The sequence below is a fragment of the Cervus elaphus genome, chromosome 8 (assembly GCF_910594005.1).
Source record: "Cervus elaphus chromosome 8, mCerEla1.1, whole genome shotgun sequence".
Taxonomy (NCBI): domain Eukaryota; kingdom Metazoa; phylum Chordata; class Mammalia; order Artiodactyla; family Cervidae; genus Cervus; species Cervus elaphus.
The window spans coordinates 12,716,582-12,860,760 of NC_057822.1; positions in this window are offsets into that span (position 1 = coordinate 12,716,582).

Here is a 144,179-nt window from a genome sequence, read left to right on the forward strand (position 1 = left end):
CTGTCTGAGGGACTCTTAAGAGTCTTCTCCAGCCAACTTACCTGTTGGGAGGCCCTCTAACAGCCGTAGGGGATGGATGAGAGGGACATGACTAATAGCAGAGGAATGGGAGAGGCTAGGGTGGTCCTCAGAGGAGAGATGATGGCTGTGGCAGGAGCTCTGGATATCCTGCCCCATGTCCCCTGGACCAGCTCTGGGCTCACGTGCACTTGTGCTGGGTGGTACCCAGTGCAATGACCACTCCCACCTCAGCCCTGCTTCCCTCTGCCTCTCCATCTAGGGGTTCTCCAGTGTCCTGGGGGCTTGACCAACCATGGACAGGGCAGCCCGGAAATGGGCAGCCAGAGTATGAACAACCCAGGGGCAGCTCTCAACCAGAGAATGATGGGAGTGAGTAGATAAATACCCAGATTCCCGCTGAGGGACAGACTGAGGCACATCCTAATGCCTCCTCAGAGGGTCCCCAGCAGGGCTGAGCCCACAGTGTGACCTGCTCTCTGATTCACCCTTCAGGGCTTTCCTCCCTCCCACCCCATCCCCTCCTCACTGTGCTTCCTGGAATCACCTCCACTTGCTCTTTTGGAGGAACCCAACTCAGCCCTGATCACTCTGGAGCAGCAGGAGGGACGGAGAGAATAGAGGATCTGAGAGGTACTCAGGGAAGGTGGGGCTGTGATGGGCAGAAGGAGGGGTGAGAAGGAGGGAGAGGTGGGCATGAAGTAGATGGGTCAGCAAGTAAATGGTGCCCCTTTCCCTAATTCTCATGTATGTGTACAAGAACTTTGCATGCTTCCAGCTGACACCCCATGAAGACACCCTATTTCCACAAACCCAATAATGTCACTTGTGCTCAATTATAAGTCAATCCCCACCCCACCCTAGCCCCTTTCTGCTGTGAAGGTTATTCTGCATGCCCTAGAATCTCATATGAATACAGTCCAGCAGAAGGCCTCTAGGGTCTTTTGCTCAACATAATGTTTTTGAGATTTACCTATGTTTGCGTTGATCAGCAAGTTATTCTTGTTTATTGCTCAGTGTTAAGTCCATTATGTGGATACACCACAATTTGTTTATCCATTAAACCTGTTGATGAACTACTGAGTTCATTCCAGTTTAGACCTATTATGAATAAAGTTGTTATTAAGATACTTATATAGTCTATTTGCAGACCAAAGTTTTCATTACTTGAAAAGGTCTTTAAAAGTGGAATTTCTAGGACATAGAGCAGGCATTTATTTTACATTATAATAAACTGACAAGCTGTTTTCATTCTAGTGACAGGATTATTTTGCATTCCCACCAGAAATGTGTACCAATTCCATTTGCTCCATATTCTTCACCAATACTTGATGTTGTCAGTCTTTTTCATTTTATCTGTTTTACAGATCCAAGATAACTAACAATGTTGAGCATTTTCTATGTGTGTTTTGGCCCTTGGTGTGTCTTCTAATGTGAAGTGTGTGTTTAAGTTTTTTGAGCATTTTTGTGGAGTTTTTCTTTTCCTGATTGGTTTGTGAAACTTCTTTACATATTCCAAATATAAGTCTCTTGTCAGACATAGGTATTGGGATTATTTTTCTTAGTCTGTGGCTTGCTTTTTTTTATTCTTAATGATATGTTTTGAAGGCCAAAGGTTCTTATGCTGATGAACTTCAATTTATCATTCTTACAGCTATTATAGATAGTGCCTTTTTGTGTCTTAAGAAATCTTGGTCTACACCCAAGATCACAAAGATATGTTCCTAAGATTTCCTCTTATCTTGTTCTTTCTTACTTTAGGTTTACTTATTTTTTTTATCTCAAATTCATTTCTATATAAGGTGTAAGTTAAGGCTCTAGGTTAATTGTTTTTCTATCTAGACACAGTTTTGCTACAGCACCATTTGTTGAAAAATTGGCTCTTTCTCCCATTGAAATATCTCTCAGGCCTAGATAATAAATATGTATGGTATGTTTATTTTGTTTCTCTATGCACTTCATTGATCCATTTCTATCCTCGCTTTTTCTTGATTATTATCTTCATGGTTTTGAAATCAGATGTTATATGTCCTTCAAATTATTTTTAAAGATCATTTTGGCTAAGCTAGTTTTATTGCATTTGTGCACAATTTTAGAAATATTTCGTTGATTTCTATCAAAAAAACCCCACAAGAAACCTTCATGGGTGTGTTTGTGTGTTAAATCTAAGGTTCAGTTTGAGACTAATTGATATCTTAACAGTATTATTTTCTAATTCATGAGCATGATATGTCTTTCTGTTTGTCTTTCTTAGTTTCCTGTGAAATAATTTATAGCTATCAGTGTAGAGGTCTTGTCCATTAAGAAAATCCTTAAATGGTATGTGTTTCATGCTGTTAAATCGAACAGTACTATATTTTAACTTTTTAGTATGGAGCCGGATTCAGCAAACTCTTTCTGAAAAGGGCTAGAGCATAAGTATTTTAGACGTTGCAGATCACGCACTTTCTGCACAACTACTTAACTCTGGCGTGGTAGCATATTGGTCGCCATAAACAATATGTAAGCAAATGAGCTTTGGCTGCATTCCAAACAAATTTTTGTTTAAAGACACTGAAATTTGACTTGTATAATTTTATGTGTCACAAAATATTTTTATTTTTTGAATGGTTTTCACCATTTAAGGAAAAAAAAAACTTTTGAAGCCTTCTTAACTCACAGGCTCAAAAATTAAAAACTAGACAGGTGGCAGGACAGATTTGGCTCACAGGTCATAGTTTGCCAACCTCTGACATGGAGAAAACAATTGATTTTGGTACCTTTGCACCTACAACTTGTTAAATTCACTTACAGTTTTATGATTTTCCTTACAGTTGCATCCTGCTCTTTGTCTAATTTACTAGCGGTTTTTGTAGATTCCTTAGGATTTTCTATAAAACCTGTGTGTCACCTGTAAGTAATGAGAGTTTCAATTTGTCCTTTCCAAACTTCAAACCTTTTATTTATTTTTTTGATTTATTGAACTGATTAGAACCTCCAATACAGTGTTGCACTGAAGTGATGATAATATACATCATGACTTGTTCCTGACGGGGGAATATCCTCAGCCTGTCACCTCACTATATGATGTCAGCTGTAGATCTTGCATGGAGGCCCTTTATAAAACTACAGGAGGTCTTTCCTGGTGACTCAGTGGTAAAGAATCTGCCTGCCAATGCAGGAGACAAGGATTCAATCCCTGATCTGGGAAGATTCTGCATGCCCCAGAGCAACTAAGTCCATGTACCACAACTACTAAGCCTGTGCTCTAGAGTCCACACACAGCTGCTGAAGCCCACACACCCTAGAGCCTGTGCTTCACAAGAGAAGCCCCCACAGTGAGAAGCCTGCGCACCGCGATTGGAGCGTAGCCCCCTCTCACTGCAACTAGAGAAAGCCTGCATTCAGCAAAGAAGACCCAGTGCAAGCAAAAACAAATAAATAAAATAAAAACCACAGGAATTTCCTGCTATCTCTAGTTTGCTGAGAGCTTATGTTATGAATGAGTGTTGATTTTTTTTCAGATAGTTTCTTGGCATTTACTGAGATGATCATATGGCCTTTCTCCTTTGTTATACTAATGTGGTGAATTACTTCAATTAAAATTCTGATGTTGAACCAATCTTTCATTCTTGTAATAATTTCTACTTGGTCATAGTATAATATCCTTTTTATGTATTTCTAGATTTTATGTGTTAATATTTTTAGTGATTTTGCACTCATGTACTTGAGTTGATTTTCTTTCTTTTCATGATAGTGAGGTTACACTGGTCTCAAACTGAATTGTGAAATGTCCCCTCCTCTTTTATTACATGAGAGAGTTTGTGACAAATTAATATTATTTGTGTCTTAAAATTTGGATAGAATTGAACATTGGGTCAGACGTTTTCTTTGTGAAAAAGATTTTTAATTATGAATTAAATTTAAATATTAGATGTAGGGCTATTCAGAGTATCTATTTCTTCTTCTGTTAGTTTTCTGCAAGTTATATATCTCAAGTGGAGAAGGCAATGGCAACCCACTCCAGTACTCTTGCCTGGAAAATCCCATGGACAGAGGAGCCTGCTAGGCTGCAGTCCATGGGGTCGCTAAGAGTGGGACACGACTGAGTGACTTCACTTTCACTTTTCACTTTCATGCATTGGAGAAGGAACTGGGAACCCACTCCAGTGTTCTTGCCTGGAGAATCCCAGGGACAGGGGAGCCTAGTGGGCCGCCGTCTATGGGGTCGCACAGAGTCGGACACGACTGAAGCGACTTAGCAGCAGCAGCATATATCTCAAGACATTTTTTGAGTTTGTCTAAGTTCTTGAATTTTTTAGGCATAAAGTTGTTCATACTATTCCCTTATTATCATTTTAATGTCTGTATAATCTGTAGTGATAGTTCCTCTAACATTCTGAGTTGGTAATTTGTATTTCCTTTCATTTTCTCATATTCTTAGTCAATGCAAGTTGCTATAGCAAAATATAGAGTGGGTGACTTAGACAACAGGAGGCTGGGGAGTCCTAGATCAAGGTGCCAGGAAACTCACTTCCTGGTGAGGGTTCTCTTCCTTGCTTACAGAAAACTGCCTTTTTAACTGTGTCAATGCTTGGTGGAGAGAGAGAATGAGCTCTTTGGTGTCTTTTCTCATCCTAATCCTATTATGTCAAGGCCCCACCCTTCTGACCTCAGGAATGCAAGTTCAGTTGTATCTGACTCTTTGCGGCCCCACGGACTGCAGCCCTCCAATTCCTCTGTCTATGGGATTCTCCAGGCCAGAATACTAGAGTGGGTAGCTTTTCCCTTCTCCAGGGGATCTTCCCGAGCCAGGGATTGAACCTGCATCTCCTGCATCGGCAGGTAGATTCTTTGCCTGTGAGCCACCTGGGAAGCCCTTCATTTAATCCTAATTACCTCCCTATAGAGACCTTCCCTGATAGCTCAGTTGGTAAAGAAACCACCTCAAAGCAGGAGACCCTAGTTCAATTCCTGGGTTGGGAAGATCCGCTGGAGAAGGGATAGGCTACCCCCTGCAGTATTCCTGGGCTTCCCTGGTGGCTTAGCTGGTAAAGAATCCGCCTGCCATGCGGGAGATCTGGGTTCAATCCCTCTGAGTTGGGAAGATCCCCTGGAGAAGGGAAAGGCTACCCACTCCAGTATTCTGGCCTGGAGAATTCCATGGACTGAAAATAGTCCATGGGGTTGCAAAGAGTCAGACAGGACTGAGTGACTTTCACTTTCACTTTCCCTCTCTATGGGCCCTATCTCTAATGCAGTCAGAGTGGGTGGAGGGGGGGTAGTTAGGGCTTCAACAGATATATTTGGGGGAGAACACAGTTCAGTCCATACCACGTTTCTTTTTGATAAATTGAAATCTTTGGATATGATCCTCTTTGTCTCTTATATGCTCTTTGTCTTGAAGTCTACTTTCTTCTGAATTACTATTTATTCACATACACTTTCTTATGCTTAACATATCTTTTTCCATCTTTTTTCTTTTTTGCTATAAGCTTGTCTGTGCCTTTATATTTCAGTTCAGTTCAGTTCAGTCTCTCAGTCATGTATTTAATGCGTATATTTTGTACTCATCATATAGCTGAGTCTTGCTCTTTCAAGTAGTCTGAGAGTCTCAGACTTTTATCTCAAGTATTATGTCTGGGTTGACAGTATCACCTGTTTTTGTTTGTTTGTTTTCTGTTGGACCTATTTGTTCTTGGATTTTCTGTTTCTTCTTTCCTATCTCCTTTTGGTTAATTGAGTATTTGTAGTCTTCTAATCTATTTCCTTTATTGGTTTTTTAATTACACTTCTACATGTTATTCTTAGTATTTGCTGTAATGATTACCAATATATTGTTTTCCCCTCGGGCTCACTTGCACATGCCAGTTTAGTGGTCAGTATGCATTCTTAATTTCTTTCAGTCTAACTTAACACTATACCACTTTGTTTATATAAGAACTTTATAACAGTGAAGTTCCATTTATACTCACTCTCATTCATTGACTATTATTGTAATATATTTTATTTCTCCCTGTTTTATTTTATTTCTCCCAGAATACATTGTTATTATTGATTCTTTAAACCATTTAGTAACTTACAGAATTGAAGACAAAGCATATTTATATTTACCATTTCCAGTGCTTTTCCCTATTTGGAAATATCACCTGAAATTATTTCCCTTTAGACTGAAGAACTTCATTTGGGATATTTTGTAGTGTGGGTCAGCTAACAACAAATATTATCATCTTTCACTTATCTGAAGATGTTTTTAATTCACCATATGTTTTTTGAGTTTTTCTGGATTAAAAAATCCTAGGTTAAGCTTTTTTTTTTCTTCCAGAACTTTAAAGATGTTAAATTGTCTTGAGGCCTCCATTTATCTGAAATAAAATCAGCTTTTGTTATTATTCTTGTTACTCAGTATTAGTATATTCCTCCCTCCTGACTATCTTTGTGATCTTTTCTTAATCTTGGGACTGCAGCAGTTTAGCTGTGACGGGTCTAGTTATGACTTTCTTTGTAATTATCCAGTTGGGATTCCCTGAGATCCCTAATCTCAGTGGTTACTTTTATCAACTTTTGAAATTATTTCTCTAGAATTTTCTCAAGTGTTTGCTTTTCTCTTCCATTCTTTCATTCATCTCACAGTTTGCTGAGGGCCTGTTTTCAATATTTTTTTACATACCGCTTTCCCCTATTAACATCCCACATTTGTCTTATAAACATGTTATGATCAATTAACTAATATTGATGTATAATTAGTAACTGAAGTCCTTAGTAACTGAAGTCCATAGTTTATTCAGATTTCCTTAGTTTTTGCTTAATTGTCTTTTCCATTTCAAGGTCCCATCCAGGGTGCCACATAACATCTAACCTCTCTCCTTAGGCTCCTCTTGGCCCTGACAGCTTCTCATATTTTCCTTACTTATGATGACCTTGACAATTTTGAGGCGTACTGACCAAGGATATTGTTGGACAACCTTCCATCAGAATTTAACTGATGCTTTTCTAACAATTAGACTTGGGGTTTGGATTTTGTAGGAGAAAGCACAGAAGGGGCTGCTCATATAATATCAAGGGTACAATTATCAGTGTGACTTATGACTGTTGACATTGGCTTTCATCACCTGGTTGAGGGTCATATGTTAGTTCCATTATTAAATTTTTTGAGGAATCTCCGTGCTGATTTCCATAGTGGCTACACCAGTTTACAGTGCCACCAATAGTGAGTGAGGGTTCCATTTTCTCCACATTGTTCCTAGCTCTTGTTATTTCTTATCTTTTTGATAATGGCCATTCCAGTAGGTGTGAAGTGATAGCTCATTGTAGTTTTGACTTGCATTTGCCTTATAATTAGTGATGTTGAACAGTTTTTCATGTACCTGTTGGTCATCTATATTTCTTCTTTGGAAAAGTACCTATTCGGATCCTCTTCCCACTTTTTCATCAAGCTGTTTGTCTGATTTTGAACTGTATGGATTCCTTATATATTTTAGATAATAACCCCTTGTCAGACACATCATTTCCAAATATCTTTTCACACTCAACTTTCTTTCATGGACAGTGGAGTACCCTCAAGTGGGAAAGAATCTGACCATGGGTCTTACCCAGCATGCTTCACTGCTAGTAAAGGTCATAACCCTCCAGTTTCTGGTTCCTCTTCATTTCTGTCAAGGAGTAGCCCTTGCATTTAAAAAAAAATTTTGTCTATAGTTTATCATAGGTCCAATACAAGCTAGCCTTCCAGGGTCAATATTCATAAGCTTAATAAATAACTTTGATAGTCACCTTAAACCTATCTGAATCAAGACAAGGTAAAAGTAAGTCAACATGATTGTATAACCAAGAGGTTGACTGCTGTGTTGCTCTCTCTCTGAGTTTTTATTTATTTATCAGCTGTAAAAGGGCTAATAATTCCCACCTTATAGGGTGGTGGTAAAGGCTAAGGAATGTGGCACATAGTAGGTGCTCACCAAATGCACCTAATAGCTCAGCTAGTAAAGAATCCGCCTGCAATACAGGAGACCCCAATTCGATTCCTGGGTTGGGAAGATCCCCTGGAGAAGGGAACAGCTACCCACTCCAGTATTCTGGCCTGGAGAATTCCATGGACTGAATAGTCCATGAGGTTGCAAAGAGTCGGACAGGACTAAGCAACTTTCACTTCACTCACTAAATGCAAGTGCTTTCCCTTCTCCTTCAGTAAAGTTACCTATGTGCTGTTGCCAACAGACCAAGGCTTGTACCAGGAACACAATGCCATTCCCGCCTCTTTCCTGCCAGCCTCTTCCAGCCATGTCTGGCTCTTACTGGCTTCTGGTCTTTATGCCTGGCCTATCCCATCCCCAGGCCACCTCTTTTGGAATAAAGCCTGCTGGTAGGCGTGCATCCTCCTTAGCTACATATATCTATATGAAGATAAGGAAGGTAGCTATTTGGGATGTTCATACACTCATCCAACCAATACCAATACCAATATTGCATACCTACTATGTTTTGAGCTCTGTCCTAAGTGCTGCAAGTCAGCAGTGAACAAAAAAGAGAATCTCTCCCATTATATTCAGTGGAGGGGGCGGGCACTAGACCAGCAGGTCAGATACACAGTATGTAAAGCTTGTGATAAGAGTAACTAAGGATAAAAAGCATGAATAAGTAGATGGCGTACAGGAGTGAGGAGACTGCAGAGCTATCTTAAGTATGTTTCTTTTCATCTTTATTTTCTTTCTACAGATATTTTTAAAACTATTAAATATAGTATAAAAAGAGTATAGAAATGGACTTCCTGACAAAACGTTGAATAAAATATGCTGCAATAGGATAGGGTTGGCGTGAGAGAAACGTTTGCCAGTCATCATGTTGCTGACTACAGCAATTCTTGCTGTCGGCTGGAAAGCTCAAAAAGAACTCAGGAAATTTTTAAAAAATATTTTGTGTAGGGAAGAGGCTGGAGTTTTTAAATAGTAAGGTCAGGGAAGGTGACATCATGAACAAATTCTGAAAAGAGTAAACCACACAGACATGCAAGGAAGAGCAAGCAGCAAAGGCAAACGCTTGAGGTGGGAGCGTTTCTGGCTGTTGGAGGAACAGTGAGAACGCAGTGGGCCCAGAGCAGAGGCCTCATGAGGAGAGCAGGAGAGGGTTATGAGCGTTCGGACTGCTTAGAGCTTTGACGATCATTTAAAACCCCACCCTCACCCCCTCTCCCAACACTTGGAGACAGGGAGAAGAGGAGGAATCTGAAAGATACACAGAAGTCGAGGTCAGCAAGGTGGGTGTGCTGTCCTGGTCAGAAATGAGGCAGGAGTGACTATGTTACTGAGTCCACATTCGCACTGCTCACCACACTGCTGCTGCTGCTGCTGCTGCTAAGTCGCTTCAGTCGTGTCCGACTCTGTGTGACCCCATAGACGGCAGCCCACCAGGCTCCTCTGTCCCTGGGATTCTCCAGGCAAGGGTACTGGAGTGGGTTGCCATTTCCTTCTCCAGTATATACATGCATGCTAAGTCACTTCAGTTGTGTCCAACTCTGTGCAACCCCATGGACGGCAGCCCACTAGGCTCCTCTGTCCACAGAATTCTCCAGGCAAGAGTACTGGAGTTGGTTGCCATTTCCTTCTCCAGCTGGCCACACTACAGCCCAATAAATTGAGATATGAGTTGTTGGGGCAATAAATAGTGACTTTATTTAGAAAGCCAGCAGACCAAGAAGATGATGGACTGGTGTCCCAAAGAACCATCTTATCTAAATTAGAATTCGGGTTCTTTTTATTCTAAAAGGGGAAGGAGTATTAATCGTTGCTGCAAATTTCTTGGCACTAAAGTCCTTTGTTCTTGCATCTGTCCACATAAGTCCCATCACAATGTTCTCATAAACCTCCAACAATTGGAATATTATTCTCTGTTCTGAAACTTTTTTTTTACCATTTTAAATTGAAGTATATAGTTGATTTACAATGTTGTGTTAGTGTGTCTGTTAGTTGCTCAGTTGTATCCGACTCTCTGTGACCCCATGGACTGTAGCCCACCAGTCTCCTCTGTCCACAGGATTCTCCAGGCAAGAATACTGGAGTGGGTTGCCATTTCTTTCACCAAGGGATCTTCCCAACCCAGGCATCAAACCCAGGTTTCCTGCATTGTAAGCAGATTCTTTATTGTCTGAGCTACCAGGGAAGCCCTTGGGTTAGTATCAGGTATACTACAAAGTGATTCAGTTATGCATATATATTCTGCAACTTTTTATCTCTATATGAACAGAAAAGGTCAGAGCCTTGAGAATGGGCTATCCTGAATATTTCAGGCTATAGGCAACGTTCTTAACTTGTAGCAAAAACAATAAATAAAATAAATAAATAAATAAAATAAAAGTTAAAGAAATAGATCCAATATGAAGTCAGATTTGTTCTTACTATTACAGTCAAGTGAACAAGATGAGAACTGAGACTTGTTCACTGGATCCAGCAAGGAGGTCACTGGGAACCATGACAAGAGTTGCTTCCAGGAATGGCTGTGGACATAACTCAGTCAAGTTCAAGAGAGAAGGAGAGCAAAAGGAACGAGTGGGAAAGCATGAGGGTTCAGGAGAAGTTTATTTATCTTATAAGTGGGAGAAGTGTTTGTACTCTATACATTAATGGGAATGACTGGATGAAGAAAGGAACATTTGATGATGAGGAATAAAGAAAGGAAATGGTGTAACTGTGGTCCCAAGTCTTCCGCCCTTTCCTCTTCTGTCATCAGTTCAGTCGCTCAGTTGTGTCTGACTCTTTGCGACCCCATGGACTGCAACACGCCAGACTTTCCTCTCCATCACCAACTCCCGGAGTTTACTCAAACTCATGTCCATTGAGTCGGTGACGCCATCCAACCATCTCATCCTCTGTTGTCCCTGTTATGCCCGATGTCCTAATTCCCGAGCGGGAATAGAGAAGGCCTCCAAGACAATGCAACTTGCAGAAAGGGAAGTTTATTACTAACTCGAGCCAGGACTCTCTGTCGCAACCAACGCAGTGGTGCGGGTCAGAAAGCTCCGAGCTCAAGCTGTTACACAAATTTATAGGGTGAGAAGCGGACACGTTTGCAAAGCAATTTCATTGGTCAAAACTTTCGCGCGTGCGGGACTTTCCTGGGGGTTTCCGCCCCGTTCCTAATTTCCTAATTGGCAAACAGCGGTCAATGTTAAGCGAAAGCTAATTGGTTGTATCCAGGTGGCCTGATAATCTTGCCAAGTAGGAAGGCCTACTCCTAATCTAAGCTGCATTACTTCTGCTCGCCTCACAGTCCCCTTCTCCTCCCACCTTCAATCTTTCTCAGCATCAGGGTCTTTTCAAATGAGTCAGTTCTTCACCTCAGGTGGCCAAAGTATTGGAGTTTCAGCTTCAGTATCAGTCCTTCCAATGAATATTCAGGACTGATTTCCATTAAGATGGACAGGTTGGATCTCCTTGAAGTTCGAGGGACTCTCAAGGGTCTTCTCCAACACCACAGTTCAAAAGCATCAAATCTTCAGTGCTCAGCTTTCTTTATAGTCCAACTCTCACATCCATACATGACTACTTCTGTCAGAGGCACCAATTTTCTTCTGGGAGTCACCCTCCGCAACCATCAGTACAAATGGCCTTAACAAGGCTGCTTCATTGCCTAACTACCAAGGTGGGTAATTTGACCAAGCCTGGCCAATAGCAAGGCTGCAGTCTCAGGCCTGCAATTCATTTTGGAGGGACTATGTGACCCATGATGGACCAATCAGAGCAAATGAGCATCAGCTCTGGGACTTTTGCCAGAACACCAGGGAAGGGCAGGCTTTCTGTCCCTGGGGTACCTACACAGATAGGGAGAGGGACCAGCTGTGTCTGCACCCAGAACCTGTGCCTGTGCAACCTCACCCAGCTGCCTGACTGACAGGGGCCCTGACACAGACTAGGCTAACAATGCCTGTGCAATAGACTGCCTTTCTGGAACCTGACTGCCCCAACGCACACTGGTCCTTCTCTGATGTGTTACTCTGCTTTAGCTCCTTTATACTTATCATCCCTATCTGAAACACATAATTTCATCTGTTACTTATTTTTTTTGTCTTCCCCACAAGGTCTGTCTTTCCCACTGCTTTGTCTCCAGGATCTAGAATTGTTCCTGGCGCAGAACAGGGTTCCAAATAAATATTAACTGACTGAATAAGAAAATACAGAAAAATGTACTACAGCTGCATATTCATACTTGGGCACACCTCGCTTATCCAGGAATCAAGCGTGGACAATTTCAGTTATCTGAAATGCAAGAAAATTCAAAAAGCCCTAGAATTACCAAAATGCATGGTGCATGAGCTGTGTCTGAAAGCATGCTTTGTGTTGTTTTTATTTTTAAACAGAGGTGCCCCCTTCACATCCCCATTCAGAGATCAGGGACTATTGTAGACATGGTTCTAACACACCTGGTGATCTGGTTTCCCCCCCACCCCCACACACACACACAGCAGGTTAGAGACAGGACTTTGGGGGCATTAGGGGCATAGAAACACTGACACCAGCAAGAAGAAACACGTGGCACCCAGGAGTCAATGAGAGAATTTCAAGTGAGAGCAACTTGGCCTTGGATGCAGGATGGGGAATCTCGGGGGACACCTAGAGTTAGAACATGTAGGGGTGGTAGTGATGACTCAAGGTACAGAGCAAAGCTTAAATTATCCTCTGCCATCCCCATTCTGGAACTAGAGGGATGTGCGGGACATTTTATTCATCTATTTTAAAAATAGATTGATTCCATGCAGAAAAGTAAGGGGCGGAAATAGAAATCACCCTCACCTTCCTCGGAGAGATGCTTCCTTGGGCCTCACGAGGCTGGTACAGAGGCTGGGCCTGCCGTCACTCCCAGGTTATGCGCTGTGCTTCACAATCGAGACTTTTGTTGACACCATAATTTGTCATTGCATGGACACACACTGTTTCACATAATTGTTCCTCTGCTGGACAATCTGCTTCCAAACTTTGGCAGCTGTCAATACCTCTGTAGTGAATGTCCTTGTCTGTGAGGCAAAGCTTGGGTGCTCAGCCCTGATTATGTTTCCTAATAGTAGAATTGCTGCCTCAAAGATATGGGCACTTTAGATTTTTTTTATACACATGGCAGAATTTGTACATTTGCAAGTTGGGTATACGATCTTTCAGATGCTAAAGAAATAAAGTCGTTATAGAAAGGCTTCTGTAATTTTTCATCCCTGGATTGCAAATGATGGATGTCCTCTGGTAGACAACCATGTGTGTGTGTGTGTGTGTGTGTGTGTGTGTGTGTGCACACGTATGCACACGCGCATATGTGTCTAGTACCTCCCTTGTGTACATGGCACATTCTTATTTTCCACCTCACTGGTACTCCCCAACTACCCTCTGAGCTATACACAGTGTGTATTGCACTCCCAATTTACAGATAAACTGAGGCCCAGAGAACATGTGTATTACAGTGAAAGGAAGGTGGCAAACACACGTGGATTTGAATTCCAGCTCTGCTGCTGCTGGGTGAACTTGACCTGTCTCTTGAGCCCCAGTCCTCTTGTATATAAAGTGAGGATAGGGACACCTGCCTTATAGGAAAAGATGAAATCAAAAGGCAGATGGGGTGTCTGCTACAAGTTCGGCACACAGTAAACGCTCAAGCAATATTTGTGTTTAGTGTTAGAAAAATCACGTGTCAAGGTCATAGAGGCAGAATGGAACCCACATCTTCTAACCACAAGTCAAGTGCCCATTCTGGACACCTTCTGCCTTTGAACCACATGTCCAACCTGAGGACAGAAGACTTTGGATTTGTATCCGTGTCAGGTTGGGGCTTCCCTGGTGGGTCAGTGGAAGAATCCACCTGCCAATGCAGGAGATGTGGGTTCAATCCCTGGGTCAGGAAGATTCACCCCCTGGAGAAGGAAATGGCAACCCACTCCAGGATTCTTGCCTGGGGAATCCCATGGAACAGAGGATCCCACTGGGTTATAGTCCATGGGGTTGCAAAGAGTCAGACATGACTGGGTGACTGAGGACGCACGTCATGTGGGGTTAGCATTGCTGAGTCTCTGCAAGACTTCCCTGCTATGAATCCAAAGGAGACACTGGTCCTAACTGAGCCAACTTTAAGAGTAATACAGCCTGTAGAGCTGAATGGCTGTCAGCTTGTGGTCTATTGGGACTGGGAGAGCTTTGTCTTGTTGACTAAATCCGTCTGTGCCAATATCCTCCCAGCTCGGTATTTGGGCATCTAGCCTCCCCACCCCAACCCACCCACCCACCCCACCAGAGTCCTGGGCAGGTTTGCTGACAGCAGGACTGAAAGAATCCCTCTCTCACCCAGGCACGTCTCTGGGAAAGTTATTCCAGCTGCCAGCCCGGGCCATGCAGGGTAATGGATGGCCTCCCTTTAATGTTATCTGGGAGACGGGCCACTCCTTAATCTGCTGCAGTGTCATTAAGAGATAAAATGTTTGCTCTGTGGAGGTCCTGGTGGCCTTTAGAAGCTGCAACTTAAACACCAACCAGGAAGTGCTGCTTAAGGCTTAACCCTCCCCTTCCCAGCACAGACGGTAAAGCGTCTGCCTGCAATGCGGGAGACCCGGGTTCGATCCCTGGGTTGGGAAAGATCTCCTGGAGAAGGAAATGGCAACCCACTCCAGTATTCTTGCCTGGAAAATCCCATGGACAGAGGAGCCTGGTAGGCTCCAGTCCATGGGGTCGCAAAGAGTCAGACACGACCGAGCGACTTCACTTTCTCAGCACAGACCCAGGCCTTGGCCAGACGTATCTATGGATCACTGGCTTCCACTCCCAAGGAGCCCTGGGGTCCTGCTCTCAGCTCTTCTCGGCCCAGGGAGCAAGTGGGTGTGAGAAAGAGGGAGGACGAAGGGAAGAAAGGAGCCCATGACACCTGAGTCACTCAGTTCAGGCGTCTGTAGACAGAGGACCCTCCCCGAGATTGGGTGGAGAGCAGAGCACCAAGGGGCGCTCACTGGGGGCAGAGTGACTCCGAGACATTCCCTCAGCCTCTCGGTGCTAGGCTCCTACAGGGCAGAGGGGCTGGCGGGGCCTCCAGCTCCAAGGTTCTAAAGTCCGTTTCACGGCAAGTAGAGCCTGGTTCCCTGAGAGGAGCGACTTGTCCATGCCCCGACCCAGGTCCCTACTCCCTGCTGGGACCACATGTCACACATGTGACCAGGTTGGAGCGGGGGCAACCCTGGGAATGGCAGGGAGGGGACTTGGACTTGGATGAGAGGGGAGAAAACTCTGTTAGCAAGCATCCCTTAGGAGCCCAGCACGGTGCCAGAGCCATCCTTCCTGACACACACACACATAATACGCAGAGCCAGCCTCAAAACACTCCTCTGAAGACAGGGTGTCGTTACCCCCACTTCACAGCTAACAACACTGAGGCCCCGAGTGCTGAAGAGACGTGTCCAAGATCATATCCAAAGCAAGTATTGTACCCAGGTCTGTCTGATTCCAAAACCCAAACTCTTACCTATCATACCACTGGAAGGAGTGCCCAGGAGAGAAGTCTCACCTTGACCCCTCTCTTTCCTACCTCCCACCTTCTGCATGTGCAGTCCCTGCTCCTAGCACAACTTTCCTCCTCTATCCAAGTCCTACCCAGTCCATGGACAGCTTCTTCCAGGTAGTCCTCCCTGACGTCTGACAACCAAACCCCTGATGCCTCCACCCACCTCGCTCTCTAGTTGTTCAATTTGCCATCCTCATTTTAGATGATGGTGCCATGAGGCCCAGACACAGACATTAGCTCATTTCATCATCTCACCAGATTAATCGATGTTTACTGGGTGCTGACTTAGAGCCAGGCACTGTGGGGACCTCAGAAGGGACGGGAACAGACATGCACCGAGCTCCTGCAGACCCCCCTATCCTGGAGACCCAAGAGGGGTCCCTGCAGGCCCCTCACCCTGTTGGAATATGAAAGACGTGAGGCCCAGATGTGGGGGTTGGCGCTCCTGTCCTGCAGTGAGACAGTGGCTGGAACTCGAAACCAGGCCAGCCCTCACTCGTTTACCTGCCCCTGGAACTCCTTAAACCCCTCAGCTGGGACAGGATTGGTCCTATAGCTTCAGGGCTCAGGCAGCCACAGCTGTGCAGAGAGGGGTTGGGGCGGGGGCAGCGAGGGAGGACCCTACGTCACCCTCGGGGACACCCAGGGCCCTGTCACCCTCAGGGACAAGCTCCCCTCCTCTGTTGACACCAGGCTGTGCCTCCCCCTGGGGACTCTGCCCTCCCCTTCCCCCAGCTGTCCCCAGGGCCCAGCTCCAGCTGAGAAGCCTCAGGACATAAATTAATTCATCTCTAGGCTTTGGGCTCCAGATGCTCTTTCCTCTGGCACCCCCAGGCTGGTCCCTCTCCAGCTCTATTCTTGAAGAAATATTCCAGGAGGAGATGATGCTGCGGGTCCTGGGCTCTGGGAGGGTGAGGCCCGGCCTAGGACTGGCGCTGGGTGGGAATCCCACACTGGAGCTGGTAACGACGTGTCCCAGAGTGAGAGGGGGTGACCTCTGTGCATCACAGACGTGTCTGCACAGGGGGCATGGTGAAACCCTCACGCCCTCCAGGCCCTGGACTTGGCTCTGGGCCACGAGGGGCGACTGGAATGCGTCCCTGCTTTGCTGGTGGAGGACTCGCCTGGTGAGGAGTGTCAATTTGCAAATCCCCCTGGGGGCCCCCCTCCCCAGACTTTACATTCTTAGTCCCCAAAGAAGGAGGGAGAGGCTGAGAGAGAGAGAGAATGTCAAATCCCGAATTGTCACAACTGCCAAGAAACTTAGGAAATGAAATCTACAGTGTTAGTCGCTCAGTCGTGTCCAAACTCTTTGCAACCCCACGAACTGTAGCCCACCAGGCTCCTCTGTCCATGGAGGTCTCCAGGCAAGAATGAAATCTAAGTCATGTGTTAAACATGAGAAACCGAACCCAGTGTTCACACAGCCAGTTAGCAGCAGAGCTGGAACTAACCAAGTGTCTCCTGACCATCGTGTACCCGTGTGAGACGGTGTGTGTGTGTGTGTGAGCACATCTGCCTGGGTGTATGGGATGGTCTTAAGTGTGTGTTGAACAGTCTCAGGGCACACATGTGGATGTCACATTTGTCCCAGGGTGTAGGAATGTCTGAGTGTGACCTGGTGTGTGACAGGGGCCTGAGGGGGACAGTGGCTGTCCCCTGGGGTGAGGGCAGGTCCTGTGGGTGCCTGTCTCAGCTATTGCCCTGAGTCCCCGGCCCATCCTGGCTGATGGAGGACCCTGTCTCTACGCCGATGCTCCAACCCCTGACAATTTCCAGTTCTTGGCCAGAAGCAGCGAGGAACTCAGTTGTTTCTGTTTGGTCTTTAGATTATGAAACAGAAATTAGATCTAAACTCTTTGAGGGGAGGTAATTTTTCCTAATCACTCACCCTGTTGCACAGATCTCCACAACTTGATTACATCTAATTAGATTAATTGGACAGAAAGTGATTTCTTCTCTCTGAGATTATGAACTACGGAGAACAGGGAGAGGTATTGGAGGCATGGGGACTCCCTGCCCCCCAACCAGTCCAACCTGGTGGGGAAGGGCTGTGCATGGGGCCAGGTCCGAGGCCTTGCTCCGGCGTCCCCTCTCTCTGCTGCTCTCTCCCCCCTTGTCACTGGCTCTGTCACTGTGTCCCTCCGTATCTCTGCCTGCCTCTGTCCCCAACTCTGTTCTGATTTGGGCTTCAGAGGCCTTGGGTCTGTCCTGACCCGGCTGGGGTTCCCCCTCCTGCCAGGAGAGGACCCGGGGCTCCCCCTGCGTTACCGAGAGGTGTGACAAGGACAGAGGCCCAGCAGGACTGGCCCAAGGTCACCTTCCGCAGCAGCTGAGCCCAGAGGGTGGCCTGCAGGGCCAGGGTGGGCCATGCCTGCTGAGGGGCTCAGGGAGGTTCCGGCTGGGAGAATGGGCTCCAGGAGGTTCTGAGGGTGGCGGGGCCAGCCGTGAGAGGGTGGCTGAAGGGTCTGGTCACCCCATCCTCCTGCGGCTCAGGCTGGGCACTGCCACCTGCAGGGGCTTGTGGCAGAGAGCCCCTGGCCCCAGACACTGCTCCTTCCCTGCATCCTGGCCCCAGCTCAGCACCAGCCTCCCCATCCTCTGATGCAGCCAGAAAGCTGGGCTGTCCTCAGCTGCTGCCTCCCTGCGATCCCATCCAGGCAGTCTCCCTGCCCCGCCCCCTCGCTATCTCTCCCCACCTCTGTCCACTGTCCACAGTCCTGACCTAGTCCAGGGCATCATCTTCTTCTCCCAGGTGCTGCACAGGCACCCTGCAGTCCTGGACCCAGCCTCCCCCTCCTATTCCAGGGCATAATCTACAGCAGAAATGAACATGCATGCTCACTCTCAAAGACCACCCACGGCCCCTGCTGCTCTGAGGACTAAAATCCCAACAACGAATGCAGATTGCAGAGCTCTCGTAAACTGGCCACACAGACCACCGCCCTGGTGCAGCCCCATCTCTTACCATCCCCGGCTCCCACTCTGACCCCACAGACCCAGCTGTGTGCAGGCCTTTGCAATGCTGAGTGTCTTCCCGGAACACCCTTTCCCAGGCCTTGCCTGACACCATCTTTCTTCACGGCTTTGCTCAGTGGGGAGCACTAACAGCTGCATGTACTAAACTGGGCTGTGGGTGTTGCATGATTATCTCAATACTCACAGCAACTATCCTGTGAGTATTAGCCCCATTTTACAGAAGAGAAAACTGAGGTTCAGAGACAAAAAGCACCTGGCCAAGGTCACTAGGTTGGGAAGTGGTGGGAGTTGAACTCAGTTCATTTGCATGGTATCAACTCTCCCCATCCCACCTTTCCCCTCCCAGATTAGGCTCACCTCCTCTGTACTTGGGTTCTCTGTATGCAAGCATCTGCCTGATTGTTCCAAATTGTCAGTTTCTCCATCTTCTCATGGGCTGTGAACTCCTCATGGCCACTAATGCCCAGAACCAAGGGTGGGACCGGGTGAACACTTGGCCAGAGTCTGCTGCTCAAAGAGTGGGTGGTGACTGCCCCTCCTGGGCGCCTCCCCTCATGCCCTCCCCTCCTACCACTTGATACCTCAGTAAGCAAAGCCTTTAAACCAAAAACAATTTTACAGTTCATTTGAGTTAATCATAGCTGCTTTTTCTGGAAACTATTTTCCCCAAATTGTCTGCAGAGAGGCAGGCAACCTGCCTGGCAGCTCCCCACCCTCCATCACAGAGGCCTGGAATCACAGGAGCAGGTGGGAGGGGTTGGGACCCCAGAAATTCAAGTCTGCTATCATGGCATGCGCTGTGGTGGATACTGGGGTACAGCAATGAACAAGATGGGTTCACTCCCCACCCCACCCACACGGGGTTCCCCATCTAATAAAGAGACCAACTTTGAAGAAATAATCACACAAGGGATTGTATAGTTAGTGTTGAGTTGTAATGAGTTAATCATGCAGAAGTCTAATAATACTAACTATACAACCCTGCCTGGCAACTTGTTACACCTCTTGGAGCCTGTTTTCTCACCTGTCATGGGAGACACTAATGGTACCTTTCTCATGGAGTTTTGCGAAAATCCAGTGAAATGTGTAAAGCTCTCAGCCTAGCACCCGTTACTCTGTCATTTGTAACATATATTACAAGCCTTATTCCTTAGTTAGGTCTGCCAGAGCAAAAATATCAGACTGGGTGCCTTAGACAACAAAAATGTATCTTTTCGTGGTTCTGGAGGCTAGAAGTCTGAGATTAAGATTCCACAGAGTTGATTTCTTCTGAGGCCTCCATCCTGGGCTTGTAGGTGACCATCCCCTCCTGATGTTTTCACATGGTCTTCCTTCTATGTAAGTCTGTTTTACTCTTCTCTCCTTATAAAGACCCAAGTTGCATTGGACTAGGGCCCACCTATATGACTTCATTTTAACTTAATCATCTCTTCAAATATCCTATCTCCAAATACAATCACATTCTGAGGTTCTGTGGGTTAGGGGTTCAAGAGAATTTAATGCATATACCCACAAATCACTTACATGTGAGTATTTATAAAAGCTTTACTTATAATAGTAAAAAAAATTAAATGTCCAACTATGAGGGAATGATAAATTATGATAGATTAATAAAAATGGAAGTACACAGCATTTTTTAAAAAATGAACAAACTACTAATATATACAAAACAGGTATGAATATCACAGACATGATCAAAAAAAAAATCAGACCAAAAACATGATTTATGATTCTATTAATATGAACTAACCCACAGTATAGAAACTGGAATAAGAGTTATTTTCAGGGCTGGGAAATTAACCCCCCAGAAAATGGAACAAAAAGACTTTCTAGGGTCCTAAAAATGTGCAGTGGAGATCGTGAAGGAAAGAGGAGCCTGGCATGCAGCAGTCCATGGGGTTGCAAAGTCAGACATAACTTAGCAATTGAACAACAATGAAGAATGTACAACAATTTGACCTGAGTGGTAGTTACATAGCTGTACACATTTGTAAAAATTCATAGAAATGTTGCTGTCAGCTTTTGGTATGCATCAAACTACAGATTTAGTGGTCAATAGCAGTCATTTACTTAGCTCCCAATTCTACCGGTAGTGCATTTAATCAGGTCGAGGCTAGCTCAGCATCTCTCTGATGCTAAATCTCATGGGTCTGTGGTTGGCTCGTACTGCAGACTGCAGCTGGATGATAGGATGGCTTCACTCACACATCTGGTAGGTGGTAGCTATTAGCTGAAGCATCTTCATTCTCCTCCATCTGGACTCTCACCCTCCAGCACACTAGCTCAGTTTCATTCTCATATCTCCAAATACAGCAAGAGAAGGAAAGCCCCCATCACCAAGCACCCTGAAGCATCTATGTGCTTACTGCTGTGGCCAAAGCAAGTTCACTGGACAATGAAGATTGAACAGATGAAGAAACAGACTTTCATTACTGATGGGAGAATCCAAAATGCCACATCAAAAGAGCATGGATATAGAAAGGGAAAGAGTTTGTGGTTATTTTTGTTATTTTTACAATATACCAAATGTACAGTTAAGATCTGTGCATCTTACCATACAAGTTATATCAATATAATCAATATATCAATATAATAAACATCAGTGATACAAGGATTCAGTTCAGTCCAGTCACTCAGTCATGTCCGACTCTTTGTGACCCCGTGGACTGCGGCACACCAGGCTTCCCTGTCCATCACCAACTCCTGGAGTTACTCAAACTCATGTTCATCGAGTCGGTGATGCCATCCAACAGTTTCATGTTCTGTCACTCCCTTCTCCTCCTGCCTTCAATCTTTCCCAGCATCAGGGTCTTTTCCAGTGAGTCGGCTCTTCACATGAGGTGGCCAAAGTATTGGAGCTTCAGCTTCAGCATCAGTCCTTCCAATGAATATTCAGGACTGATTTCCCTTAGGATCAACTGGTTTGATGTCCTTGAAGTCCATGCCATGACCTTCATATTTTGAATGTTGAGTTTTAAGTCAGCTTTTTCACTCTCCTCTTTCACTTTCATCAAGAGGCTCTTTGTTCCTCTTTGCTTTCTGCCGTAAGGGTGGTATCATCTGCATATCTGAGGTTATTGATATTTCTCCTGGCCATCTTGATTCCAGCTTGCACTTCATCCAGCCTGACATTTCATATGATACATTCTGCATATGAATTACATAAGCAGAGTGATAATACACAGCCTTGACATACTCCTTTCCCAATTTGGAACCAGTCTGTTGTTCCATGTCCGGTTCTAACTTTGCCTCTTAACCTGCATACAGATTTCTCAGGAGGCAGGTCAGGTGGTCTGGTATTCCCATCTCGTGAAGAATTTTCCAATTTGTTGTGATCCACACAGTCAAAGACTTTGGCGTAGTCAATAAAGCAAAAGTAGATGTTTTTTTCTGGAATTCTCTTGCTTTTTCTGTGATCCAACAGATGTTGGCAATTTGATCTCTGGTTCCTCTGCCTTTCCTAAATCCAGCTTGAACATCTGAAAGTTCTCAGTTCACATACTGTTGAAACCTCACTTGGAGAATTTTGAGCATTACTTTCCTAGAGAGTGAGATGAGTACAATTGTGTGGTAGTTTGAACATTCTTTGGGATTTCCTTTCTTTGGGATTGGAATGAAAACTGACCTTTTCCAGTCCTGTGGCCACTGCTGAGTTTTCCAAATTTGCTGGCATATAGGATTTGAAATAGCTCAGCTGGAATTCCATCACCTCCACTAGCTTTGTTGGTAGTGATGCTTCCTAAGGCCCACCTGACTTAGGACTCTAGGATGTCTGGCTTTAGGTGAGTGATCACACCATTGTGGTTATCTGGGTAATTACAATCTTTTTTATATAGTTCTTCTGTGTATTCTTGCCACCTCTTCTTAATATCTTCTGCTTCTCTTAGGTCCATACCATTTCTGTCCTTTATTGTGCCCATTTTTTCATGAAATGTTCCCTTGGTATCTCTAATTTTCTTGAAGAGATCTCTAGTCTTTCACATTCTATTGTTTTCTTCTATATCTTAACACTGATCACTGAGGAAGGCTTCCTTATCTCTCCTTGCTATACTTTGAAACTCTGCATTCAAATGGGTATATCGTTCCTTTCCTCTGCCTTTCTCCTCTCTTCTTTCCTCAGCTATTTGTAAGGCCTCCTCAGACAACCATTTTGCCTTTTTGCATTTCTTTTTCTTGGGGATGGTCTTGATCACTGCCTCCTATACAATGTCACAAACCTCTGTCCATAGTTCTTCAGGCACTCTATCAAATCCCTTGAATCTACTTGTCACTTCCACTGTATAATCATAAGGGATTTGATTTAGGTCATACCTGAATGGTCTAGTGGTTTTCCCTACTTTCTTCAATTTAAGTCTGAATTTGGCAATAAAGAGTTCATGATCTGAGCCATAGTCAGCTCCCAGTCTTGTATTTGCTGACTGTATAGAGTTTCTCCATCTTCAGCTGCAAAGAATATAATCAATCTGATTTTGGTATTGACCATCTGGTGATGTCCATGTGTAGAGTCGTCTCTTGTGTTGTTGGAAGAGGATGTTTGCTATGACTAGTGTGTTCTCTTGGCAAAATTCTGTTAGCCTTTGCCATGCTTCATTTTGTACTCCAAGGCCAAACTTACCTGTTACTCCAGGTATTCCTGACTTCCTACCTTTGCATTTCAGGCTCCTATGATGAAAAGAACATCTTTTGGGGTGTTAGCTCTAGAAGGTCTTGTAGGTCATCATAGAATAGTTCAACTTCAGTTTCTTCACCTTAGTGATTGGGGCATAGACTTGGATTATTGTGATATAAGGATTGGGTCTGCTAATTACGAAAGATATTTTTGGCCTAAGTAAAGCTTTCTTGTTTTCATTTCTAACTAACTCCTTCCTAAACAGAACCAAGACAGAGGTTGTCACAAGATGCGTGTGTGTGTGTGTGTGTGTGTGTGTGTGTGTGTGTGTGTGTGTGTGCGCACGCACATGCATGCACATGTGCACGGATGGGGAGTTGTAGTAGTTTCATAACTTGCAGCCTCAGTCAGGTTTTGCTCAGATGGGATGGAGATGAGATTTTCAATGGACTAAGTTGTGAGGAGCTGGGCTGGAGAACTCAGGCTAAGAAATGGACTAGGAAGGGAAACATTCTGGGTCAGCCAGTGTGGCAAATGATAGGTTTTCAGCACCACGGAGAGTTCTGATGCAGCTAGAGGGCCTTCTTCTGAGTCCTGGAACCTTCAGTCCTCTGTCATCTTGGTAGAATACTCTGGTTATTAAAGGAAATTTACTCTTGCAAACTGTATGTTATTACCAGAGATGAGGGCATGGTCTCTCACTGAGTTTCAGTCTTGGCTGCACCACACAGCTGTGTGACTCTGGAAAAGTCACCAACTTACTTAACCTCTGTGCCATGGCTGCCTTGTCTATCATTGTTGTTCAGCCACTCAGTCGTGTCTGACTGTTTGTGACCCCATGGACTGCAGCACACCAGACCTCTCTGTCCATTACCAGCTCCTGGAGCGTGCTCAAACTCATGTCCATTGAGTCAGTGATGCCATCCAACCATCTTATCCTCTATCTCCCCTTTATCCTCCTGCCCTCGATCTTTCCCAGCATCAGGGTCTTTTCCAATGAATCAGTTCTTTGCATCAGGTGGCCAAAGTATTGGAGTTTCAGCATCAGTCCTTCCAATGAATATTCAGAGTTGATTTCCTTTAGGATTGACAGGTTTAATCTCCTTGCAGTCCAATCCATGAGACTCTCAGGAAATTAATGGTAGCTACCTCACAGTGTTTCAGTAAAGATCAAATCAAAACAAGGAAAGTAAGGAGTATAACATAGTGGCTGGCACACAGTAAGTGCTAAAAATTTATCTTTTTCTTACATAAGATGGAAGGGATTCAGAAGGTTTCCATGACCCCAGATGTTTGACAAACTTGTTATATGACTTTAGGTGACTTAAATAATATACCTGGCTCCATTTCCATTCTGTAAAATGAAGCTATTTGCTATTTCCACATTACTAGAGTGTATGGTTTTACCAAAAGAATGCAGTCATATATCACTTGGTAAAATACATACAGTGATAAAATAAAATTTAAAAGCTATTTGACTAGTTGGCATTTATGGTTCCTATAAACCCTATCTGTGCTGGGTCTTGGGTTCAGGACTTGGGATGGTGCAAAGTCATGCATGAGGGTTGAGTAAACGAGGAAGACATTGAGGGTGGGCTAGGAAAGGATGCCAACTCTAAAGCATGTCAAGCCTTTTAGCTCTTACACAGTGCACCCACACTTTCCCAATATGTTGAGACCTTTCATCACCCTGAGCCCTGAGACATGGGAGCTCACCACCCTTTCCCATGGGTTCAATCATGCTGGCATGGTTGTGGCTTCCTAACTCAATCACAGTCTCCTCAGAGCCTGCACACATTCTGAGTCCCTCTCCAGGAATGCACAACATCATTCTGTCTTACAAATGAAGTGACAAAGAAATGAACCAATTTAAAGCAAAGAAAGAAAAAGAGGATTAGTTGGGTTCATGCACCTGAAAATTCGAGGAGTCAAAGAGCTTCAGGTACAGCTGGAGCCAGGAATTCAAATGCTATCATTCTGGAACAGAGACTTCTCAACTTCTCTGTATTGGCATCGTTCACAGTCACTGTCCCCCCTCTAAGTGGAGGAAGGGATGCTGGTATGTCAGGCTTCTGTCACACCAGCAACACACCCCTCTTTCCCGATAATTTTAACAGTCTCTGCTATGATTCCCATTGACCTGCGTTAAGGCATCTGCCTGGAACAATCACTGTAACCGGCAGGGGGCGGGGGGGGGTGTGTGCACTGAGTGGCCAGGTCTGGATGACAGGGGCCAGGAAGGGTCAGCCCACCTGGATGGGCTGAGAATGGCCAGGGAGTTGCTTTCAAAGAGAGATTGGGGTGGTCTTACCAGAACGAGAGCAATGCATGAAGACTAGAGAGGGGCTAGAAGCCTGCTACACATTCCTCTTGACTCATTCTTGGTCTCAGCCCAAGTGGCCCTTCTTCAGAGAAGACTTCCCTGGCCCCTGGTATATCAGGGCCCAACAATCCTTTTCCTTTGCTTTTTGACCTTTGTGAGTCTCACAGCTAAAATGCAAAGCTAAATGTGTAGTGGTCCAAATATATACTAAGTGCTTTAGATATATTAATAAATGTAATCCTTCTAATATCCCTAGAAGGTGGATATTGTTTAAGTTAAATTTTATAGATGAGGAAACTAAAGTTCAGAGAGGTTAAGTAACTTGCCCAGGGCACACAGCCAGCATGTAATTGAGCTGGTTTTCCAGTTCAGTAGTCACATTTCAGCCCACACTTTTCTCTAAAGCACTATACTAGTCTTATCCTAGACATACTCACATAGGTAATCATGACTTTATACACACATACATGTGCACACATATAAACAAATACACACACAAACACATGCATTCACACACTCACATACACACTCATACATGTCTTCACATGCACACTCACACCGTTGCACAGTGCTGCAGGTACACAAGCACTCACACACAAACTCAGATACACATTTGTATGCACTCACAGAAACACACACAATCATACAAATATTTACTCATCTGTACACACAGGTGCTCAAATAAAAATTCTCATACACTCATTCACACTCAACCATGCATTCACACACATGCACTTGCACATGTATGCACTCCCATAAGTACTCTTATGCAAGGATACACAAAGTCACACATATGAACACACAGAAACACTCACATGCACACAGTTGGGTGGAATCGTTGCTCAAGGCCTGCCTCCTGCACTCCCACCGTGAACCCCAGAGGCAGGATGCCATCTCTCTGGTCCATCGTGGTGTCCCCAGCACCCAGCACAATGCCCAGAGCAGGACTGGGTGTCCTCACTTCTCCAGTGGGAAGAACAAGGCTGCCCAACCCTTCCCTCCCTTCAAGGGGGTTTGGGAAAGTTAGATACATTAAAAAAATGGCACCTCTTCCCTCCTATTTACTTCCTCCTTGCACTCTCCCTCTGTCCTTCCCTCACCCTCTCCCCTCCTCCCCTCCCTCCTACATCCTCTGCTCACCCCTATTTTCCTCATCCTCTCTTCTTTCTCTGCCTCTGCCCCATGTCACCTGCTCTTCCCAGCCCTCTGCACCTTCCAAAGCTAATTAAATGATACTGTGAAATGTATTTCATTTGCATTCAGTTTGAAAGTGCCACAGAGCACCCGCGCGTGCTCATTAAATGGCTCCTTGTAGAGGGATGTAATGAACCAGTTTTATTACAACAGTCATCTCGACCCATCCTGGGAGGCGATTCTGTATTCATTGGGAAGAAGGAGAACCACGACTCTGAGTGCCTGGGGTTGGAGGTGAGGGAAGGGAGGAGGACCCCATTTGGGGGAGGTCCCAGGTTGCCCTGGCTCCAGCTCTGGTTCTGGCCAGGGCAGGAGGGCAGAGGTAAGGCTGGGCTGTTACTGTGCTTCCACCATAACTGTGAAAGGCAGGAATTGCCGTTGGCTTTGACTAGAGCTATGGCCAAGTTTCCCACCCTGGGCCTCCAGAATTCCCAGGAATGCTTATCACAAAGGGCCTCTTAATTTACTCGTGTACCAAGCACCGTCTATAGAAGGAATTGTCAGCCTGGCACACACACACACACACACACTCACACAAATCCAGCTCCATGGTATTATGCATGTGCCACTGTGATTACAGTGACAGTGAAAGCTGCTGAGAAGCACTTCTGCATTCCTGGTCGCCTCAGTCCGTTGTGCACGTCCTCCGTCTTTGGGATCTAATAGCAGCATCTGAGGCAGTGACGTAATAACAGCAGCCACCATCTCTTGGGCACCTACTGTGTGCCAGGCACTGAGCTTAGTGCTTTACCTAGCTTATCTCATTTAACCTTAGTTAACGTGAAGTGAAAGTCGCTCACTCATGTCCGACTCTTTGTGACACCATGGACTAGTCCCTGGAATTCTCTAGGCCAGAATACTGGAGTGGGTAGCCTTTCCCTTCTCCGGGTTATCTTCCCAACCCAGGGATGGAACCCAGGTCTCCTACATTGCAGGCAGATTCTTTACCAGCTGAGTCACAAGGGAAACCCGAATGGGAAATACTATCATTACCCCCATTTCACAGATGAAAAAAGCTGAGGCCCAGGAGGATTAGATCACTTCCCCAATCCTGGCACAGGTCAGGAAGGTATTGAATTCAGCAGTCAGGCTCCCCAGTCCACACCTGACCCAACCGCGCCCCCTCCTGGAGCTTCTCTGTAGGGAAATAGCAATCAGCCAATCTAGGGAAAGAGCAGTTAGCCCAGATGGTGGTGGTCAGGCTCTCTCACCCCACTCCCTCTCGCTCATTCCCCACGTCCTCTCTCTCACCCACGTTCTATAAACAATGACTTCTCATGGTTATGTAACAGCTGAGATCATTTACAGCAATGCATACGCGCGTCAGGTACTCACTTGGCCACATGTCACCTTTGTTCTGTGTACCTATATAAGCTCCACCTGAAAAGCCCTTGTGACTGCATGATGGCCGTGTCAGCTGGGTCAACCACGAGAGAATACAGCAGGTCTGCTGCGTGGCTGCTCTGCCAAGGAGAGAACAGACATGTCTGCAGCTCCTACGACTCCCTGAGTTTTCTTCCAGCTCCCCCACCCGCACCTTGCCTAGCCTGGGTTCAGTGAACAGCGCGCACAGTGTGAACAGCGAGACACTCTCCCACCTCACAGGTGAGAAGACTGAGGCTCAGCAGACAGAGGGGCTGCCGGGACCTCTAAAGCACCAGCCACAGGACTTGGTGGTCCTCTGGGGTCCGACAAGTGTTACTCCAGAGCCCCCTCCTCCCTGCATTATACTTTGAGAAAGGAGTATGTTTGGTTGGTTGATTGCTTGTTTTTTGTTTCTGACCAGATTTGAGGATTCTGAATATGACTTCAGAAGAGACTAGTGCTGCCTGGAATCCCTGGTCCCAAACATAATACCTTCCACTCACTCCCCCTGGTGGTCAGACCCCAGCGCAGTCAGACCCGGCCAATACTAACTGGGCTAATACTCTTGACAGTTCCTTTTTGCTGTATTAGAATCCAGGCGAATTAAAGGGTTCTGCTCACCCCTTGGATCACAGTGCAACTTTGGCCCCAGAGGTCCCTTCCTCTGCCAGGGGCCCTTTGTAGACAAGATGCGTTAACTCACCAGCAGGGAAGCTAACCATCCCTGGGCATGGGAACCGTCTGTGCCCAGCGTCCTGGCATGCAACTGGGCCCATCCTGCCCACAGGACTTCACCCTTCTCCTTCCTGAACCACAGGGACCTGGAACCTGGAGACTAACAGGGTCTGCTCTCCATGAGGACAGAAGAGCGCAGGAGGGCGCTTAGAGGAAAGCAAGGACGGAGAACTGGAGGAGGTGATCTGGTAGGGAAAGGGAGACCTCAGATGGGCTAGACGGCAGAATTCAACTTTCCTGAGCACCTACTATGTGCCTGGCATTTATATACACCCTTCATCTAAGCTTCATCATCTTGGTGGGCAGATGTCATCAAGACCATTGTGTGATTATACCCATTTTGCAGATGAGGAAATCAAGGCCTGCTGAAGGTAACACAGTTTGGCCATGGTGGGGCAAGAATTCAAACCCAGGCCCCTGGTGACCTCTACGTCCATCTATTTTCCAACCACACTGTCTAGGTTTACTCTTCTTTGTATGAGGGACCCCATCGGTCCTCCACCTCCATTGGCCACCGCCTCCCCCCAAAGCCACTAGGCAGGTCTCTGAGAAAGGGAAGCTTCAGTAAATCTCAGCCTTCGACCAGGAGGGGTCGAGACCATCCCTCAGGAGGAGCCAGCATTTCCCAGCAGAATAAATCACTGGCCTCTTAGTCACCACATTTGTAGACACTGCCTTCCTTCCCCAGAAAGTTTGTAAATCAAACCTTGGACCTGGATTTGCAGAGTCTGCTGGGAGGTGTGAGTGAGGCAGGAAGCAGGGGGAAGGATACTGCGAGAAGAGCAGCACCCCAAGCCAGGCCCTGGGGGCTTCATGGGGGGAGGGGCACAGCATGGGGCTGAGGGATCACGGCTCCCTCCTGGGCCCCCAGGGGTGGTCCTGATGTTCCTGGGGCCCTGCCAGCCTGACCTTCTGTGGGTCCCTGACCTGGTGTCTAGGAGTCTGGGGGCAGCTGGAGCAAAGGGTCTGGGGCTCAGGGATGGAGGCTGGAGAGGGGGCTTGGGAGGGGCAGCAGCTCTGAGCTGAGCTCTGGGTGGGGGTGTTTGACGGGGAGAGGGGCTCATGGTCACAGAGGACAGGCCAGGGGAGGGGGTAGCCAGCAGGACCCCGGGCCTGGGCAGCTGGGAGAAAGTCAGAGGGCAGGACTCAGCACCCTGGGCTGGGAGTCAGGGCCTGGCTCAGTTCTGGTGCTGCTGACTGGCTGCGTGACCTTGGGCAAGTCACTTGGCCTCTCTGGGCCTCAGCTGCCTCATCTGCAAAGTGAAGGTGACTATTCCTGCCCTGGATGTGGGGAGGAGAACTCAAGGAGGTCAAGGATCAAAAAGCCAGTGGGGAGGGACCATCCTGACCATACCAGGCACAGTGCCCGGCTCTGCTCCACCTGCCTCTGCTCCAACCTCCCGGTGATTGGCCAGGCTCTGGTGTCCCCGCCCCTGAGAGCCCAGCTGATTGGAGGAGGTTGGGCCTTTTTGTAAATAAGTCTGCTCCCCCCTCCCTTTCTCCTCCCCTCAGCAAGGCCACTGCCTCTGAGCTTCACACACCTGACCCCAGGAATGACTACAGCCTGGTAAAAGGTGATCCACTGTTTAAAAGCAGGCTAGCTCTGGCCCTCTCTCCCCAAGATCCATGCTGCTCCCCCAGTCCTGTACTGACCCTCGCCTTCCTAATGCCTGACCCCGACCCCCCCACCAGCTGTGTGACTTTGGGCAAACACTTCACCTCTCTGAGCCTCAGACTCCTCCCCTGTTAAATGGGGGATGAGAATGCCTACCTCTTGACATTCTCATCCCCACATTATTATTTACACATCCTCGTGGTCCTTAAGCAAACATCTCTTTGGAGCCTCCTGTGTGCCAGGCCCTGGTCTGGGCATTGAGAATACAGAGAGGGACACTGGTGAAGCCTCCACTCTCTTGAGCTTCCGTCATGGTGGGGTTGTTGGGTGGCTGCAGCGAGGAGCTGGTGGGGAAGGTGTTTGCAGGTGGCCAGGAGCCAAGGCAACACAGGCTAAGTCAGTGACACCCAGCAGGTCATCCTCAGAGTAGGAGTCAGCGCTTGTGCCAAGGAGACACTGCTGTGCTGGGCTTAGTCGCTCAGTCATGTCCGACTCTTTGCAGCCCCTTGGACTGCAGCCCGCCAGGCTCCTCTGTCCATGGGGATTCTCCAGGCAAGAATACTGGAGTGGGTTGCCATGCCCTTCTCCAGGGGATCTTTCTGACCCAGGAACCGATCCAGGGCCTCCTGCATTGCAGGCGGATTCTTTACCAGCTGAACTACCAGGGAAGCCCAAGGACACACTATTCTGTACTGTTCGGACTTCCAGGTCCCGGGACAAGCCTCAGCTCGTAGTGAAGGTTGAGCCCTCCCGGGCCCCCTTGTCTCTTCAGGCCCACCCAAGGGCTCACAGGCTCTACGGGCGAGAGTCACCTGGGTGTGTGCACCCCCTTGGATGAGTAGCTGGTGGTTTCCTCTTTCTGAGTTCACTGTCCTCCCCTTCCAGGTTCAGAATCTTCGTCCAGCAGAATCACCTTGGGACAGAGTTGGAGCAGGGAGGTGGGGAGTTGGGTGTTGTTATCGGTCCACTCTGCCTGCTTGTGGCCCCGAAGCTGACTGAGCGGGCAGAAACTTTCCCCACCAGAGCTGATAACAGAAATTTTAATTATTATCATTATCACCTGAAAAACTGGGACCTGCCGCAGATAATTAAAATGAGATTTGGCTCCTCCTTGCCCATCTTTTCAGAGAAGGCAATGGCACACCACTCCAGTACTCCTGCCTGGAAAGTCCCATGGACGGAGGAGACTGGTAGGCTGCAGGCCATGGGGTCGCTAAGAGTCGGACACTACTGAGCGATTTCACTTTCACTTTTCACTTTTGTGCATTGAAGAAGAAAATGGCAACCCACTCCAGTGTTCTTGCCTGGAGAATCCCAGGGACGGCGGGGCCTGGTGGGCTGCCGTCTATGGGGCCGCACAGAGGCAGACATGACTAAAGCAACTTACCAGCAGCCCATCTCTTCTCTCAGGTTTAAAACTGATGGCGAATTTCACCATCACACCTGGAAATAAGAGATGCAAACAGGGATGTTGTTGAAGAAAGAAGGCTGTGGAGCAAATGTGGATGCGGACACACACCTCGGGGGCTGGGGGAACATGTGCATGCGTGTGTGCACATGAGGCTGCATGAGCTTGTGTGTACCCAATGGCGTGTGTGCACAATGGTGCGTGTGCCTGTGCAGTGGCTGGGGAGAGGGGGATGGGAGGTGGGCAGGACCCTGTCAGGGGTAGGCCACAGGAGGTGGGGATGGGTGACAGATGATGCAGTGAGGGTACTAGGAAGTGGGTCCCAGGTACAGATCTGCCCCTGGGGATGATGGCCGGGACCCTGGGGGCCCAGCAGGGCCCCTGCTTCCTCGTTAATTTCCCTTCCTGAAGTCTATTTTATCACTGGCAAGTTACGCACAGACTCGGCCCACCCTGGGTCCCAACCAACTTGGTGAGAGGGCTAGAGGGTGCTGCAGGGAGTCCCCAGCATCGTGGCAGCATCAGAACTTGTTCTAAGGAGACGCTAGCTCGCTGGAGAACAGAGCCCCATGTTTAGAAACTTGCTGTCAGCTGGGGGAGCCTAGTCCTCCTCAGTCAGGAGCCTCTGGGAGAGCCCGGGAACTCCCAAGGAGATGAGGTCCCTGCAAACTCACAGAAACGTGAGCTCAAGGTGTCCCAACAGAGACCCTTGGTGAGGTGGCCCCTCTCACAGGTGGGCTCCCCTCCCTGAGGCAGAGAGGCAGCTGGAGGCAATGGGGGCTACCCTCCCAGATGAGTGGACCCTGAATCAGTGCTGCCAAGACCACCCCCTCCTGGGAAACCAGACCCCTCCTGATCCTTCCCTGACCCGGCGGTGGAAGAGGGAGCCTCACTGAGCCTCCCCACCTCCCTCCGCCCCAGCCCGGCGTCCTGTGTCATCACAGACGGGCCCTGCCCTTCTCTGGGCTGGACCCAGTGACACTAATCCTGCCTCCACCTCCAGGCTGGACTCCTCTCCTCTCTCGCCTCCCCGCCCCCTTGCCTCCCTCTCCCTTCTTCTTTTGATCCTGCTGTTGCAGAAACATAAACTTGGCTAATTTCTTGGTCCCGTAAATCGCCCAATGGGGAGGCCAGGTAGGCGGCCCCTGCTCCACTCCATCACCCACCCTAATGCATCGTCTGACACTTTCAATTTATTTTTCAATTCCTTTACCATCAGAAATGACGATTAAATTTCCAGCGTAAATACCGCTTTACCAAACTGAATTAATCACGGGAGAGGAGGAGCGGACAGGCCAGCAGCACCTTCAGAGCACCTCAGGCCTTAACCCTTCCTCCCAACTGAGGCCACAGCGGGAGGGCGGGGTCTCGGGCCTCCCTGGGGTCACCTGACCCAGACCCCTTTGCCCTCTTGCCGCCGTTCTCCCCTGGGGGTCTAGGAGAAGAGTCTTGCCCAAGGTCACCCTCCCCATCAGGACAGGAAGAGTCAGGACACCAGTCCCTCATCCCTGCACTTGACTCCTTCCTGACCTACCTCCAGTCCATCGGGATACCTGCCTGGTAGGGGAGGAGGGTGGTGCTCCATGGCCAAGAGAGGGACAGACTTATGCTGGGTTTTGGCATTTTTCAAGCCTGGGTTCCTTGACAGCTTGCCATCCCCTTGCCCACTACCATTGCCGTCGCCTGTCCCAGCCATGGCCACTCATCAACCCAACCATGCATTTGACGGGTCTCCCCTCTTCTTTGTCTCCCGCCCCCAACCTCACTCAGCCCAGTCCTCCCTTCCTGTGACCTTCACGGCCTCCTCACTGGTCTCCCCACTTCCACACTTGCCCCCACCCACTCCCCATCCATCTGCAGAGCCATCAGTTCAAAATACTGTCCCGTCGTTTCCTGACTGGAAACACTGACCTGCTCTCAGGTCTGTTCCCCTCCCTTCCTGGCCACTAGGACTAGGGTGACCTGGCTTCTAAAAGCCCTCTGACCCCCTTTCTGGATTGGCAACTCCTCAGGCTTCAGGGTTTTTTGTTTTTTTTTTATTTTTTGGTTTTTTTTTTATCTAAACTTCCCCCCTCAGAGAACCTTCTCTGATCACCGTCCCCCATTCTAAATTAGTTTCTTCCTCCTAAGATTCTCTCTCAAATCTATTTCCTCTCCTTCAGAGCTTAACACAAGTTATAATTACACACTAATTTGTGGGTTTGTTTAATAGAATTCTCAGGGGAGGAACTTGGTCTGACTGCTTGATGCTGCTATAGCCTTTAGAACATGCCCCGGAAGTAGTGGGAGCTCAGTGCAGACTTTGTAATGAATGAATGAATGAGTGAATGGATAAGTGAATAAGTGAGTGAAGAAATAACAAACCCCTCATGTGCTCACTGTGCCAGACTGAGGCTGGGCCCTGCAGCTGCAGTAATGAAATGGACATGCTAGCTGGGCTCTGAGGGTTGAGTAAGAGTTTACTGGGGCTCTAAGATGCCCATCGGTTTCTGGATGGACCCTTCCCATCACCCTGAGAGGAAGCCCTTTCCCCTTTGAAACTGATTAGTTTAGTGGTTCAGTTCAGTGAGTATATCAAAGCCCAGATCTCAGGGTCAGATCAACCTGGGTTGAATCCTGATTCTGCTCTCGGCACTGTGTGACCTTGGGCAGGTCCCTCAGACTCTCTGAACCTCTACCTCCCACTCTGTGAACAGACGACCCTTTCATTGATGTTCAAAGTCCCATCCACCATGAGAGAGGTGGACATTGCCATGGTGCCTCCCATCCACATGGGGGACAGACCCAGGCACAGCCAGTCAACCAGCTGGGAGTTTCAGATGAGTCCAGGCAGCTGGGAAGCAGGTGCTGAATGAAGGCTCCAGGAGCCCAGTCCAAGGCAAGGTAAGGGGAGGCTTCCTGGAGGAGGCAACCAGTCAGAGCTCCCTGCAGCTTACTCCTGTGACTGTGTATGTGTGTATGAGTTTTCCTCCTCTTGTTCTCCCTCTCTCAAAGTTCCTGCTGTTCCCATTGTCTCCCCTCAGTCTCCCTCCACCCTGACGGGACACCTGAGGGACTCAATCTGGTTCCAAGGACTGCGTCTCTGCCTCTGCAAGCAGGCCCCAGGAACCCCCGATAAAAACCCACCTACACACCTCTGGAAACCACTCCCCTCCAGTTGGGCAGCATACAGGCCGGATACTTGCTGCCGCATCTCTCTAGATACAAGCGTGCGTGCACACACACACACACACTCATGCACACCCAGGATAGGCAGCAGCAAGCAGGAAAAGCTGGGGATTAACAGAGCCTCCTGCAGGCGTGGAGTCAGGTTTTGTGCAGTAGCCTGGGAAGTAGCTCGGCTCCTGCAGGCACTTCCCCACCCCCACCCCACCCCCAGCTCCAGGCCTGCGGCAGGCAGGTCCTCTCTCAGTCTTTCATCAATCTGCCATCACATCCTACAGCTCTTTATTAGATGCCTACCGTGCACCATGCTTTGTGGACGCGGTGAAGGCAGCATGGTGAGCAGGGCCAAGCCCTGGTCCTCAGTTCACTCCTCCATGAAATGGGGCATCACCTGGATGGTCCAAGGGCCTCTCCAGGCAGCCCCGATCCTCTCATCTAGAATTACTCCCTGAGGCCAGGCTGAGAGGTGGCCGGCTGAGCCAGAGCCTGGGCAGAGGGTTGAGAAGAGGCTTCAGCATGGCCAGTGGCTGGAGGGACAAGGAGGGGGATGAGGTTTCTGAGCCAGTTTCATCCCACAGACAATGAGAGTTTCCAGAGCAGACAGACCCCACCTTTCCTCCCCAGCCCAGTGACCTCTGCTGTGACCTCATCCTCCTCTGGGAGCCCCAGGCTGGGGAGGAGTCCTGGGCCCTGACATGGACTTGGAACCTGACCCCCATCTGAGTGGGGAGCCCCCTTTACACCTCTGTGCTCAGAGAGGGAAGCAGCTTGCCTGAGATCACACAGCAAATTAGGGATTCATTCCCACCAATGTGTGTGCCTCTGCTGAAGGAATGGAGAATAATAATCACAACAATAACCAGTGCCGGGCACCCACTGCACGTGCCAGAACCTGCTGAGCACTTTATAGGTGAGACTGCATTTCACCTTCACATCGCCACCCACCCCCCTGCCCGGGGTGGAGGTATGACTAGCCCCATTTTACAGATGAGGAAACTGAGGTGCAAAGAGAGAAGAGGCTCATCCAAGGTCACTCCCACTGGTACCCCTCTCACCACTCCCGTCTCTAGTGGGCATTTCTGCACTCTGGGTGGTTATTTGTCCCCGTCTGCCCTCCCTGCTTGTCTCTGATGTCCATGGACAGGTCTGTTTCACTCCCCGCTCCCCTCAGTAGGTGTCCATCATGTAACAGGGACTCAAAAAAAGATTTGTGACAGAGAAGTAAAGAGAGAACTTAAGGAAACCAAGTCTCCCAGAGGAACCGTGCCTCCTTGACCCCTGCACATTGGGCAGACTTCAACTCCTGGCTCTTATAGGCACCACCTCCCACGCCTTGCCGAGACAGGCTGACTCGGAAGGGGTTAACAGCCCAAGTCTCAGGACTGGTTGACTGGGTCCTGTAATTAAGCCCTGGCAGCTGACAGAGGGGTGGCCTTGCACTCTGGGGAGAGTCACAGTCAGCCCCTTCTCCCCCTCCTGGAGCACTGAGCACTGGTTCAAAGCACCCCCACATCCCTTCCCCTGCCTCCCTTCATCTTCAAAGCAGCCCTGGAGTTGGAGTGCACTGCTGTTGATTCCTGAAAAAGAAGCCCAGAGGCGGAGGTGATAGGCCCAGGGTCATGCAGCTATCGGTGGTGAACCTGGGACCTGCAGCCTTTCCTCTGAATCACCTGCTTCCTTCCCCCTCCCTCTCCTCCCCAGCTCTGTGGATGGTTGAACACCAGGCTCTGCTTTCAAAGCCCCTGAGCATTTCCTGCCCTCTGACCACCCTGCAGGGCCCTCTGCCTGCCCACCAGCCTGGGGGGCATCAGTGCAGGACCCTCCAGGAGACAGAAGCCACACAGGAATGCGAAGAGGGAAAGTGTTAGCCACTCAGTCGTGTCCAACTCTGCAACCGTGGACTGTAGCCCGCCAGGCTCCTCTCTCCATGGGATTCTCCAGGCAAGAATATTGGAGTGGGTTGCCATTCTCTTCTCAGGGGGATCTCCCCAACCCAGGTCTCCCGCATTGCAGGCAAATTCTTCTCCCTCTGAGCCACTAGGGAAGCCTGAACAGGGAAAGTTCAACACAAATATTTTTCATTGCAACAGTGCATCAGAGTAACGAGGGATTGGCTGGTAAGAAGTAAAAAGAATGCTATCAGTGCTATCAAATCCAGAAGTGCAAATATACGTGGCAGCCAGTACCTCTAGGGCTGAGTCAGGGTGCCAAGGAAGAGCCCAGACCCTGAAGGAGAGGGCAGAGTTGTAGCTCACTTACTGGCAGGGAAGTCCCCATGATGCCACCCAGGTGGAACTTGCTGGAGTCTCCCCTCCAGAAACAGCCAAGGAATGCTGTTTCTAGCGAGGTGACTTGCTGGATGCATCTGCTATGAAATCACCTTTGGAAGCTATTGGGAGAAACCTCCAGCCACTGGGACCTCCACCAATAGCTACTTGACCCTGGGCTTTTTACCTCCTCCGCTGGGCCTCTTCTTCAGGAATAAACAGCAGTGATCCAGCTCCAGGGCTGCTTTGAAGATGAAAGGAGGCAGGGGCAGGGATGTGGGGGTGCTTTGAACTAGCGCTCAGTGCTCAGGGAGGGGAAGGGATTGACTCTGACTCTCACCAGAGTGCAAGGCCACCCCTCTGCCAGCAGCCAGCTCCGCTCTCCCCCTTGCAGGGCTTAATTACAAGTCCCAATGTGCACTACAGGGTCAGGCCCCGGGGAAGCTACTTGCACTGCAGGAGTGGGATGCTGGAGAAGTCTCACGCATCACGGAGCTTCTTTCTGTTAAAACACCCATCAACCCTATAGGACCTGGGTGCTGGGGAAGCCAGTGCCCCTGCAACAGCCTACCGAGCCAGAGTGTGCGCCAGACCTGGGATGGACGTCTCTCCACTGCCCCCTACTGACAAAGTTTAGCATGGAATGTTTAGCTGGAAAAGGGAAAAGCTGCAAAGTGATGCCCATTTCCATCCCCACAAATCAGCCAGCAAAGAGTGAAATTGGAGCCGAGAGGCAGTAACTCTGAAACCTTCGTGGTCCACCTCTTCAGCTACTCATATGTACTTATGAGTACACATCTTTGAATTCCCTTTCAACAGCAAAGGAACTCTATCTCCAGCCTACAAAAGGCAGCTATGTATCTTTTAAGTGAACGAGATTTTTCTCTGAAACAAGGAGACCCACAGTCCTAAGACACATTGCATCCATTGCTAGCTATAACTTACTCCTCTGATTCAGACACGCTCTGCTGACTGTTCTGTTATCAAAGATTAAATTTCTGAGTTAACTTGTAACCCCTTGTATATAAAATTAAAATGAGAAAAAATAGAAGAAAGGGACTAGCATCCATAGGTAAACACGGGTATGTAGGAAGCAAATTGAAAATATACAAAACTACTACCATAATGATTTTTCAAGTTGGTCTTGAGGCCATAGTTGGTACTGTGGCTTCCTTCTTCCTCACTCACTCCGTAGCCCACTAATCACCCCTCTCCTCATCCAAATGCTCAAATGATCAGGGCTCTTTACCTAGTGGAGTGACAAAACCTTCACTGCTGAATAGTCTGAGTCCTCAATCATCCTGCCTTTGTTGGGATGGGGGAAGGATGCTTCAGTTTTCCATTATCCTTCCTAATGGGACCTGAAGGCACTAAGGGATGACTTACAGAAACCCCTGACCCAGATGCTCCTCCCCATCTTTCCCGCATGTGTAGCAGCAGCCCAGTTTTCCTGTGGCAATCGAGATCAATCATTCCAGAAAGCAGATTAACCTCTTTCTTGACTGTTGGTTCAGCAGCATTAAGTCCGAAATGGCCAGGTGGCAGTCTCATCTTCCAATTCAGTGGAGCCATTGTAGTGTCCCCCGTGGAAGCCTTATTCCCTTAGTACAAAGTTACCAGGATGGGACCAAACTCTGAGTTCTTCAGTATAACAGTGATGGGAGCCACTCCCACCTGGTCTCCTGAAGTCCAGGTGTGCTGGCTCCCCCGCAGCCAGGAGGAGGAGCCACAGAACCAGCACCAGATAATGGTCTTAGATTCAAAGCATACGCTGCGTCCCATCAGAAAGAACTCCAACTTTTCAGGGCATTATCTCCTGATTGGCTCCACAACTGAGCCTCCAGTAGCCATTCCACCTTTCAGTTAGGCCAGCCACTTCCGGGTACGTGGTAAGACCAGTTAATTCCACAGACACGACCCGTTGGCTGTGCTTTCCTTCTGCGTCATGAGTTCCCTGATCAGAAGCAGCCCCATGAGGAATGCCATGGTGGTGGCTAAGGCATTTTTGAGTTCATGGATGTTGTTGCTGGAAGAGGAATTACCAGCAGGAAACACAAATCCAAACTAGAATGTGCATTTATTCCAACAAGGGTGAATCTCCTCCCCTTCCATGATGAAGACGTCCAGTGCCATCAACCTGCCACCAGATGGCTGGCAGGTCCCGCTGGGAATGGGTGCCACATTGAGACTTCAGTGCTGGTCTCCGCTGTTAGCGGATTAGGCTCTTATCAGTAGCCTTCACCAGTTCTGCTTTGATGACAGACAGTCCTGGCTGACTCCATAGCCAATTGTTCATATGCCCAAGGAGCGAGCACTGGGGTGGCCGTGGGAAAGGAGGCTGTGTGCAAAGTTTCCTTTTTGCCACCTGATTATTTGGGGTCTCATCTACAGTGGATTCCCTCTGCTGAGCATTCACTTGGGACACAAATATCTTCAGCGATTAGAACCAGCTGAGACGTCCAGCCACAAACCTCTTCCCCAGACTTTCTCATCACTGGTCTTCAATTCTATTCCTTCCAAGTCCCTGACCATCTGCCAAACCATTGGCCATGCGTATGAACCTATGGCTTTTTCTTACTCTAGACACGGTGGACTTCCAGACATGCCACTCCAAATTCTGCCCCCCAGAAGGATTTTCGTTTACCACTGTCTTTCAGGGTCACCCCTGTATGAGGCAGAAGTGGGGTAGCTGTCTACTTCCCAGTGGTGCCAGCCCACTGTGCAGACATACCTGTAACGCAGGCTCAAGTCCTCTCTTTATCATAAGCTGGTCACACAGAACCCCCAAGAGGCCCTCTGGGACCAAGGGAAGGAAGTGACGTGGCAGGGGCTGGTTTGGAAGGAGTCTGAGCTGCCTGCCCATGTGACTTGCTAGCATGGTCCAGTCTCTCTTGAGCTCATCGCCTATCCCTCTTCCATATGAAAGATTGTGCACTCCCGACCTTACGGTCAGAAAATACCCAGGTCATGATGTAAAGCTCAGGCTATGTGGTCACCTGCTGTCCCCTAGTTAAATATTTAGTTTCTACCAAGAACCTCTAGCAAGCCAGGAGCCATTTCTCAAAAGGAGTGTAGTCATCTGCCACGGAAAGCAGAGACTAGCTCTGAAATCCTGCAGGTCTGAGCCGAAATTCCCCTGCCGTGCCACCCAGAGGCCTCGTACTGCCCCCATCTTGTCCACAGACATTTCGAGTGTCCTTAGATCTGCTGGGTCATGGCCCCTCATGGCAGAGTTGTTTGCACTGCAGGCTGAAGCTGCCGCAGAACCGTCTCGGTTTCTGCCACAAACCTGCAGACGCTGGGGTGGCAGGCCTCCAAACCTAGTTTGTCTGGCACCTCCTACTAGGGCAGGCGTCTAAAGTACCTGCTACTTCCTGCTCCTCAGAGCCAATCAGCCCAATGTCCTCAACGTAGAGGCCAGGGTGTCATTGGTGGAGACAGTCAGTTCTCGGCAGACTAACTCTGACCCACCAGGAGACTGACTCCTCAGCCTGAGCAGCTGGTCCCAGGCCCCTGGCGGCACCCTCTCTTGCAGGCCTGCGAGATGGCAGAAGAGAGCTGTCACCTGGCAAAGACTTCAGAGAGGAGGTGTGAACTCAGAGCCCAGTCCCTTCATGTCACAATTTTTCATTAATTCCCTCACTTGCCCATCCACCTGTCCTCCCATCTCCACACCCCCAGCATTTGATGAGCAGCTACTATGAACTTGGCATGGGGTGCAGCAGTGGGCACAAGAGACCCAGGTCCTGCCTCACTGCCCCATGCGGTCACGGGGAGAGGTGATAGACACACCAATGACTGACCCACTTCATGATGGGCGGGTGGTCGTGATGACTCCAACAGGAGAGGAGACCAGTGGACCCAGAACTATGTGGAGGTGCAGGGTGGTCAGGAGGAGCTCAGGGGAGGTGACATCCCAGCTGAGACTTGAAGTGGGAAGTATCCCAGTGGGATGATAAATCATGTGGTCACCTTGGTCAACAGGGTTAAACAGTCTCCTGGGCCTGGCACACAGTAGGCGTGGCACACCAGAGCCATGAGATCATGATCACGGTTATACTTCAGTTGTTATTATTATCTGCAGACACTTCCTGCTCTGAGGTCTCAGAAGCCATCAACAAAGGGTGTGGGGTGAGCACTGCTTCCCCTGGATGAAGCTGCTCCCCCTGGGGCCACGGAGACCCTGGAGCTCCCAAAGGAGGGGACTGCACCCAGGCACGGGGTCAATCCCTCCCCACCCCCATCCTTGCAGATGAGGCAGGTGGCTCCTGCTGACAGTCTGTGGTGCCAGGAATCTGGGGAAGGTTTAATTAATTATGACAATTGACACCTTCGCCAGATGTCCGCCGTGAGACTCCGGCTCTGATGATAAAAGGTTCGGGTAATTCTGTTTGAGCAGCACTTTGCAAGCAGTATGTTTTTCATTTGGGTCACCAGGAAACATGCTTTATTTTGCGAGACACTGCCTAGAGAGGGCCGGCTGGTACTTGGCCCTACTTACTCCCATCCTGGCAGATCTCAGAGGGTGCCAGAGCTGGGAAATGGTTGTGTTGTCCCTGGGGCTGACCTCAAGGTGGGGGACCTGTGCCCAGGCGACAGGGAGGGTATTTACAGAGAGCAGGGGAGCAGAGGTTTATTGAACACAGATACTTGAGGGCGGTCTCAGGGTGACTGGTCTGCCTTCCTTTAATCCTCACACCATCCCTCTCAGGGAGGGTCAGCATTACTTCTGACTTCTTAGATCAGGAAACTGGGATTCAGAGGAACAGTGATTTGCCCTGGGTCACCCATGCTCCCCCCACCTTCACCCATCAGCTGCCTAAACCCTGGCCCATGCAGTGTCTTCCAATTTCAGCTCAAGGCCAACTCAAGGCCCCCAAATTGTGGTGGGTAGCCTCCTGAGTAGGGGAGGGGCTTATTAACATGCAGATCCCAGGGCCCTCCCCAGACTCAGGCACCAGAACCTCTGGGAAGGGGCGGGGCTGGAGAATCTGTATTTAACCATCTCCCTGGCTCAGACGGTAAAGGGTCTGCCTACAATGCAGGAGACCTGGGTTTGATCCCTGGGTGGGGAAGATCCTCTGGAGAAGGAAATGGCAACCCATTCCAGTACTCTTGCCTGGAAATTCCCATGGACGGAGGAGCCTTGTAGGCTAAAGTCCCTGGGGTCACAAAGAGTCGGACACGATTGAGCGGCTTCACTTTCACTTTCGCTGGATAAGTGTGCTGCCCTCCAGCCTCTGGGAACCGCTGTCCCAGGTAGTTCACTCCTTCCCCATCTCCCCTGCTGCTCCACCAGTCCTCCCATCAGCGCCAGCTGCACTGACCTCCGCCCGTGGCCACCAAGCCTGCCTCCCAGCAGCCCTGCGGCAGGAACCACCACTGCCCTTCTCCGGGGGGTCAAGTGGGGCTCAGAGGGGGAATGACTGCCCAGGATCTGCTCTCAGCTCCAGCCCCACCCCCAATCCTCTCCCTACTTTCCAGTCCCTGGGGAGTCCTGGGTGGGGAGGGCCCCGCTGACTCGCTCACACCAGCTCCCCACGAGGGACTCAGCTTCAGAGTCCTGTGGCCCAGGAAGAAATCCAGAAGTCCTGGGTGTTTGTGACTCGGCCACCCCAGCGGTGCTCCACCACCCTGTCTACAGCCCCCCTTTTGTCCATGCCCAGCCTCGATCCGGCCACAGGACCTGCGTCCCCACACACCCGCATCCCTGCAGATCCAAGGGAGCCCCGCTGGGTCAGGGCAGGACCTCAGCTCTATTCTCTCCCGTTACAGTCCCCAGACCTCACCTCAGGGTCCTGATTCATGGTTCAGTGAGAGGCAACACTGCCGTGTGTGTTTGCTTCCTTAACTTTGCATCACCAGGAGACTGGGGGTTGATGGAAAGTTCTGGAACCCTTGAGCTCAAGGTCCCTAGAAGCTGACCTATGCCAGGCACACAGATGCCATCTGTATCATCTCACTGAACCCTTGCCACAGTCACTCGAGGGTGTGTGACTCCCCCATGTCCTGGATGGGGATGCTGAGACCTGGAGGGGTCTGCATCTCACCCACAACTCACAAGGGCACGCTGGGGACAGAGCAGGCAGTGGGCCCTGAGCCCTATCCCCCCAACTCCCCACCGCTGCCCACAGCACTGCCCTCCCTCTGGCACCTCCCAATCTGCCCGGCCCGGGGCCTCTAGAAGCCCCTTGGCGGTGATGGTGCCCCAGGCTCCACTCATTGGGAAGAGAAATCACAGCCCTGCTTCATGCGTCGTGTCTGCCGCCTGGGGCGGGCCAGAGCTGCGGGGAAAGCAGATAGAGTCAGTCCAGATGGAGCTGCTGACTCAGCCCCACGCGCTCCGTCCTGAGCCCCGTCTCTTACTCCAAAGACCTTGCTGTGGCTACTCTTCACTCTGGAAATTTCAAAGTGGCCTTTGGCCAAAAGTGATAGAATTCTGACCTAGAAAAGTTAAAAGGCTTTTGAAATTATGAGCCCGGAGCACTGGCCTGAGGACAAGGTGGCTGAGGCTACAGAAGGAAAAAGAAGAAAAGCGGAGCCACAGTTCCGACTCCTTCAGGTCTGCAGGGAAGTCCGTGGGCCCAGACCCCCGATCTGACCTGTGAGTGGAGAGGAAACGAGAGCGTGGGGTCAGGGGGCGCCCAGCGTGGGGAGGGGCACATGCAGGGTCACTGTGCACCTCCAGCCAGGACGGCTGTGCAGCCGGGAGCCTGGGAGCCCAGCCACGGCCACGGCTCCGAGCGATGCTTCTCCAAGTGTTAGGGCTTGCATCACTGTGGAGTCTATAGCAACGCACTTGAAGGTATCCAGAGCCTCAAAGACCACCAAGTCTCCCACGCCTGGGCCTCCTGAGGGCAGTGCCACCATGGTTTGCCACACCCACCAAAAAGACTAGTTCCTCGCATGTTGCCCTCTGCTCTGCGTCTTGACTTAAGGGCACCCCTCCTGCCCCGGCAGTGGTCCTGCTCTGCTCATAATGCATCAGAGGTAGGAACACCACTGCAGGGCATGCTGGTGGGTGCAGCTGTGAGCATGAGCAGTCTCCACCTGAGGACTGGCTGGGAATCCTAGGGCGTTCATGAGCTGGGAGCAGCCTTCAGCCACAACAGATGAGGGGTTGGAGGACACATTCCAACTTGCTTGCCGCCCCCACTCCCAAGATGGGATTGTTATAGGAAAGAGAGTGGGGCGCAAGAGTATGGTCACACCCCAGGTCACATCCAAGTCCCTGGGACGGCCAGCAAGTGTGGGTTCTTGACTTATCACAGGAGAAAATCAAGAGTGAGCCATAGTAGAGCTTATTCAGGGGTTTAAACCTTCATAGAAGGTTTATTCAGGGAGGAAACACCCTCCATAGACAGTGTGGGCCATCTCAGAAGGCAAGAGAGGCACCAAGGTGTGGGATTTGTCAGTTTTTATAGGGGTGGGTGATTTCATAGGCTAATGAGAGGGAAGAATATTCCAGCTATTTGGAAGAAGGGGTGGGGATTTCCAGGAATTGGACCAGCGCCTACATTTTGACCTTTACGTTCATGGTGCTGGTGGGTGTCATTTAGCTTGCTGATGTGTGAGCGTAATACTGAGGCTCAAGGTCCAGTGGAAGACAACTTGTCTGCCATCTTGGACCTAGCTGGTTCTCATCAGTTTATATCATGTCCTTGGTCCTCGTCATTCTCTTAAAGGTTACGCCCTGCCCTGTTTTGTCTCCCCTCAGGGGTGGTTGCCATTTCTCTGGGAGTTTTTTATGGGTCTCAGAACTTTAAGAGAAGGGTTCTTAGATAAACCATCATGTCTGGGATATTGAATTTTAAGGAAACTGGCTTAAGGAAGCTAGTGTATGTTCTGTTGCCTCATTTGTTCAGGTCTAGATGTCACGGTACCTGGAAGAAATGCTTCAGTTTATGCATAGAGTTCTGGCCTAAATAATAATGAAAGCAAACCCTCCGCTCTCTGTGTTTCATTATGTGCTCTCTCCCATCTGTTTAGAGAGAGGGAGCTGTCTTTAGTTGACTCTCCTCCATCATTTTCACCTAGATATGAAGCGCTTTCTCACCTCTGAACTCTTTCAGTCCCAGTGCCAACCCGGGGATGTGGCAAGCTGGTGACCCCTTGGAGCAGAGCAGACAATTAGGGAATCCAAAGCCTGAGAGTAGAAAAAGATGGCACGGCCATCATACACAAGAACAAGCAGCACTCGCAGGTTCCCTGCCCCACCTCAGGAGCCTGACTTGTAGCCCAGTGGGTTTTAGTATGTGCAAGACTTCAGCACGAATGGCAAATGCAGACACTCATGTTCTGCTTCTGCATTCCCATGGCAGACATCACTAATCCATCCCAGCACTCTTCCTCTCTGACCTTGAACTCCATCCCAAACTCCTTTCCAAGGCAACACATCAAGCAGATACAACCATCCAACTGGTACCGTTTTGAGAGATGATCCTGTTTGCCCAATAAGAATAAGGAACTCTCCAGCTACATAAAATGCTGGTGGTAGAATCAGAGAGTCCTGGGTTTGAATTCTAGCTTATAAATGACTAACCAGGGTAGCATTGGACAAGCATAATTATCACTCTGAGCCTCAACTTCCCCATCTGTAAAATGGGGGTAATTGGTATCCCATAGGGCTGTTGAGGGGATTACATGAGAAAATCCCTAACCCAGCACATGGCACAGGGCACAGGGCAGATGCTTAACGATACGATTCAAACTGAAGAGAGGGTCTTCTTTGGCCAACATGGGTGTTTTGTTTCTTGATCCCCTGATGACCATCTGGTGGCCACTTTTATCACCAAAGTTGGGAGCCAGGATTCACTGGTGTGTTGGGAAGGTGACTGGGTGGGTGTCAGAGGCCTGTGTCCTAGCCCTAGGTCTCCTGTGGACCAGCTGCATGTTCTAGGTTCTAGGGCAGGTCCCCTCCTCCTGGGGGGGTGGGGGATGTGGAAGGTGGGGGATGAGTAGCTATGGTAGAGGAATGTTGTCCCACCTGGGAAGTGGGTTTAGCCTAAATCTCCACTGCTCCTTTCAGACATTTAATAAATCTTTTTTTGGTTGTGCTGCATGTTCATTGCTGTACGTGGGCTTCCTCTAGTTGCAGTGAGCAGGGGTTACTCTTTGTTGTGGTGCACAGGCTTTCATTGCAGTGCCTTCCCTTGTTGTAGAGTACAGGCTCTAGGCGCATGGGCTCAGTAGTTGCAATTCTCGGGTTCTAGAGCACAGGCTCAGTAGTTGTGGAGCATGGGCTTTAGTTTATTCACGGCAGGTGGAATCTTCCTGGACCAGGGATCAAACCCATGTCCCCTGCATTGGCAGGCAGACTCCCATCCACTATACCACCAGGGAAGCCCTTTTTAAGATGAGCTGCCACCAAATCACCACCCCTACCCCCCTCTACCTTTCCATTTCCTAAACAAATTCTCAAAGGTTGGTCCCATGGAGTTAATGGGAAGAACCCTGCCTCCTAATGAAATGCAAATCCCAGCCCACCTTATTGTGCAGGAGTTTCAGTTCATTTGTACTTTCTTGGTGACACAATCTGTCTCCGTCTCCAGTAGAGTCTCTAATCCCTGCAATTTCCATGGTGCTAGTAATTATCGGGGAAAAAAGTCTGAAGCACAGAAATTCTGCACCCTGTCTATGAGATTACATACTTTAATGGAGTTTATTAAATTTATTCTGCAGCTAGTGAGGAGATTAAACTCACTGTGCAGCTCTAGAGGGCAAAACAAGGACCAATTGGCAGAATCTTCCAGGAAGCAGGTAGGAATTCAAAAGGAAGAAGCACATTCTGCTATCAGAGCTGGTCAGTGTCAAATGAGCCCCATGAGGGCAGAGGACAAGACCAGCAGGGTCCAGAACCTAGTGTGGTCACTGTAGGGGTGGTAAAGAGGGGTGGCTGAGGATCATACCTGTGTCCATTTTCCAATTCTCACTTTCCAGGGTTTTGGAAGAGTGAGTCAAATTTTCTAAACCTACATTTCTCCATTTCCTCCTCTGTAAGATGATGACTGTCCTGCCTAGCATAGAGCAATGTAAGGTTAGCGGGCACACTATTATTTATTAAGAGCTGGGAGGAGGCTCCCTCCTACTCCTAGTGTCCTAGGGGAGGGTGGTCCTACAGATGCCCTGGTCTTTCCTTCCCACAGAACTGGGGGAGTTTGAGGAGAGCAGGACCAGCTCATGGGTCCCACCCTTATCACTCTCTCTTTGGGAGCCGGACTGCCTTCGGGAGCTTGCCATCTGCCTTGCTTTCAACCACTACCAGAGGTTTTATAGCAATGACTCCCAACACCCTGACCTTGAGGAAGCCTATGGGGTCCAGTGTTGCCTCCAATAATGGCGTGACTGCTCTCTAATCCTGGGGTCCACAGTAGGGGTCCATAGGCCTGCAGTATGTGTCCCATACTCCAGCAACAGCTTTATCAGTGATAAAAGGGAGACCCCCTCTCTATCTGCCATGCCCTGGATCCTCTGCTGGGTTTAAAATCAGGGAGATGCTTCTATCAGGCCCCCTAAAGCACTATTATTATCACAAGGGCTGAGAGCTTAAGACACCATTGGCAAAGCAGCTGACAAGAGAATTCTGTTTCTAGAACTTCCACTCCCCCCAAAGGCTGAACCATAACACAAGTCTTTGTCACTTAGTCCAGCCTCAGCAGTGTCCAGCATATAGTAGATGTCCAGTAAATAATATTGGGCACTTTCTTGGTGGCTCAGACAGTAAAGAATCTGCCTGCAATATGGGAGACTGGGTTCAATCCCTAGGTTGGGAAGATCCCCTGGAGAAGGGAATGGCTACCCACTCCAGTATTCTTGCCTAGAGAATTCCATGGACAGAGGAACCTGGCAGGCTACAGCCCTTAGGATCACAAAGAATCAGACACGACTGAGTAACTAACACTTTCAAATAATAATGAGTGAGTTAATTTTGCCGCTATGACAAAGATATGCAATCTCTTCCGGAAAATAAAGAACATCCATGCAAAATCACATTTAACTTAGTGGTGAAACAATGAATGATTTCTGACCAAGACAAGAAACAAGGCAAGGATATCTGCTCTTCTCTCCCCTAGTACTGAAATTTACACTGAACATAGTACTAAAATTTACTGCCACTGCAATAAGGTAAGAAAAAGAAATAGAAGACATACAGTTTGAAGAAGAAGAAATAAAGCTATCTCTACTTGCAGATGACAGGCTGTCTGTGTAGAAAATTCCAAGGAATCTGCATAATACTTCCCAGAATTATGTGTGTTCAGCAAGGCCTCTGGATATACAAAATGCACAAAAACCAATTATATTCCTATAAACTAACTGAACACACAGAAACCAAAATTAAAAACACAATACCACATAAAATTATATCAAAGAAAATGAACCATTTAGCTATGCACTTAACAATACATCCAGGATCTGTATGCCAAAAATTATAAATTAGTGATAAAAGAAATTTTAGAAGACCTAAATAAATAAATGGATAAACAGACTGTACTCATGGATCTGATATTCAACATATTAAAGATGTCAGCTCTCACCAAATTGATACACAGGTTTAACACAATTGTTAACAAAATGCCAGCAAGGCTTTTTGTAAACATAGGCAAGCTTATTCTAAAATACACATAGAAAAACACAGAACCTGGTACAGCTAAAACCTTCTTGGCAAGGAAGAAAATGGGAGGAATCACTCTATGTGATGTTAAGATGTACCATACAGCTACATTAATCAAATACTAAGATTTTGAGAGAAGGATAGACCCATCAGTTCAGTTCAGTTCAGTTGATCAGTCGTGTCCAACTCTTTATGACCCCATGGACTACAGCATGCTAGGCTGCCCTGTCCATCACCACTCTCGGAGCTTGCTCAAGCTCATGTCCATCGAGTCGGTGATGTCATCCAACCATCTCATCCTCTGTTGTCCCCTTCTCCTCCTGCCTTCAATCTTTCTCAGCATCAGGGTCTTTTTCAATGAGTCCGTTCTTCCCATCAGGTGGCCAAATTATCGGACCTTCAGCTTCAGCATCAGTCCTCCAATGAATAGTCAGGACTGATTTCCTTAGAATTGACTGGTTTGATCTCCTTGCAGTCCAAGAGACTCTCAAGAGTCTTCTCCAACACCACTGTTCAAAAGTATCAATTCTTCAGCGCTCAGCTTTCTTTAAGGTCCAACTCTCATATCCATACACGACTACTGGAAAAAACATAGCTTTGACTAGATGGACCTTTGTTGGCAAAGTAATGTCTCTGCTTTTTAATATGCTGTCTAGGTTGGTCATAACTTTTCTTCCAAGGAGCAAGTGTCTTTTAATTTCATGGCTGCAGTCACCATCTGCAGTGATTTTGAAGTCCAAGAAAATAAAGTTTGTCACAGTTTCCATTGTTTCCCCATAGACTCATAGATCAATGGAGCAGAAAACAGAACTCAGAAGACCTAGCCAAAAGCACTCAAATGATTTTTGACAAAAGTGCAAAAACAATTCCATGGGGGAACGATAGCCTACTCAACAAGAAGACCTCAAAAATTACACATCTATGAACAGCAAAATTAATCTCAACTCATCTTATACAAAGCTCATAATGGATCATATGTTGTTCAGTTACTCAGTCATGTCCAATTCTTTGCAGCCCCATGGACTGCAGCACACACCAGGCTTCCCTGTCCTTCACTATCTCCCGGAGTTTACTCAAACTCATGCCCATTGAGCCGGTGATGCCATCCAACCACCTCATTCTCTGTTGTCCCCTTCTCCTTCTGCCCTCAGTCTTTCCTAGCATCAGAGTCTTTTCCAATGAGTCAGCTCTTCACATCAAGTGGCCCAAGTATTGGAGCTTCAGCTTCAGCATCAGTCTTTCCAGTGAGTATTCAGGGTTGGTTTCCTTTAGGATTGACTAGTTTAATCTCTTTGCTCTCCAAGGAACTATCAAGAGTCCTCTCCAGAACCATAATTCGAAACCATTGGCACTCAGCCTTCTTTGTGGTCCAGCTCTCACATCCATACATGACTATTGGAAAAAACATAGTTTTGACTTTGTTAGTAAAGTGATGTCTCTGCTTTTTAATATGCTGCCTAGGTTTGTCATAGTTTTTCTTCCAAGGAGAAAGTGTCTTAATTTCATGGCAGCAGTCACCATCTATGATTTTGGAGCCCAAGAAAATAAAATCTGTCACTGTTTTCACCTTTTCCCCATCTATTTGCCATGAAGTGATGGGACTGGATGCCATGATCTTAGATTTTTAAATATTGAGTTTTAAGCCAGCATTTTCACTCTTCTCTTTCAATGGATCATATACATAAATGTAAAACATAAAACTTTTAGAATAAAATATAGAAGAAAGTCTTCCTAATCTAAGGCCAGGTAAAGAGTTCTTAGATTTGACAACAAAAGTGTGAACCATCAGGAGAAAATATTGATTAAATGGAACCTCACTGAAATAAAAAACTGCTTTTGTGAAAGCCCTTGTGAGGAAGATTTTCTGACAATGTGAGATTCAAGAGTGGGAGCAGGGGAATCAGCACTCCCCAGGAAAGTGACCTTGGAACTTGAACCAGACAAGACAGAGAAAGGCAGAAAATGTTTTCAAACCAAACCTGGAGGAAGAGTTTTCTTCATTTGCTTAAAGAAGAAATATTGGAAATTTATGTAGAAAAGTCATCATTTTATATATTCATTCATTTGTTCATGCATCCTGTGTTTATTGAATATCTCCAAGTGCCTCTTTTCTATGTACTAGGACTAGAAGTGGACAAGATAGAGAAAGTCTGCTCTCCCATCTAGGATCCTGTGGTCACCACTGCTAAGGAAAGGAAGAATGGAGGCATCACTCCCACTATTAATCACCTGAAACAAGAAATAAATATGTTACTTTTGCTCTTAGCCCATTGGCCAGAACTAGTCACATGGTGACAACCTAACTGCAAAGGATGCTGGGAAATATAGGGATATTTGGTGTCTCCTATTTGGAGCACAAACTCCATTATTATTCAAAGCTGATTATACTAAATGACCCAATGATAAATTGCCTATAGTCTCCATCTCATAGGTTGACTTGACTTGATGTTTCTCAAGGAATTCAATGCATTTCTTAAATCAATGAGTCAACACGCTGCTACAGGTCATGCCATACACAGTCACATGGATGGAGAAGATACCATACTATGACCACAGTTAAGATTCCCTCAGGAACAGCCACACCAGAAAGACAGACCCAGAGAATGTCACCTCAGCCTTCACTTCAGCAAGGCATCTCTTTTCCTCTGACAGACAACTTGAACGCCACTTTTCTCCTGGATGTGGCAAGAAGGGCAAAGAGAAAAAAGATTGGGGTGAGGGCTGAGCCTCATTACTGGGCAGGATGTGGGTGCTAGCTCTGGAATGTTCCATGACAGTGACTTGAGTGGTCAGGCTTGGAACTTTCATTAAATGTGACAGCAGGAGAATCAGGAGACTTAGCCCATTCATCACATCTCCTCACCCATGGTGCTAATGTTTCTGAGTGACCAGGGCCCCCTTCTTGGGAGGCTGTAGAAACCAGGAAATCAAAGGGCACAGAGTCACAAGCCTGGCAGGGACCCCAGAACAGCAGTCAGTCCAGGTTCTTCATTTTATCAAGGGTCCACAATTGCACGATGCTCTTCACATTCATTTCTTAAGTATCTCAAAAACCCAGTTAAGTGATGTTACAGGTTTGTGCCCCTCACAAAGACAGTGAAGATCTAATCCCAGTACTGATGAATGAGACTTGTTTGAAAACAAGGTCTTTGCAGATGTAATCAGATTAACATGAGGTCATCAGGGCGGGTCTCATCCGATAGGACTGGTGTCCCTGTAAGAAGAGGGGAATTTAGACACAGAAACACACAAGGTGAATGCCCTGTGAAGGTGGAAGTGGCAAGAGAGATTGGAAGAGGCAAGGATGACTCCTCCCCAGAGGCTCTGGGGGGAGCATGACCCTGCTGACACCTTTATTTTGGACCTCTTGCCTCTTGCCTCCAGAACCATGAGACCATCAGTTTCTGATGTTTTTAGTCACCGGTTTGTGACCCTTTATTATGGCAGCTCTAGGAAACTGATGCATTTGTCATCCGCACTGGTCAGAAGGATAAAGTGAGCTACAGAGAGAGCAATGCCTGACCTAAGATCACACAGCCGTCAATAGAGGAGCAGGCTGAGAAAGCAGGGCTCTGATCACCCTCCCTCCAGAGCTGCTCAGCAAAAGTGTGGGTTCCTTCAAGTCCCTGGAGAGATTTTGTCCTAGACAGAGCTCTCTTCACAGTGAGGAGTGGATCTGTGTTCCCCTCCCAGATGCTAAAGTTTTGAGGCTAACATCTCACGGGATGCTCAATTATGGATGGCAGGTGGGTGGCTGGCAGTTCAAGGCTGAGTGAGGCGGGGTCACCTCAATGGTTCTCTAACTCCTGGATCAGAATCTGAGCTCACAGAAGGAGGGAGTGCCCGGGATAACCTCACAGTTCCCACTGGATGTGTCTGGTGTCAGCCCCCTCCCCCAGCCACTGCCCAGTTCAAGCCCTAATCCTCTGCCTTCTGAACATGTGCCAGAACCTCCCTCACTCCCCACCAACCATTTCCTGCTCCAACAAATATTTATTGAGCACCTACTGTATACCTGGAGATAACTCTGGGAGATAGTGGAGGACAGGGAAGCCTGGCATGCTGCAGTCCATGGGGTCACAAAGAGGTGGACATGACCTAGCAACTGAACAACAGCAACAACTGTGTACCTAAGCCTGTGTTGGGGGGCCAGTGGTAGGCAATACTGAGTTCCTACCTTCAATTTCATTATATTTACAGTGAAATGAGAATCAGCATATAAATCCATATTGATCACACAATGCATGCCAAGATAGAATGCAATGGGGACTCAGAGCAGGGGAGCCTGAAGCAGACTAGGGGATGGAGTTGGGCAAGCATCCATGAACAGAGATGCTGACCTTGGTTTGGATGATTAGGAGATGCAGATGGGAAGATGAAGGAAAAGGCCACTCCAGGTGACAGGAACAGTACATGCACGTGTACCATCACGGCTAGCATGGGATCCAGGCCACAGTTATTGGTTCAGAGGTGGACATGTGACTCAGCCTCAACCATTAAGACTCCATCCTGGGACTCTGTTGGAATACTGGGCAAGCAAAGTACTTTTTTTCTACTGAAGCTGCTGGGAGCCTCTAGGAGGAGAGGGTCTATCTAGGAATGAAGCCCATTCAGAGGAAAGCAGAGGCAAGAGATTGGGTGTAATGGATGCCTGACAACCTCTTCTGAATACCTGGATCCAGCTATACCTGAATTCCCTTAAACTTCTCAGTTACATGAGGCTATAAATTCCTTTTTTCAAGCTTTAATAAGCCAACTTGGATATGTGTTTCTTGTAACAGAAATGGACCCAATTAAAACGATTATTATCCCATTTTCCCACACCACTATGATCCTGCTGGCTGTGGTACACTGGTCAGTTACTACCTGGGGATTCAAGCCCAGACCTGCTGTCTCTAGTGGATCTGTGGAAACTGGAGTCTGAGAGAAGCACAGTGACAGGCCTGCTGAGGGTCAGGGCATGAAGAGCTCCAGATGCAATTTGAGAGTCTGAAATAGCTCCCTGAGCCAATCTAATCTGAGAAAGCCTGCATGGCAGACAATCTCCAAGAGTTCCTGGAATCCTCACTGCTCACCTCCCACGGCTGGTCTGACCATGACAGTTCCGTTATCAGGTCTGGCAGGACTGAAATGTCCCAGCACCCACCTGCTACATTCAACAAGGAAGTGGGGGAGAAGTAATTTCACTCTCCTAACATCCAGGGGAGCAGTTCTTCGGCTGCCAGCAGGACGGCCTGGTGGGGGAAGGGAGAGTCTCTGGGAGGCCAAGGGCTCAAATGAATCCTGACAGGTAATCATTCCCCAGAGCAGCAGGTGAGTTGTGATTAGTGCTCCTGGGGAGAGAGAGAGGTAGCCATGCCTCACCAGCTCCCTAGGACTCCAGCCTGGAGGCTGAGTGGATCCAGTGGCGGTGAGGGGAGACCCCTGGTGCTATGGGATCATCTTCCTGGTATGGCCCAGGATCCCCCACCAAAAAGCTCTTCTAGGTTGGTCCCTGCTCATTGGTTGAGGATTAAATGTCAAGATGAAACAGATGTCTCTGCTTCTACTCCAAGAGCTCCTAAGGGCAGGAATCAAATCTCATTCACATGACTTAATACTGTGCTGGCACATGGTAGGGACTTATTATATGTTACTTGCATGACTGGGTAAATTATGTCTATAAAGAATGAAGGGGTAAGGTGACACATAGGTCATGGGGACCCATTCAAATTTTGGGAGCACAGCATGGGGAGAGGTCACCCTCCCCAGGATGGGCTGGGGACTGGATGCTCTAGCTAGTCTTAAGGAGACATCCTGGAGAAGAAGGATATGAGATGCACTCCTGATGGGGAGGATTTGGGAACCAAAGGGCAGAACACATTCTAGAGGCATCCTGCGTATGGGGTGTGTGTGTACATGCCTGGGATCTATGCATGCATGCACACATATGTGCTTCCTTAGAGACTAGTGGGATTTGACCTTGTGAGAGCAGAAATGAGTGATTTCAAGGCGTTAGGTAGTTAGAACAGGAAAAAGGAGTCCAAAATGGCAGTGGCTAAAAGATAAAGAAAGGGAAAAGCCTGCAAAAATGGAGCAAAAGAAAATCTGAGGAATGGAGTGAGAACCTCAGGTGAGACAAACAGCCCTCCTGTCTAGCCCAATTTACATAGGGCAGGCTCAGGGGGAGGAGAAAAAACATACGAGAAGAGGAGCCAAGATCGAGCCCCCTTTATTTTCGGGTCGGCCCACCCTCATGCCTTGAGGATGTGCTATCCTTTGCCTGCCAAATAAAACTGAGCTGTAACCAAGCTGTAACACTGGTCCGCCGTTTCAAATCTTTGCTGCAACAAAACAGAAATGAGGAAATTACACACTCCCCCAACAAAGGGACCCACTAGGTTCTCCTAAGAGTCCTGGGAGAAAGATGTGATTAGACTCACTCTGCAGATGAGGGAACAGAGGCTGGGGTGGCCTGCCCTAAGTCACATGGTGCAGAGCCACCACCTGACCCAGATCTGACTGCGGGTTGTCCATCCTCAGCCCAGCCCACCCAGGGAAGCCAGGTCCCCTCCCTGCCAAGCCAGCAGCAGTCAGTTGCTGTGCACTGTGGGCCGGGGGCAGGGTGGGGGGTCTACAGGTGGAGCCCGTGGGGGCAAGGACCTCTCCCAGAGGCTTTTCTAATTCTGTCACAAAGAACCGAGAACAACAGATTCCAGGATCAGCTCGTGGCAGAAGAGCAGAAAGCTGGAGTCCAGCAGGTGTGTGCCTGTGATCCGTCCCTAAGGACACCCTTGCCCAGAGAGGCTAAATGGTCTGTCAGAATCTGAGTCCCAGCTGGCTTCCACAGGCCCTGCCCACCTCAGGGCCTCATACCAGGGCCAGGAGGCAGCCTTGTGCTCTGCGGGTGGGCATGGGGCCTCCCGACCCATGCCACCCCCTTGCCGCCCTATCCCCATGGAGGTGGAAGGGAGCAGAGACACCAGTCTGTGATAAGGTCCAGGGTAGGGCAGTGTGAAAGTGTTAATCACTCAGCTGCGTCTGACCCTGTGACCCCATGGATTGTACCCCTGCAGGCTCCTCTGTCCATGAAATTCTCCAGGCAAGAATACCTGAGTGGGTTGCCATTCCCCTCTCCAGGGAATCTTGCCAACCCTGGGATCGAACCCTCGTCTCCTGCATTGCAGGCAGATTCATTCCCATCTGAGCCACCAGGGTTGGGCAGGGCAGCTACAAATCCCACTTGACTTGGGGCAGCCCCAGCGTACGCCTGTTGTCTGGATGTGATTCATAGCAGTGTCCCCTTGCTCTCTGAAACGTGCTGGCTTGACAGCATTACAGGGTCACCTAAGGTGGGGTGTTCTTTAAAGAAAAGGGGAACAAACACTGACTGGGTTCCTATCAGGGCCCAGGGGCCCCCGACAAGGTTTCCTTCTTTTAATCCTCATCAGCTCCCTAAAGCCTAAAGAGCTATTCCAACCCCATCCACTGTCAGAGGACCCACAATAGATGTTCCAGGAAAGATCAATTCCTGGGCCAAGTACACCTTTCATGTGCTAATATGAGCAGCAGGATGGAAGAAAACACCGCGCACTGCCTGGGGGCTGCCACAGCAGGGCAGGCAGAGACATCTTCCTGGAAGATCTCTAGGCCATCTCACTCAGGCAGGTGTGGGGAGGCATTTCATCATGTTTGAGGCAAAACAACAACAATAAGAATAACAACAATAAATAATCTTCAATCATGTTTTGTAACACTGAGAATAGAAACTCAAAACAGATAGCCCTTTGTTTCACCAGGCTGGCAAGAGGGTTGGAGAATTCCAGCGTGGGTTCCAAGCTCAGTGTAGAGAGGAATGGAGAGCGGCTGAGGGCGGGGTAACACTGAGCAGTGTCCAGAAACCAGAGGGAGCAGGACCCTAAGCCCCGGGAGACTGGATGTCCCACAGCGCCCCAAGGGCTCAAATCAGCTTACCTAATACTAAGGGTAAGGAGTCCAGAGGGCTTGGGGACCCCACAGAGACACGTGGAGCCTGGGGGCTGAGTCTGCAGTGTTAAGGAGGTGTGCGTGTGTGTGTGTGTGTGTGTGTGTGTGTGTGAAGTCACTTCAGTTGTGTCCAACTCTTTGCAACCCCGTGAACTGTAGCCCACTAGATTCTTCTGTCCATGGGATTCTCCAGGCAAGAATATTGGAGTGGGTTGCCATGCCCTCCTCCAGGGAATCTTCTCAACCAAGTGATTGAACCCGCATTTTTTATGTCTCCTGCATTGGCAGGTGTGTTCTTTACCACTAGCTCTGCCTGGGAAGCCCGTTAAGGAGGCAGGTGGGATTTATTCCCTCCTTCCTTCTGCCACAGTCCCACTCTCATGATGTTGAGTGTGGCCGTGGAATTTATGGTGGTCAGTGGAATGCTGGTGGAAGTGGCCAGCTCTGAGCTGAGGCCTTAAGAGGCATGACTCACTCATGCGCTCACCTTTCTCACATTTTGACCAAGGACCCCGAGGAGAACGGGGAGCCCCTGGCTCCAGGAGAGGCCTAGGAGTGGCCCGGGAATTCATCCAAAGCCTGAAGCAGACCTTCACCCCAGGAGCCTGCAGATTCATAAGTGAGAAAGATAAATGTTTACTGCTATCAGCCTCTGAGAATTTGAAGTTGTTATAGAAAAGAAACAAAGACAAAACAAACCTACTGCAGTTACCCACAGAGATTTCAGGATGGAGTCCTTTTCCTAGAAGCACCTGATGGCATCTCCAGCATGCTGCATCCCTCGGAGGGTTATTCTCCTGGCAGGTTTTTCTCGTGGCAACCAGCATGCCTCAGTCCTGTACATCTGCAAGGGGGGCACGTTAACTGAGGACCACTGAACCTCACTTCCCTCCTGGGTCTCCCCAGGTGGCTCTGAGCATCTGTGTTGGGGGGTCACATGTTGAGGGCTCCGTCTATCCACAGCATCCACTCTGCCCTCCTCCTGCACTGCTGACCCCTGCAGGCCATCAGTGAGGCCTCCCACCTCTGGCACCAGTGTTGGTGTCTCCGGGAGTCTGTGCCTCTGCTGAGTGCCGGGGTCTCTCCCTGCTCCAACAGGCAGTGACCTTGGAAGGCCCAGGAAGTGCTGGGCAGGTGGGTTGCTCCGGGGAGAATGTCCCACCTCTTGTCTGGATGCTACCTGGGCCCCTGAGCCGCACTGCTCAGGAGCTGAGGCTCACAAAACTTGTCACGAATATAACCAAGCTCTGGCCTTCTCTCATGTCCCTATGGAACTGGAAACCCATCCCTGCAGCCTGGAAGGGAAAGAACACTCCAAGAAGTTGGCCTTGATTCCTCATCATCTTCATAGTCCTCTTGGCCCTGCCCCGTGCTGGCTGGGTTAGACCCTCTCTCTGCCCTCACCCCCACTTCCATAGCTGTCCAAGACTTTCTTCTCTTGAATCTCAATCAGAGTGAAACCTCATGATCAGTTTCCACACAGGGCTGTTCCCCAGGCTTGGAGGCACCCTTCTGGCGGGTCAGTTCCTTCCCACCCATCAGGCTCTGTGTGAACATCATCCTCTGTGCTCCTCCATGATGGGGTGGAGAGAAAGAGACAGAGAGAGACAGAGATACCTGGAAAGAGGAAGCAAGTACAAGGAGAGATGAGGGAGAGAGAGATGGCAACCAGCAGGGGAGAGAGAAAAATGGGAAGAGATGCACACAGAGAAGAGAAAAGCCCCCCAAAAAAAGAAAGAAAAAGAGACACCTAGAGGAAGATAAAGGCAGAAAAACACATAAAGAAAGACACAGAAACACATACACATAAACGCACACAGAGAGGAAGAAAGAGCGCCTTTGGGAGCGGGTATAAAAATAAGGGTGTGACAGAGGCTTAAAGAGAATGAGATGTATGCTCACACCCACCCACCGCTGCCCCAGCGCCCGCATCCAGACAGAGATGGAGAGAGAGAGATACAGTTCAGACAGGCGGGGAGAACAAATGGAGTGTGGGGGCAGAAAAGAGAAAAGGGCACAGATAGCAAGACAGAAAAAAAGATAGGGAGAGATGAATACACAGAAGAAGAGAGAGAGAGTGATGGGGAGAGGCTGTGAGAGAAGCTGGCGGGGAGGGAGCCGGAGGGAGGCAGGAGCCGGCAGCACCCGGAGCATCAGATGCTGGGAGCTCACCCCTCCTCCTCTGCCCACAGCCTTCTTTTCTCCACCACCTCCTGACTGGCTCTCAGGAGGCTGAACTGTCAGCGGAGTGGAGATGGTCGCTCTCCCAGGTCCAGTTGCCCAGACGCACTCTGCCGTCCACCCGGAGCCCTAAAGACCAAGAGATGAAGTGGGAGCATCTGCATTGAGCTGAGCTTTCTCCTCCTTCCTCCCCTTGAACCAGCCTCCCTGATGGAAGGACAGAGACCCGCCCAGCATCCGCTCCCACGCCCAGGCCTCAGAGCTGCTTCGTTCTCCCTGCTGGTTTCTGAGCCGAAAGGACCAGGGGTGGGCACAACGGAGTCCCCCCAGCAAGCCTCTGCAGGCCCCCCACCATGGGTGAGACACCGCCCCTGCCCCAGGACGCCCACACGGGAGGCAAGCAGCCCCCCTCACATACCCCTCACTGGATGCCTGACTGTGGTGTCACCTGCCCTCTCGAAGCTTCAGTGATCCCCTCTGCGAAATGGGGATAATGAGACCTCCCTCTCACACATGCTCCTGTGTGAGGAAGCAGAACTGGAGGAGAGGGGCTGACCCCCCCATCCCACCCACCTTCTTCTGGGATTAAACAGAGAAGAGGCAAATGTCTATCCCAATTGCCCCAAACTACATCCCCAGGAGATCAGCCTGGCCTTTGCCAGGGCAATGGGCCTTTCGGGTGCAGGAAGCCTAGGTTGAAGGTCTATCAAACACCCTATCACAGCCAGTTCTCTCTTTGCTGCCATTCATTTCTCCCGGAGAGCAAGCTTGGAAAGACAGCACTAATTTACTTTTCCAGAATGAATAAAGATATGACAGTAACCGGGGTGATGAAGCGCCAGGAGCCCATAATTCACATCCCTGATACTCCACGTTGGAGCTGATTAAGCCGGAGCAACAATCTCAGGCTATTTTCTTCCTCTGTTGCTGAGGAGAGCTGCCTCCCATGATTGGGTGGTGGGCATAAGGGTCTTAGCAGAAGGGGAAACAAGATCGAGGGGAGGAAGAAGGGTCTTCAAGTGCCTGTGGTCCCATGGTGGGGGTGGGGGCGCTCAAGGGCCATTTTCCTTAGGGATTGGCTCACCATCGGGCACCTGCAGGGGTGCACAGGTGGAGAGTGTTACTGGCGATGTTTGCATGTGGGTCCATCACTGAGTCCAAAGGCTGTCCTGCTGCAGCAGAAGATAGATGGGCCCCCATCGCAAACAGATGGAGTCCGTTCTTTGTGGACCAATACTCCAAGACGAAAATAGTAGGACAGTGAAGGGAGGAGGCTGAGCCCTGCCAAGAGAGAAGTTAAGAGCGCACATATTTCTCATTCTCGAAGTCAGGAGACCTCTCCAACTACACATGCGCAGAAGGGTTCTTTGGAGTTCAAAAGGGGCATGATGCTAAGGGATGCTAACTACCCATAGGCCTCTGAGGTAGAATCCATCTTGCCTAAGAGCTATGTGTGCACACATGGGACGATCCTGAGATATACCAAGTATGGACTCTGAACCAGGCAAGTCAAAATAATTGGCCACAGGAAATCCAGAAGAAGTGCCCCATAAAAGTGATTCAAACTGCTTTGAGGCATGCACTCAGCGACTCTCTCTCTGAGTCTGCCGGTGTGTCTAGCCACACTCACTACACTCTTTTTCCTCCTAATACTTGTTTCACTACTTTCCATCTTTGTGAGAATTCTTTTCTGCCAAGCCAAAGAGCCAGGGCCTGGTCACTGACCACTGGCCTAGTGGCTAGGATTTGGTGCTCTTACCACCACGACCTGACCTCAACCTCTGGCCAGGAACCGAAGCCCCACTTCAAGACGCTGTAGGCTGAGGCCACTCAAGATCACTGCCAGGCTGGATCCAGAGTACCTGGGGACCAGGACTAGCTGTGTCCACGGGGAGAGTGCTGCTAGACACATGGGAGCACATGCATCCCGTACTCAGGAAGGCTTTTCCTTAACACTCACGACGATTTGTGTCAGCAGTGAGACAAGCAGCGTGTCTTTGGAGGTAGGGCAAGGCTTGCTCTTGCGAGGACCCCCAACATATGTGGGAGCTGGTGCACCAATATGCACAGGTGTGTGACGCTCCGTGTTGCTTCCTGGCTGTGTGGGCCGAGGCGAGTTTCTTACTTCTCTAAGCCTCAGTGTCTCCATCTGAGGAATAGGAACAGTCATAGTGCCCACTTTATAGAGTTCCAGGGAGGATTGAAAGATAGCGCCTGGAAAGAACCCAGCTCTGAACCCAGCCCACAGGAAGGGCTCCGCGATCACGAGTTACCATCAGTGTCACTACCATGGGGATCACATGCATTCTTCCCGGGTGAATGTGGGGCACATGCTCATCTGTGAACCTGGGGGGAGGGGGCCCACTGCGCTGGTCCATGGATCTCATGGGCGATGGCATTTCTGGCCAAAGGGAGAGACCTCTGTGTTAGCTCCAAGAGGCCATGTCACCTTCCTCTGTGGCTCAGATTGTGAGGACCCAGTGTCCAGCCGGGAGGGAGGGAAAGCAGGTGGAAAGCCATCCCTCTAGGGCCTGAGAGTTTGGACTTTATGCAAAGCCAGAGATTGTCTTTGATGGAACTGAAAACAATTTTCAGGAACACAAAAGGAGGCATTTGAGAGAGAGAGCAAGCCAGGTGGCCCGCAAAGAAAGAAAGAAAAAAACTGACAGCAGAAGAGCTGTCAGTTTAATGCAATTTAAATGCAACCAAAGCCTGAACTCATCTGCCAAGGACCAGGGCTTCCCTTCACAGGGAACAAAGGATCCACATGCAGGTGCCCTGCCCCTGATGGGGGACAGCAAATCCCCCACAGTTGCCACGCCTTCCAGGGTGGACGCTAGTGTTCATTTCCTGTGTCGTGCAGTCTGCAGTGAGAATGGCTGGGTCCTCCTGTGGTGCCTGTGCTTGGGCTGGAGTGACAGGTGCTTTGGGGGCTTTGGGGGTTCAGGACGGAGTGGAGAGGGAGAGCAGAGTCACAGCCAGCGTCAGGAGGGGTGTTCGAGCCAGAGAGTCAAAGCCAGCTCATGTTCAAGGGAGGAACTGAGTCTGTGAGCCAATCTGGAGCTTTGGGGAGAAGAGGTGGCAGGGTTGACGGTCGATGGGTTTAGAAGAAGACTCTGGAGAAAAGCTAAATTGTGATGGGATCTGGTGCTGCCTAGAGGGAGAGGGAGGGGCAGTTCAATTCAGTTGCTTATTCATGTCCAACCCTTTGCAACCCCGTGGACTGCAGCACGCCAGGCTTCCCTGTCCATCACCAACTCCCGGAGTTTACTCAAACTCATGTCCATTGAGTCAGCAATGCCATCCAACCATCTCATCTCATTCTCTGTTGTCCCCTTCTCCTCCTGCCTTCAGTCTTTCCCAGCATCAGGGTCTTTTCAAATGAGTCAGCTCGTCACATCAGGTGGCCAAAGTATTGGAGTTTCAGCTTCAACATCAGTCCTTCCAATGAATATTCAGGACTGATTTCCTTTAGGATGGACTGGTTGGATCTCCTTGCAGTCCAAGGGACTCTCAAGAGTCTTCTCCAACACCACAGTTCAAAAGCATCAATTCTTCGGCACTCAGTTTTCTTTATAGTCCAACTCTCACATCCATACATGACTACTGGAAAAACCATAGCTTTGACTAGACAGACCTTTGTTGGCAAAATATGCTTTTTAATGTGCTATCTAGGTTGGTCATAACTTCTTCCAAGAGCAAGCGTCTTTTAATTTCATGGCTGCAGTCATCATCTGCAGTGATTTTGGAGCCCCCAAAAATAAAGTCTATCACTGTTTCCATTATTTCCCCATCATCACCTCCACTAGCTTTGTTCATAGTGATGCTTCCTAAGGCCCACTTGACTTCCCATATGGAATTCCAGTTGAGGGAGGGGCAGGACAGGCTCAAAGGCAGAGGAGCTGGATCCCAGCTCTCTCAGGCATTGCCACAGGTCCCCTGACCTCCCTGGGGTCACAGCCATCCTGGGTTGCAAAAATGTCAACCTCTTGTCAAAGGTCAGAGGCCCATAGGGAATTGGGGCTGTGGTGTCACCTGCAAGTAACCCAGCCCCATAACCTTACAATCAGAGACACCCAGGTCTAGAGAGGGACGTGGCCTGCCCCGCTCACTCAGCACATTAGGGGCCCCCAGCCCAGATGAGGGGCTCTTTCTCCACCACCTCTGTCCCCACAGAGCATCATGCCTCTGACAACACCCTAGCCGAGGTCTCCCTCTCAAGAGGCTGTGTTTGGAGCTCCCACTGGGTGTGCCCTCTCCAGGAAGCCCCCCATTAAAGGCTCAGGCTGCCTGGAAGGGATGTGCCAGCCTGTCTCTCTCCCATCAGCCAAGCAGGTCCCTCTCAGACCAGGCAGCGACACTGCAGGGGCCTGGCAGGGTCGGCAGGCAGCCGTGATGCCGAGCAAGCGGGGAGGAGGGCTGGGTAGCAGCATCAGAGTCGGTCCCCAGGGCTGGGAGGGGGTCACAGGAGGCAGGAGGTGCAGGGTGCCAGGTGGGCACTGCGCCCAGGGGACCACTTTCCCGCCGGAATGAGCTCTGTAGGCAGGGACTGTGCCCTGCTCCACACACCCTTCTCTGTGACCCTGGGCAAGTGACCCCAGTGTTCGGGGCAGGGAAATGGGGAAAATAACACCCCCCAGGACTGCAGGGCAGAGTAATAAACCCCGAAATATGCAACAGGCCCAGCCCAGAGCCTGGCAGGTGGATGGTCTCTGACAGAGGGGGCTCCCTCCTGCCCAATGCCGGCCAGGACCCTGGGACTTGTGGGCTGGGACAGGAGCTGGAACTTGTGTCTTGTTCCCCTGGCTCCTGGCTGTGAGACCCTGGGCAAGCCCCTTCCCCTCCCTGAGCCGCAGTTTCCTGGTCTGCAAGATGGAGATAATAATAGCACCTCCCTGCAGATCGAGGTGAGGACTCGGTGAGGTGATCATGGTTACGTGCTGGCTCACGGCCGGCACGGAAGACACCGCCATCAGAGGCAGCTGCCGTCCCCCAGAGCAGGGGCTCTGCGGGGCCTCTTAGAGAGCGAAGCCCTGGACCCACAGGAGGGCTGTTGTTCCCACAGTTATCGTTCACTCCCGGCATCCCCTCCAGAATCCCCCGTGGGATCCATGGCTGTTCCTCTCCTGCCTCCTTGCTTTTCCATCTCTTGCCTCCCTGTCCAGCTCTGACAGGGCAGGTCTGGTCTCTACTCCGTCTATGGAAATGTATTCTCTGTGCTTGTGAAAACTACGCATCCATTACCGCTTGGTTAATGACGGCACGTCGCGTCTCAGCATGCCTTCCTCTGCTTTTTTGAACAAACAGTGGTAAGAAGCTCGTCAAGAGCTATTTGGCAAAAGGCTGCACTTCCTTTTAAGCCACATTATGTTAAAATCAGAATTTCCTCTCAAATCTCTAATAACCGCTCCTCTTCCTTTTCTTTTAAAGAGGGTCTCTTGTTCATTCTTGTGAAAGCTGCATTAAGGGAGATGAATCTAGAAGGCATAAACTCCTGAGAAGATGTAGCTCTTTAAGATGTATTTATCTGCGGTGTGAATGTGAATGTATAAGTTGTGGGGTCACTGTAGGGCGGGCTGAATTGTTCTGCTTTGAATGAATTGTAGATCTGGCTGTAAGTACCTGCTTCTCACTGATGCTCCAGCTTCTGTTTCAAGTGGTGATACTCACGAAGTGGAGTGAGTCCTGCTGGGTCTGTCAGCCCCACCTTGGCCTGTTGTCAGATAAACAGGTTCACCTGGACCCTCTCACCTGTACAGGTAGCTGGGAGGCTGATGGACATTCCTGACATCCTCCCTGATTCCCAGCCGCTTGAGCCCAGATCCCTTGTCTGGCCAACACTGTCCTTAACTTGGTGACTATGTGTCTCAAATTGCCCGGGACAGAGGGCACTCCAGGGAAGTCAGGGGCAACGAGGATGAGGTGGTCACCCTGTTCCTGGGACTCCAGTCTCTAAGTATGGTCTGTCTCTAAAATTTTGTGGCCTTGGCCAAGGGTCTCAGAGTCTCACCTCCCTAATGTCTTGGTCCAGCCCCTGAGTCCTTCCCACTAAGGAACTGGGCTGACGGCCTGTCAGATGGAGCAGGGCTGGACTTCATACCATACCTGGGCCCTGCAGTTTACAGGCTCCACCTGCCCCCCCCCCCCCACTCCTGCATCCTCTCCCCCAGGATGAGAAATCTGCATGGCTAAAAAGCTGTGCCTATCCAAGGTTTGAGTTTCCCTGGTGGCTCAGACGGTAAAGAGTCTGCCTGCAATGCTGGAGACCCAGGTTCAATCCCTGGGTTGCAAAGATCCCCTAGAGAAGGGAATGGCAACCCGCTCCAGTATTCTTACGTGGAGAATGCAATGGACAGAAGAACCTGCCAAGCCCCAGTCCTTGGGGTTGCAAAGAGTCAAACATGCCTGAGCAACTAACACTTATCCAAGGTTTGAGCATTATCATTCTAGACCATGGTTCAGGTAGCTGTTGCTGTTGTTTAGCCACTAAGTCGTGTCCAACTCTGTCACCCCATGGACTGCTAGGACCCCCCCCCACCCAATTCCCAGACCAAGTGGCCCAGAGACCACTTCCTGAGCCCAAGTGGAACTTCTTCCCTGGTTCGTGCTCCTGGTCATGGACTGGGGGCCCCGGTGAATACCTGAGCCTGAAGCACAGCTTTGGGCACAGGCAGCGGGCAGAGCTGGGTGGACAGTCCAGCATGGGGGTGTCAGGGGCCTCCCTGGAGGAAGTGGTGTCTCAGGTGGGGTTGGGAGGATGAGCAAGGGTACACAAGTCACAGGAGGGGAATAGAGTCCCTGCAGACCCGGCAGTGGAGCAAAGGCTGGGAGGACCGCGGAGGTGAAAGGGTCCAGCAGAGTCAGTGTCAGAAAATTCCGGAAACAGAGCTGCCCACTGGCAGTACACAGCCAAACCCATCTTACCCAGAAGGGAGCCATGCCTGGAGAGGTTAACGGGCCCGCCCGGGTCACCCAGGAGTCGGCGATAGGATCTCTGAGCTGGGAGTCCACTACCCCAGGCCCTAGGCCGGCCTCCTTGATCTCAGGTCTTTGACCACCCCAGTCCACCCCAGCTTCTGTCACACTGATCTTCATCCCTCTTCTCCAGCAACTCCTTTTTACCTTTCACCTTCTTGGCTGAGACCATTTCTCAATGTCCAGCCAAAGGGATAAGTAACACTTATTGGATTTGATTTAAGTAATAAAACATTTGCAAGCCCAGCCATTCAGGTGGGAGAGCTGGGAACAGCGGGGCCCGGCTGCAGACACAGGCATCAAGCTTGCTGTTTTCCCAACATGAGGCCTCAGAGGTGCTGACTGGGGGCTTTGGGCCAGCGGCTCTGGGGGTGGATCCTCTGTTCCCAGGCTGTGTGAGTCTGGGATGTCTCTTCACCTCTGGGAGCCTCGGCTTGCTCCTGTGGAAAGTGGGACACCACCACATACCCTGCAGGGATTGTCTTGAGGATTGGAGCTGTTGGAAAGTTAAGCACCATATGTGAAGTCAAGTACCCTGTGTCTTCCCAGGGCCTGGGGGTTACACTGTGACATCAGCTGCTCCGGTGCTGGAGTGTGATTGGCCGTGAAGTCGTGAGACTGACTCAGCTTTAAAGGCCACAGTTCCCCCCATCAGCCACAGTCAGGGGGTGAAATGATCTGATTTATCATTTTTTAAGACTCCCCCTGCAAGCTCAGCCTCACCTTGCCCTACAGCCAGTCCTGACCTGAGGATCAGAGTAGAAGCTCAGTGCTACTGGCCGAGGTAGGAGTGGGGCCTGAAAAAATGCTGTGTGCCCTTGGGTGAGCTCCTGAACCCCCCTGAACTCCCATTTCAGGGAGACTCCCTTCTTCACAGGGCTTGCGTCAGGCAGCCCAGGCTGCCTGGATCTCAGTCTCCTCATCTTTACAAATTAGCCACATGTTCGGGAAAACAAACTCACTCAGAAGGACAACATAGATAGTGGAGTACAGTTTATTACACCAGCAGGCCCAAGGCAGAATCTCCTTTTAGCCAAGGGCCCCGACCAGTTTTTGTGAAAACTTTATATACCCTAAGTTTACATGCTCAAACTCACCTCCCCAAATTCCCTGAAACTAGTCTGGACAAAGCAAAAGAGAGATATGATCAAAGTTAACCCATGATTCATGTGCCATAAGCCTAGGTAGTTAAACAGTGGACATTTGCCAATTGTGGTCATACCCCAAAAAGCATAATAGAATTTACAACTCTGTTCTGTTACAGAGATAATTAGTGTATTCTTTCAGGCGATGGAGAGTCTAGGTATGAGTCCTGAGGCTCTTCCATCAGAGGGGTCTGGTTTTCCGTTGGTGTGTCGTTGCCATAGACACCGGGCGCAGAGTTCAGAGTCCGTTGGGAGGGTGACCATGTATGTAGCCCAATGTTCACAGTCCGGTCTAAGATGGAGTCCTGCTTTCAAGATCTGTTCTGTCGGTCCCCTCCTTCAATACAACCTCACTTATGGGGCTGTTGTGAGAACTATAGGAGAATATATGGGTGAGGGGACCTTCCTGGCACCTTCATTACATGCTCGGTAAATGGTGATTGTGGTCCTGGGACTTTCCCAACCTGGCAGAGGCTCAGAGCAACCAAGGCCACCCCATATGTGAGCCCAGGACTGAGAAGAAGCAGTTTAATAAACTAACAAAAAGAAAGAGTATCAGAGTGAGGGGCCAAGACCAAGCTCCTCCCAGAGGCCAGAAGGAACCTCTGAACCAGTAAGGAGGCTGTCATCCCCTCTGCTCCCAGCCCTCCATGGCTTCTGGGCTGACTCAGATGTGTGTGACCCCCAAGCCTCCTCCCCATCCGCCCCAAGGCCACTGCTCTGACCTTGCTCCCCTCTGACTCTTCCACTCACAGAACTCCAACCACACTGACCTCCCACTGTTTCCCAAACAGAGCCCATTCTGGCCTCTGGGACTTTGCATTTGCTGTTGTCCCCTGGGCTTCCCTGGTGCCTCAGACGGTAAAGAATCTGCCTACAATGCAGGAGACCCAGATTCAATCCCTGGGTTGGGAAGATCCCCTGGAGAAGGGGTTGGCAACCCACTCTAGTATTCTTGCCTGGAGAATCCCCATGGACAGAGGAGACTGGCGAGCTATAGTCCATGGGGTAGCAAAGAGTCAAACACGACTGAGCAACTCACACATACACCCTGCCAGGAACCTGCTTCCTTCTGCTGTAACCAGGGCTTGTCCCTCCACTTGATTCAGGTCTCTGCTCAGATGTCCCCAAAAACATCACCCTCCCCAGCCTAACACTCTGCCCCCAGCCCTGAACTATTTTTCTGCATAGCAATTATCAGTCCTGGCATTATTTAGATATGTTTTTGTTAGTGTTTGTGTCCCCACCCCATACAGTGGGAGCTCTGATTATGAGGAAAGACTTGGATCTGTTCTTGTCCCAGCTCTGTCCCCAGACCACAGGACAGTGCCTGGTGCATAGTACGGGTGCATTCATGCATGCTAAGTCACTTCAGTCGTGTCCGACTCTGCAATGCTACGGACAGCAGCCCCCCAGGCTCCTCTGTCCACGGGATTCTCTAGGCAAGAATACTGGAGTGGGTTGCCATTTCCTTCTTCAGGTGCATAGCAAACCCTTGGTAAATGAAGAGGCTGGAGGCAAGATCTCTGGGTTCAAATTCAAACCCTTTCTTTCCCTCAAAGTGTGAGCTTAAACTGAATCTTTGCCGTCTCTGAGCCAATGTATCTCCTCTGTAAAATGGGCCTGATAATCATGCTACATTCAGAATGGAATGTGACACCATGGTGGATAAGTTGGCAAATGGCCTAATACAGTGCTAGGCGATAACCATAGCATATGCTCCAGAAGCTGTTGCTGTTGTCTTAACAGTAGTAAGTCCATTCATTCATTCATTCATTCCCTCCACAAACACACTGACACCTCATCTGCTGACAGACACAGAAATTCAAGCTTGGCTTCTGACCTCGAGATGCTCATGGTTTAGTGGGAGAGACAGACCAGGGAATACGTAGCTAAGGACCATGAGTGGAGATAGAAATAGACTCATGGTGTCTCCTTCTAATCTTTCCCGAATTCTTCCAGTCGGTGGTAGCTTGTTAGTTTCATGTCCCTTACCAAGACCTCCTGTCATAAAATGACTCACACAGATGGTTATTATGGTGCTTGGCCAGGGTGGACGGTTTTAGTCAGTGTTTTACAGAGGGTTTTACAGAGAAGGGGATGTTGGGGCTGAGTCTTGAATTGTTGCAGGAAGAGGGACCCCTTCCAGGGCCTGAGAGTGGGCTCTTGTCTAACATTCAGAAATGAATTGTCCGGGGAGACACACATGCCGACAAGGCAAGAGACTTTATTGGGAAGGGGCACCCGGGCAGAGTAACGGAGGGTAAGGGAACTCAGGAGGACGACTCTGTCACATAGCTTGCAGTCTCAGGCTTTCTGGTGATGAGATCAGTTTCCAGGCTATTTCTGGCCAGTCATTCTGACTCTGGGTCTTCCCTGGCAGCACATGCATTGCTCAGCCAAGAGGGATTATAGCAAGGTGGATCCTGGGAGGTGGTAGAACACTTGGCATCTCTTTTTGACCTTTCCCGATTTCTCACAACTGGTGGTGGCATGTTAGTTCTGTGTTCCTTACCAAGACTTCCTATTGTAAAATTGTTGCAGGAAGGGGACCCCTTCCATGGCCCAGGAGTGGACTCTTGTCTAACACTCAGAAATGAATTGTCCGAGGAGACACACAAGCTGACAAAGCAAGAGACTTTATTGGGAAGGAGCACCCGGGTGGAGAGCAGTAGGGTGAGAGAACCCCGGAGAACTGCTCTGCCACATGGTTCGCAGTCTTGAGTTTTATGGTGACAGGATTCATTTCCGGGTTGTCTTTGGCCAGTTGTCCTTACTCAGGGTCCTTCCTGGAGATGCACAGATTGCTCAGAAGCAAGAGGGAAGCCAGAGAGGAGGATTCCAGGAGGTGGTGGGACATGTGGCATCTCCTTTCTACCTTTCCCAAATTCTTCCAGTTGATGGTAGCTTGTTAGCTTCATGTCCCTTACCAAGACCTCCTGTCATAAAATAACTCATGCAAGTGGTTCCTCTTGTGCCTGGCCAGGGTGGGCAGTTTCAGTCACTGTTTCCCCTAACAGAGTGAGTAGGAATCCAGCAGGCCAACAGAGAGGGAGGAACATGAAGGCAGAGAAGAGAGCAGGTGCAAAAGCAGGGGCAGGTTCCTGCCTGCTGGGTACCTGGCTAACGTCTGTGCTTCTGCACAGCTGGTGCAGGGCCAAGGAGGTTGGGCCATGACCTGAGGACACTTTGGAGCTTGAGAAGGGTTTCCAGCAGGAGGGATCCAGTTGGATCACTCTAGGGCAGAGTGGAGGGTGGGATGAGCTGGAAGTCAAAGAGGTTGTCAGTGTGTAGAACTGTGGCATGAGAGGAGGGGCTTGGGCAGAGGACCAGGGAAGGGACCAGTGATCAGGGCAGCCATCAGGTTAGCTTAGGAGAAGCAGCCCAGCCAATGGGATTGACATGGAAAAGTCTGAGCTGCAGAATAAGACTTCTCCAAACTCCCAACCAAATTCAGGGCCTCCCTGCTGGCAGAGCTGTGCTGTTACATGGGTCCAGTGGCTGTGGAGTGGAAGAGCTGGGAGGGAGGACAGGTCAGCAGGGTATTGTCACAAGGCAGGGAGGAAAGGATGTGAGGAAGGAACATTCCATCAACCAGAAGCAGCTTGAGGAAACCCAACAGGGCGAGAAAGAAGTTTCCTCCCACCAGAAAGTCAAAGGGGAAATACATTTGTTTCCATGACACACTTGTGTTTTTCAGGAGACCATGTGATTGTTTCTGCACCAGAAAGCCACGCATGGAAAATTCCACCTGCTGAGACAGCCGCTTCCTCCTCCAGGCATCAGACAACAGAGGAAGCATCTGTCCTGAGTTCACTGGTGCCTGAACTCCTACCATTGGAGCTTCATTCCTATGGCTTGAGGCTCTGTCTTTTGTTAAAATGCAAGCAACTTCACAGAAGTCCTCAACCCAGAATTATTTTCATGAATTCAACAAATAGTTTTTGATTTCCCTCTCTAAATCAGGCAGTACCTAGAGGCTCAGAATAGAGAGATTAAGGCTTGTCCATGTGCAAGTCTTCAAGGAACTGGCAGGTGATACGGAGCCCTGTGGGCCCTCCAAAGCTCAGAAGTCTTTCTGTGCCTCCCATTTCTTGATTATAGGAAGTAGGCTTTCATTCGGCCTCCTTGACCTTCCTTGAGTTCCAACCCAGCAGGTTTCAACAGTTGCTAAATAAGGAAGGTAGGGGATGCAGAGAAAAGGGAGAAACAGTCAAAAGAAACAGTAATACAGCCTTGGGGCAGGGTCCTCATTTCCCCCATCAAGGGGTATACATAACAATATCTTTGAGCTGTTTTACATAAACTGAAACCCCACCAGGTGGGAGAGGTTAGTGGTATGCTGCCCACAAGCACATAAACTCCAGACCAGTTGGAACCAAAAGGTTGATGATGCTGACTCCCACTTCAGTCAGTTCAGTTGCTCAATGTGTCTGACTCTTTGCAACCCTATGGACTGCAGCACGCCAGGCTTCTCTGTCCATCACCAACTCCCGGAGCTTGCTCAAACTCATGTCCATCGAGTCAGTGATGCCATCCAACCATCTCGTCCTCTGTCATCCCCTTCTCCTCCCGCCTTCAATCTTTCCCAGCATCAGGGTCTTTTCCAATGAGTCAGTTCTTCACATCAGGTGGCCAAAGTATTGGAGCTTTAGCTTCAGCATCAGTCCTTCCAATGAATATTCAGGACTGATTTCCTTTAAGATGGACTGGTTGGATCTCCTTGCTGTTCAAGGGACTTTCAAGAGTCTTCTCCAACACCACAGTTCAAAAGCATCAATTCTTTGGTGCTCAGCTTTCTTTATAGTGCAACTCTCACATCCATGTGACCACTGGAAAAACCATAGCCTTGACTAGTTGGACCTTTGTCAGCAAAGTAATGTCTCTGCTAGGTTGGTCATAGCTTTTCTTCCAAGGAGCAAGCGTCTTTTAATTTCATGGCTGCAGTCACCATCTGCAGTGATTTTGGGGCTCAAGAAAATAAAGTCTGTCACTGTTTACATTGTTTCCTCATCCATTTGCCATGAAGTTACCTCACACTTAACCAATCTGAAGGATGCCCACAAACTGATCACATCCTCTCTGAACCATTACTATAAAACTTCTCACTACCCGCTCCTTCCCAGGTGGCGCTTGTGGGTAAAAAAAAAAAAAAAAGTGCCTGCCAATGCAGAAGCCTTAAGAGATGCAATATCAATCCCTAGGTCAGGAAGACCCCTGTGGAGAAGGAAATGACAACCCACTCCACTATTCTTGCCTAGAGAATCCCATGGACAGAAGAATCTGGTGGGCTATGGTCCATAGGGTCACAAAGAGTCAGACACAACTGAAGTGACTTCTCATGCACCCACCTGCTTCAGGTTGGGACACACAGTTTTGAGAGCATTATTAGCCTTGCTGTGGTCCCCTTTGGCTGGCAATTCAATAAAGCTATTTCTACTTCACCCAAAACTCTGTCTCTGAGATTTAATTTGGTGTCTGGGTAGAGACCAGATTTTGGCATCATAGATGGGTGGACAGGAGACAATAGGAAATCCAGTCATACTGGTGCAGCAAATAGGAGTGGGAGCAAGATGCTACTGGAGCCGCCAGGAGAGGTGATTCATTTCACCGTTGGAAAAGGTGAAGCTTGAGCTGTGATCTAAAGGGTGAAGAGAGGGTCGACTGAAAAGTAATGCACAACCTGAAAGTTTTATTCAGTGGACAAATCTGAGGAGTTAAGTCCAGAAAATAGCAGTTCAAATGACCCAAAGACTTGCTCCAAAAAGGCAAGACAAGAGTGGGAGTGGAGCTAGGATAGACGGGAGGTTTTTCTTGCTTTTTTTCTTTTTTTTTTTTTGCAACAAAAGACCAGGTAGTTGGAACATCAAAAGATTCATATTAATAAAAGAAAACCAGATATCTCAAGTTAAGGAATTTAGCACTTGTCCATGTATAGGAAGATGCAAGAGTCTGAACTCACTGAAATCATTCCTTTGAAAGACATCTCAGTTTTCTGTGGCCAGTATCCTGTGTTTATTCATGCTGAGTTTCCTCAGGGTTCACTGTCTAGAGTGGCTGCAGCAGCTGACTGCTAGATGGACTTGACAGAGGGCAGCCTATTTGTCTCCATCCCAAATTCCCTTAGGGGTCAGGGTCCAGTTGTCTGTAATGTGACAGTTTGATAGCTGTAACATCCTTTCTGTATTGATATGGCTTGCAATATTTTAGTTCACAGGGGTTGGGTGCGGATAGAGAATCCCAGCTGTGGGCGACAGCCAGGGAGAATGGATGGAGACATGAGCCAGAGTGGTGGGGAACAGGGGACTCCAGCCTTGGACACGAGGCAGGACATGGAAGATGGGGCTGGAGCCACAGGGAGGACTTCTCATTGATTGGATGTTATAACAGATGCTCAGGTGGTAGCATCTGTCACAGTCTCTGCTGCCTGCCCTTCCAGCTCACCTCCTCCTACCAGGCAGGTTTGTATCCTGCTTCTCTCTCTCTCTCTGCCTCTAGCTGTGTGATCTCAGGCAAAGGACTCAACCTCGCTGAGTCTCTTTTTCCCCATATGTGAACTAGACTTACTCTTGACAACATATGGAGCCTATGCCATTGAGCATTGCATCGTGGATTTCCTTCCCCCTTTACTCTCAACTAGACCTTATGAAACATGATTTTACCATATCTGCCCCCTCCACTAAGGCATTTTAAAAGCCCTTACTATGACTAATCAAAGCCGTGAACCGAATCCAGGCTGAACTAAAACTGGAGACTGGTGAGGGTTTCCACGGTGATGAACATGTAAGCAGGTTGTCCTGGGAACCTGCATGGATGCTCTTGGAGACACAAGAGGCTCACTCCTAATGTGGCCTAAGGGACACAAATGACCTCCTCAGTTTGGGCTAAAGCAGGTCATAGGGGGCAGATGAGTCAAGAAAGGACAGATGGGGTGATCAGTTGCATGCCGTGTTCAGAGTCAGAGCTGGACAGGCTGTCCATCCCAGCTCAAGCCCATGGTAAGATGGGGAAATGAGGCTCAGTAGGGGGAAGGGACTCACCCCAACCATCCTCCACATTGGAGCAGAATGGCAGAAGAAATTGGCTGTCCTCCTTGTCCACTGCACCATCCTAAGAATGAAACCACATCCCAGCTGATGATAATAAGCCCCCACCTTCTGAGCACTTTCTAGGCACCCAACCCTGCACCAGATATTTTGTGAGCACTTGCCGTGTGGTCCTCTACTGACTCCAAGAAGATGGTGATATTATCACCAGGTGAAGGGTGAGGAGAACTGGATGTCCGAGACTGGATGGGAGTGACAGGTGGATGTGGAATGGTAGAGCCAGAAGGGGGTGGTGTAGACCAAACTCATAACCCACCTCATGGCTTAATAGGCAACAGCAAGGAATTCAGGTGCTTCTGAGACCTCATCTTGTCCATCCTCACATCAGTCTCCAAAGGTGGGGACAGTTCTCCCCATTGTGATGATGAGGAAACTAAGATTCATGATACCTAGGGGAGTCACCTGAGGTTCTCTATGCTTAGGTGACATACGTGAGATGCATAGGTGCTCACGAGTACATCTGAGACTCACAGGTGCTTACCTCAGGCCTGGCTCTCTTCCAAGTATGATTTGCATGTGTTAACTCAGTCCTTACAACAGGTTAAGAGGCCTGCCCAAGGTCACAGAGTTTGTCAACGGCAAAGCCAGGAATCTACCAACCACAGGCCCTGTGACATTAGAGCACATGTTGCAATCCCAGGCCATCAGCTGCCAAGGCTGGTAAATGATGGAGCAGGATCTAGACCTGGTCAACCTGACTCCAGAGCTCATGATGGCTCCATCACCAATGGCTCAGGCTGAGCAGAGAGACTCTGGCCTGGACACCAACCAGAGCAAGATGGACTGTGGTTGGCACCCCGTCCAGACTCAGCCCAGATCTCACAGGAAGGCCAGGGGCAGGGGAAGCCTTCCCAGAGCTGGCCTTCAGGCACCCCCAGGGCAGGGACCAAGTTGTTGCCAACCAGGTTCTTGGCCTCCTTAGTCAATAGAAATTGATAAGGGGCCAGACAAGAAATTCAAGGCTTTACTGGGGCCCTTTGCTGTAGCAGGGGAGAGTGAGAATAAGTGACAGGTTCCTTTGCTTGCTCCCTGAAGGGAGGGTGAGTTGGTTCTTAATACGGGGTGAAGGTAGGGGGAGGTCCAAGGGTCAGGCCAAAAATGGCTTAGGTGATCTGCCCGCTCCCTTGGTGGTGCTGTATGGGGTTTTGGTCTTTTTGTTTCTGGTTCATAATTTGCCCCAACTGTGTATGCAGGAAGTTCTTTTTAGTTCCTTCTAGTTTTTCTGTATTCTGTTGCTGGAAGAGAATGTCCAGGTGCAAGCAATGAAGCAAAGGGTCCCATTTCCCAGCCTATCTCAAAGCTCAACCTGCTGAGCATGAGACATTACAGATCCCTGGGCCTTGGTCAAGGTGGACAACCTTGTCTGAGTCTCAGCATCTTCCCCAGGCCCATTCCAGTGCAAGGAATCAGCTTCTCCTGGGATGGGATCCCGGACTATGCATTTCAGAAATCCTCACAGGTGATTCTGAAGCAGCCCTCAGACTCTGTCATCTGGGGCCCAGTGTCAAAGTCTAGCTTGTAAAATCTGGGATTGTTGTTCAGTCGCTCAGTCATATCCAATTCTTTGCAACCTATAAACAGCAGTATGCCAGGCTTTCCTGTCCTTCACTATCTCCTGGAGTTTGCTCAAACTCACGTCCATTGAGTTGATGATGTCATCCAACCATCTCATCCTCTGCCGTCCCCTTCTTTTCCTGCCCTCAGTCTTTCCCAGCAATAGGGTCTTTTCCTATGAGTCAGCTCGTCACATCAGATGGCCAAAGTATTGGAGCTTCAGCTTCAGCATCGAGTCCTTCCAGTGAATTCAGTGTTGATTTCCTTTAGGATTGACTGATTCAATCTCCTTGCACTCCAAGGGACTCTCAAGAGTCTTCTCCAGCACCACAGTTGGAAAACATCAATTCTTTAGTGCTCAGCCTTCTTTATGGTCCAGCTCTCACATCTGTACATGACTATTCAAAAAACCATAGCTTTGACTAGATAGACCTTTGTTGGCAAAGCGATGATCAGACACTAAAGAGAATAGTAAAAATAATAGTAACACATTGGATGTGCCAGGAGCTTAGCATGTCCTCCTATAAGCTTTCGCTCCCAATCTAATGAGAGTGAAAATTAATAACAAGACTATTACCATCTTATTTCACAGATGAGGGGCCTGAGGCTCAGAAAGGGGAGAAATCTGCCTGAAGTCATACAGCTGGTGAGAGGAGAGCTGGGGTTCATGCTAAGAGTGTGTTATCTGCTTGGCCAGGCTTCTTCCCTTCCTCCCTCCCTCTCTGCGGAGGGTCTGGGTTGGGAGTGGGTGCAGGCGATAGCTCCTGTGGGGGCTTCCACCAGAGAGCTACCTCTCCTGAATGCAGGAAACAGCCTTTGCCTGTCTCTTCTGTCCATTCCCAAGTGGGAATTTAAGTTTTGAAAAGACCTGATTGCCCAGAAGAGATTTTTACACACAAGAAAAGCAGCTTCTCTTTTGGTGTGAGCATAGGGTCGTGAAGGAGTTGGGGGAGATGTATCATAAGTTCTGCTGGGTCTCAACGAGCATAAACAGCTTATAGTGCAAGCAACACACTCACAGAGATGCTCGGATGTATTCTGGGCCCCAGAGGGCTTAGAAGTTACCAGGGCCTCCCCTCCCCACCCAGCTGAGATCTAGATCCCCTCTAGTGGTGAGATAATCACTAACCACTACCACATAGGCTGCTCATTCTATTAGTCTAAACTAACGGTTGAAAGGTTCTGCCCCTTTTGATTATTTCTCTTCAGCAGAAAAGCAGGGATGAGGCAAGGGAGGAACCGCAGGATCCAGAGGAACCATTCCAGGCGGGCAACCCACCCATTGTGTGATGGGGGTCATCTCTCTGGGTCTCATGTTCACTATCTGTAAAACGAATTTCAAAGGGCTGGTGAAAAGCTTAAGGAAGAAAGCACATATGAAGGGCTCAGTATGCTGTGTGGCACATAGTAGGTGCTCAGAAAATATTAGTTCCCTTCTTCCAGTGCAAAGGAACTGCGTGGGTATTTGTGCTCTGTCCGGGGAACGGTGATAAACGGAGACTGCTGCAGGCTGTTTGAGCAGTGGTGTGGGGTGCACATACACATGTGTGTGTGCTGTGTACCTTGAGTGTGTGCACACAACATGTATGTGATGGCCACAAATGTCTTGTTTGAGATCTGTGGGTGACGCCAGGAGAAAGGAGGTGAAGTGGTGGCTGGTGATGTGGGGAAGTTAGAGGCCTGGGGGCTTGTGTAACCCTGGGGAATTGTCAGCTCAACCTAGTCATGATTATTTTAATATAAATAAGAGTAAAACTGACCTAAGAGTAAAACTGACATCTAGGAAGATGCCCCAATCCTACCAGTCTAACTCCTGGTCTCACTGGGGAATGCATAGCAGTGAGCCAGGGAGTAGGCACCAGGCATCTTGCCAGGGTGTCATTTTTAGCCCAAGACCAGAGAAAATGCCTATTATTTGATATTAAAACTCCACAATAAATTATAGAGGATAAAATGTGCATAGATTTGAAATATTAAATTAAAAAGTTCAAATAATAAGTATGCCAGTGGCTGGTTGCTTCAGCCTCTGGATGCCCTGGAGACACAGACGTTCTCCCTCAGTAAGAGGAGTGCCCCAGTGGAATCATTTTGGTATCCCTGCGTTTCAGGAAATGAAACCTGAGTGAAAGAGACTGGACAGAGCTGTGAGTTGCTCTTACAGGGGTTTTAGAAAACTGTCTCTGCAGAGGGACTGGAGACAAGGGAAACTAGAGGCCTGAGCAGAAGTATTGCACTAATAAAGGAGGATGAGCAGGCCTGGGAGCAGAGAAGAGGGTACTGGAAAAATGTGCCATAAAAATATCTCCTGGACTTAAGGAAGGATGAATATGGAGACAGGAGAGGTAGGAGTTTGATCTGATTCGGATGGTTAGCCCTCTGTGCCCAGCTATGTGCGGGGTAGCCAAGTTCAGAATCACAGGAGGAGCAGGAATGAATATTCTTCAGAAAGTGAAGACTGAGAGTGAGGACAAAGCCCCAGTTGTTTTAAAAACTCCAATCTGTTATTCAACTAGGACAAATCATATTGATGAAATAGAAGATGGGGAAACACTCCCCAATTCATTCTACAAAGCCAGTATTACCCTGATACCAAAACCAGTCAGAGGTATCATAAATAAGGAAAACTACAGAATCTTTACAGAAATAGGTGTAAAAATCACCAGTAAAGTACTAACAAACTGGATGTAAAGAAGATTATTCACTACAACCAAGTGGGACTTATCCCAAGAATGGAAGTTGGGTTTAACATGTGAAAATCAGCATGACATAGCTTATTAATAGAATAAAAGATAACAATCACACAATCATCTCAATAGATACATGGAAAGCATGTGGCAAAACCCAACATCTTCTTATGATAAAAACACTCAACAACAACCAATATAAAAAGAAAGAAAGAAATTTCTTTATTCAAACAAAGTTCATCTGTGAAAACTCTACAAATAACATTAGACATAATAATGAAAGACTGAACGCTTTCTCTTGAAATCAGGAGCAAGACTAGGATGTCAGCTCTCTTTACTTCTATTCAACATTATACTAGAGGTCCTAACCATGGAAATAAGACAAGAAAAAAAGAAAAGTCATCTAGATGGTAAAAGAAAAATTAAATTAAACCCATTTGCAGATGGCAGGGTATTGCAGATGAAAAATTCTAAGGAATCCAAACACACAAAAATGATTAATCTAATAAACAAGTTCAGCAAAGTTGAAGGATACAAGATAATACACAAAAATCTAGTGTATTTTTACATGCTAACAATGAACAACCTGAAATGAAGTTAAAAAAATAATTCCATTAATAATAGCATCAAACAGAATAAAATCCTTAGGGATAACTTTAACAAATAAGTGCAAAACACTCTGAAGCCTACAAAACCTTGTTAAAATAAATTACATATCTAAATAAATAGCAAGATCTAAATAAATGGAAAGTTTATAGACCAGAAGACTAACTATTGGTTAGATAGAAAGACCTGGGAAGATCTTTCTGCCTATATTTACTTCTAGTTTTGGCCCTTAGTACTTCCCTGGTGACTCAGGGGTAAAGAATCTGCCTGCAATGCAGGAAACCTGGGTTTGATCCCTAGGTTTGGAAGATCCCCTGGAGAAGGAAACGGCAACCCACTCCAGTATTCTTGCCTGGGAAATCCCATAGATCGAGGTGCCTGCTAGGCTATAGTCCATGGGGTCACAAAAGAGTCTGACCCAACTTAGCGACTAAACAACAAACACAGGCAGAAATCATTATGAACTTAAGTTGGGCAACAGTTTCTCACACCAAAAGCATAGTTCTAAAAGCAAAAAGTAAATGTCAGACATCATCAAAATTAAAGACTTCTGTGTTTCAAAGGACTTCATCAAGAAAGTGAAAATACAAGCTATAGAATCAAGATAAAATTGTGCCAATCATGCATCTGATAAGAAACATATCTAGAATATGTAAAGAAGTCCTACAATGCCACAACAAAAAACCAAACAACTCAATTTGTAGATGGGCTAGATTTGAATAGACATTTCTCTAAAAAAGATATACAAATGACCAATAAGATCATGAAAAGATGCTCAACATCATTGATCATTAAAAAATATTAAAACCACTGTGAGATACTGTTTTCTATGCATTAGGATAGGGAGATGGGGCTTCCACGGTGGCTCAGATGGTAACGCATCTGCCCGCAATGCAGGAGACCCAGGTTCAATCCCTGGGTTGGGAAGATCCCCTGGAGAAGGAAATGGCAACCCACTTCAGTACTCTTGCCTAAAAAATTCCACAGACAGAGGAGCCTGGTGGGCTACAGTCCATGGGGTCACAAACAGTCGGACATGACTGAGTAACTTCACATACACACATACATTAGGATGACTATAAGCAAAAAGTAGCAATTAAGGGTGAGGATATGGAAAAATTGGAACCTTCATATACTATTGGTGGGAATATGCAGGCAGATTCTTTACCATCTGAGCCACCAGGGAAGCCCTATAAAATGGTGTAGACACTGTGAAAAGCAGTTTGGCAGTTCCTCAAAAACTTAAGCACAGAGTTACTATAGAACTCAGAGATTCTGCTGCTAGGAATATACCCAAGAGAAGTGAAAACTTGCCTTCCATTCAGAAGATGGTGTCCACAGGGCAAGCTCAGCTTCAGGGAAAGAAAAGGAGCTGGAGGGACAACATTAGAATGATTATTCCTGAGTGGGCTTAGGATACCAGGAAAAGGACTTTTGGTGAATTGGGGACTTTTAAGCCCCTGAAGAGCCTTTTAGGGTTTTGTCCTGTGTGTGTGTGTCTACCCCCTTACGCATGTGAATAGCTGAATTAATATGTACATAATAACTTGTCCTGTGTAACGTCTCTCATAGTAAAACGACTGGTATTTCATGGTTCAGTAACTCAAGCGGGAAAATCGAAGACTAATATTCAGCTGGCATTTTATTCCAATTCACAAATGTGTGCATCCTTGAGTTCCGGATCTCGCTGCAGCCCTGTGGCCTCAGTACTTGGGGAAGATCTACTTGGGCAGCTGGGTGTGAGGGACTCTTCCTTGGTGGGTGCCAAGGGGGAAGCCTACAAGGGTTTCAGAATCCCAGGGAGCTGGAAAGGCCATCGCTCAGTGCCTCCATCTTTCTGTGCGGCAGACAAGGTCCCTGCTGATAACTTCCTGTCCATCACATTAGGACCACAGGAAGGTCCCCTCCCCCAGCCCCTAAGTGCTTTAGCTGCTCTGTCCTTTGCTGATCCTGCAAGGCCTGGCAAAGTAAAGTGAAAGTCGCTCAGTCGTGTCCAACTCTTTGCGGCCCCACGGATTATACAGTCCATGGAAGTCTCCAGGCCAGAACACTGGAGTGGGTAGCCTTTCCCTTCTCCAGGGGATCTTCCCAACCCACAGATCGAACCCAGGTCTCTCGCATTGCGGATTCTTTACCAGCTGAGCCACAGGGGAAGCCCAAAGGAAGCCACAAGCGAGGCTTGGGAAGCTCCAGCCTAAAAATGTGGTGCTGGTCAACTCTGACGGGTGGTCAGAGCCTCAGCTTCAGATATCTTGGTTGGAGTTTGGGCTCCACTCACGCACTGGGGAATTTGGGGGATGTTGTTTCACCCTCTGTGCCTCATTTGATGTCAGTGTTGACCCCTGTGAGTGCCCAGGGTGTCTCTATATGGTTGGTTCCCCATCATCTGCTCTCCCAATTCTCTAACATCACATGCATTGTTTATACACATAACAGTCATTTGATTATGGTTGACATTGGCATTCCTTCCTGACTGATGTGTTGACATGAACTTTAGCCTTCAACTTACTGTTGCAATAATGATTATAATTACCACTTGTCAATGAACTCATGTCTGTAATCTCCTCTATCATAATTGCTGTTAGGCAGATACAAATCGTCTCTGCTCTCATGAACATGATCAAAAGCAGGCAGATGCACTCTGTTCCCTCCGTGGTCTGGGAATCTGTCCTTCAAGTCTTCGTTGGCTTGGACAAGCTCTTCCGCAACTCTTCATTTGTCCTGCAGGGTGGATTCTGCAGCCCCTCCCTGAAGAACACCTCACTCTGGAGATGTGTGGTGACGAGTCCTGCTTTGCTGCTGGTTACTGTGTATGGAGAACTCACCCTGAGCCAGACATGGTACTAAGTGTCTTGCCAGTATTAGACGTGAGAGAATTTTCATTTCCATTTAACAGATGTGAAAACTGGGGTTAGAACTGTAAAACTGTTGAAAGATTTGATCAAAATTCTACAAATACTGAGGGATGAGCCAGCCATTGACCTCAGGTCTGTTTGATTTTAGAGTCCAGATTTTTCACTGGTATATAAAGCCTCCCTCTCCTTTCCCGCCTCCTCTTGCCAGCTCTGTGCCCAAGCCCAGCCCTGCCAAGACCCCCGGCAGGCAGTTTGAGAAGATTCATGTCACTCACTAGAATGGTGAGAGGATCTGGCTTCAGATCCACCTTATACGGTGGGGGTCTGGGAGGGGGGCCTGGGACCCCCAGACCTACAGCCCAGTCGAGGACTATCTGCCTGGAGATGACACACCAGTTTCCCTTCGCTCCTTCTAGCAGCTCAGAGGTGGAACTGGCTCTATGGCCAGCATCACCTTGAGGCAGGCATGGGAGTGATGGGAACATTGTTCCTAAGGTTACCATTCACACAGTTGCTCCAAGGAACTTCTTCTGGACATCACATGATTCTCACAGAATCCTTGGAAGTGAAGCATTCTACCCCTTGAATGGGGAAACTGAGGCCCAAAATATGACAGATTTTTGGAACTGAGACACCCCTTAGATATCATCAGCCTCTTCATTTTGTATATAAGGGGGTCTGAGGCCCGAGAAGGGAATAGACTTGCCCAGTGTCCATAGAAAATGGGGGGTCAGGGCCAACACCAGACCACAGTGGCCCTAATTCCTAGACCAGCACAACCTCTGAGTCAGTCCAGGGTGCTGGCTCTTTTTTTCTGTTGCTATTTGGTCTGGTTTTTAGTTTCAGCATGATTCCTAGCCTATCTGCTCTCCTAAGAAGTTGAGGATGGTGGCAGATTTGTTTGGATTCAGACTTGAGTCCCAGGTCTGCCACTGACTCACCGTGTGTGACCTTGCGCAGCCTCTTCTTTGCCTCTGCACGCCTCAGTTTTCTTATGTGTACAACAGAGCCAGGTCGCCGAGTCTGGGTTCCCCAGGTATTCTGGATGCACTCAGAGCATCCCGTTCCCCCAGGGGTCTCAAAACTGGACGCGGTCTCCATGAGCTCTTGGCTTGGCAGCAGCTGCTTCACTTCTCCAGCCATGATTTTATTTCCTCCTGCTGGAAACTCAGCTCCATGCACTTGGGCTGAATGACTTGATTTGTAGAAATTAACATTTCCTAGGGCTGCTCACATCAGAAGCAGCAGGCGGTTGTTCTGAGTACTTCTGAATGAGCTCAGGAGTCCAGCCAGGACAAATTCATCCCTCCAATGTGACATCTTCTGGACAGTGACACTGAATTATGTCACATTATAATAGCATCTCCCCAGGTTCCCAGAACCTTTATTTAACTGAAGTCGGAGTCTCCCACCAAGAGACCCTCTCCCCTGTCTGGGAACTTTTCCTGCAGGTAGTGTCCTGGGAACTGATTACAATTGCGTTATAGAGGACAGAATGGGTGTTGATGGCATAGGTAGGGGCCTCAGGACCTCTGGGGGGTGGGGGTGGGCAGGGGACAGCGATTGGCCCCCTGACGGGAGAGGAGAAAGGGAGCGGAATTGAGAGGGCCACACTGATGGGATAATTCACTTCACAAGATCTGTCACCCAGGGTAGGTGCCTTTGAGATTCATGTCATCAATTACCCATTTATTTACATTCTCACTCAGCAAGCTTCTTGACCAGTGATGGGCTGGGTAATGTGCCAGGTGAAGGGGAAACAGAGATGATGAAGAGCTTGTCTTTACCTTCAAGGGGCTCACAGTCTGGTACAGGAAACAGAGGTTCTGCCTCAAGAAGTGCAATAAGAGACCCCAGGAAGCAGGAGGAGAGAGCACTGAATTCCCTCAGGGAGGCAGGTGGGGCAAGGGTGGGTCTTAGGGTGGGGTCCCCCAAATAGACCCTGAACAAGGACTCTGATGCTGGTCACTCATCTGGGAGGTGAGCCCAGGGTCACAGGTGAGGACATGGAGAGACTGAACAGGGCAAGGAGGAGAGTCAGCAAAGCCTGGCTTCATGAGTGGGTTACAGCCGTGGGTACCAGGGTGCAGGCCTGCTGGGGACCCACTAAGGACCTCATAGAGGATGCCTCAGCACCATCCTCCTGGGGGATGGGGAGAATGGACTTTTACCCACTGACTCTCGGGGCATAACTGCCCCCTACACTCCCAGCAAAGAGGGTGTGGATGGGCAGGAGGACATGGATTCAGGCAGCTGGAGGATATGAAGGGAAGGATTTATTTCAAGGTCATGTGTGGGGACATTTGTACATCTCTCCAAATCTCTGCAAGGAAGGCTTGGGTGGTGGAGCCAGATGAGGTGAGGCAATAGGAGAGAGAGGGGGGATCCTGCTGTGGACCGGCCCCCACAGAGGCAGAAGTAGACAGACCCAAGGAGATGGCTGGTATTGGCCTTTCACAAGGAAGAAGCAATTCTGCTCCTGGAATGACTGAGGACTCACAGAATCATTTGTCAACAGAGAGAAGATGTCTGTGTCTCAGAGCTCCATTTTCCCACATGGGGAGGAAGTTGGGTCAGTTACTGGGACCAACGGTGCTTATGGTTGGGCAGGGGGTTTCAAGAGGATAATGGTTTAAAACAGCATTTGAAGACTAGGACAGTGGACACAGACTACAAGAAGGTCAGAGCAGGGACAGGTGATGTTGGTGCCAGCTGAGGTTGGCAGTATCACAGTTCAGTTCAGTCGCTCAGTCGTGTCTGACTCCCCACGACCCCATGGACTGCAGCATGCCAGGCCTCTCTGTCTATCACCAACTCCCGGAATTTACTCAGACTCATGTCCATTGAGTCCGTGATGCCATTCAACCATCTCATCCTCTCTCATCCCTTTCTCCTCTGCCTTAAATCTTTCCCAGCATCAGGATCTTTTCAAATGAGTCAGTTCTTCACATTAGGGGGCCAAAGTATTGGAGTTTAAGCTTCAGCATCAGTCCTTCCAATGAATGAGTATCACAGTCATTACCAAAACAACCCCTCCACATCTCAGGACTGGAATAGCAAAGGCAAATGGTCAGGTTGGTCCTTTGCCTGGCTTGGCAAGACAGGGGTGGCTCAAAGAGAATACCAGCCAAGATCCAATCACCTCCTGAGTCTCTGCTTTCTCATCTGTCAAATGAACTTGGTAATACCCAGTTCTCAGGATACTGTGAAGATGAAGGACAATGTCTGCATGGGGGACGATGAAGGGCAGCCACTACTGTGGTCACCAGGACACACCAGCGTGCGGGCCCAGGCTTATCAAACTGAAATTAATGCAGACCATGCCCAAGGTTTCACCAGACTCAGAAAGTGGCTTAGGCCAGTGACCTGGCCAACACCAAGAAACATCAACCCCAGTCACTGACATTGAGCCAATAGTACTCTGCTTGGAAGGGGCCCCTAGAAATAAATATGGACCCAACATCAGTGCACCTAAATGTACTCAGCAAAAACCTGCAGTTCTAAAGGGAAAAATAGACAACAATACAATGATAGTAGGAGACTTCAATATCCCACTTTCAACAATAGATAAATCATCCAGACAGAAAATCAATAAGGAAACTCAATAAGGATTTGAACTATACTTTAGATCAAATGTACCTAACAGACATATATAGAACAATCTATTCAACAGCAGCAAAACACACATTCTTCTCAAGTGCACATGAAACATACACTAGGTTAGAGAGAAAATTTTTAAAGACTGAAGTGATACCAAATATCTTCTCCAGTCACAATGGTATGAAACTAGAAATCAGTAACAGAAGGAAAGCTAGGACATTCACAAATATGTGGAAATTAAACATCACGCCCCTGAACAACCAATGGATCAAAGAAGAAATTAAAGAGGAAACTTTTCAATGTCAAAATAAACAGAAATAGGAACACTACACACCAAAACTAAGGTGAAGTTTATAGAGACAGATGCCTACATTAAGAAAAAAAAGAGATCTCTAACAAACAACTTTATGTGCAAGGAACTAGAAAAAGAAGAGTGAACTAAATCCAAATTTGGCAGATGGAGGGAAATAAAGAGTAGAGCAGGGAAAAATGAAATAGAGAATTGATCAGTGCATCCACTGACTGATAAAAGGATAACGGATAAAGAGAACGTGATATATATCACCTATCATGGGAAACAGGGGGACTGGATCCACATGGCCCCCTCACTCTCACAGTCTAGAGGGCGAGACAGTGAACAAATAACCAATGAATAAGCAAGCTCATCACTCACTGTGGGAAAGTGAGGAAGGGCATACAAAGGGTAAGGCCCTGAGATGACAGGACAGTGGGGCAGGGGCCCCCCCTTAGGCCCATCAGGGAGGGGGTCCTGGCGAGATTGGGAGGGGCATTTGAGCTGGGACCTGGATGCCAAGAAGGACCAGCCACGCAGAGGCTGGTGGAGGGCACCCAGGCAGAGAGCTCAGGGCCGTGAGAAGTGAGCGGAGAAGCAGGAGGGACATGCGGAGAGACGCAGAGCCCATCAGGCAGGGCCTCCGAGGTCACCCAGGAGCTCAGCTTCACCCACCAAACGGTGGGAGGTCGCGGGGGGTCTGAGCAGGCCAGTGATGGGACCTGGTATAGTTGTTCGAGCAACCACTCTGGCCACCACTGTCCGTCAGTCACTCCAGGGCTCTGTGACCTTGGGCAGGTCACTTAAACTCACAGAGTCCCAATCTTCTCACCTCTAAGTGGGCATGACAATGTCCCTGGCCTCACAGGTCTCCTTGGAGGCCGGCAGGACCGTCCGCATGGAGCAGTTGGCAGCATGCCCCGGGCCTTCTAAGCACCAAACGGAGCTTTGCTCTTTCACATCACCACGTCCAAGTCTCTCATCCTCTACCAAGACGTCACTTGGCCTGAACCTGTTGAAACCGTAGGTCCCTCTAACCCTATGCACCATCCAGTTCTCCCTGCCCTAGAAGCATCACAGCCCCTGATTCTTTCTTCTCCCGTTTCTCAGATGAGGCCCTCGAGGCTGACTGAAGGTCAGGACCAGCCGCGGTTCCCCCGCGGGGAGGAGGCCTGTGGACTACGGACGCCTTGGACACCAGTCTCTGCTCCCACCACTCCATCACAGGCAGTTCTGCCCACATAACGACACCTTTATTTCTGCACTGGCCTCCACCCTGAGGGTGTCTGTTAAGCCCCTGTCCAGTAGAGTTTGCCGGGGGAGGTCAGTAGGAGCCTGGTGACAGGGAACAGCCAGGCCCCGCTCTCAATCAGGGCCTTACAAATGACCTGAGCATCCATCAAAGTCACAGCTCCATCTCCTGGGTGCCCAGGACGTATAACATGTCCCAATCAGGGCCCAGCAGAGTGGTGGTGAGAGGTAATAATTACCTTGGCAGGTTCCTACAGCCAGATTTATGATGACATAAAGAAAAAAATTTAGCTCCAGGCAGTAAATAGGCGGCTGGCCCCTCTGCACTTGTAGAGATTATAATTACTGGAGTGGGGCGAGTAGGGGTCTATACGCCACGTCTGCTCCGCCTGCAGCCCTGGGCAGAGCCAGGCTGGCCCATTCAATTTCTTGCGCTCCAGGCCACCTTGTCCGAGAGGTCACTGCCTCTGACACATTTCACAGCATTTGAAGGTCAGCACCCAGGCCACCGATCACATTTGGCATTGCATCAAGGGATCCCCTGGTTTCCAGCACCCCCCAGGCAGGCCACGGCGCAGCTACAGACACAGCCTTTGGAGTCAGCCTGATGTGGGTTCAAGTCTGAGCTCTGCCGGGCAAAGGCTATGACTTTGGGTGAGGAAACTGCCTTCCTGAGCCTCCATTCCCTCATCTCTAAAATGAAGGGGTGGCCCCTATTTTGAAGGGCTGTTGTGTGGATTAAGTAAGAGACAAAGGCTGCAGGCGCTAAACAACAGGCACGTTTACTATCCAGGGGCTTTGGGATTATGATAAGAGATGGTGACTCTGAGGGCCAGTGATGTCACTGGGACTCTGCTAGTTCTTTTCAAACATTTTATCTCTAGACTTCGCAACCAGTCCTGCAAGGAGGTAATGTCATGTCCCTTCTGTAGATAAAGAAACTGAGCCTGGGGCAGTTCAGGGACTCGAGCAAGGTCACCAGCTGGGGGGATGTGGGAGCTTGGCTTGTTGATTCTCGAGCCTGCACTCCTAATACACAGCCCACCCTCCCAGCTCCTCTGAAAGGCCAGACAGACAGGCAGAACCTCCCTCCCTTCCTCCCTCAGGCCAACATTTCCTAAGCATCAGCTTCACGTCCAGTCCTTTGCCAGGCAGTGGATACAATCAGGTGAACACGGAAACACTTCTTGCCCTTAAGGAACTCAGCCTCTGATGGAAGGAGAGGCAGGACCGCTGCCCCATAGTGCAGAACACAGGCTGACCCTCGTCCTAACACCCTGCGTGCTTCTTTCATACTCTGTATTGCTTTCCAAGGAAATGCCTCCAATGGCTGTCTTTCCTCAATGGCCCCAACCCCTCTCCTTCCAATCTCTTTTAAACCCACTCCTCTGAGGTTCTCACTCCCATCAGTCCATCAACACCTTCCCTGTCAGCGGTGACCCCGGGTCACCTGTGACCTCCCTGTCAGTGCTGACCCCAGGTCACCTGTGACCTCCATGGTGCTGAATCCAATATCAATCCTCAGTCCTCACCAGACTCAGCAGAGCAGTTCCTCTGACACAGCTGGCCAACGGTTCCCCTGAAGGCTTTCTTTCACTTGGCTTCTAGGAAAGATTTCCAGTTCTTCCCTTCTCTGTCTTTAAGCTCCTAATGCTGAGGGTCGGTCTTCATTCATCCACTACAAATCATGGTGATCTCATCCACCCTATGGTTTTAAATATCGACTCTGTACTGACAACTCACAGATGTATAACAACTTCAGCCCAGCCCCCTTCCGTTCCTCCAGGGCCTTCACCAGGCTGCCTATTCCTGCTCTTGGGGGTCTGACCGACCTCACAGGGTTCACATGGCCCAAAGGAAACTCCGCAACTTCTCCCCAAACCTGCTCTCCCCAAGGCTCCCCCATCTCAGTTCACACACTCATCTCAGTTGCTCAGGCCAAAATCTCGGTGTTACCTTCATCTCCCTCCTTCTCTCACGCCTCAGAAGGGACACCCCAAACCCAGTCTCTAACAGACCAAGCTGATTTTACCTCCAAAATCCATCCAGAATTTGACGGCTTCTCCCCACCATCGTTAGGTACAGCTTGGTCCACACCTCCATCGTGGCTCCCCGGGAGGATCGCTGTAATCCACAGTGGATACATCCTGTGCTCAGGTCACACGGGCCAGACAGCCACAAGATCCCCACGCTCCCCAGCTGTGAAGTGGGAAAACCTAGGAAACGTTCTCTATTGGGCAAGGCCCCATGCTCATTTCCCTCATAGCTCCCCAGTAGGTAGAGAATCTACCTGCAATGCAGGAGACCCAGGTTCAATTCCTGGGCTGGGAAGATCCCCTGGAGAAAGAAATGGCAACCCACTCCAGTATTCTTGCCTGGGGAATCCCATGGACAGAGGAGCCTGGCGGGCTACAGTCTCTGGGGTCACAAGGGTCAGACACGACTTAGCAACTAAACCACAACCACAACCACCATGCTCACTGCACACCACAGTTTCTAGTTCTAGGGAAGAAGGAGAAGATGAATAATGGGAGTGACCAGGGTGTCGCCAAAGGGCCCACTTAGGCAGGAGAACGAGAAATGTCAGGGGGTGGCATTTAAACTAAAATCTAAAGGATAATAAGTAACCAGCCATGGAAACAGCCTTTGGTGCCAAGAACTTGAGGCAGAAAAGAGCTGAGAATGTGTGAGGCACAGGCCAAGGGCAACTGTGGCTGGAGCGTAGATGGCTCTAAAATAATTCCTATCCACAGATTCTGCTTGTAATGTGATAAGATGTTCCTGCTGTGGGTGATGGGATCTAAGTGCCCACCCCTTGAACCTGGGCGGGCTGGTGACATCTGCAGAAATGATGCTACGTGACTCCCGAGGCTCCATCGTAAAGGTAATACTGGCTTGGCCAAAATGTTCATTTGGGGTTTTCCTTAACTTCATATGGAAAAACCCAAACGAATTTCTTGGCCAACCTAGTACATCCACCACCTCTCTCTCACAGGATGCCTGTTCCTGTGAGTGCACCTCCACGGTGTGAAGAATCTGGAGCCGCCCTTAAAAAGGCCGCAGGGAGAGCATGGAGACCCCAAGTACAGCCTAGGAACTCACAGCTAACTGACATTGGCACCAGTTTGCCAGCCACGTGAGTGAGCACTAGAAAATAATCTGTAGTCCCAGGTGAGCACCCCGCCTCTGCAGCAGGAGGCACAGACCCAGGCCACTGGTTCTGACTTCTTTCAGGGTGTTGTTTTTAAAGCTATGCCTTTTGGGGCATTTGGTATGCAGCAAGAGATAAGGAAGGAAACCCCTTCCTGGCGGCGGGAGCTTGGACCAGACACAACTGGCCTGAGCCCCGTTTTCCCCCTGTCAGGATGGGGAAACAGCAGTCCTCCTGGGGTGGAGGTAGGCCAGGGTGAGAGCGTCATGGGGAACACACAGCCCGGGGCCTGCACACAGTAGGTGCTCAGGAGAAGCCAGGGAGGCTCACGTCACACTGTTCTGTGCTTGAGTTCCTCCAACTGCTCCCTGAGCCCCTCCAGGGCTGGGACCTCACATTTCCTGGGTGGATGCAGGGGCCTCACACTCACTGCTAGCTAACAGGATTTGTCCCCTCATGTTTGGAAGACAGTCCATCTTCCCTGCCCACTCCTACCTCTGCACACGGCTAACAGCCCTGGTCACTGGTCAGTGTAGACCTGCTCCCCGAGGGTCCCCTGCCTGCATGATCCGGAGGAGCCCCTGTGCTCTGCGGGGCCCCACGCCTGCAAGTGTCCTCCTGTTTCTGCTGGGGAGAGGGTTCTGAGACATCATGTTTTTTCAAAATCCCTTAGACATTCCAGTGATATTGAAAAGCAGCTCATTTCTGTATTCACTATGTCGGCTCAGATGGTAAAGAATCTGCCTGCAATGCAGGAGACCCAGGTGCGATCCCTGGGTTAGGAAGATCCCCTGGAGAAGGGAATGGCAACCCACTCCAGTATTCTTGCCTGGAGAATCCCATGGATAGAGGAGCCTGGTGGGCTACAGTCCATGGGGTCGCAAAGTGTCGGACATGACTAAGTGACTAACACTTTTCACTTTCACTTCATGTCCTGCTGTGGAGATGTGTGCATACCCTCTCTCTCTCTCTGCCTCTGTCTCTCTCTGTCTTCATCTCTGTCTCTCTGCCTGTATCTCTCTGTGTCCCTCCCCCTTTCCTCCCCAGCTACAATATGTCAGAACAATCTGTCCCCTCGCAGAGGGACCATCAAGTCACACAGAGCAATATCTCAACACATGTAACCAGATTGCCTGCCCTGGGTTCATAAACAAATGTCCTCACAAAGGCTGTATGTGGCCAAGCCCTGCCTAGTTCAATGCGTGTCCAAAAGCTCTGCTGAAAACAAGGTCCCTTAACAACAAGCATTTCGTCTTTGCAGAAGGACCTGGCAGCCAAAAGGGGGACACGCAGGCAGGACCGCGGGAGGCTGGGCTGGGCCACTCGTGGTTGTGGACCTGCAGGGTATGCGTGACCTGGCAGAGCCTCTGTGTCCTTGTCAGCAGAGGAGACAGTGACAGCATCTTTCTTGCTTGGAGGATTCAGAGAAAGGTATAAATTATCAACACAGGAAATGGTGCTTCTGTGATGGAAGAGACAGCACCTTCTTATGTGGTCCTCAGGGCAGCCTGGGAGGCAGATGTCCTGAACTCGCTTGGCAAACAGAACCTGAGGGTCAGTGAGATGAGCAATGTGATGAGATGTATGAGAAGGGCACACTTCTTAGTGACCGAGGTGCTGGGACTCCAGTGCTGCGTTCACCTCCAAAGCCAGACCGAACAGCCTAAGTGTGCCCACGGAGGGGACTCCAGGCCCCTGGGGCTGGTCTGCTGCCAGGGACTCCTGGGTCTCCATGAAGTGAGTTCAGCTGCTCCTCTCTGCCCGAGCCCAGGTGGAGGCTGCAGATCCCAGCAGAGGGCAGCTCCCCATCCCTCATCCAAGAGGCAGAGTCAGGGGCTCACAGCAATTAGGGGGGGTGGTGGGCTACGGTCCTGGAGCTGCTCCCACATCCATGGAGCCTGGGTATAAGCTTCTGGAGTCTGGAGCTGCCATGCACCCCTGGGTGACTGACCTCCTTCATTCCACGTGATGTGTCTGCCTCCAAAGGTGAGCCTTCCAGGCCTGCAAGTCCTGGGTCTGTTTCAAGTTTCAGAGGTGGCCGTGCCTCTGCTCTGCCATTTGCTTCTGACCAGACCCTGAGCCTTGGGTCTGAGCCCTGGAGTCTCACCTCCACCCCCATGGCTTTCTGACCTCCCTGCCACTTGCTGGGCATGTCCCTTTGAAAGTTCATTCCACAGCGGGTCTGGAAACAGGATTAATTAGCCGTGTGTGTGAGTGGTCACCTATGGAAAATAACGTCCTTGGGGAAAATCCGGGTTTGGCCTCTTCTTGCACTCTCTCATGGCACAGGGCCCTTTGTGTCCTTAAGACTTTGTGGGATAAATGGAATATTTGAGGGGTTAGAGATCATATCCTTGGAAGCAATGTAGAGGTGGAGGAAAAAGAGACAGAAGAAGAGAACCATTTTCTGGGCCCAGTTTTGCCTCTAGCTCAAAACATGGCCTTGGACAAATCCCTTCCTCTCTCTGGCCTCTTTCCTCTGCTGGACCATGAGAGGATAGTAGAAAATGCTCTCTGGTGCTGATAGGGGCTTCTCTTGTGGCTCAGCTGGTAAAGAACCCACCCTCAATACAGGAGACTTGGGTTCGACCCCTGGGTTGGGAAGATCCCCTGGAGAAGGGAAAGGCTGCCCACTCCAGTATTCTGGCCTAGAAAATTCCATGGATATCCATGGGTTCGCAAAGAATCGGACACAAATGAGCAACCTAAGAGTCTGCTGAGATCTGGCTTCACACAGCAGACAGGGGCTGATGCCTGCATGGTTAAAGCCCCATGTTCTGGAGTCATTCAGTCCTAATTTCAGTCCTTGCCAACTGGCTCCTTAGTGGTTCCATGATCTTGGGTTGTTTGGTTTCTCTGAGCCTGTTTCCTCAGCTATAAATTGGGTATGATAATAGCAAATAGTCAGTGAGAAGAAGCAAGTAAATCTCTTCACACTGTCTAGTATATAGGAAGTATTCACTAGGTAACTCTTCCTAGTGATGATGGTGATGATGAAATTGAAGATAATGAAGATGATGATGGTGATGATGAAGGTGATGATAATGAAGATGATGGTGGTGGATGATGAAGGTAAAGGTAATAATAATGGTGATGGTAGTGATGATGGCAATGATGCTGAAAACAATGATGGTGGTGGTGATGATGGTGAAGATGGTGGTGATGATGATAATGATGGAGACCTCTGCCCGCGGTTTGACCTGTTGCCAGTTTCTCTACTCAGTGTGGACAGAGAGCAGGTCAGGACCACAGGGATTATCTGTTCAACTCCTTCATTTTATAGCTGGAGAAAGTGAGAGGCAGAGAAGCTGGTCCAAGGTCACATCTCCCAGTAAGGACAGTGGGGGTGCCGCCCCAGCCCTGGCCTTGGCCTGTATACCACCTCCAACTGCCAGGCTCCTCCTTGCCAGCCCAGGTGCTCCCCTTGCCTTCCCAGCCCGGCTGCAGCAGCATCTGACCCTCAGTTTTCTTGCTTATCCCAGAAAACTCTGAGTATGTGTCTTCATCACTGGGTGTTAATCATCCTAGAAGCACCCCCAAGCACTTTCCGGGCCACGTGTTCACTCTTTCTTACAATAAACAGGCTCAGAGTCATCGGTCTGTGTTCACAGGAAAACCCGGGGCTCCTGGCAGGATCCACACCCTCCTACCTCTTGGAAGACTCCTGTGCGCAGGAAGGGGAAAGGTCCTTAGAGGCCAGAGGAGAACGGACTGCATGGCCTGGGGTGGGGGCGAGACCCGCTCAAGGTCACAGAGCAGGTCAGAGGCTCGCAGCCCACTTGTCACCACAGCACCAGTGCACTGCTGAGCCTCAACAAGCCTCTGAGACCCGGTTTCCCAGTGGGGGTCACAGGGTCAAGTTCACCTGTTCCTCACCCACATTCTGCTTCTGAGTGTGGAGGCACTGTGGGGTTTCTGTATGGCTCCCCAGCTTCTTCTGGTCACTTAAAAGAAATGACTTTATTGTTTCAAAATGGTCTGTTCTTGTTACAAAAATAATGCCAAAATACAGAGTCTAAAATCTTTAGAATGCACCCCAAGGTAACACTGTTAACACTGTCAGGAATACTCTGCGGCTGCTGCTCCCCCTTCAGCCCTCCTGCCCCTGATCTGTTCCCTCCTGCTCTGTCCTGCTTCGTGCCGGGAAGGGTGGACTATACCAAGATTTGTTCACAGATGGATGTTCATGGGTTTGGACCCCTGAGAGGCCCCAAAGGAGTCCGGAGGGCAGAAGGAGAGGGAGTCAAGGTCTCTGTTCCCTGTTCCATCTCTGCCTCCATCCGGAACCTCTGAGTGGCTGTGCCCTCCCTGAGACCACAGCTCACTCACCTTCTCCAGAACCTCGTGGCTCATGGTGGGCTGGGAGGTGACTCCCCAGGAGATACCAAGGTACTGTTGCCATGAGAGGAAAGGATGCTGAAAGTTGAAATAACAGATGTCATTAGAGGAGGGGATGGGGATAATTTGCTTGGGTTTTGAAGGATGAATAGAAGTTCATTAGATGAACAGTGGAGAAGGTATTACAGGCAAAGGGAGTCTGTAGAGTTTCAGTATGAATGAATTCAGAGTAAACCTTTCAACATCATCCTCAGAACAAGCCTGTGAGAGAAGCTGAGTTAGTCCCCACATATCACAGATGGGAAATGGAGGCTCATGGAGGTGAAACTTCTTATCTCAAAGTCACAGAGTAAGTGGCTAAGCCAAGGTGTGCCCCCCAAGCCTGTGCCTGCTCTTCTTCCTGCCCCATTTTCCTCTGTCACTGTCACCAGGAGACTCATGACCCTGCCAGTCTGGTTCCATGCGATGGACTCAGGCTTGTCTGCATGCTGACCTATTCTCAAGGTGAGCTGGGATAGTAGGGTGGCCAGGCCAACAAGCCCCATAGCGTGACTCATTAACCAATATCCTGCAGCAGAATATCGAGCCCACGGACAGTGACCTGGGTCTGCATGCTGCCCCCTGGGCCCGGAGACTGAGCCCAGGTCCCTGAAGTCTCAAGTTCTGTCCCAGGGGCTGCAGGTGGGAGGGACTCAGAGATGCCAGCAGGATGCCAGCAGGACAGGATCTGCTGGGGACTGGGACCTGAGTCTTTTCCTGCTGGCAGGGCCAAGGAGAGTCCCCATCCACGCCCTAGGTCAACTCTTCTCTCGTTCAGCCCCTTCCCTGCTCACCACCCTCTGCCTGGACGTCTCAGACCTAGGAAAGAACGTCATGGCTGCCTCCTCCCAGAAAGACCAGAACAGGGAGTAAACAGATGAAAAACAAAGAATGATGTGTACACCCTGCCCTCTGGGTCCTTTGTAGACTATGGACACCCTGGATGGACCCTGAGGGGCAGAGGCAGGGATGAGGCTAGTTCCTAAGAAAGATGAGCTCACCTGGCTGCCAGCCTGGTCACTGCCTGGGTCCTGCCTGGGACACGGCTTCCTCATTCTTGCACCCAGGCTCTGCCCACCCTCGCCCAGGTTCCAACAATATGGGGCTGCTGCTGTCTTCCCAGATCCATTGCCATCACTTCCGCTTCCCTCAGGACTCTGCTTCCCGCCACCAGGGCCTCTCAACATAGCTTGTGCAAGGGGCAGGGGGTCAGAGTGGGGGTGATAAGATGGAGTCCCTTTCCCTCTCCAGCTCCTCCCCGACCTGCCACGTCCCCCACTTCCCTTTCATATTCCTCACTCCCTAGTATCAGGGGACAGTCTCTCCCCTTGTCATCCGCCTGCCTTCTAGGCTGGAAGTGCCACCAGGAAGGGCAGGGATTGGATCACTTTTTGTTCAGAACCTGTGAACAGTGCCTTGAACAGAGCCTGGCATGTAGTAAGTCCACAATAAACATTTTTTGCGACAAGTAAATGAATAAATGTGAAGCTCTCCCAGTTAAGTGAGGGCACCCAGGAGAGGAAGGGTAGCAAGCCCCCCACTGTGGTTACAGGGGTGGTTTGAGGAGGCATCTTGGAGGCGGGGACCCAGGCAGCACCACAGAGGAGGCTTGGATAAACACTCACCGGCAAACTCACCCACCCTCTCTGTTCATCGACCTTTTCCTGAGCACCTCCTGTGCTCCAGGCCTTGAGAGAGGAGTCAATGCTGGGCCCAGCAGACCCTGCCACTCCCAAGAAGCTCTCTCCAGAAGGAGGGAGACAGGCCTGCCCCCAGGCTTCTAGATCAGGGAGCTACAAGCCAAGGATCACATGCAGTGGCTCCTGCTGGGCCCCTGGGGTTATAAATGACTCTTCACTTCATGATTCACCGGGGTGGGGGTTATTGTTTCCACCTGACAGGTGGGGGAACTGAGGTTCAGGCCTCCTGACACCAAACCCAATGGCCCTCCTCCAAAGCCTCTTCCTATCTGGGTTTCTGATTCACTATCACTTACTGACAGCTGAGCTGGGTGCTGGAGTCACAGACATGGATGGCATGGGTGTGGCCGTAAACCTGCCTTTCCCAACATAGGGCTTCCCTGGTAGCTCAACTGGTAAAGAATCTGCCTGCAATGCAGGACCCAGTTTGATTCCTGGGTTGGGAAGATCCCCTGGAGAAGGGATAGGCTATCAGCTCTAGTATTCTTGGGCTTCCCTGGTAGCTCAACTGATAAAGAATCTGCCTGCAATGAGGGACACCTGGGTTGATTCCTCGGTTGGGAAGATCCCCTGGAGAAGGGAATGACTACCCACTCCAGTATTCTTGCCTAGAGAATTCCATGGACAGAGGAGCTTGGCGGGCTATGGCCTATGGGGTGGCAAAGAGGAGGACATGACTGAGAGACTTTCACTTTCACTTTTCCCAACACAGCTCAGAGACAGGGAGATGTGACCTAACTGACACAGAAGACAGTGGGGCTCAGTGGACCAGCCTTGGATGCAGGGCCTCTTCTCTCTTCACCATCTCAGTGGAAGCCTGGTTATAACTGAACAAATGAATGTACAAACAAATGAATGAGTGGGAAGATTGATAAATTCTGTCTTGGGCCAGGGGAAGAGACTCCATGAAACTAGGAACCTGAAAGACTGTGCCCCTGCCTTACTGTGTGACCTTGGCCAAGTCTCTTGCCCTCTCTGGGCCTTCTGAAGAACAAGTGAGTTAGTCCGAAAGACCATAACCACTCAGGTTCTGAGCTTCCTCTGTTTGAGGCAAGAGGAGGAGCCGAAAGACCCCGGTTGGCTGGTTCCTGCACTGACTACAGGTGTCAGCCCAGGCACCATCCAGGATTTTAGGGGGACCGTGCACCCTGGAATGGAACTGCTGGGACCACTCTGATGAGGATGCATGATGTCAGCAGCAGGACACCAGGGAGGTCAGGCTGACTCATGGTCAGTGCAGTTATAATCTTGTGCCCTAGAGAGAGACACAAGAAGGACTGGCAAGGGCAATTATAAAAGCTGGTATCCCAAAGAACTCTTCTGAGTCCCTTTACTTCAACTATCTTATTTAATCCCAGCAATATCACAGATAAGTAAGTCTGTTCGTTAAGACTCTTTTGTCAGAGATGAAATCCAAAGTGCTCAAACTAAAGAGGGAGTTTTGTCCCATAGAACTGGGATGACAGAGATAGACTTGCTTCAGGCATGGCTGGATCCAGGGGCTTTTATAGAAGCACTGGATCTCTTTTTTCTTACTAACATGTCTTAATTTTCCCTCTGTCTGTGATGGGAGTTGGATGGACCTTTCTCTCCCTTCACTACTGGAATTCTTCATGGGGAGGGGAGGGAAGGAAGGAGACATAATCACCAGCAGCTCCAAGCTGGCATCACCCCCTCCGGAACTCCAGAGAGGAAGGAGCTAGTCTCTCCCAGGGGCCAGATATCAAATCCTGGCAAGGATTCTGATTGGCCTGATTTGGGTCACAGGCCCATGCTTCAAACCAGTCACTGTTTCCAGAAGTTGGGATACTAGAATTGGTCTGGCTGGGCACTAGCTATCTCTAAGGATAGGAGGTGAGGTGGGGGCTGTCATTAATAATCCTGTCTGAATCTCACTCTCCTGCCTGGGGAGTGCAGGAGGCTTAGTTTCCAAAAGAAAGGGAGACTACACACAGAAAGGGCAGACAATGACGAGGTGACAAAATGTCGTGTCAGTTACAGTAGACATTATTAATCCCACTTTACAAAGAAGGAAACTCAGTCTTAAAGAATCTAAGTAATGCTAGTAGACTATTAGGTAGCAGAACAAAAACTCAAAAGGCTCTTCACTGCTAATCACTAAGCTAGGACTTCCCATGGACCCCACTTCTGCCACACCTCCTCCTCCCCACACACCTGAGTTCCAAAAGGTTTAAACTGATAATTGCAGGCAGAGCAGGATGGTTCTCAAAGCTCGGGCTCTCAGGAAGGCCCTGGAGCTTCAAATCTAATCTTCATCAACTTTAACTTGAAGTTCCCTTTTCTCCTTCAACTGCGGTGCACAGGGCGCTCTGTCCTTGGCAATTTTTTTGTCAACTAAGCAGGGCTGAGACGAGGTGCGTCAAAGAGAATAGAGACCAGGTCAGCATTGCCAGGGGCGAGATTAGCGGGGAAATGCTGGGAGCATTAAGGCGGCTGAAGTGCGAGCTGTCTGGCATTCGAGCACATTCTCTAGTGGAGCGCACAGCTCACAGCACTCAGACACAGCCAGAGCCTCCCCAGTCCCTCCTTCCCATCCCAACCTGTCGGTTTCATTTAAGGGATATTCCATAGCACGTCACAGTCGAACTTCAGTCCAAACCCTTTCTTTTTACGGATGAAAAAACGTAGCCCTGAAACACCCAGACACCCATTCAAGGTCAGAGAGTGAGTTAAGGGTGAAGTAAGAACTGCCCAGCAAGTGCCCACTGAACACCAGACACTGCGATGGGCACTTTGATGCTTGACTTAATCCAAGCCTCAATCGTGATGATTCCCTTTCATTCATGGGGAAATGGAGTGTCTGAAGGTTACCTGTCTTTCTTAGTGTCACACAGCTAGGAAGTGACAGAGCTACTTGTGAATGGATTTGCTTGGTATAAAAGTCAAGTCCTGAGCCACTGTGCTGGTCATTTGTCCAGTCACCTCTTTGTTCTCCCCTTAATGACCACTATCTGTGTGAAGTTGGACGCCTACAAGTGGCGTTTCCCAGCTTCTCTGGAACACTGGTCCTAGTGAGCTTCAGACAAAATAGGAAGTGCTGGGAGAAGCCTGGGAAGTCGGAGGTGAGAGACCCTGTTCATCTCTCCTTCTGTCATGTTGGTGGCCAGCAGCTCTTAGGGACTTCAGTGACTACGGCAGCAGTTGCCGTGGTCGTATCTCCACCAGGAGCAGCAGCAGGGGCAATTCTTCTCCTGGGGCTCCCCCAGCCCTGGGCGGCAGCCGATCCTAACTTCCTAAGCCCTGGTTTCCCTTCCCTTCTCTTTCTGTGCCTTCACCCTGTCAACGCTTCCATGGCAGAGAGGACCCTCCTCTCTGTGCAATTGCTCTTGGAGGTTCTGTTTTCCTAAATGAACCTTAGGTTTGCCTGAGATGCAATTGAAGGCAAGACTTGGGTAGACAAAGGGGCCACTGCACTTGACCATAAGTTGATTTCAATGACAAGAGTATGGGGTGTGATGGCTACCTCTAACTGTTCTGGAAAGAAAATGACAAGCTCAGTACTTTAAATTCTCAGATCAAAGTATCCTCAGAGAGCCAGAGATTTAGGAAGGCCCTAAGGAAACATCCTACCTCTTATAATCACAGGCAAGACACAGCTGAAAATCAGGTCCCAAATTTCATCCAAAGCACATTGCAATCCAGTTCTGCCAATGAGAAACCACAATAGAAGTTGAACTTGACTCAGAGCCTTGGCCAATCCCATGTGTGAAATCAACTGACATTGACTGAAAAAGAGAGGAATCCCGAGAATTGGAAGGAGAACTCAGATGAATCTGAGAACCTTGAACCACCAACTCTCCCCAAGCTTCCTTTGCCATCTATGGCAGGTGCTGCTCTCATTTAGGAAAGGTAATCTCCCCTTTCTTGGAGACCCCATAATGCTAAAAGATATTGAGTTGAGAACTCCTGTCCTGCTCTTTACATTTTCCATTTGGCTTGCCTGTGTGTCCTGTGCAGAAGGCATATAGATCTTGGAGAAGAGTTATGAACTATTATGAACTTACTCCAAATGCGCCTGCTATTCCAGATGTGGTATCTCTCCTAAAGGAGAAAATCACCTAGCTCCTGGCACCCTATATAGCTGGTGTTCTGGCCACGACCAGAAGGAGTTTGCTTTAATTCAGCAGGGACGGCAGGAGACTCTGTCTTGCCTCAGAGCTGTACCAGCTCTCCTGCTAGGATGGATCTAGACTAGACTCAACTGACTCAGCCTGTCATGCAATATTGTGCTGACTTGCCTGACTGATGACATCATGCAGATCAAACCTCCTGGGCAGAAAGTGGACAGCACCCTAGAAGCTTTAATAAGACATACACATAGCAGATGGAGAAGGAAATGGCAACCCACTCCAGTATTCTTGCCTGGAGAATTCCAAGGACAGAGGAGCCTGGTGGGCTACAGTCTATGGGGTTGCAAAGAGTCAGACATGAGTGAGTGACTAACATACACACATAGCAGATGGTGGGATTTCACACCATCAAATTCAGAGGCCTGACCCCTACATGAAGTTCCTGGGGTCCAATACTGTGGAGCATGTTTGAATATTGCCTCTATAGGGACAGGCAACTTGATTCTCCTCATACTGTCTTTCACCAAGAAAGACACACATTTGGTAGAATTTTCTGGAGTTTGGAAGCAACATCCCACACCTGTAGCATGTGCTGCTCCAAACATTTTTTACTGTCTTTGAGTAGGGTCCAAGGCAAAAAGGAGTCCCTTACATTCCACGGGCTGGCACTAGACTCTCAGGTCCCTGGCACCGCCTATGAGCCCAGCAGTACTGGCTCCTGCCTGTCCCCATCTCCCCTGCCCACCTGTCCCAGTTTCTGGGCGCTTGGCTCCTCCTCAGACACACCGTGGCCGTCCCTCACTCTCCCTTCTGCCTAGAGGGCCCCCCCCCCCCGCCCTGCCCCGGCACCCCCACTGTCTCAGTTTCTCACCTGGTTCTGGTCTCAACTCCAATATGTCACTCTGGAGAGCCCACCCGGAACGCTGCCCCAAACACTGCCCTCCCTGCAGTCTGCTCCCTGAGCCCTGGCCCTGCCATTCTCCACAGCCTTTGTCATCACGTGCTGATGTTCCTCGTCTGGTTTTCGATGTTCTGGATTGGGTCCCCCAGAAGCAGCACTTGGGAGAAGGCAATGGCACCCCACTCCAGTACTCTTGCCTGGAAAATCCCATGGACGGAGGAGCCTGGTAGGCTGCAGTCCATGGGGTCGCGAAGAGTCAGACACGACTGAGTGACTTCACTTTCACTTTTCACTTTCACACAATGGAGAAGGAAATGGCAACCCACTCCATTGTTCTTGCCTGGAGAATCCCAAGGAGGACGGAGTCTGATGGGCTGCCATCTATAGGGTCGCACAGAGTCGGACATGACCGAAGGGACTTAGCAGCAGCAGAAGCAGCACTTGAGAGGAGGATATGGGGCAAGTATTTAAAGGGGAGGTGACGCAGCTCTGCTAGGGACACAAGGAAGTCAGACAGGGAGAGACAGGAGTTAAACCAGCTGTCATGGCAGGTTCCTGGTGTTTGTCCCCAGGGGGCCCCTGGCAGACGGTCAGACACAGCTTAAGGACTATCCCACCTGAAGGGCGAGGGAGCTGAGGCATTTACACACCAACCCTGGAGAGTCGCTGGGTGAGAGCTGCTGCCAGGGGCTGTCAGTTCCCTGGCACATCTGACCTGCCAGCCACTCAGGCCAAGTCCATTCTATGAGCCTTCCTTCTCAGACTCCAGGACCTGGCTGTCCTGCACTAGCCTTTCCCAGGACTATTGGGCATAATCAGGTATCAACACAATGGGAGGAAGCCACGGGGATCACCTGGGAATGGGGTGGAGGCGCAGGGAGCCAAGGACTGGGAAAGGGAGATGCTGGCAGGATCCAGACCGACACCCTCAGGCCATTCTAAGGGTCACAGCTCCTGCTCTCTCACATGTCACTGGAGGCTGCGTGACCTTGTGCAGAACCCCCACTGGAAATCAGGGAAGCTTGAGTAGACGACCCCCAGACCTCTTCCCCCCAGCTCCCGGCCTCCGTCGTGGCTCTGGCCTCTCTTGTCCAGGACCACCGGCTCCTCCGGCACAGGCCTGAGTCTTGCTGCTTGTGTTTCTCTTCTGTCCAAACTTCACTGCAGCTTTGGCTGGACCCCACTTGGAGGGAGGCAAGGCCTTAAAGGGTCACCAGGAACTGTGGCCCTTTCAGAACCATGAAAGCAAAGCCCCCAGGGCTGCAAGGTGTGTGTGTGTGTGTGTGTGTGTGTGTGTGTGTGTGTGTGTGAGACAGCAAGATGAATCGGAAAGTCACAGTCACAGCGTCCATCAGCTGATGGGAACCAAGCGGTCATCATCCCCAAGCACTTAGGGGGACCAGATCCGCCAAATGTCAGAGCCAGTAGGGAGTCCAGGCCACCAGCCCTGAGCCTCCTGATTCTGAGCTCTGAAGTCTAAAGTGCACAGAGGTGGGGCGAGCACCCCAGGTCACTGGCCAGGCAGCACCAAGCCTTAGACCAGAACCTGGGCTCCAGACTCCTGTCCTGAGTGCTTCCACCAGGCCCATTGCCCCAGAGGCCGGCTCTCCAGCTGCTCCAGACTGGCCCACTGCCCCTCGGTATCTTCTGCACCAAGTGGAGCCAAGTCTGCATCTGATTAAATAACCACCCAGGGGCGACTCCACGGTCCCCAAGGGGATGATCCATTTGCATGAGATGAGTGACGCCCCCCACACTCCCTTCAGGGCTTAACAGGAGGGAAATTCAAGTTCACAGCAGTCTCTTTTTATGCTTCAAGAACATTGCCTACGAGAATCAACTGGAATTTTCTGTACTTCATGCATAATAACTGGTTGTATGAATCTAAACTGTCCCTGTAAACCTATATTAAATGCCCAGAGAGAAAGTGAAAGTGTTAGTTGCTCAGTCGTGTCCAACTTTTTGCCACCCTATGGACTGTAGCCAGCCAGGCTCCTCTGTCCATGGAATTTGCCAGGCAAGAATACTAGAATGGATAGCCATTCCCTTCTCCCGGGGATCTTCCCAACCTAGGGATCAAACCCAGGTCTCCTGCATTGCAGGCAGATTCTTCAAAGTATTTAGGACATTTAAGTGATGAATTATTAACACAAAACCCCTGCTACTCTGTATACTTCATTTTCTCCCCTGCAGCCACCCTCCTCTCCACCCCTCCCCACCACAACCCACCCTCCAGACAGCAGCCTCAGGATCTTTCTAAAACGCACACCCGACTAGATTTCTCCAGCACTTCCTGTCCCCCAGGACTTGCACTGCACTCAGGGTCAAGGTCAAAGCCCTTCACGTGTCTCCTGCGGTCCCTTGGGGTCCAGCCCCCACTACCTCCTCCATCTTCTCAATCCTTGGTCACCCCCAAAACCATGATCTGCCTGGGCCACAGGGACCCACTTGACATCATGCTAACATGTGTCTCTCACTTATCTCTCCCAGACCTTTGCACAAGCAGGTCCCTCTGCCCTGAGACCCCCCCCCCCACTTCACTGGCACTTCCCCCAGGGCCTCCAGGTCTCTGCAGAGATGGTCCCTCCCAGGGAGACCTTCCCTGAGCTCCCCTAGCCCCACGTGCCTGTCTTCGTGCAACTGACCCCCAGAATGGAACAACCCAATTCTCCCTCTTGGATGAGAGTTGGACCATAAAGAAGGCTAAGCATTGAAGAATTGATGCTTTTGAACTGTGGTGTTGGAGAAGACTATGGAGAGTCCCTTGGGCTGCAAGGAGATCAAACCAGTCAGTTCTAAAGGAAATCAATCCTGAATATTCATTGGAGGGACTGATGTTGAAGCCCAAGCTCCAATACTTTGGCCACCTACTTCGAAGAGCCCGACTCACTGGAAAATATCCTGAACCTGGGGGAGATTGAAGGCAGGAGGAGAAGGGGGTACAGAGGGTGAGATGGTTGGATGGCATCACTGACTCAATGGACATGAGTCTGAACAAGCTCCAGAAGATGGTGAAAGACAGGGAAGCCTGGCATGCTGCAGTCCGTGGGGTCACAAAAAGTCAGACATGTCTGAGCGACTGAACAACAACTCCCACAACTGACTGGGAGCAAACTAGGGGCAGGGGCACATCTCACTCACCTCTGCAGCCCGAGCACCGGCTTTAGGCCTGACCCATTCAGGGCTTCAGTGACATTGACTGAGGGGCAAAAACATCAGGCTGGCAGACCACAGAGGTGCCATGTGTCCCAGTGGTTAGACTGCTTGTCTGGCCCCATTCATCACTCACCAATACCCTGGTCTGTTCAGGCTATGGCCATCAATGGTGGGGATCCCCTCTTACCAGAAAAGGCATTCCCAGCTCACCTCTGGGGAGTGGTTTTTATTCGCCTAAACCAGGTGAGGTAATTTCATATCCTTGGCCAATGATTATTCTAGGCATTGCTATGTTCCACCCAATGAAATATAAGCAAATCCATCTTGCACGAGGCTTCTAGCAAAGATTTCCTTTTCTAAATAAAAGAGACAGACTCAGTTGATACAACTCTTCTGCTGTGCCCAAATTATTTCTGCTACCTGCTATCCACACATGATGTCTGGCTGGAGCTGCAGCAGCCATTTCATGACCATGAGGCTACCAACTCAAGGACAAGAAGCCTAATATACTAAAGAAAGCCAAACAGAAAAATTCTGAGTCCTGCATGGCATCATGAACACCTGAACCAGGGCCAGTGGTCACCCACATCTAGACCTCTCTTCAGGTGAAAAAACTGTTTTCTTGAGTCACTATTAGACAAAGTTTCCATTACTTGAGGTCAAACACAATTGTAACTGATACAGACAGACTTGGACTCAAGCCCCTTCTCTGATACTGATGAGCTGTGACCCTGAGTAAGACAGTTAACCTATCCAACCTTTTCAAGTTTCTGAAAATGCACTTTATTCACCTGTTAGAATGGAGGTGATGGTCCCTGCCTCACAGGTGTTCTCCATGAGAGAGAGGACTGATGCTGCCTGGGTCAATGCAGAGACTGGTACAATAGGAAAAACTGCTAAATGGATCAAGAGCTCACCATGTGTGGACATGGATCTAAGCCGTCTGTATGAATCATCTCCCTCAATTCTCATCACCTTTCTGTAAATAAGTGCTAATATTAACATCCCTTTTTTTGTTGTTTACAGATGAGAAAAACGAGGCTCAGAAGGGCTGAGTCACCTGCTCTGGGACACACAGCAAGTGGCAGAGAGGAGATGTGAGCCCAGGCAGTCAGATCCCAGAGCTCACACTCCTAACCATCGTGCTGTGCTGGCCTGGTGTGGAGTAGGTGCTCAATGGATGCCTGCTGACCAGATGAATGAACGCATTGAGACAAGTGCTGGTTTGGCACAAACCACTGCCTTGGTTTGTGAGGGGCTCCTAAGGAGACCCTGAACCCAGAGGCCAGTGGGCAGGCCCCCTGAGCCCACCCTCCAACCCCCTACACATACCCCCACTCCCACCCACACCTATCTCCACCCCAACCCTTAACCACACACACCTCCACCCCCCACCCACACCCCTACACACTCCACCCCCCAACACACACACCCCTAAGGCTGTGTCTCCTCCAGGCTCACTGACCCTTAAATGTGTCACTGGCCCATCTCAGTCCTCAGACACTTTCTCATTCCATCTGTGATTGAGACAACACATTGGGTCTCATATTAACTTTTATTGCTTATTGATTTTCTCTGCCCTGTCTCAGCCATGTCCGTTTTTATCTGCTTAAAGCAGTAGAAGTCATTCAGTGGGAGAAGCAAGAGAGTGTACAAACAAGGACCTCTATTAATGGGGTCATTGTTCTTGATGGGGGAAGAAGGGGCCCACCCTTCACACTGGCTAAAAGAGCCTGAGGAGGGGGCTGCCACCCTCTTCATCCAATGAAGTCCTGGGTCTGAGATGGGGGTGTCATCTGGGGTGACAGAGGAGGAGGCCCTGAAGGTGGCTGCAGGGGTGTGTCTGAGTGGAAGTCAGGGAAGGTTGGGGTGGGCACCTCAGCAGGAGTCACACCTGGGTGGGGGGGTAGGGTCTGACAAGGAAGGAAGCAGGAGGTCAAGCCAGAGGCAGGGCCTGGTGGAGGCAGAGACTCTGAGCTGCTCTCAAAGAGCCCAGGGCCTTGTTCACCCTCCCTGCCCCACTGAAGAATGTGTTCTGGTCTGGGCCAGGCAGGGAGGACATGGCTGCCCACCCACCAGTTGAGTCCCAGTCCCCGACACTCCTCTTGAAGTTGGGCTTGTTGGGTAGTTGAACTCTGCGTACCGCCAGAGGGAGGCTCTGGGAGAGAAGGCACGAAGCTGCAGTGTGGAGGCCTGGGCTCACCTCTGGGTCCCCCATCTCACCTCCTTGAACTGCATTTTCTCCTCTGTGCATGCAGGAAAATACCCCTGCCTCTGGGGGTATTGGAGAGGGCAGGGCATGAGGTCTTAACAAGAAGCAGTTCACACAGGGGCTGGTGCAGATGGGACTCAATAAGGGCAGCTGTGACAATGATGGAGAAGGTGATGGTGATGATGGTGGAGGTGATGATAGTGGCGATGATGGCCATGATGGTCTTGATGGTTTTCTTAAGTTAGGGTTCTCCAGAGATGCAGAACCAATAAGGGGTATCTGTGTGTGTGTGTGTGTGCGTGTGCGCACGAGTGAGTGTAAAGAGAGAAAGCTTTTAAGGATTTGGCTCACGCAGTTGTGGCAGACAGACTGGCAGACTGGAGACCTGGGGAAAACCCTATGTCACCGCTAGAGTCTGAAGGCCCATCTGCTAGCAGGATTCCTTCTTTTTTGCAGAAGCTCACTCTTGTCTCTCTTAAGACCTCCAACTAATTGGCTGAGACCCATCACGTTAGGGAGAGTGACCTGCTTTACTCAAAATCTCCTGATTAAATGTAAATCTCATCTAGAATCTTCTAGACTAGCACTTGACCAAATATCTGGGCACTATGGTCCAGCCAAGTTGACACATAAAATGAACCATCGCCATGGTGATGATGATGATGGCAGAGACAACAGTACTGATGGTGACAACCAATGACTTGAAGAGAAGGCAGAGAAGCAGGAAACACCCCTCAAGGCCCTCATCCTTGTAGATCTTCAGACCTCTTTCCTCCCACTGCTCCTCACTCGGCATTCTCATTTTGGGGTCTCAGAGGACACCAGGAGGGGCTTTCCAGATGGTGCTAATGGTAAAGAACCCACCTGCCAATGTAGAAGAAAAAAGAGTTGAGATGCAGGTTCAATTCCTGGGTCAGGAAGATCCCCTGGAGGAGGGCCCAGCAACCCACTCCAGTATTCTTGCCCGGAGAATCCCATGGACAGAGGAACCTGGCAGGCTATAATCCATGGGTTGCAAAGAGTCAGACATGACCAAAGGGACTAAGTGTGCACAGACACCAGGACATCTTGGAAGCTCAGAATTGAGGAGTCTCCTTCTCAGGATTTGGCCTCCCAGCCCCTCTGCTTGCCCTGCTTGGTAGCAGCTCATGCTCCTAAGCCATCAGTGGCCCCTTGCTTCACAGAGCTTCATTGCCAGAGGGTGGCCACAGGGCAGCAGGGCTGGGAGCCAGTTTCACTCTTTCTATTTATGGACATAACTCATTTCCACCAGGAAAGTGGATGGAGCTGACAATCTATAGAGATATCATGACTGTCCCCACAACTTGTATTGCACTCCACATTACTTTCTATGTAGGAGAAGATGCAGGAAGTCTCTGGCTCCTCTGAATTCCCTCAAGAAGGACTTGGGGGCAAAATTAGCTACCTCTAGGTATCAGCTGTGGAGAAGGCAATGGCACCCCACTCCAGTACTCTCACCTGGAAACTCCCATGGATGGAGGAGCCTGGTAGGCTGCAGTCCATGGGGTCGCTAAGAATCAGACACGACTGAGCGACTTCGCTTTCACTTTTCACTTTCATGCATTGGAGAAGGAAATGGCAACCACTCCAGTGTTCTTGCCTGGAGAATCCCAGGGATGGGGGGAGCCTGGTAGCCTGCCGTCTATGGGGTCGCACAGAGTCGGACACGACTGAAGCGACTTAGCAGCAGCAGCAGGTATCAGCCGCTGTTCTACTTTCCAGGGAATGTCTTAGAGTAGAGACTGGGGAAATGTGGGCAGAGTGCTTCAGGTGGAACCCAGCATGGCAATTAAGGCTCAGCATCCTTGGCTTGTAGTGAGAGACCACTGCAGCTCTGCCCTGAGATCAGGTTTGGCTTCCCTGATCTAATTAGCACTGTGGATAATTAAACTCTACACCCAAACACAGGCCTGCTCCACGGAGAGCGCTTCAGCTCTCCTATTGCTTAAATATGAGATGGTTCCTCTCCTCAAAGACCAGAACCAGGGATGCAAAAACCAGAGACAGAACTGTAATCACCAGTCTGATTACTCAGCATGAGTTAATAAAAATTAAATCAAAAACCAATCTCCCCACAAACAAAATAATTGAAAACACTCTGAGTCGTTTCTTTATTCCTGCTCTATTTAAAGGAACAAGGGCATTTTCATCCTTTACTCCTTTCGGGTTCTCACGGTTCCACTTATTTATTAAGGTCCCTGGCTGAGCACCTACTTGTAACAGGCACATGCTGGGTGCAGGAAGGAGAAATGAAGAAGTAAGACAAACTGCCCACCCTCCCAGGGCCCACAGTTCTTGAAGGACAAGGCAACAGTCACACAGACAAGTGTATCTAGATGAAGCCAAGCTTGCCGTGTACAGGAGGCAACAGGGAGGATACTAAGGGGGACTAACTCAGGGGCGACATTTAACTTGAGACCTGAAGGAGATGATTACATGAAGGGCGGAGGGCAGAGTGATCGATGGAGCAGAACTGCATGTGCAAAGGCCCTGGGGTGGGGAAAAGGGTGTCAGAGGGACAAAGGAAGGGCCCTGGGGCAGAGTGCTTGAGTAAGAAGAGAACCTGAGTGGGGGAGGAGGCAGCAGCCGGACCCCGCAGGACTCATGGCTTTGGTCAGCAGAACTGAGTTTATTTGAGTTTCTTCAGGTGCTATTAAAGGGTTTTAAGCAAGGGTGTGGCCTGATCAATTTGGGGCTATTGCTAACACTGACATGATAGAGGGGGCCTGATTGTCTCCTCCCAACTCCATCCTCAGGAAGGTCTGCAGCCGTTGCATGGAGCAGCCTGGCCCCATCCAGATGAGGGATTGCAACTGAATGTGCAGAAGAGACAGAGATGGACCTACAGCTATGAAAGCCACTGGGGATCCTTGGAAATCGGGCAGAGATTTGGACTCCCCTGGGACTCAACCCAAGAGTATTGAGGTCCTAAGGGCCTCCTAGATGTCTGGGACAAGACCCTCTCACTCGGCAGAGCCTTCCAGTGCAGATCAAGTCTGTGGACAACCTGACCCTCTGTGTTTGACCTGAAGGATGCACCTTCTCCCCAAGCAAACCCATCTGTCCTGGGGAGCCATGGGAGGGCAAATTGCTCCCCCAGACTAACCTAGCATAGTGTGGGCAGAACAGCAGGGAGAGAACAGCATCAGACAGACCTGGACAAGGCCCCATCATCAGTCTAATTGTGCAGATGTGGACAAAACTCTCCCCTCCCTTGAGCCTCAGTTTCTGCATCTGTGAAATGGATACAATGTCTACTCGCCTTCTGGTTGCATTTTCCTATTCAAAGTGAGTGCACACACACACACACACACAATCATATAATAAAAAATGAAATAGAACCCAAGTTACCTTATGATCCTCTAGACTGTCTAGCCCTGCTCTCTGAGTGCCCAGAACCAGGGCTAGGGACAAGGGATGGACAGCAAAAAAAGGTGGCAATTTTCAGCCTGGAGAAAAGTTTGTCCACAAAAGAAATTTTTCAGCCTTGAAAATATTTCAGTTGCATGTTGGATGTTGGATATTTTGATCTCATATCTGGAATTAAGACTTCGTGGGGATGCCCCTCAGCTTTCTTCCCTAGATCCAGCCTGGAATTCAAAGGAAGGCTTGCACAAAACCTCCTGCTTCATCCTGCCGCGGCCTCATCCTGACTGGGTCTGCAGAGCTGACTGCCTCCGGGCTGCAGGCAGGGGGAGATGAGGGGTGGAAGGAGAGAGCTGGTCCAGCGTCATCATCTCCCAGGCACTGAGCCCACCCACTTGTGAGAGTGGCCCAATCAGTGTCCCACCTCTGACCAATCAGATCTACACATCCTCCTTCCTTGGGGAGTATGGAGGGGTCTCAGAAGGACCTTGGGGCCAAGGGCTGTTTCTGCCCAAGAATAATGAGTCGGACTATGATAGTAGCTGTGAAAGTGAAAGTGAAGTAGCTCAGTCATGTCTGACTCTGCAACCCCATGGACTGTAGCCCACCAGGCTCCTCCATCCATGGGATTCTCCAGACAAGAGTACTGGTGTGGGTTGCCATTTCCTTCTCCAGGGGATCTTCCTGACCCAGGGATCGAACCCAGATCTCCCTCATTGTAGGCAGATGCTTTACCATCTGAGCCACCAGTGACAGTAGCTGTAGTAGTGACCTAAAATGCTCTGGAAACAGAGGTGAGGAATATTCATTTGGAAGTTGAAAGACGTTACATAGAAGTTACGTTTGAAAGAAGTTACGTTAGAAAGAAGTTACGTTTGACCCTGGCTTTAACCATGGGGTAGGGTTTCAATAGGCAAAGATGAGGTTCACTATGGAGGCATGAGGGGGGCAGTGCAGGGCACAGTTCAGGAATACTGAGGGTCTAATATGTCTGGGGGAAGGTACAGTAAGTCAGGCTGAATTTAGGAAAAGGGACCCCAGTGGAATAGCAAGGGCTGGTGGGAGTAAAGACAGAAAACATGAACAGGGGCGAGACAGAATCAAATGCTCCCAATTATCAGACAGCCCAGGACAAGCAGTGACGTGGGGTCCGAGGGTCGGGGAGAAATACTAGAGTGGCGTTCAAAGTATACTATTTAGAGCAGCTGAAGATTACTATAAGCTTTAGACATGAAGTATAATTGATAGAATCAATTGTGCATATTTAAACTGCATGATTTGATAAATTTTTACATATATCTGCAACCTTGAAACTATCACCACAATTAAGATAATATCCATCACCTGCAAAGCTTCCTTGTACTTCTTCCTCCCATCCCCAAAACTCATCCTGTCCCTAGGCAATCACTGATCTGCTTTCCGCAATTAGATAGGTAGATAGATAGATTAGCTTTTATTTTCTAGTGTTTTATACAAATTATATGATACAGTATGTGCTCTTTTTTAACCTGGTCTTTTCATTCAACATAGGTATTTGAGATTCATCCATGTTGTTATACTGCATAGTTCATTTCTTTTTTATTGCTGAATGGTGTTCCATTGTATAGATTTGCTTATCCACCTACCTGTTGGATCTTTCGAGTGTCTTGCGTTGTTTGAGCTATTAAAAATAAAATTGTTGACTATCTCTGTGCAGTATAGTCACAAAGAAGCAGACACAACTGAAGCAACTTAGCACGCATACCTGCAATGGCTAATGATATTGAACATCCTTCCATGTGCTTATTTGTCATCCATATAAGTCTCATTTAGTGAATGTGCACTGTGTGCTAAGTTGCTTCATCTTGTTCGACTCTATGCAACCCTATGGACTGTATAGCCCACCAGCTTCCTCTGTCCATGGAATTCTCCAGCCAAGAATATTGGAGTGGGTTGCCATACTTATTCTAAATCTTTTGCATTTCCACATGAATTTTAGAATCAATTGATAATTTCTGTTAAAAATCCTCCTGGTATTTTGGTTGAGATTGCATTGAATCTATAAATCAATTTGGGGAGAATTGACATCTTAACAATATTGAGTCTTCCGACTCATGATCACATTTACTATTGAGGTCTTTAATTTCTCTCAGCAACATATTTAGTTTTCAGGGTATAGGACTTGCACATGTTTCGTCAGTTTTATCTCAAATAATTTTTAATTTCTGGTTTCATTGTAAATGGTATTTTAATCCAATTGTTCATTTTTAATGTATAGAAATAAAATTGATTTTCATATATTGATCTCATAACCTACATGATCTCATAAATCTGTAACCTTGCCAAACTCATGAATTTTAGAATGTAAATTCTATCAGATTCTCTACTTAATCGTGTCATCTGAGGATAAAGAAAGCTTTACTTGTTTTTTCCAATCTGGATGCTCTCCAGCCTTTTATTAATTTTCCATGTCTTATTGCACTGACTAGAAGCTCCAGTGCAATGTTGAATAGAAGTGATGTGACCTGACATCTTTTTTTTTTCCCCTGATCTTAAACAGCAATGATTCAATTTTTTATCATTAAGTTCCATGCAAGATGTAGGTTTTTTCCATAGATGCCCTTTATTAGGATGAGAACATATCCTTGTTTCATCTTTGGTAGAACTTTTAATCAGAAATGAATGCTGCATTTTATCAAACTTTTCTGATTATATAACTTTCCTTTTGCTTTATTAATATGGTGAGTTACATTCACTTTCAAATGTGAAAGCAACCTTGCATTCCTGGGATAAACTTCTGTTGGTCACGATACACTTTTTTTATATTGTTGGATTTGATTGTTAAAATTTTGTCCAGCATTTTTGTACCAGCATTCATGAGGGATACTGACCTGTAGTTGTTTTGGTTTAATTTGTTCTTGTAACATCTTGGTCTGATTTTGGTATCAGAGAAATGCTAATTTCATAGGATAGGTTGAAAAGTATTTCCTCTTCTACTATTCTCTGAGAGATTTGTGTCCAATTGTTATTATTTCATTCCAAAATGCTATGAATAATTCTCCGATAAAGGCATTTGGGTCTGGAGATTTCTCTGTTGGAAGATATTTAACCACAAATTCAGTTTCTTTTATTGATAGAAGGCTATTAAGGTTATCTATTGTGAGTCCATTTGGTGTGTGTGTCTTTTAAGTGATTTGATTTGTCTGTTTCATCTAAGGTGTTGAGTTTATTGACATGAAATTAGTCATGATATTCATTTCATATCATTTTAATGTAAAATCTGTAGTGATATTACCTGAAGTGAACTCCGGGTTTTGCTTCTTAGCTTTGTGATATTGGACATGTCACTCAACCTCTCCAGTGCCCAATACTGGAAGTTTGTTTGTTCTTTCTTTTTCTCCTGGTGAGTTAGGCTAGATGTTTATCAATTTTACTGATTTTTAAAAATGAGTTTCTGGTTTTATTGAATTTCTACCTCTCTCTTTCATTTTTATTTTACTGATTTCCAACCTGATTTTAGTTTTTCTTTTCTTTCTCTTGCTTTAGGTTTAAGCTTTCTCCATTCTCTGGTTTTGCAGTGAAAGCTAAAGTCATTGAGTTGTGTCCTCTCTTGTTAAATTTCAGTATAGATAGAATATGTACCATGTATGACTTGAATGCATTTAAAAATTCTATGGCCCAGAATAGGTCCTATCTTTATAAATGTTCCACATACACTTGAAAAGACTGTGTATTCCACTTATACTAGATGAATGGTTTTATAACTGTCATTTAGGTCAAGCTGGTTGATTGTGTTGTTCAAATCTTAGATATCCTGACTCTTGGTCTACCTGTTACACTAATTATTAAGAGAGTATTGAAATCTCTGACCGTAGTTGCAGGTCTTTCTAGTTCGATTTAAAGTTCCATCAGTTTTTGCTTCATGTATTTTTAACATTTTTTATCAGGTGCTTTAAATACATGGGGTCCAGGAAGGGACAGAGCAGGCCTCCCCAGATGGGACCTCCGCACAGAGAACAGAGTCACGTGACAGTCCCAGGGACAGTCACCAGCAGTGTCCCGGCCCCACTGTGAGCCCAGCTCTGGGCGAGCACTTTGGCCTCACTGACCCAACACGTCCTCACACAGCCTGTGTGCAGGTCCTGGGACCGTCCTCATCCCACACAGAAGGGGCTCAGAGAGGTGCAAGGCTTCACCCAAAGTCATGTCCTCTGGAAGAGCTTACCCCTTTTTCATCATGAAATGCCTGTCTTTGCTCAGAAATTTACATTGTCTAATATTAATATAACTACTTTAACTTCCTTTTAATTAATATTTGCATGATATATCTTTCATCTTTTTTGTTTAACCTATTTATGTATTTGTGTTAATCTCTCAGTCGTGTCTGACTCTCTGCAACCGTATGTACTATAGCCTGCCAGGCTCCTCTGTCCATGGACTTCTCCAGGCAAGAATACTGGAGTGGGTGGCCATTTCCTTCTCCAGGGCATCTTCCCAACTCAGGGACTGAACCTGTGTCTCCTGCATTACATGCAGATTTTTTTTACCATCTGAGCTACCAGGACATTTAAAGTATGTTTCTTGTAGGCAAGAATACTGGAGTGGGTGGCCATTTCCTCCTCTGTTGGCTTATTTCCTATAACCTCCATTTTGCTATTTTTTGGTTGCCTTAAGGGTCTATATGACATATCTTTAACATGTAACAGTCTGATCTCAAGTAAAATTATATCATTTTACATATAAGAACTTTACAACAGTATACTTCCATTTCTACCAGAATTAATCCAATTGTCATATCTTTTACCTATACAGATGTTATAAACCTATGTGCACTGAAACAATATAAATATGTTGTTACACTTATTTAACAGTCAATTATCTCTTTAAAAGGTTTAAATAATAAGAAATACATGTTTGCCAATGTAGTTATTATTTTTGCTCTTTCTTCCTTTTTTAATCATTTTTGGTTTGTGATGTGATTAATTCTTTCAGCTTTTGTATACATGAAAAGTATTTTGCCTTCACTTTTTTAGGATGGCATTTTTGCAGGGTAAAGAAATCTAGGTTGACAATTTTTTCTTTCAATACATTAAGGTACATAACTCTGCATCTTCAATTTGCATAGTTTATGAGAAGAAATTGGCTGTTATCATAATCGGTATTCCTCTATATCTTACAGCTTTACTGTCTGGCTGCTTTTATGATAATTCTCATTATCACTGGATTTGAGTAACTGGATTATGTTGTGTCTTGGTGTAGTGTCCTTCATATTTCTTGCACCTGGATCTGTCAGATTGTGGCTTTCATCCCATACGGAAAAGTGTCCAGCTATTAGTTCAAATAAATTTTTTTACCCCTCCCTCTCCTTTGGGAACTTCAGTTGTATGTATATTAGGTTTCTTGAAATTGCCCCAAATCATTAATAATCTTCATTTTTTTCCATCACTTTGTTCTCTGTGTATTTCCTTTTGGAGAGCTTTTAATCCTATGTCTTCATAGTCTAACTTTTCCTTCTGTAATATCTAGACTAATTTAATCTTATCTAGTGGATTTTACATTTCAAACATTATAGTTTTCACCTCTAGAATTCAATTTGGGGTTTTTATTATGCATTCTATATCTCTACTTTCTAAACATCTGAAATACTCTTTATGATTATTTTAACATTTTGTCTTCAGCTTCTAATATTGATGTCAGTTCTGGATTGGTTTCAATTAATTGATTATTCTCATCATTATGGGTTTTGTCTTCTTGCCTCATTTTATGCTTGATAATCTTTATTTGGGTTCCAGACATTATGACTTATGCCCAGTGTATATTGGGTATTTTTGCATTCCTATAGAAATCTTAGACCTTTGTTTAGGGACATAGTTAAATTACTTGGAAACAGGTTGGTCCTTCTGAGTCTTGTTTTTAACTTATTGTAATGAGCTGAATAGGGTCCTCCCAAAAAAACTCATGTCCACTTGAAACCTCAGAATGTGACTTTATATGAAAATACAGTGCTTACAGAGATAATTAGTTAACATGAAGTCATACTGGATAAGGGTGGCCCCTAAATCCTATGACTGGTGTCTTTATAAGGTTCTGGAAATGCATAGAGAAGGATGTCATGTGACGATGGAGGTGGAGATTGGAGTAATCCATCTATAAACGAAGGAACACCAGGAATGGTCAGCAACCACCAGAAGCCAGGAGGGAAACATGGGATAGATTCTCCCTCACAGCCACCACAGAAAGCTAACCCTGGCAACAATTTGATTTCAACTTTCTAGCCTCCTGAACTCCAAGGGAACAAATTGTTGTTTCAAGTCGCCTAGTTTGTGGTTATTTGTTATGGTAGGCCTGGGAAGCTAGCTCCGATATGTTAGGTAGATCCAATGTACCATCTAATCTAGGTATAATTCTTCCCACTGAAGCAAGACCCTTTCGAGTATTACCTGGTGCCCCACAAATTCTGAAGTTTTTCAGTCCAGCTGGTAAGCACAGGCATTATTCCTAGTCATGTTCACCCTAATCCTCTCAAATGGCTCTTTTCTTGGCACTTTTCTCACGCATAGACTCTGAACAGCCCTCATCAAATACTTGAAGGCAACCCTCTGCACAGCTCTAGAGTTCCATCCATTTGGGCAGCTCCTTCCTTTCCAATACTTTGGCCACCTGATGTGAACAGCCAATTCATTGGAAAAGACCCTGATGCTGGGAAAGATTCAAGGCAAAAGGAGAAGAGGGTGACAGAGGATGAGATGGTTGGATTGCATCATCGATTCAATGAACATGAACTTGGGCAAACTCCAGGAGATGGTGAGGGACAGGGAGGCCTGGCGTGCTAAAGTCCACAGGGTCGCAAAGAGTCAGACACGACTTAGCGACTGAACAATTCCTCTCTAGTATTGTGTCCCTGTACCTCCAGCTGTCTTGCCTCCCTTAACTCCTCCCTCTCCTCAATTCAGACTCAGTTAGGCTCCACCTGGGCTCCTCCTCCCAGGACTGACTGCTGCTGCTTACTCATTGTCTTGTCTGACTCCTTGTGACCCCACAGACGGTAGCCCACCAGCTTCCCCTGTCCATGGGATTCTTAAGATAAGAATACTGGAGTGGATTGCCATTTCCTTCCCCAGGGGATCTTCCCAACCCAGGGATCAAATCTGCACTTCCTGCTTGGTAGGCGAGTTATTAACCACTGAGCCCCCTGGGAAGCCCTGTCCTGACTGAGAACTCTCCCAAGTCAGTTGGGGCACTCACAGGTCTCACCTTGTCAGTTTCCCTTCTTCTCAGGAACCTCTATCCTTCATTGCCTGATGTCCAGGGTCCCAGGGCTCCATAGTTTCTTTTTTCAGTTGTTCAGATGGGAGAATAAATTTATTCCCTGTGTATCCATCTTGGATACAAGCACAAATTCCAAAACCATAAGATCTCGAAGTCCTAAAATCTAAAAGTCTTATAGGGATTATTGAACCACAATCTCAGAGCATTAGGCTTTTAAAACATAGCAAGTTGGAGTCTTCGCTCACTCAAAGGACTGGATACTTTCTGATAATAATCACTGACAAGAGTTATAAGTATAAGCTGTGCCAGGGACTGTGCTCAGTAATTTGCATACATTATGTCCTTTGTCCCCATGGGAGTGGGAACTATTATTTCTCTCACTTTCCAGGTGCTTAGTGAGTGTAAGTCATTGCTGAAGGTCAGTGATTGCGATGACCTTGTAATCAACAGGGTCTGGACACAGCCTGGATCTCTTTGCTCCAAAGTCCATGAACTCAGCCTGTCTGCTAGAGTGCCTCCCTCGAGGCCTCTCTGCTGAGTGCCGACCCTTCCTCTGTGTACTTCTCCAGTGACAGGGAACTCTACCCCTTCCCAGGGCTGCCATCCATCCTAACTATGGACACATCTCTCCTGTTGTTCCTAAATCTGCCCTGGGAGACCCCACAGGAGAAGACAACCTTCACCTGGGACTCCTGTAGGGAGGGGGAGCAGCTGTCCGAGGTGGGATGGCGCTCACACAGGAGCGGGTTGTCTCGGGTTAGAGGACCCCCAGCTGCAGCCCCTCCCTGTGATAGAGAGGAGGAGGGTTCATCCTGAGGGAGGGAATCAGCCTAGACGTTGGCAGCAGGAGCTCTCAAAGACAAGTGAAGACGAGCCCAGAGCACTGGGCGCTGCAGTGGGGGATGGACTGTGATACAGAACACAGCTCCCCAGCAGTCAGAGCACGGGGCCTAATAAGACTGGCATCCTAAGTGCTGTGCCTTTAATTTCTTGGCTCTTCTCCCTGAAAACTTATTCTGCAAAATGTGCCTTTGTACCATCCATCCTCCCAGATGGCTTTTTAAGTGAAGCTTTTTTGTTAACTGGGAGAAGAAAAAGGAGGGGTGGGAGGAGAGGGAAGTGGGGTGAAGCCACAACCCCCAGGGCTGGAGACAAAGTCAGAAGAACAGTGAATGGGAGGGAGCCCAGGAGTCCAGGAAGGGGCAGAACAGGCCTCCCTGGATGGGACCCCCGCACAGAGAACAGAGTCACGTGACAGAGTCCCAGGGACAGTCACCAGCAGTGTCCCGGCCCCACTGTGAGCCCAGCTCTGGGTGAGCACTTTGGACTCATTGACCCAACATGTCCTCACTCAGCCTGTGTGCAGGTCCTGGGACCATCCTCGTCCCACACAGGAGGGGCTCAGAGAGGTGCAGGCCTTCACCCAAAGTCACACAGCTGGAGAGAGGCAGACTCAGGATTCCAGCCCAGGACTGTGGGGCTCCAGAGCCCCAGCTCTTCTCCAGGAATCACACAGCCCTTCCCAGACTGTCAGCTGGGAGAACCATAGAGATCAGCCCCACTGCAGCGCCACTGTCCTCACGGCCTCAGTTTCTCCATCTGTACAATGAGGTGGTTGATGGAACTCCCCAGTTCCCAAGCCTAAATCCACAACAGAATCTCCTGGGGGCTTTTCAGCAATACTGAGGTCTGGGCCCCACCTCAGTGTCTGGACTTTTTAAAGTCCCACCTTATCCCAGGACATTCTAACTAGCACAGGGTCACACTGCACCCCCTCGGGTGAATTCTCAAGGTGAGTGTCTCTGGAGCCAACCACAGAAGAAGGTGGAGAGAGAAGCTTGGCTGTTACAGCACATCCCAGCCAGCCCAGTGGGAGGGTCTGTGATGGATTCTGCTTCCACAACCACATCTGGAGGCCTCTTTCATCCCCTCCCCTTTCCTCAGCGCAGCCTGTAAGCCAGATGTCCGGGAGCCATGATGGATCACCTCTGTGATGGTCGCAGATGGCTCCTCCACCACCCAGCGCCAACTGCCCCAACCCAGTGTCTACAAGCAGCGACTCAGTGACCGGTTATGAATGCGAAGAAGAGAGTGTGCCTGGGGAGGGGGGCTCTGAGATGGGGGTGTCACAGCAGAAATGCCAAGCTGGCTTCCTCATGTGGCCCTCTTATAGGCCTGGCCTGCATTTTCCCAGTTACCGAAGGAATACATACACACATACACACACTTTTGTTGCCTTTTCAACCCTAAGGACAAGCTGGATTTTTCAGGTTCCTTAGCAGTTCCCAAATGAATGGCAGGAATGACTGAGAAAGGTCAGAGGTGGGGATGCAGGCATGCCACTTGCAGACAGGGGCTTTGTCTCTCCAGAGGAAGGGATATCTGCCCATTTCCCAGAGGGGCAGAGCAAGGCAAGGTGTGAGGCCATCGTCAGAGGATTTCACAGTGAAAAGCCTCCCTCCTGCCCACCTGGTCCAGGAGCCTCAGAGCTCACATTCCACCCGCTACTCCCAACCTGCTCCTCCCTAGGGTTCCCAAACCCAGGAAAGTGCTCAGAAGTCCCTCCCCTCATCACTTCCCACAAGTTCAATTAAGCCATTCCTGCCCCATTCATTCACCAAACTTACCAAGGCCCACTGTGTGCCTGCCCTGTACCTGGGGCAGAGCCATGACCAGGGCAGCTAGCCTCCCTGCCCTGACATTCGGGGTCACCATCTAACACTGGGAAGGGAGCACATAAGTGCACAGATGATGAATTACAGCTGTGCAAAGGGCTGTTCTTGGTGCCCAAAGCTGCAGAGCAAGAAGGGGAGAGGAGACCCTAGGCAGAGGGGACAAGGGTGCAGGGACCCCCCTCCCCACCAGGTAAGGAGAGCTGGGGGTGCTTTTCTGCAGAGGAAAGCGCCCAGTTCCCAGCTCTGAGCAGCTGCATCAGCTTCACAGAGAGCCTGGGTCCTCCCAGCCCACGGTCATCTGACCCCATTTCCGGTATCTAAAATACTGTAGTTAATTTGCAGCTCCAGGCTGGCCCCGCCCACAAGCAAGGTGTGCCCCCTGAGGCCCCTGTACTTCCTCCCACTAACCCCCGCCTCCCCGCCCCTCGCCCCTCGGCTGACCTTCTCCTTCTCCCCTTTCCCAGCCTCCCCTGCGGTCTGAGATACCCCGAAGGTCCCCTGACTCCTCTGGATGTTGAGGGTCTCCCCGGGGTCTGTGGGGATGGGCTTGTATTTGACACCTTGTCAAGAGGCCCCTGGTGTCTTCCGGGCCCCTTTGGGGACAGTGTCCTGGTCTGTAACGGGCAGCATCACCCCCCAGCAGGGGACCCAGCAAGAGGAAGGACTGTCACCCAATGAGCCCACAAGGACCCGGCCGGGGACCCTGAGGGGAGGACTTCCTGGCCCATGAACCTCCATCCTCAGGCAGATGGATTTCTGCCCACCCATCTTCTGGTTCCCGTACACGGGGCCTCCCTGGACCAGGACAATGTAAGAACTGTAGTCAGAGCTCGGGGGCGTGTTCTGGAAGCCCTGGTGGCAGCAAAAAGCTGGGGGTGGGGGGTGGGCAGAGTAGACACAGTCGAGGGGGGCGTGGCTCCAGTCAAATCCATTTCCTGTCTGAGGCTACCTCTGATCCTGAGCGTGGACAGGAGGTGATTCTGGGAAAATTCCGGAGGACGAGGACTGCCGGGAATCCAACAGGCCCTGGGACATCTGGTCACGGCGCTGCCACTGTGACAAGGACGCTGCTGATAATAGCGTGCCGGGCACCATGCCAGGGCTCTGTCCTCCCTCACAGCAGCCTCTGGTGGGAGGGGCCCATTTTAGATGAGGAGACCGAGACTCAAGAGCGGAGCCGTCGCTGGCCTGGCCTCACTTTAAGCACCTCTTGGCTCTGGTGTTGCCTGGAACCTCCGAGTGTTCAAGCCGACACCACTTCCTCTGTAAAATGTAAAATTTGCCCATGTCCTGAGGGTGGCATGGCAATGGTGACTGTCCCTTTTAGAGCAAGTCTGTGGAGGCGAGTGATGAAGTACAGGTCCCCCAAGGCCAGCCTTGTCTGAGGTGCCCATTAGGGAACACCAGCTCGGGATGCGCTGAGGAAATCGCTCCAAGGACAATGAAATGAAGGGCGAATCCATCAGCCCGGCAGGGGGCAGGGAGGCGCCCGCCATCTTGAGGCCAGGCTCCTGCGGGTGAGAAGTGGGGAGTGGGGAGGACAAGGTCTCTCAGGGGTTCTTCCAGAGACAGGAACCGCTGGGTTCAGATGTTTCTCCTGACTCAAATTTGTTCCGTGAAATTTGTTCAGGAAATTTTTTTAAAACTGCTGGCGATAGAGAATGTCTCTCTTGTGAACTTGAAATGGTAAGAAGGTCAGTCTGAAACTGTGAGGGCCTTCAAGAGAAGAGATGCCTTCAGCTCAAGCTTAAGTGGGTGTGTGGCACCTGGTATCCACTTTGGAAGAGGAAGGATGAAATATTAACAAGAACGTGGAGGGTCTATGTATGTGCCTAAGCTGTTCTAAACACTCTACACATACATTTACTGATTTACTTCTCAGCCCAACCCTGTGAAACAGGCATTATTATTCCAATTTTTAAGTCAGACCCCTAAGTTCATACAGCAACTAAGCCCCAGAAGCAAAATTCACACTAAGTTGTCTGGCTTAAGAGGGAGGTCCTTAACCAACTTGACACAGTGTACCTGCATGAAACACAGGGAAGAAAGACAAAGCAATAAATATAAGTGATGGAGAGTCTGAACAAAAGATGTAAGCAAGAGAATTACACTGCCAGCTTGTCTTTTTAAAAAGCACTTGGCCATTCAAGCTTCAGCAAATAGTCACTAAATACCTACTGGGTGTCAGGCCCTGTTCTGGGCACTGGATGGGCTGGAGAAAGACTATCCAGGAAGTGATTGCAATATGTCGGTAATAAATAATGAAGACCAAGGGGAGGAGGGACATGCCCTGCACACAGCAGGTGGGATGGGACCAGCTCCTCTGACTTCCTGCCTAGAGATACACGCCCCAGGCTGCTCCTTGTTCTTATCAAGAGGATCCTAGAAGCCCCAGAATATGATTTGATTATCAAATTGCTAGAAAACAGAAACCATAGGTCATGGCTCTGTGTGCAGATGACACAATGAAATATAAGTTGAGGCCAATCAAATCGTTAAAAAAAAAAAAAAAACAGTAATACTCAGTGCTGTTGCGTGTGCAGTGAGACAAGCATTCTCACACAAACCAGTTATGGGGAGTGTCAATCAGGGCAATCATTCAAGAAAGTGCTTAAACATATAGAGTGATCTCACTTCTAGGAATCCATCCTGAGAAAGAGACCAGAGATTCAGGCAAAGGTAATGCCAAACGATGTTCATCACAGCCTAATGATGTAGAAGAACAAAACCCTGTAACCCTCTAAATGGGCTTCCCTTGTGGCTCAGTTGATAAAGAATCTGCTTGCATGCAAGAGACCTGGCTTCGATTCCTGGGTTGGGAATATCCCCTGGAGATGGGAAAGGCTCCAATATTCTGGCCTGGAGAATTCCATGGACTATATAGTCCCCATGGAGTCACAAAGAGTTGGACACGACTGAGCGACTTTCACTTTCACTAATCCTCTAAATATCCAACCTTAAGGGATGGTGATAAAGTTTGATGTATCTGAAGGCTGGTCTACTTACTATGCAGTCATAACACGCTTTTGAGAAATTTTTAATAATAGTGACTAGAAAAAACTGAGTAAATGTGTAATCTACTTTATTGCAAGTATAATTCAACACAATTTCAATTATAATACAATTATAAAATTCAATACATGCATGGTAAAAGATTAGAAGATGATAATTAAAATAACAAAAGTAATAAAAATCTACGATTTATTGACTACCTGCTATGTGCAGGGCACTGTAGTAAATGCTTTACACGTATTGCTGTGCTGTCCTTAGTCGCTCAGTCATGTCCAACTCTTTACAACCCCACAGACTGTAGCCCGCCAGGCTCCTCTGCCCATGGGGATTCTCCAGGCAAGAATACTGAAGCGGGTTGCCATGTCCTCCTCCAGGGGATCTTCCCAACCCAGGGATCGAACCCAGGTCTCCTGCATTGCAGACGGATTCTTTACTGTCTGAGCAACCAGGGAAGTCCTTACACATATTAGTTCCTTTAACTTTCAGGACAACCCTGTATCATTTTATTTCTCCTTCACAGGTAGGAAATTGAGGCACTGAGAGGTTGAGTGGCATGTCCAATATCACAAAGCTAAGACGCTAAACCAGGAGTTCACTCCAGGTCTGGCAAACTCCAAAATCCTTGCATTATCACTGTTAATTACTCTGCCAAGCTGGGGAAACCAAGGCAGGCAGCTAACAGCAGAACCCGAGCACCAGCAATCTTGAGAACCATCCTGACTCGTTATGAGTCCTGTATAGGGACTTAAGCAAGGGAGTAACATGGACCCCGGCCCTCAGGATGTCTTAGACCAGGACTGAGATAACTCAGCAGGGTTATTTATGAGCCGCACCTGTCCCCCTGCGTCCTTTCTCGTACTTTATGCCCCAGCAATACCAACTTGCTTGCTGTTTCCTGCACACTTGGTACTATTTCTTCCCTCCATCCCTTTGCTCATGCTGTGTCTGCTTCCTGACATGCCCTCTCCTCTACCTGCCTCGACTGCCCGCTGAACTCCTCTGCTTCCCTCAGCGCCCCAGCTGAAATGCCACCCACTCTAGGAAGCCTGCGCTCTTGTGCTGAGTGGAAGGAGTGCCTCAGGCACCCTCAGGAATGGTCCTCAGCTCCTGGTGTTGCTGTTGTCTGTGTAGGTATCTCTCCTAATGAGACCCAGGGGGTGGGAACCATGTTTCTTATCCCGCTGATACGTGGTGGTATACTCTGGTGGTCAGAGCCTGGGCACTGGGGGCAGACAGCTCCAGTTCTAGCTCAGCATCACCACTTAGAGTTGCACGTGGAGCAAATGACTTTATCCTACAGCACCTAGGTCCCCTAGTGTTTCAAATGATGCTGACACCTGCCTGTCAGGGCCTGAGAGGAGGAAGGGAGTGAGTGCTGGTAGAGGGTTAGGAGGCAGGAAACACGCATCTCCTGTTCTCTCTCTCTCTGACTCCCCCAGGCCTCTCAGAGCCTGATCCAGAGACAGTAAAAGTTTGAATGATTAAGTTACTGTTTCAGCCTGACATTGACAACCATTCAAAGCTCCCTTCTGCAGGATCCTAAGCCCTTTGCTCAGTATCTCTGCCAGCATCTCTGATGTCTTCACCCATAAGCCGGTCATGTCCCCACATCGCCACCACCCTGCCTGTGGCCCCAAACGCTGACCACACAGAGGCACCAATGGGCACTGGGGCCCTCTGGCTTCTGATCGAGTTTGGCCCCTAGGAGGACCAGCAGGAGATCAGAGGCAGAAGGAGGGTCAGGGGTTTTATCTCCCTGTCTCCCTCCCTAGCGCGTCTGAGGACCAGGTGCACTCGCTCCCAAAGGCCTAAACCCCAGTGGGGCACCCTCTCTCCCTTGTAGCTCTCCCTGCCCCTCCTTCAGGCTCAGGCACAGTAAAAGCTCCTGTTGTCAGCCTGGGCCCACACCCTCCCTGTGTGTTTCTCTAGCTCCGCCCGTACCTTCATCAGTGGTGTCCCCTGAAGTGCCCTGCGTAGGGAGCTCTCTGTCTCCTTGCAGGAACCCTGAACTGACACGGCGCCCCCTACCTCTCCCCTATACCACCCTGCGCTCTGAGCTAACTGCATGCTGACCTTGACATTGCCTCTGCAGGGAGGGTCGTGCCTTCTCTCCAGCCACCCACATCCTTCCTGGTGCAATGCGCACACACCTTCCCAGACTCACTCCCTCCGACTTCAGGGCCCTTGTGAGTCCCACACTGGGGCAGCTCCCACCTCATCTACCTGACCTCTCATGTTTGAGTGACTATGCAAGAGAGGCATCACGTGGTGTACTTCAGTAGAATGCCCCGGTTCAAATCCCACCTCCGCTCTGTTACCATCTCTGTGAACTTGGGCAAGTCATTCATGTCTCCGAGCTTTAAGTTTCTCGCCTGTGAAATCAGCATGATCATATGGACCCTTTGTGAACTTTGGAGGCTGAAATGAAATGACAAATGCAAAGCCCTGTGTGCATAGGAGAGGCTCAGTAAATGGTGATGACGGCATTGCCGCTGAAATGATGGTAATTATGATGATTATAATGCGTCTGTCCTCCTCCCTTACAGTGAGCCCCTAAGGGCATGGACTGTACCTGATTCAATGTTGTGTCCCCAAGGCCTAGCTCAAGGCCAGAACCCAGTGGGTGCTCAAGAAAAGATGCTCACCACACAGCCAATTCTTTCCACAAAATATGTATTGACAGGCACTGTTCCAGATGCTGGAAATGCAGCAATAATCAGACAGATACAAATCCTTGCCCTTGAGGATCTGGACAGCTCTGGGGCAGAAGCTGGAACTGAGTGGACTGGAAAGAAGCACAGATTCCAAAATGTTCGAGCAGGGGGGTTGGGAGATGTAGCAGCGCCCCAGTGACCCCGACCCGGAGCCCCTCGGGCACACCTGAGCTCATCAGTAGCTGCTGTGGGCAGTTCCTGAGAACCCTCTCAGCTTCCCTCGGCTACCCATGGGAGCCCGTTCAGCCCAGGAGTGTGGTCAACTATAGGGGAGGGGGATTTCGTGCTTGCAGAGGTGTCCCTCCCCAGTAAAGGCTGTGTGCCACACGGCTCCCCTGTGGGTCCCGGCAGGATGGCCCCGCCGCCCACAGCAGCATCCGTGCTCAATGGCTGCACCTTTGTCTCACTCTTCTCCCTCCCTCTCTCTCTTCTCTCTCACCTGTGCCTAATGAGGTCACCTCCCAGATAAACCACCAGGGACTGTTTGGAAAGCAACCCTGAATATTCACAGGAAGGACTGATGCTGAAGCTGAAGCTCCACTACTTTGGCCACCTGACGCAAAGAACTGACTCATTGCAAGAGACCCTGATGCTGGGAACAGTTGAGGGCAGGAGAAAGGGGCGACAGAGGATGACATGGTTGGATGGCATCACCGACTGGACGGACATGAGTTTGAGCAAACTCTGGGAGATAGTGAAGGACAGGGAAGCCTGGCGTGCTGCAGTCCATGGGGTCACGAAGAGTTGGACACGACTGAGCAACTGAACAACCACCACCCACACAGAGGCTATCTAGGTCCAAGCTCATCATTGTGCCTCTGAGGAAACATCCAGACAGGACCAGTAACTCCACCAGTTCCCAAACTCTGCAGTTTGGGGCAGAGTACGCTCCCCACTGTGACCCCCTACCATGGCTGCTACAAAGGGCAGAGTCCACAAGAAGATTGGGAGAGGGTGTGGGGAGATTGGTGGGGGGGACCATCTGCCTTGCCTTCCCTGAGCCACACACTGAGCCTTTTAAAATTCTTTGGTTTTGCAACGTGGACAACAGGTAATGCAATTACTTTTACATAGGCGTGTGCAGGAATGAAATGTTCCAGCACTGCTCCCCTGCACTCTTAAACAGCGCCTGTGTTTACTTCCAAATGGGGTGCCTTCTGGGCACATTGATCTGGGCTGCTGTGCTGCTCCATGCAGCTTGAGAAAGACCATCACTTCCCCTCATTCTGCCTTCCTTTTCAGGGGTCTGAGGCATTTCACACTCACCTGCTCTTGGAAGGGCCTCCAGGCTTCACCAGGCTCCACCCATGGGTCTCGGAGCAGCGGTGTTCTTCTGTCCTGATGGATCCATGGAGGGTCAGGGAAGTGCAGCGATCTGCCCCAGGTACACAGCATGGTCAGGGCAGAGGAGAGTCTAGTCACGGGCTCCTCTAGCTTCTAGCCTCACTGCTTTTCCTGTCTCATCGCACATGTAGAAGCCAAATCTCACTAGTCCTCAAACACATGAAGTACATTCCTACCCCAGGACCTTTGCACTATCTGTTGCCTCAATAAAGACAGAAAAAATCTTTCCCCATCCCCTTTTTAATGGTTTGTTCCTTTTCTAACTCAGGTCCTGCTCAAAGTTCTTCTCATCAGGATGATCAGGGATCAAGGAGGGCTGCCCTGAGGGGGGGCCATGGGGCTGATCGGAAGCCTGGAGGTTACTTGTTGGTATAGGATGGAGCAGACTCCGGCGCTGGTTGAGGTTGTGGCTGGGATAATGATTAAATCCTAAAGCCTTGTGATTCTGGCATGAAGTTTTATGGTCTTAAGATTCTATTAAGTGATGATTCAAGGGCTGAGGGGTCTAAGACTCCAGAGTTTCAGGCTGTTGGGTGCTGAGACGCTAAGATCTCACCTGTGAGAACTTGCTCTTGGAGGAAGGACTGTCAGACCCTTCCTTTGGCCGAGAGTAGTCTTTGTGGCGTGGAGAATGCAAATTTGTTCTGCAGTTCGAACGTCAGGCGCTTGCCTTATCTGTGTGTTCCAGTTTCCAGAACAAATATTGGAAGACAAGTCTGCGGAGATTTTCTGTATGTACATGAGTTAATTCCTCCAGCCAGGGGCTCATCCAGACACGGATTGTAACACAGGGCCCCATTCCCGCACTCACTGCTGGTGACTGGGCTGCAGTGAGCCCAGCAGCGGGACGCGGGCTCTGACTCCAGGGGGCTGGGGGAGACCTTTGTGTGCCGAGGCTTTTTGGGCCCGGGTGGGCTCTGAAGTGAGACAGGGCAGAGGTCACCAGCTCAGTCCTGTGACCTCTTCCCAATCCTCTTGGATTCAGTTTCTTCGGGGACCGAGGGGCTGACCCTCCCAGTCTGCCCGGTGATTCAGAGGGTCAGAGGAAGCCCCCAGGAGTGAGGCAGGTAATGAGCATCGATCCCACAATCCTGCTGTCATCACATCAGTGGGGGCGGGTGCTGCTCCAGAGCTTCCAGAGCTTCACACAGGCTCCCTGCTCCCCCAAGCTGGGGTTGGGGGAGCACCATCATCACCCCACTTCACAGATGAGGAAAGCGAGGCGCAGGGAGGTAAGTGACTTGGCCACATCAGATTGCTGCTCTAAGAACCCGTGAACAGATGCAGAAACATTTAAGTTTTTCTAGCAGCCCTCCTAGCCGGGTGCCCTGGGACCAGCTGCCCTTCAACCTGTCCTGAGGGCCTGTCCTTTGTCCTGCTGTGAGGATGCTCGGGTTGTAGCCAGAAGAGACTGAGATACAGGTGACATCCCCAGGACTTTGCTCCTGCTTCTCCCCCTCCCTGGAACACCCTGCCCCCGTTTATCTGGGAAGCTCCCACCCACAAGGTTTTGTCATTCCCTGAGGTCACAGGCCCAGCAGCAGGGAGCAGGCTGGAGGCTCTGAGACCGCCCCAGGCTGCCAGGACCCCCCGCAGGGTGAATGGAGGAGCGGTTCCCTCTGGGGGCTGTAAGGTACCCCCTCCCCTCACCCACATCAGCCCCTCCTTCCTTTCTGCAGCCCCGAGACGCCCCCTCTGTCACAGACCCCAGCGCGGCCGCTTAATCGTGTCAGTTAACTCTGAATGGATCACAGGAGCCTTACCTGAGATTTACAAGGACACACTTAGGCACCAGGTGATTAACTCAAAACAACAGGCAATGCACGTGGAACGTGTTAACCCACGAGCCTGGCCGGTGGCCTTTCAATCCCTGTATGTCCCTTCGGAGACTCAGCAGTGGCCGGCAGCCCAGCTCCTATCGATTAGCAAACCTTAAAAAATTTATGACAAGTTGGAATTAATTGGCCACAGTGAGGGATGAGGTTGACTCGGTCCGAGGTTCTGTGGCCCCGACGAAGTGAGCCTGGAAGGGGGAAACTCTGTGAAGGAAGCACCAGCCACTCGGACGCTGGAGCCGCCGTCCCTCTGGGCTCTCCCGGGGTCTGCCCCGGCCAGGTTCACTCACCCATACCCTTGCCCCAGCGTCTCATCTCCCAGGCTCTGATCCTCCCTCTTGCCCCATTAACACAGTAGCCAGAAACCTGCCATGGCTCCCTGTCTCCCCAGAGAGACGGCCTTGGCCTGGCGCCCACCCTTGCATCAGGGCACGGTGCCCCTGCCTGGCCTGGGTGGGATACACCCAGAGCCGATACCCATCCAATTTGCAGGGCTGCCCAGTCCCCAGGACCGCCCACCTACTGGGGCAGGGGAGCCAGGAATCACATGTGTTTGAAGGTGCTTTCTCTGAGTTGGGGTCATCTCCTGGATCTCTCGGCAGAGCCTACCTCATAACTGCATTGCAGTGTCTGGGGGTGGCAAGGCTGTCTGGACCCACGCAGGATTGGGTGAGCACAGGAAGGCCAAACCGCAGCTCCCTGGACACATCCCCCCAGTCTCTCACCAGCCAACTCACCGGTGCTGAGGGCAGGAGAGGGCCGGGTGGACCCTGAGTCCAGGCCTCAGCCAGATACTTCTCTGCTCCCATCCTTTGCCCCTATGTCTGACCCACCAGCCAATTCTTAGGTTCTTCCTCCAAAATACACTCCTCTCTGGCCTCATCTCTTTCTCCTGCCCTGGTCCAGACCTCTCATCTGCTAGGTTCCCCACTAGCCTCCTGCCTTCACCCCTCCCTGGTTCCAAGCCACACCCCCCTCAGAGGAGTCAGATCATGTCACTTTTTGCTGAGAACTCACCCCTGCCTGGGCTTCCCAGGTGGCATCAGTGGTAAAGAACCTGCCTACCAATACAGGTAGACATAACAGACTTGGGTTCAATCCCTGGATTGGATGAGGGCCTGGCAACCCACTCCAGTATTCTTGCCTGGAGAATCCCATGGACAGAGGAGCCTGGGGGTCTGTGATCCACAGGGTCTCAAAGAGTCGAACACGACTGAAGCGACAGCATGCACATGCACCCCCCTGCCTCCCAGTAAACTTAAAATCAAATGCAAGCTCCTTACCGCCTGGCCTGCGGGATCTGGCCCCTGCCCGCATCCATTTCTTTGCTCCTGCTGTTCCTTCCACCAAGAACTCCCTTCCACTAGCTCTTCTCCCAGTCCAACCCTCCCTGTCCTCAGGACTCAGCTCCAAAGCCATGTCTTCCCCGAACACTGCCCTGAAGGGGCACCTCCCCTGTGCTGGGGGTACCCCGTATCCTCCTCCAGATTCTCCATCTATCTGTCCCCTCGCTCTGCTCTCCTGGGGACTGACCTTATCATCCTTATCCAGGGGACCCTGCATCCCTCTGGCTTCCAGATCTGGTTATACATAGGGCGCGCCAGCAGGAGATCAGGGAAAGGAGGAAGATCAGGGTATTTATATTGCCAGGGTCCCTCCCTATAGAGCACAAGGCTGGCTCCATCCCCAGGTTGCACGTTTTAGCTTCTGTCCCGTCCCAATGCCCTCCACTGAACTCTCTCTATCTCTAGTAGTAGTAGTTCATGCATGCTTAGTCATGTCTGACTCTTTGCAACCCCATGGACTGTAGCCCACCAGACTCCTCTGTCTATGAGATTTTCCAGGCAAGAATACTGGAGTGGGTTGCCATGCCCTCCTCCAGGGGATCTTCCCGACCCAGGGATCGAACCCACTTCTCCTATACTGGCAGGCAGATTCTTTACCATCTGAGCCACAAGGGAAGCCCTATTACATCACAGGTCAGTGAATAGGGCAGACACGCGCTTGCATCTCCTAACATGGCACTCAGACTCGCAGGAAAGCCCAGCCAATTCTGTGGAAGTTTCATGTTAAATCTCACTGACTTTTAAATGCCTTTGCATGGCATTTCCCAAGCTAGAATCTGGTGACACCCATTTGGGAGGTGTTAACAATTGGCAACCTTACACGGGCAGTCCATATTGGCCTGTTTCTCTCATTTCACTGAGAATCTATGACAATTTCATCCCAGGCTGCCTTGACACCAGGTTCCAGTCTGTGCACTGGCTCATCAGAACTGGGAGACACTGAGCCACTGTTCCTGCTAGACCTCAACGGGTTCCTCTAGACCTCAGCGTGACCCAAGCGCTTAATTTCATCCCTTCCACCCAAGTCCATTCCTCCTGCCCAAACTTGCCCTTCCTTTATCTGTACCAGCCTTGGAATTCTGGCCCCATGCTCCCCAGACCCTAAGGTCCATGTCACTATGACAGACAGGGTTTCAGTCCTGGGTCAGGAATTCAAGCCCTAATCTGTCTTGTCACCGACTCCCTGTGTGATCTGGGGTAGGTTGCCTCTCCACTCCAGGCCTCAGTTTCCCCAGCTGCTCCTTCCACCTGGGATTCCCTTCCCTGTGAACAGGTTGGATCAGATGCTCTCCTAGCATGATCCCTACTCTGGTGGTGAGGTCTTGCCCAGGGCATAGATCCTGTTGACAGTCATCTCTCTTTGGGAGGTGAGAAAGGAGGGGGAAAATGTCATTCTCACTATGAGACATAATTATAGTGATCAGAAAGCAAGAGGCGACAGCCTCATGCTGGTCACTGCCGGCCTGACTACAGGGATGTTTTAGTTCCCAGCAGTACTAAACTGCCTAGCTGAACAAGACGAAGCCATAAACACTTGGCCCTCCTCCAAGATGTGGGTTTTAGGATAAACAAAGCCAGTGAGAAGGAATGAAGCCCCTCCTTGATGACAGAGCCTTGGGGATGCGACCCCTGATGACAGGAAAGGGGACGTGGAAATGGGATTGATCATTGCCACCACCAGCATCATCGTTGTCATGGCAACTGATGTAAATAGCAGCTTTCCTCTATCCCAAGGGCTTTCTATGGACTGACTCACTCGACCCTCACCAGAGGCCTTGAGGAAACAGTGCCACCATCATCTCTGCTTCAGAAGCGGAAATGGGGGGAACAGAGCTTGGAGAGGTTATGTCATTTGCCCAAAGCCACCAAGCTTGTGAGTGATTATAGAAAGACTTTAACAGGGCTGAGCCCGTCACGAGCTTGTGCTGCTTGTTCCAATGACGTGCTGACACCAGTGTGGCCTTCAATATCCCCTTTTAATCAAACAGTCAAGACAAGGGCTCAGCAGTCATGAGAGTCTGGGGTAGGGGGAGTCAGTAGCATCACACCTGCCAACTGGCACACCTGTGTCGCTGGCACATCCTGGCACCTTGCCCAGGTCCTGAGGGCCCTTGCGTCATGACTAGAGATGAGCTGGAGGAGGGACTGTTGCTACATCTCTCTCCTCGTGAGAGGCAATTTGCCCCAGCCCCCTTCACAGACCTCACTTCCTTTTCCTACAAGCGTGAAGTCCAGGGGCTGGATTTGCTCAGCCCCAAGGATTGGCCAGGGCACCCAAGAACGAGCTGCTCTTCCTTGCCCTGGCCCCTGTTGCAGGACTCAGCCTAATGTAAGAATAATAATTGGACTCCAGATAATGCAAGAAACAGAGACCAAAAAGGAAGGTATCGGATGCCTGGGGGTGGCCCTAGCACAGAAGGAAAGAGGAGCAATTCAGACTCAGGGTGGAGAGCTGCCAGGTCAGCTCCTGGATCTAGAAGAGGAAGCAATGCCCAGTGTTGGTGGGATCTGGGCTGAGCTGGTCCCGACCCCTTGCCTGCCCTCCTTGCCCTCCAGGGCAGAGGAGAGCATCTGAGCAAAGTGTCATGAGCTCCTGCCATGCAGGTCAGTTGTTCCTCCCAGCGGAAAACCAGGGCACCACCAAGAAAAGGACATGGAATTGATGCCAGGTGGGCAAAAGCACCAGACTCCCTCCCCCAGCTTCCCTGGCTGACTCAGGAGCCAACTAGGTACATCTGCTGCTCTGCCCAAGACCTCCAAGCTTCAACCTGGGCTGAGCCAGTGGTCTGATCGGCCAGGAATGTAGGTACCACCAACCTGGGAGGACATTAAAGCTGTCCGGAAAGGTTACCCTGGGGGGAAATAGTAATAATCGATTAACCCATCATCTTACCACTGAGTCTCAAATTCTGATGATGAGAATGTGAAGGAGGAGGAGACAGAGGAAAGGGGGGAGTAGGAGGAGTAGGGGAAAGAAGAGGAGAAGGTAGAGGTCTGTGTAAGGCATGGTTGTAAGCACTTTATACATAGACACAGAGCACGGGTGTGTCACCGCCTGTGTGTTCTTCAAGGGCACAGTTTCTGGTTCCAAAGGCTGATAGAGATTTCTAATCGTGGAACCTAAATTGAGGGAATGAAAGGAATGACTCTGCAGTGGCAGACTGTCTGCACCCATAGGCTGGTCAGGCAGCTGAGACAGGAGGGTGGGGGGTTGAATATAACCAGGGAGTTGGAGGCTGGGGAGCTCTGTCCAGCATGTGGGCGGCCCAGCCATGTGGGCGACCTCTATCAGCCACTTGTGATGACATTTCTCGATAAGGAGCAGTCCCATGAGTGTTGGAGTATTTATTTTATAGGTGAAGAAAGTGAGGCTCAGCAAGATTAAAGATAGGAGCCCACTCTCTCTGAACTCATCAAGGGTAGTCAGGACTTGAACCCAGAATGCTGACATTTCATGGTGCATGTATCAGGTCCTCGATGCTGGATAGATTGATTTAACCCAGTGGCCACCAGTGAGGTCTGGTTTTGATGCTTCTGAAAAAGGCACTTCCTCTTGTACCTGCCGTATGAGCCCAGAGAACTTCTAAGAAAGGATGATATTAGAGGAGGAAGTGGACAAGCTCCCCGCCGGTGTCCCCAGTCACGGCAGCATTCACAAACTCCTGTCCACCGCGAATGTGAGGCTACCTCATCACACAGCCAAGGTCAGACAGTGTCTTCACATCCTGAACGTGGCACAATGCCGGCGTCTCTGAAAAGCTTAGAATAGATCCTGCCCTGTATTCCTGCCCTCCTCAGGCCCCAGGGGTAACAGTGATCTGTTTCCATCAAGGTCCAGCTATTGTAAAGGGGACTTTAAATAACCCCTCCGCTGCCAAGAAATGTATTATATGTCCCACAGAGATGTGTGTGGCTGTGAACCGATGAACAAGAGAGGTTCAAGGCCCTGGTGGCTATGGGACAAAGAGCATGAAGTGCCCTCCCCTGCCTTCCCTCCTTCGGGATGTCAGTTTCCAATGACTCAGCAGATGTCAGCAGAGTACAGACCATGTGCAGGTCTCCAGGCACAGAGACAAAGCTTGGTCGTGTTCTGTGCTTGAGAAGGTCGTGGTCAGATGGGGGGGGGGGGGTGCTGACACCATCTTCCCCGCAGCAATGAATGCCATTCCCTGAGCACCTCCTGTATACAACCAGCCCATTTAGTGCCTGCTGTGTGCTGGGGCCACAGGCAAGGGCTCCATAGGTAGTGTCATTAACACTCACAACATTATCTTGTTGGCAAGGAATTTTTCATAGCTTTATTGATATTTAATTTGTATGACGCTAAACTATACAGGCATCATCGACTTAACGGACATGAGTTTGAGCAAACTCTGGGGAGATAGTGAAGGACAGGGAAGCCTGGCATGCTGCAGTCCATGGAGTCACAGAGTTGGATGTGATTTAGTGACTAAACAACACACGACTCTTTGCGACCCTACAGACTGTAGCCTACCAGGCTCCTCCGTCCATGGGATTTTCCAGGCAAGAGTACTGGAGTGGGTTGCCATTTCCTTCTCCAGGGGATCTTCCCAACCCAGGGATCGAACCCAGGTCTCTTGCATCACAGACAGACGCTTTACCGTCTGAGCCACCAGGGAAGCCCCAAACTATACAGGAGGAGAAGGGAGAGACAGAGGATGAGATGGTTGGATGGCATCATCAACTTAATGGACATGAGTCTGAGCAAACTCTGGGGAGATGGTGAAGGACAGAGAAGCCTGGCTTGCTGCAGTCCATGGAGTCACAGAGTTGGATACGATTTAGTGTCTAAACGACAACAAAACTATATATATTTAAAATGTAAAATATCATACATTTAACATATGTATACACCCATAAAACTACCGCCCCAATCAAGATAATAACATATCATCATCCTTAACTTTCCTCATGCCAATCAGTCATCCCTCTCTCTGCTCCCTGTCCCCATCTGCAATCATCAATCCCCTGTCACTATAAATTAGCTTGTGTTTTCTAGAGTTTTCTATAAATGGAATCTCAGTACATCTGCCTTCTTTCACTCAGCACATGCAATGCAACCATGATAGTGTGTATGTGTTAGTCGTTCAGTCGTGTCCAACTCTTCGAGACTCCATGAACTGTAATACCAGGCTCCTCTGTCCATGGGATTCTCCAGGCAAGAATACTGAGGTGGGATTTCCTTCTCCAGGGGATCTTCCCAACCCAGGGATCAAACCTGGGTCTCCTGCATTGCAGGCAGGTTCTTTACCATCTGAGCAACCACAGGAGCCCTATCTGTGCTCAGTGATAGAACACAGATCTATAGTCAACACATTCTTACCGGTGAGTCATATTCCATTGTATGGATATATTGTACCACCATGTTCTTATTCTTTCAACTGTTGATGAATGTTTGGATGGTTTCTGGCTTGGGGCATTGTAATAAAGCTATACATATTCATGTACAAGTATTCATATGGACACGTACTTTCATTTGTCTTGGGAAAATTTCTAGGAGCAGAATTGCTTCACGGTATGATAGGTATGTTTTTAACTTTTGAAAGAAACCATTCTACTGGACCAAGATAGAAAACTCAGAGATAAACCCATGCCCCTATGGGCACCTTATCTTTGACAGACAAGGCAAGAATATGCAATGGAGAAAAGATAGTCTCTTTAATAAATGGTGCTGGAAAAACTGGACAGCTGTGTATAAAAGAATGAAAGTAGAACACTTCTTAACACCATACACAAAGAAAAAATTCAAAATGGATTAAAGACCTAAAGGTAAGACCAGAAACTATTAATATAAAACTCTTAGAGGAAAGCATAGGCAGAACACTCTTTGACATAAATCACAGCAAGATCTTCTATGACCCACCTTCTAGAGCAATGGAAATAAAAGCAAAGATAAATAAATGGGGCCTAATTAAACTCAAATGCTTTTGCACAGCAAAGGAAACTATAAACAAGGCAAAAAGACAGCCCTCAGAATGGGAGAAAATAATAGCAAGTGAAACAACTGACAAAAGATTACTCTGCAAAATATACAAGCAGCTCAGCTAATACCAGAAAATTAAACAACCCAATCGAAAAGTGGGCAAAAGACCTAAACAGACATTTCTCCAAAGAAGACATCCAGATGGCTAATACACATGAAAAGATGTTCAACATCACTCATTATCAGAAAAATGCAAATCAAAACTACAATGAGGGATCACCTCACACCGGTCAGAAGGGCTGTCATCAAAAAAAATCTCTTTGTAATAATGAGAAGGACTTCATATTTTATTTTGACAGCTTTCAACACTCCATTCCTCCTCGTTCCCTGCTGACCCACATCTGGGCATCCTGATAAGAAGCCCCACATGTCCCTCTGTCCCTTGGCACCTGGAGGAATTTAAATCACTCAAGCCACAGTCCAGGTGTGGCGCTGCCCCCGCCAGCTTCACCCTCTCAGCTCAACAAAAATTCAAAGCTGCCGCCACCATTCTCAATCTTATTCACTCCAAACCAAGCCCGACTCTTTGGGGAATTCTTTTGCCATTTACTCTGAGAATAATAAATTTTGTTTCACACCTACTAGTGCCTGTGGGTCATTTGTACCAGCATTAATAAAATTACACTTGTTTGACTTAGTATGAATACAATGCTAGATTTCTAATTTAAAAAATAGATATGCAACAAGCAACAAAGGTTTACTGTATAGCAGAGGGAACTATAGTCAATCTCTTGTAATATAAGAGAAATGGAAAATTTATAGGAAAATCTATAATGGAAAATAATCTGAAAAATAATATATTGTATGTGTATAACTGAATCACCTTGCTGTGCCCCTGAAACACTGTTAAGTATACTTCAATAAAATGCATATATTAAGAAAAAAATAAATAAACTCCTATGTAGGATGTTTCCCAGCATCCAGCAAGGAATGCTAAGTGACTAAAGAAAACAGGATTTTATGGAATCTATAGATTAATTTAGGAAGAACTGACATCTGAACAATATGGAGCTCTGACCCATGAACACAGTGTTTCTCATTTACTTAGCTCTTCTTCAGTTTCCCTCAGCAATATTTTCTAATTTTAACTGTACAAGTCTTTCACAACTTCTGTCAGATTTATCCCTTAGTATTTCATAATTTATGCTATTGAAATAATATTTTATTAGGATATAATTGATGTCTTTAGTTTCATACTGTATAGCACAGGGAATTTATATTTGATATCCTGTGATAAATCATAATGGAAAGAATATGAAAAAAATGTACATATCTATGTATAACTGAATCACTTTTCTGTACAGTAGGGATTAACACAACATTTGTATATCAACTGTACATCAACAAAATAAATTCAAAAATATTAAATTAGTTTTAACATACATGAGTTGTATAACATATTGACTCGATATTTGTATATATGAAATGATCATCACGATTCATCTTGTTAACATTCATCACCATATACAGTTATAGAATATCTTTTCCTTGTGGTGAGAACTCTAAAATCTACTCTCTTGGCAACTTTTAAATATGCAGTACAGTATTATTAACTATGGTCACCATGCTATATATCACATCCTCATGAGTTATTTCTTCTGTAACTAAAAGTTTATTCCTTTTCACCTTCTTCACCCATTTCACCCACTGCCCTCACTCCCTACCTCTGACACCACCAATCCGTTTTCTGTATCTATGAACTCATGGGGGTTCTTTTTGGTTCACCATATAAATAAGATGATATGGTATTTGTCTTTTTCTGATTTATTTCACCTAGCATAATGCCCTCAAGCTCCATCCATGTGCTTGCAAATGGCAAGATCTCATTCTTTCTTATGGCTGGATAATAAAGTCCATGGGACTTTATGGGAAAGAACACTGGAGTGGGCTGCCATTTCCTTCTCCAGGGGATCTTCCCAACCCAGGAAGTGAACCCGCATCTTTTGCGTCTCCTGCATTGGCAGGCAGATTCTTTACCACTAGTGCCACCTGGGAAGTGCTTTTAATCACAGACTTTCTAACAGGTGGGAGACAATATTTATTGTGGTTTTTATTTGCATTTCCTTTGTGATTCATGTAGTTGAGCATATCTTCATGTATCTATTGGCCATCTATATATCTCTTGGAAAATATCTATTCAGATCCTCTTCCCATTTTTCAGTTGGATTGTTTAGGGGGTTTTGCTATTAAGTTATAAGAGTTCTTTATATAGTTGGGGTATTAACCACTTCTCAGGTATGTGATTTGCAAATATTTTCTCTCATTCGGTAGGTTGCCTTTTCATTTTGTCGATGGTTTGAGGCCCAGCCTATCAGTGACTTTCATTCCCCTGGCCACAGTGTTGGGCTCAGACCCAGCTTGGTCCTCAGAGTTAGCCCCTGTATGACTGATGAAGTGGTTAAGAGGCCGCCACTTTCCTTTGGGGTTGCTAAATTGTTGAGGATGAGAATGAGTTGCTTGTAGCCATGTTGGGGAGAGCCGGTCTGAGAATAAAGCCAGACAAACACAGCCAGAAAAGGTGTAAAAGCAGAGACAGAGCAAACACGTGTGTGTCCTAATCACATAGAACATGAGCCCTATGAAGGCAGAGCTCCACAACTGTTCGGCTCTCTACGATATCCCCAGCACTAGAAGGATGCCTGCTTCTAGGAATTACTGCTTGTGCCCCTCAATCAAGGCAAACCTGAAGCCAGCAACTCCCCCAGATTTCCAAGTTTCGCCATCTAGCACCTTTCCCTTTCTGTCTCAGCCAGCTTTTTTTTTTTTTTTTTTTTTTGGCCACACTACATGGCATATACCTTTTCTTTTATAACTTTATCTATTTATTTTTGGCTATGCTGGGTCTTCATTGCTTTGCACGAGCTTTCTCTAGTTGTGGTGACTGGGCGCTACTCTCTAGCTCTGGTGCACAGACTTCTCATTGTAGTGGCTTCTCTTGCTTCTGAGCACGGGCTCTAGGGCATGCAGACTTCAGGACTTGCAGTAGGTGGGATCAGCAGTTGCAGCTTCTGGGCTCTAGAACACAGGCTCAAAAGTTGCACCGCCTGTGGGAGAAGGTGAGGGTGAGATGTTCTGAGAGAACACATTGAAACAAGTATACTATCAAGGGTGAAATAGATCACCAGCCCAGGTTGGATGCATGAGACAAGTGCTCAGGGCTGGTGCACTGGGTCTTCCACCCAGAGGGATGGGATGGGGAGGGAGGCGGGAGGGGGGATCGGGATGGGGAACACATGTAAATCCATGGCTGATTCATGTCAATGTATGGCAAAAACCACTACAATATTGTAAAGTAATTAGCCTCCAACTAATACAAATAAATGGAAAAAAAAAAAGCTGTGCCGCATGAGCTTAGTTGTTCCATGGCATGTGAGAGCTTCTCAGACCAGGGATCAAACCCACATCTCCTGCCCTGGCAGGCAGATTCTTTTCTACTGAACCACCAGGGAAGCCCCCTCAGCCATTCTGAATCATGCTTCTATCACCCACACCCAGTGAGCCCTAACCTAGTTAGAGAGTCCTGATCTCTAACGAACATGGGAGGAAACCATGGGAGCTTGGTTCCTCTAGGAGTTAGGCAAACATGTGTGAAGAATAAAATAAATGAACCCAAAAATCTCTCCTGCCCCCTAAAGCCCTCAGCTGTCTCCCTTTTCCCAGGAGCCACTGAGATACAAATAACCTAGCCAGGGCCATGAATCAGAGAGAGCGGCTTTTCCCCACTGCATCCCCATGTCTGTTCACTTGACATTTGGAAGAGGGTGGCTGGACTCAAGGAAGTGGCCCGCATTCCTATGTGGGAGCAGAACCCTAAGGAGAGAAGAAAATGGGTTCCAGGCTAATTGGTCTAGAACTAGACTCTCATGGGCCAGAAGATGTTGGAGTAAAAGGCTAATAGCATTAACTAAGTGCACATTCTCAGAACATCACAAAGTACAGACAATGAGCCCAATGGAGACACCTGGGCTTTGGAGCTACCCAGACCTGTCCTAAAATCCTAGGCTGAAATCTGCCACTGACCAGTCATGTGACATTCAGTTCAGTCATTCAGTCGTGTCTGACTCTTTGCAACACCATGGACTGCAGCTCGCCAGGCTTCCCTGTCCATCACCAACTTCCAGAGCTTGCTCAAACTCATGTCCATTGAGTCAGTGACGCCATCCAACCATCTCATCCTCTGTCATCCCCTTCTCCTCCTGCCCTCAATCTTTCCCACCATCAGGGTCTTCTCTAATGAGTCAGTTCTTCACATCAGCATCAGGTGGCTAAAGTACTGGAGCTTCAGCTTCAGCATCAGTCCTTCCAATGAATATTCAGGACTGATTTCCTTTAGGATGGACTGATTTGATCTCCTCAAAGTAAAAGGACTCTCAAGAATCTTCTCCAACACCACAGTTCAAAAGCATCAGTTTTTCAGTGCTCAGCTCTCTTTATGGTCCATCGTTCACATCCACACATGACTGCTGGAAAAACCATAGCTTTGACTAGATGGACCTTTGTTGGCAAAGTAGTGTCTCTGCCTTTCAATATGCTATCTAGGTTGGTCATAGTTTTTCTTCCAAGGAGCAAGGATCTTTTAATTTCATGGCTGCAGTCATCATCTGCAGTGATTTGGAGCCCAAGAATATAAAGTCTCTCACTGTTTTCTTTGTTTCCTATTTGCCATGAAGGGATGAGACTGGATGTCATGATCTTTGTTTTTTCAATGTTGAGTTTTAAGCCAGCTTTTTCACTCTCCTCTTTCACTTTCATCCAGAGGCTCTTCAGTTCCTCTTCACTCTCTGCCATAAGGGTGGTGTCATCTGCATATCTGAGGTTACTGATATTTCTCCTGGCAATCTTGATTCCAGCCTGTGCTTCTTCCAGTGCAGCATTTGTATGATGTACTCTGCATAGAAGTTAAGAAGCAGGGTGACAACATGCAGCCTTGACGTACTCCTTTCCCAATTTGGAACCAGTCCATTGTTCCATGTCCAGTTCTAACTTACTTCTTGGCCTGCACAAGATGTCTCAGGAGGCAGATAAGGTGGTCTGATATTCCCATCTCTTGAAGAATTTTCCACAGTTTATTGTGATCCACACAGTCAAAGGCTTTAGCATACTCAGTGAAGTAAATGATGTTTTTCTAAAATTCTCTTGCTTTTTATATGATCCAATGAATGTTGGGAATTTGATCTCTGGTTCCTCTGCCTTTTCTGAATCCAGCTTGAACATCTGAAAGATCTTGGTTCAGGATTTTGAACGTTACTTTGCTAGCATGTGAGATGAATGCAATTGTGTGGTAGTTTGAACATTCTTTGGCATTGCTTTTCTTTGGGATTGGAATGAAAACCGACCTTTTCTAGTCCTGTGGCCACTGCTGAGTTTTCCAAATTTGCTGGCATATTGAGTGCAGCACTTGCACAGCATCATCTTTTAGGATTTGAAATAGCTCAACTGGAATTCCATCACCTCCACTAGCTTTGTTCATAGTGATGCTTCCCAAGGTCCACTTGACTTCGCATTCCAGGATGTCTGGGTCTGAGTGAGTGATCACACCATTGTGGTTATCTGGGTTATTAAGATCTTTTTTGTATAATTCTTCTGTGTATTCTTGCCACCTCGTCTTAATATCTTCTGCATCTGTTAGGTCCATACCATTTCTGTTCTTCATTTTACCCATCTTTGCATGAAATATTCCCTTGGGTATCTCTAATTTTCTTGAAGAGATCTCTAATCTTTCCCATTCTATTGTTTCCCTCTTGAGAAACTGCTATTTTTATTGGCCTGAGGAAATAGAGTCTGCCCACAGGGGATGTGACCTGGCCAGAGAGTTGTCACAAGCTAGGAAGAATGGGAACTGGAGCCAGGGATCTCTGATTCCTGGGACAGCACTTCACATGCTGGGTCCGGGCTCTCTGGTGGAGGGTGACAGAGTTCTGCCTGGCGTGTCCCAGAGAAGCAAGAATCCGGGGGACCCCACATTCTTCCAGGGAGCAGCCCCCTGAACAAGTGTCGCTTGTCACTCAGATAGGCCCCAGGAAGCCCAGAAGAGGTGGGTGCTCTGCAGAGAATACTGAGGTCTGGTCCCAGGAGGGTAACAGGGTGCCAGAATGTCACCCCTCACATTCCCACTGGACACTGTGCATTGACAATTACATTTGTATCTGTGTATTCTTCTGCCGACCCAAGAAATATAGAAAGGAGTCAGACTCGGTACTTGCCATAGAGAATCTCACCACCCCACATAAGAGGCTGACCTAAATACCAAGAGGGAACAGGACACAATCATCTTTGCTATCACTGCCTCTGTTTTACCTGGAATTGATGGGGTCCCAGAGAAATTAAGTGATTTGCCCATGATCACAGAAGTCAGGATAGCAGAGCAAGTCCAGATCCCAGGCTTCTGCTGCTAAGGCCCAAGTTCCTTACCCCACCCCACACTGCCCCTCAGAGCATGGGAGAGGAGTTAGGAAAGGAAGAGGCCAGCATGGGCTGGAGGCATCTAGGAGGGCTTCCTGAAGGAGGGGGAGACAAGCTGGCCTCTAAAGGTTAAATTGGAGAAGAGCATGCAGAGAGGGAGGAGCCACTCACAGCTTGCTGCTCCCAGTTCTCTAGGCATCTGGGGCTGGGATTCTCCATGAGAAGGTTCAAGGTCTTCCTCAAGCAGGTGGAAGCAGGTGGCAGGTGGCATTGCTTCCTGGGCCGTGTTGGAGGCGGCCCTCAGGTAAGGGTGGTGGGTGGGGTGGAGCAGGAGCTCCTAGGAACATTCACTCCATTTCTGTCCCAGATGATTCTGAATGGAACAAGGGTGGCAGTGACCTTGCCCATGGGCTCTGAGAGGACAGTGGTCTCACTACTGTCTGATGAGGCCATTAGACCACATTCCATCAGCCAAGCAGCCCCACCAGACACAATTCCCTGCAAATGACTCATCAACCCTAGAATTGCACTACCAGCAGGCCCTGTGATTTCCCTTGCAAGTCCCCATGGGATCAGCACCCTGAGAAGGTGAGAATCCCCCCCATTGTGTCCACAGCTGGGGAAGGTAGCCTGTTTCCCTCGTGTTCTGCCTCCAAATCCCGTGCTCACAGCGCATTTCCCTATGATGAGCCTGCAGAAGCCAAACACCGCCACCTGGCTGGAAAACACACATCAGCTGCTCTGTGGGGTATTCTCCGTGTGCAGGTGGGGCTGGAGGAGCAGGGACCATTAGAGCCAGATGCCTGAGTAGCGGGGAGACACAGCCATTCTCGACACAGACAGCTTTCCAGACCAGACCCCAGACAGTGAGTCAGCGACTCTTTTAAATCTCAAATCCCCTCTCCCGCCCCCCCTTCCTTCGACAGGTACTCACGATGCCAGTGAGGAGCAGTCCCCGAGGTGGCACCAGGCTGTGGAGATGACTGAGGCCATCACCCCGTCTCGGGGAAAGAAGCAGAGTAACCGAGGGAGGCCCGGCAGTGACAACGCTCCTTCATTTACGCATCACACGTGTTGGGCACGTGCTGCGCAGGGCGCAGAGCCACCACCGTCCCCGCCCCACGGAGCTCACAGTCCAGAGCGGGACACAGAGCTTAATCCCTCGCACAAAGAAGCACAAGGCCATACACGCGGTAGACGTCCCACAGGGCTCGGCAGCCTGTCACCGAGCGGTCTCTGCAGACTAGAACAGCCGAGCCGGGATCTGAAGGACGGACAGGAGTTTCACATGAGCTCAGGGGTGGGGGGGGAGCATTCAGACAAAGGAACAGCATGTGCAAAGGCCCTGTGGGTGGACAGCTGCTGACCTGTGTGATTAGAGGGCAGAGATGGGGGAGGCAAGAGGCAGGCTGTGTGGGACCTCAAAGGCCCCTAAGGAATCTGGGGTTTTGTCCCAAGAATAGCAGAATCCCATTGTGTTTTAAGCGGAGTCCAAAAGCCACGGAGGGAATTAATATGACAATAGTTGTGTTTCCAGAACAATCCTGAGGCCACAGTGAGCTGCATTGTGATTGAGGGAAGTGGAGGGACTGTAAAACCTGAAGGAGGGAGTAAGCATCTCAGTTT